The following is a 144,179-nucleotide window of genomic DNA, read 5'->3' as shown; positions in this document are numbered from 1 at the left end:
TTCGGTTGCCGCCAATCGTCGCCGAAGCGCCGCTTCCCTCGCATGCTGGTGAGCTCTCCATTTCCACCCAACTCCGGCCGGCCGCTCTAGTCGCCGTGGTCGTCGTCACCTCTCCTAACCCCCTCTCCGCTCTCTCCTAGGTGTCGCCACCGGCCGTCCGCGCCTCCGCTCGCCGGTCGTCGTCGCTGCCTTCTTCCTTCGCGCCGGCCGCCGTGCTCGCCGGTGAGGAATCCCCTCTCCTCCTTCCTTTTCCTCTCTCCCTTGAGCGCCGCTGCCCTTCGCGCGTGCGTCGTGGTCTCCGCCTCGCGCCGCCGCTTCGGCCGTGCATCGCCGCTTTCGCGCAGGTCGTCGCCGCCTCCCGCGCCGCCGCTTGCCGTCGCCGGCGACCGCTCAGCGCCGCCGCTCCCCATGGCCGGCCGGTCGGTTTTGAAGCCGAGCCGTGCCTAGCCGCCGCCGCGCCGTCCGATCGGCCTCCCGGCCGGTCCGATCGGACTCCCGTGGACCGGCGGTGGACCACTCGTGTGGTCCCGGTCCACGGTGGTCCGGCCGCCTTGTGCCGCTGGCATGCGGGACCCGCTTGCCGGCGCCGCCCCCCCTTCGCCGACGTTAGCCCTGGGCTTTATTGCGCAATAAATAATTAACGACTTTTTCTTTATTAGTAAAAACACAGATTATCTTCTAAAATTCATATCTAATTCATCCGAGCTCCGTTTAAGTCCATTCAAGTCTCAGTAAATTCAGAGAAATGCAAAGAATCCATTAAAAATGGTTTTGTTTCCTGTTTCAGTAGTCTTATAGCATGTTTTGCTTGTGTGTTTGTTTGTAGCATAGATTTCGGCCGTTTCGTCGATCCGCAGTTTCTCGAAGACGTTGCTGTGGTCTCATCAGTGCGAGAGCAAGGCAAGTCATGCATTACAATTGATCATATTGTACCCAATTTACAAATATCCTGTATTTCTATTAAATGTTGCACTCTTTTACAATGTCATGTGGGATGCGTCCTATTACTCAGCTATTTATTGTTTACCATATGCCATTGATAACCTGGGTATCAAAATGACTAGATGTTGGTTTAGGATATGCTTAGCCATGCTAGCTCAACTAGTACACAAATGGGGATTACATTATTACATAGACTTTGTATATTAGCATAGTTTTGGATTGGTGCCACCGCAATGGTGTTAGTTAATTAAAATACACTAAATGGTGGGTTGTAGGTGCATGGTTTCGCTGGTCGCACCCATGGCAGTAAAGGACTGGTTCACGGGAAACCCTGGGAGATTTACCGTGCTTACCACAAGCGGGAGTGGGTAACTGCTTGATCTGAAGTATAGCTCGACCCTTTCCTAGGCACCGGTGGCGAGGGTGGGCGTGATGGAGTTGGGTCGGCCGGGGTGTCCGGTTGTCCAGCTGCCGGATTCACTGCGGCGCAAGAGGGGACCGCCCACTGCCTTTTGAGGGGTGGGGGTGAAACCTTAGCGTGGTGTGGATGGTTAGGGGAGGGTTATGCGGAGGGTCTTGTCACGATTTCCCCCTTTGCATTATCGTGGTGATACTTCGGGGCATGGCGACATGTGTGGAATCGTGTCTTGTGGGTACAGTTGTACACCTCTGGCCAGAGTAAAACTATTCGAATAGCCGTGCCCGCAGTTTTGGGCGATCAACCAGATTCACCGTGATTAGTCTCACCCCTAGTTTAGCTTAATGAACTGGTGTAGTTCAGGTGGTTGGTTGGGCTTGTTGCAACGTGGTGTAGCGTTGGACAGTGATTGGTTAATATTGATTAATTACTACAACTGTTTTACTGCTTTCAACTACTGGTTTTAAATGCCTGCTTTATGCAAATGAACATTTAGCCTCCTTTGGTTATATCCTGCATCATACCTCCTCTTCCGGTATGACTTGCTGAGTATAGTGGGTAGTACTCAGTCTTGCTCTCTTTTCCCCCACACCAGAGCTGAAGATCTTCCTAGTTGAAGCTGTCTTGGTGATGTTGGTTTCGTCGCTGCCGTCAGGGAATGCCTGTGGAGTGGAGTCTCCCCGCTGCAGAAGTGAAGATTCCAAGTTTAGCTTGCTTTTATCTTTTCCGCTGCATTTGTAATCTTTTATATTTTTGTAAGACGTGGATCTGTATGTCAACAATTGTCGTTTGTGTACCCTGGCTGGTCCTGGACAGTGGTTTAATACACATTCAGCTTAGAAATTCTGGTTCGTGAATTTCTGGGCGTGAAAAGTTGGTATCAGAGCCGACCTTGACCGTAGGACAAGCTAACTAGAAACCTAAGAGCCCTCTAAACCCCTTTTCATCTGCACATGCTTTTTTTTCACTTGGATTTGTTTCGGGAAAATTTGGGGTTCGTTGTTTGGTTTGTGGGAAAAATCTTGGTCGTTCATTCAGATCGGATCTTTAAAATTAGCTCGGTCTGGGGTTTTAGAAAAATTTTATTTGGAGTGTATTCGACAGTCAGTCGGGAATCTATTGGGTGATATGCATTAGGTCATGTCTAGGTTCGATGGGGCCATTTTATGCGTATCATTATGACAATGCATCTATTTTACGCATTAGTTTATTGATTAGCCTATTGCATTAGTTTTTAGTTTGGGTTCATGAAAAATGTTCTATGCATAAAAATCACCATGCTCAGTTATTTATTTGAGTCATTTGCTGTTTTGTTTATATTTGGATTTGAGCATGCATTGGTTCATATCCCTTGTCCATCTTTAGATGTCAGACCTGTTCCTCGATCGCAAGCGTCGCTCCGAGCTTCAGAGTCGCCGCCCTTAGCTTTATCGTCTTCTTAGTTTTGTTTGCTTGCTAGTTTCCGTGCTTAGGTTTGTTGCTTGTGGGTTAGTCGGCGGTCGATATCATGTGTCTGTGGTATGGCTGCCTTAATTAGGAGTTGCGTGCCTCTTTTTCAGTGTTTTAATCAAGATTAAGATAATTGTACCTAAATTTATAAGAAAGATTAGTTTCTAAACCTCCCGTTTTTCTTCCTTTTCTCATATTTCTACCTATCCCCCTCCAGATGGTGAAGACAAGGAATGGTTCCCGTGAATCCAACAAGGTCAGTGGCAATGAAGAGTAGATCAATGGACCACGTGCCAGTGGTGCATCTAATAGCAGTTCATCTCCACCGCCCGAGAACCCAACGATCGCTCAGGTGTTGGACAATCAGACTTAGATGATGACAATAATGATGCAACAGATGCAGCAACAGAACCATCAGGTGTTGCAGCAGGTGCAGCAGCAAGCACAACAACAGCAGCAGCGGAACTTGCAGTCTGGTCCTCAACCACCCCAGTCCAAACTGTTAGGGTTTCTCCGTATCAAGCCACCCACTTTCTCAAGTACCACCAACCCAATCGAGTCCAACGACTGGCTTCATGCTATTGAGAAGAAGCTGAATCTTTTGCAATGCAACGACCAGGAGAAGATTGCTTTTGCTACACACCAGTTGCAAGGTCCCGCTTCTGTTTGGTGGGACAACTACATGGTGACCCGTCCAGCTGGGACAGAGGTTACTTGGACAGAGTTTTGTCAGAGTTTCAATAAGGCACAGGTTCCCGAGGGAATTGTGGCACAAAAGAAGAGAGAGTTCCGTTCTTTGCAGCAAGGAACTAGAATAGTTATAGAGTACTTGCATGAGTTCAACCGTCTCGCGCGCTATGCCCCTGAGGACGTGCGCACCGATGCCGAGAGGCAGGAGCAGTTTTTGTGTGGTCTTGATGATGAATTGACCAACTAGTTGATCTCTAGAGATTATGAGGACTTTGAGAAGCTGGTCGACAAAGCTATCCGTCAGGAAGAGCAGTGCGACAAAATGAACCAAAAAAGGAAGGCATCTCAGTTCAGAACTTCCCAGGGGAACAGTCAGAAGCCTCGCTTCATGACGGGACATCAGGGTGGACCTTCCACCATGATTATCCGGCAGCACCGTCCCTACTACCCGGGTAGCTTCGACAAGAACTACCATAGTGGTAGACACAACAACAGTAAGCAGCACAGCCTCAACCCTACTCCGAGTCCACTAATGATTCCAGCTCAATCAGTTCAGCCAGCTCAGCCAGAATAGCCCAAGAGGTTTGGAGAAAAGCCCGAACTCTACTTCAATTGTAACAAACTCGGACACACGGTTGGAAAGTGCCCGAAGCCAAGACATGCTGGACACAAGTTTGTGCAGGCCCATGTCAATCATGCGTCTGCAGAGGAGGCGAAGTCAGCACCAGAGGTTATAGTGGGCACATTTCCTGTCAACTCGACACCGGCAATAATATTGTTTGATTCTGGTGCAACTCATTCCTTCATTTCCAAGCATTTTGCTGGTGAATATGGGTTATCTTTAGTGAAGCTTAAGATACCTATGCGAGTTCATACTCCTGGAGCTGGCATGACCACAACTCACTATTGCCCATCAGTGACAGTTGAAATCCAAGGGTTGATTTTTCCAGCCAACCTCATTCTTCTCGAATCCAAGGATCTCGATGTTATTCTTGGAATGGATTTGCTGACAAGGCACAAAGGAGTGATTGATTGCGCTAGCCGCACCATCAAGTTGACCAATGCAAAAGAAGAAGTGGTAACCTTCCAGTCTCTAGTACTGCAGAAGCAAGGGATCAGTCTGAACCAGGCTACTGGTGAAGAACAAGAAGTAGCAGTGGAGAAAACCACTAAGAAGTTGGAGGATATTCCTATCGTCAGAGAGTATCCAGAGGATTTTTCCAGGTGACCTGACAACAATGCCACCAAAAAGGGATATCGAGTTCAGGATTGACTTCGTACCGGGAACTGCACCGATCCACAAGAGGCCTTACAGAATGGGAGCCAACAAGTTGGCGGAAGTCAAGAAGCAAGTTGATGAACAGCTACAGAAGGGATACATCCGCCCGAGCACGTCGCCTTGGGGTGCTCCGGTTATCTTTGTGGAGAAGAAAGACAAAACCAAGAGGATGTGCGTTGACTACCGCGCACTCAATGAGGTTACTATTAAGAACAAGTATCCTTTGCCAAGGATTGATGATCTGTTTGATCAGTTGAAAGGAGCTACTGTGTTCTCTAAGATAGACCTGCGATCAGGCTATCACTAGTTGAGGATCCGTGAAGAGGATATTCCGAAGACAGCATTCATCACTCGGTACGGGTTGTTCGAATGCACAGTTCTGTCTTTCGGACTCACCAACGCACCTGCCTTCTTCATGAATTTGATAAACAAGGTGTTTATGGAATTTCTGGACAAGTTTGTCGTGGTTTTCATCGATGATATACAGATCTACTCCAAGTCCAAGGAAGAACATGAGCATCATCTTCGGTTAGCACTTGAAAAGTTAAAGGAGCACCAGCTCTATGCCAAGTTCAGCAAGTGTTACTTCTGGCTTAAGGAAGTTCAGTTTCTCGGTCACGTCGCTAATGCTCAAGGAGTAGCTGTGGATCCAGCAAATGTGGAGTCAGTTACCAAGTGAACCCCACCAAGGACAGTCACTCAGATCTGAAGTTTTCTGGGACTCGCGGGCTATTACCACCGGTTCATTGAGAACTTCTCTAAAATTGCCAAGCCAATGACACAGCTCTTGAAGAAGGAAGAAAAGTTTATCTGGTCTGCTGAATGCAACAGGAGTTTCGAAGAACTCAAACGACGGTTGGTGTCTGCACCAGTTTTAATTTTGCCTGATCAGACGAAAGACTTCCAGGTCTATTGTGATGCATCTCGTCAGGGGCTAGGATGTGTGCTGATGCAAGATGGCAAAGTGGTTTATTATGCTTCATGACAGTTGCGTCCTTACGAAGGCAACTACCCAACCCATGATCTGGAATTGGCCACAATTGTTCATGCTTTAAAGATCTGGCGACACTATCTCATCGGTAACCGTTGTGAGGTATATACAGATCACAAAAGTCTAAAGTACATCTTCACCCAACCTGATATAAATCTCCGACAGCGAAGATGGTTGGAGCTAATTAAAGATTACTATATGGGAATACACTACCATCTCGGCAAGGCTAATGTGGTTGCGGACGCCTTAAGTAAGAAGAGTTACTGCAACGTCGCATGGGTAGAGGAACTATGCTGTCACGTCCTGATAAATTCATCCCAAAATAAAAATCATTTTCTGAAAGGGATAATAGAATTAATTAAAACTCGAAAAGAAATTGGCAAACACTAAATTACGTACAAGAAAAATTCGAATGTGGTCCGGAGAATTTTTGTTAAATTCTCCTTGGTCTAAAAGGAGCCCTCAAATTTTACTTGAATTTTCAGAGCATGGGAATTATTTATTAAGCAACAACAACCTTGATCAAAGTTTATTTAAAAAGAAAAAGCTAAAAATAATCCCCCTCCTCCCTTTGGGCCAAGTCTGGCCCAAAGCCTTCCTCTCTCTCTCTCGGCCCGCGGCCAAAGTCCTTCCCTCCTCCCTCTCTTTTTCCTTCCCTCTCTCTCTCTCTTGGGCCGCCCTCCCTCCTTCCCCCTCGGCCCATCTGCCTCCCCCTCTCTCTCCTCTCCCCGCGGCCCACTCGGCCTCTCTCCACGCGCGCGCCGCTGACGGGCGGGCCCGCCCGCAACCCTCGCTGACGGGTGGGGCCCACCCGTCATCCCCTTCCTCCCGCCGCTCCCACCGCGTCCCCCGCGCCCTAGCGCCGCCGCCGCCGCGAATCCCGCCGCCTCCCGCCGTCCCCGCGTGCAATAAAATGGGGGGAATCACTCCCCGTGATCCCCTCTCTCTCTCGCGTTCAAACGGGCGGATTTGCCCCCGCAAATCTCGCCGGCGCCATTGATGGCGGCCGGACCTCCCGCGCCGGTTTCCTCCCTTCCCCGGCCACCCACTCTCGACCCGGCTCTATTTAAACCCTCCCCGCTCCTCTTCTGTCCGTTTCCGCCTCTCGCCGCCCTTCCTCCTCGCCGGAATCGAGCTCGCGCCGCCGCTCTCTCTCTCCGCCGTCGCCGCCGAGCTCCGGTCCGCCGTCGTCGTTGCCCCGGACAACCTCCCACCTCGGCGCCGCCTCCTTCGGCTTCGCCGCATCCTCGCCGACCTCGTCCACCCCTCCGTTTCGCTCGTCGACCGCCGGAGCGTCGCCGTCCCCGTCGACCCGAACCGCGCCGCCGCCTTCCTCCGCTCCGGCCGCCTTTTCGTCGTCGCCGTCGACCTAGGGTGAGCCGTGGACCGCCGCCTCGTTTCCCCCTTTCCCTCCCTTCTCTCGGCCGCCGCTCCGCCGTGCCTATGGCCGCCGCCGGCGACCATAGGGGCGCGGGCGCGCCGCCTCCCGCCGGCCGCGCCGCCGTGGCCGCCTTCGGGCGCACCGAGCGGCTGCCGCGTGGGGCCCGGCCGTCAGCCGCTCGCGCCCTCGGGTGCGGCTGACGCGTTGGGCCCACGGCTCCGGCCGGTGTGAGCCTGGGTGCACCCGGTCCACCGTGGACCGTGAGGCTGCCACGTGGGCCCCACTCCCGTGGACCCGGTCCGCGCGCCCCCTCCCCTCGGCTGACGCAATAAACCCTTTTAAAATTAAAATTTAATTGAAGAAATTCGCAAATATTCATTTAAAGAGTATATAAACTTCAAATGGACATAACTTGGCCATTTGAACTCGGAATTGGACCGTTTAAGTCTCTAATTTTTCCTTAAGAAGTCAAGAACCCATTTTTGTGCTTTGTTCCTGCTTGTTATATGGAGTTTATTAGAGTAAAAGCCTTTTATTTTCCGTTGGTCGTGTAGACGCTGCAGCTTCGGAAGATCCGCTCTTCGTGGAAGTTGAAGCCGACGTTTGGGAAAGTGAGCAAGGCAAGTCACATCATCCTTGAGCATATTGAATCCCAGTTTATAAAATTATTTTGATTTAAATTAATGCATTACCGCTTTATTTAAATTCCCGCGTTATCACTGTTTTATTTAGCCATGCCTATTTACCTTTGTTAAGACATTATTATTGCTATTGTTATTATTACCTTGTTCACCCTAGGATAAACAAAACCCCAACTAGTGGGTACTCTATTCATGGTTCCACTAGTATGAATTTAGGTAGATGCTTCGCTGATTAATAGGACAACATTAGGTGGTTTTTATAACTTTAGACTTTGGGAATATTCATATCTCTTGGATACTATGGAATGGTTGGCTTATGGTGGAATTGGACATACCCCTCTCTTCCTCTTTCAAAGCCCCTAAAACCTGTTTTTCGGTGGGGTTTGGGTGCATGCCAGTTGTGGGAAGTAGCACCCCGGCCAATATAAGGATTAAGCTCGGGCCTCTGTTGCAAAGCACTACCGTACTTCCACATGTCTAGTGGGTAAGGCTTAGTTTGTGGCTCAGTCTGGTTATAAACAAAAGTACACGGATAGAGATGGACGAAGTCGGGGGTCGATGGACATCTCTAGGACAAATGAAGGCTACACGAGCTGCGGCTCGGTAGTCGAGATGTCATGGCACAGGGCTGGTGTCCTGCTGCTAGGGGCTCAATCCTGCCTGCTTGTCCCGGGGGTTCCGGCCGTAGGTGGGGTTGGGTCTGTACTCTTGTTTATGGCTAGGATGGGTTGGGAACTATGTCACGTCTTCCGTCCGTATACCGTGGTGGTATGTGGCACGTGGTTACACGTGAGGAAGATGTGTCTTGTGGGTAAAGATGTACACCTCTGATCAGAGTATAATCTATTCGAATAGCCGCGTCCTCGGTTATGGGCAAGCCGAGCAATGTACCCAAGTTAGTGTTTTAATTCTTAAAATTTGCTTAACAACTAAAATGTGGAATGGTTGGCCTGGGATGGCTTGGGACGAGCTGGGACCTAGGGTCGGGTTGCCAGTTCGGTCTGAATCATCGTAGGCCTTGGGTTAAGGCAGGTTCGTGAGGGTTCACGGCCTTGATTAATAACACTGTGTAACTCTAGGATCGTCTTTATAAAATGGTTTTGGGCAACTAAGTGACTTTTAAATGCTGTTTTCTGCAAAACTAAACCCCTATATTATTACCCCTTGTACCCCCTTGCATTAATCATGCATCTGCCGGTGTGGCTTGCTGAGTACTGTGGTTGTACTCATTCTTGCTCAATCTTTCCCCCCTTCAGTAAGAGAAGCTTTGGAGAAGAAGTCTTAGGTGGAGTCCTGGCTTATACCCCAGTTGAGCGCTTGTGAAGATGGAGCCGTAGGCCCGCTAGTCCGCTGCTGTTTATTTTTGATTGTCAGGCCTTAAGTGCCTTTGTAATAATGTAAATATTATCGATATAATAAAGATGTGCCTTTTGTACCATGTTTGTGTGGTGTACCCCGGCTTTTCCTGGGACGGGGATTAATACACTAGCGTTCGGGAAAATGTATTTTTCTCGGTCGCGACATATGCTGTGAGGTTCAACGTGATTTGGAACATCTAAACCTCGGTATAGTTGAGCACGGATTCGTGACTGCCCTAGAGGCACAACCCACACTGGTGGAGCAGGTTCGCATAGCTCAAGCGAGCGATCCTGAAATAGTAGAGCTCAAAAAGAATATGAGGGTTGGAAAAGCCCGAGGTTTCACTGAGGACGAACATGGAACAATCTGGAGGGGAGAAAGATTGTGTGTACCTAAAAACAAGGAGCTAAAAGACCTGATACTGACGGAAGGTCATCAAACTCAATATTCAATTCATCCCGACAGTACTAAGATGTACCAAGACCACAAGGAAAAATTCTGGTGGGTAAGCATGAGAATGGAAATGGCTGAATTTGTTGCACTCTGTGACGTCTGTCAGCGAGTAAAGGCAGAACACCAAAGGCCAGCAGGCTTGCTTCAGCCACTCTAGATTCCAGAATGGAAGTGGGAAGAAATTGGAATGGATTTCATTACCGGTTTGCCCAGGACGTCATCGGGGCATGATTCTATTTGGGTAGTCGTTGATCGGCTCACCAAAGTGGCTCACTTCATTCCGGTGCATACGACCTACTCAGGGAAGAAGTTAGCAGAACTTTATTTGGCAAGAATCATGTGTTTACATGGGGTACCCGTCTGAACTTCAGCACAGCATACCATCCGTAGACTGATGGTCAGACCGAGCGAGTCAACCAAATAGTGGAGGATATGTTGAGAGCCTGTGCACTTGACTTTGGTGGAGCATGGGACAAAAGCTTGCCGTATGCGGAGTTCTCCTACAACAATAGTTACCAGGCTAGTATGCAAATGGCACCATTTGAAGCCCTGTATGGACGGAGGTGTCGCACTCCGCTCTTTTGGGATCAGACAGGGGAACGCCAGTTGTTTGGTACAGAAGTTTTAAATGAGGCAGAAGAGAAAGTCAGAGCTGTCAGGGAAAGATTGAGAATCGCGCAATCTCGACAGAAAAGCTATGCAGACAATCGTCGAAGGGAGCTCGCTTTCGAAGCAAGGGACTATGTGTATCTTCGTGTCACTCCGCTCAGAGGAGTACACCGCTTCCAAACCAAAGGAAAGTTGGCACCACGTTTTGTGGGACCATATCGGGTTTTGGAACGCAGGGGTGAAGTTGCTTACCAGCTTGAGCTTCCCTCCAGCATGTTTGGCATCCATAATGTGTTCCACGTCTCTCAGTTGAAGAAATGTTTGAGAGTTCCGAAGGAACAGGCAAGTCCAGATCAAATCGAAATTCAGGAAGATCTGACATATGTGGAGAAGTCGACTCGTATCCTTGAAACTAGCGAGAGAAGGACCAGAAACAAGGTAATCAGATTCTGCAAAGTTCAGTGGAGCCACCACTCAGACGAAGAAGCCACTTGGGAAAGTGAAGATGAGTTGAAGGCCGCCCATCCACACCTCTTCGCCAGCTCTTCCGAATCTCGGGGTCGAGATTCCATTTAAGGGGGGTAGGTTTGTCACGCCCTGAAGTTTCCCCCTTTTCCTTGCTTTAAAAATTTGTTAAATAAATCGTCCGAAGAAATTGTTCTAATTAACCTAGAGTTAATTCCCTAATTAATAAATGCAATTAATAATCGAGTTCGGCGTGGTGGAATTTTTCTTGAGTTCCCCATGCTCTAATGCATTAACAAGATTTTTAGTGGAATTTTCAGAGCCTTGGAAATAATTTTAACCAATTAAAAATGAGCAAGTGCAATATTTTAAATCCCAGGAAAATCTTTTTCAATTTTTTCCCTCCTTTTTCTTTGTTGGGCCGTCGGCCCATCTCTCTCCTGCGCCCCACCCTATTGCTGGGCTGGCCCAAGCCGCCTTCTCTCCTCTCTCTGGGACACCGACAGGAGGGCTCCACCTGTCAGTCGTCTCCTACCTCCGGCCGTTGGGGCCGGAGCTCCAACCGCCCGCGCCGCCGCCTTCTCCGCTCCACGTCACGCCCCCACTCCGCGCCTGCACTCCGCGCCCATGTTGCCGCCCACCTCCTCCACCTCTCCCGCGCGCGCGCGCCCGTTTAGAGGCCGGGATTCGATTTGAATCCCGTCTTCTCGCTCTCTCTCTTCCTCCCCACTCCCCCACATTGCTAGCGCAATCGGGGCCATTCCGGGCCACGTCCTCCCCTTCTTCGCCCATAAAAGCACTCCCCCGACTCCCCTCTCCCTTTTTCCGCGCTCGTCGTTCTCTCCCGTGCCCCCTATCATCGCCGCGCCGCTCTCACGAGCTCCACCGCTTGCCGCCGCTTTTCAGCCACGCACAGCCATCGCTAGGGCCGCCGCCGCTAGCTTCGTCGTCACGTGGGTCACCTCGGCCACCGCTCGCTTGCCGTGCGCCGCCGCCATACCGCTATCGCCACGCCACACCCGAGCTCCACTGCCGTTGCCCATCTCTGGCCGCGCGCCGCCGCCGCTAGAGCCGCCGCCACGCCGTGAAGCCGCCGCCGTCGCACTCGCTAGTGCCGCCCGCACCTCGGCCACCATTCGGTTGCCGCCAATAGTTGCCGAAGCGCCGCTCCCCTCGCACGCCAATGAGCTCTCCATTTCCACCCAACTCCGGCCGGCCGCTCTAGTCACCGTGGTCGTCGTCTCTCCTAGGTGTCACTGCCGGCGGTCCGCTCCTCCGCTCGCCGGTCGTCGCCGCCGCCTTCTTCCTTCGCGCCGGCCGCCGTGCTCATCGGTGAGGAATCCCCTCTTCTCCTTCCTTTCCTCTCTCCCTTGAGCGCCGCCGCCCTTCGCGCGTGCGTCATCGTCTCCGCCGCGCGCCGCCGCTTCGGCCGTGCACCACCGCTTTCGCGCCGGTCGCCGCCGCCTCCCGCGCCGCTGCTTGCCGTCGCTGGTGACCGCTCGCCGCCGCCGCTCCCCATGGCCGGCCGGCCGGTTTTGATGCCAAGCCGTGCCTAGGCGCCGCCGCGCCGTCCGATCTGCCTCCCGGCCAATCTGGACCATTGGTCCCGTGGACCAGCGGTGGACCACTCGTGTGGTCCCGGTCCATGGTGGACTGGCCGCCTTGTGCCGCTGGCATGCGTGCCCCGCTTGCCGGCGCCGCCCCCCCCCCCTCGCCGACGGCAGCCCTGGGCTTTATTGCGCAATAAATAATTAACGACTTTTTCTTTATTTGTAAAAACACAGATTATCTTCTAAAATTCATATCTAATTCATCCGAGCTCCGTTTAAGTCCATTCAAGTCTCAGTAAATTCAGAGAAATGCAAAGAATCCATTAAAAATGGTTTTGTTTCCTGTTTCAGTAGTCTTATAGCATGTTTTGCTTGTGTGTTTGTTTGTAGCATAGATTTCGGCCGTTTCGTCGATCCGCGGTTTCTCGAAGACGTTGCTGTGGTCTCATCAGTGCAAGAGCAAGGCAAGTCATGCATTACAATCGATCATATTGTGCCCAATTTACAAATATCCTGCATTTCTATTAAATGTTGCACTCTTTTACAATGTCATGTGGGATGCGTCCTATTACTCAGCCATTTATTGTTTACCATATGCCATTGATAACCTGGGTATCAAAATGACTAGATGTTGGTTTAGGATATGCTTAGCCATGCTAGCTCAACTAGTACACAAATGGGGATTACATTATTACATAGACTTTGTATATTAGCATAGTTTTGGATTGGTGCCACCGCAATGGTGTTAGTTAATTAAAATACACTAAATGGTGGGTTGTGGGTGCATGGTTTCACTGGTCGCACCCATGGCAGTAAAGGACTGGTTCACGGGAAACCCTGGAAGACTTACCGTGCTTACCACAAGCGGGAGTGGATAACTGCTTGATCTGAAGTATAGCTCGACCCTTTCCTACGCACCGGTGGCGAGGGTGGGCGTGATGGAGTTGGGTAGGCTGGGATGTCTGGTTGTCCAGCTGCCGGATTCACCGCAGTGCAAGAGGGGACCGCCCACTGCCTTTTGAGGGGTGGGGGTGAAACCTTAGCGTGGTGTGGATGGTTAGGGGAGGGTTATGTGGAGGGTCTTGTCACGATTTCCCCCTTTGCAGTATCATGGTGATACTTCAGGGCATGGCGACATATGTGGAATCGTGTCTTGTGGGTACAGTTGTACACCTCTGGCCAGAGTAAAACTATTCGAATAGCCGTACCCACGGTTATGGGTGATCAACCAGATTCACCGTGATTAGTCTCACCCCTAGTTTAGCTTAATGAACTGGTGTAGTTCAGGTGGTTGGTTGGGCCTGTTGCAACGTGGTGTAGCGTTGGACTGTGATTGGTTAATATTGATTAATTACTACAACTGTTTTACTGCTTTCAACTTTTGGTTTTAAATGCTTGCTTTATACAAATGAACCTTTAGCGTCCTTTGGTTATATCCTGCATCATACCTCCTCTTCCGGTATGACTTGCTGAGTACAGTGGGTAGTACTCAGTCTTGCTCTCTTTTCCCCCACACCAGAGCTGAAGATCTTCCTAGTTGGAGGTGTCTTGGTGAAGTTGGTTTCATCGCTGCCATCAGGGAATGCCTGTGGAGTGGAGTCTCCCCGCTGCAGAAGTGAAGATTCCAAGTTTAGCTCGCTTTTATCTTTTCCGCTGCATTTGTAATCTTTTTTATTTTTGTAAGACATGGATCTATATGTCAACAATTGTCGTTTGTGTACCCTGGCTGGTCCTGGACTGGGGTTTAATACACATTCAGCTTAGAAATTCTGGTTCGTGAATTTCTGGGCGTGACAACTGTCGTTGTCCGAGCCCTCGCCCGGTCGTCACCACCGCCGCTGGAGCCTGCACCCACCGCCCTCACCTTCCACTGCCATCGGAAGGGAGGATAGTGGAGATGAGGTGGGGAGAGGAGTGGGGGAGAGGACTTAGTGGAAGAGAGAGAGGATGGGAGTGTAAAAAAAGAGTGGGGGAAGGGGTGTTATTTTCGCATACTAGTTATTTAAAAGGCCCGCATGTGAAAATAGGCTTATCTTTTCATGCATAACTTTTAAGAGGGCCACTTGTTAAATTGATTTTTGCGTGTGGCCCTTTCAAGAAGCCGTATGCGAAAATTTAGATCGGTTTTTGCATATGTGACCAGTTTCGGTACACCTGTAGTCTATAGATGTTCTTGTACACAGAAGAATCGTTTGTGTAGTAGTGTGTGCTTCATAGAGAGAGATACACAAGAAGGTTTGGATGTATCGTTCACCATATGCACTGCCAACCTCACTGTTCCATGGACTTAGCAGCACTGCAACAGCCATGCATACACCACTACTTCAACAGGTGGTCTTCCATCACTAATGACCACTGGTGGAGAAACCATCTCTGGTCGGTCGGCCGAAATCCACAATAGTCCCGGTTCCACTAAAAACCGGGACTAAAGATAATCTTTAGTCCTGGTTGGTGGCTACAACGGGCATATATGATCTTTAGTCCTGGTTCTAAAGATGTCAGGCCTTGTTAGGCCTCCAGGGATCTTTAGTCCCGGTTGGTAACACCAACCAGGACTAAAGATCCCGGTGATCTTTAGCCCCGGTTTATAACACCAACCGGGACTAAAGATCCCCCCTTTAGATATGTCTTCTTCCTCCTGCAGCCCGAGCAAGCTTCAAAATTTCTCGCAAAAAGAGGGGAGGTCATGCCAAAATTTCTTGTGAAATTTTTTTTTGGTGATTATATACAAATCGGAGGTGTCTAAAAGGTTAGTAACTTCATCCTCCAATGTTTTTTTGTTATATTACTTTTGGAGCTATGTTTCACACATTTTTTTTGTCTCGAAAACTTTGTTGTAAGTTGATGAGAGAGAAAATTTGTGTGGGGAAGAAGAATATATAGAAATTTTGTTTGTTTACTTAAAAAAGTTTAATAATGAAAATTGATCTTAAAAAATAGAAAACAAATTAAATTGAAAATTAAAAGAAGCACAACATTAATATTAGTTTCAAACATCAGAAATAATAAATATGAATTGTTTGTTGGATTATTTTATAATTATTGTATGAATAATGATATGTCATTATTGTATGACTGTTGAAAGAGTTTTTAATTATTTTATCATTATTGTATGACTGTCATTATTGTACGAAAATTTATTTATGTATGATTTTTTTCATTTCATGTAGATGGATCGGCAATGGATGTACGCTGACCGGCGGTCTAAAGAGTTTATCGACGTCGTGCATTATTTTTTGAGAGTGGCCAAAGCTAACAAGCATAAGGGTTTTATTTGTTGTCCATGCAATAAGTCTAAGAACCAGAAGGAGTATTCTACATCCAGGACTATTCATTTCCACTTGTTTGAGTCGGGGTTCATGCCAAGCTATAATTGTTGGACATCCCACGGTGAGAAAGGGGTTGAAATGGAAGAATATGAAGTGGAAGACGAGAACATTCCGGACTGGGCTTAGTACGCTGAATTTGAAGGAAATCAAACAGGCGAGGTGGACAAGGATGCTGATGATAACGACGCTGCGGATGATCTTGGTCAGATGTTGCAGGACGCCAAGGAGGACTGCGAAAGTGAAAAGGAGGCCCATAAATTGGAGCGTATGTTAGAGGACCACAGAACGTCGTTGTACCCAGGTTGCGAGCAGGGGCACAAAAAGTTGGATACAACTCTGGAGTTCTTGCAATGGAAGGCAAAAAATGGTGTTAGTGACAAGGCATTTGGCGATTTATTGAAACTCGTCAAGAACATTCTTCCGGAGGGAAACAAATTGCCCGAGACAACGTACGAGGCTAAGAAGATAGTCTACCCTCTAGGACTGTGTCACGACCGGAAATAACCCAACGGGCATTCCTTACGTGCGTGCATTAATCCTTGTCCCAGGAGGCAAGGTACACCAAAAGTTGATACAATTCAGAGTTTAACAAGCGGAAGCGTAAATAGATAACTTATTACATGGGCAACGAAGGCCCAGCACACACAGAGACAAACGAGAAACAGCGGAAGACTAGGGCGACGACCACAGGCGCTTGACGACAGGCACGAGCTAGACACCGAAGCCTTCATCCTCCTGGAACTCCTCTTCTGGGGTTGGGAAAAATTGAGCAAGACTGAGTACAACCACCGTACTCAACAAGACACACCCATAAGTGCAGAATAAATGCAAGGGAGTACAAAGGAGTTATACCATAAAGGGGTTAGGGTTGCAGTAAACAGCATTTAAAGATATTTAGTTGCTCAGGGCTATTTTGTAAACACGATTCTAGAACTAAACAATATTATTTATCAAGGCCGTGAACCCACACGAACCTGCCTTAACACAAGGCCTACGATGATTCGGACCGAACTGGCAACCCGACCCTGGGTCCCAGCTCGTCCCAAGCCAACCCAGGCCAACCATTCCACATTTTAGTTGTTAAGCAGGTTTTAAGAATTAAAACACTAACTTGGGTACATTGCTCGGCTTGCCCATAACCGAGGGCACGGCTATTCGAATAGATTTTACTCTGATCAGAGGTGTACATCTTTACCCACAAGACACATCTTCCTCACGTGTAACCACGTGCCACATACCACCACGGTATACAGACGGAAGACGTGACATAGTTTCCAACCCATCGTAGCCATAGACAAGAGTACCGACCCAATCCCACCTACGGCCGGAACCCCCGGGACAGGCAGGCAGGACTGAGCCTCTAGCAGCAGGACACCGGCCCTGTGCCATGACATCTCGACTACCGGGCCGCAGCTCGTGTAGCCTTCATTTGCCCTGGAGAATGTCCATCGACCCCCGACTTCATCCACCTCCATCCGTGTACTTTTGTTTATAACTAGACTGAGCCACAAACTAAGCCTTACCCACTAGACATGTGGAAGTACGGTAGTGCTTTGCAACAGAGGCCCAGAGACCGGTCCTTATATGGCCGAGGTGCTACTATCAAAACCATGCACCCCGAGCCCAACCTAAAACCATTTTTGGGGATTTTGAATAGAGGGGGCGGTGTGAATCCAATTCCACAATACTCCAACAATTCCACAGTGTCCAGGTGATATGAACATTCCCAAAGTCTAGAGTTGTAAAACCGCCTAATGTTACCTAATTAAAAGCGAAGCATCTACCTATAATCATACTAGTGGTACCATGAGTAGAGTGTCCACTAGTTGGGGTTTTGTTTAATCTAGGGTGAACAAAGAAATAATAACAATAACAATAATAAGGTCATAACAAAGGTAAATAGGTATGGCTAAATAAAACAGTGATAACGCGGGAATTTAAATAAAGCGATAATGCAATAATTTAAATCAACATAATTTTACAAACTGGGATTCAATATGTTCAAAGATGATGTGACTTGCCTTGCTCGCTTTCCCAAACGCCGGCTTCAACTTCCACGAAGAGCGGATCTTCCGAAGCTGCAGCGTCTACACGACCAACGGAAAAGAAAAGGCTTTTACTCTACTAAACTCCATATAACAAGCAGAAACAAAGCACAAAAATGGGTTCTTGACTTCTTAAGGAAAAATTAGAGACTTGAACGGTCCAATTCCGAGTTCAAATGGCCAAGATATGGCCATTTGAAGTTTATATGCTCTTTAAATGGATATTTGCGAATTTCTTCATTTAAATTTTAATTTAAAATCGGATTTATTGCGTCAGCCGAGGGGAGGGGCGCGCGGACCGGGTCCACGGGAGTGGGGCCCACGCGGCAGCCTCACGGTCCACGGTGGACCGGGTGCACGCAGCTTGCGCCGGCCGGCGCCGTGGGTCCCACGCGTCAGCCGCACTCGAGGGCGCGGGCGGCTGACGGCCGGGCCCCACATGGCAGCCGCGGGGCGCGCCCGAAGGCGGCCTCGCCGGCACGGCCGACGGAAGGCGGCGCGCCCGCGCCCCGATTGTCGCCGGCGGCGACCTCCGGTGCGACGGAGCGGCGCCCGAGAGAGGGGAGGGAAGGGGGAAGCGAGATGGCGGTCCTCGGCTCACCCCGGGTCGATGGCGACGACGGGAACGGCGACCGAAGCGGAGAGAGGCGGCGGCGCGGCTCGGGTCGACGAGGACGGCGGCGTTCCGGCGGTCGGCGGGTGAAACGAAGGGGTGGACGAGGTCGACGAGGACGCGGCGAAGCCGAAGGAGGCGATGCCGAAGCGGGAGGAGGTACGGGGCGACGACGGCGGCGAACCGAAGCTCGGCGGCGACGGCGGAGAGAGAGGACGACGGCGCGAGCTCGATTCCGACGGGGAGAGAAAGCGGCAAGGGTCGGAAACGGAGGAGGGAGGCACGGGGAGTGCTTAAATAGTGTTGGGAGTGAGAGAGGGCGGCCGGAGGGGAAGGAAACCGGCGCGGCGATCTCGGCTCCATCAATGACGCCGGCGAAGTTTGCGGGAGGATTTCCAAACGAATCCGAGAGAGAGAGAGAGGGAAAAGTGGGGGGAAAGAGGGAGGGAATCACGGGGAGTGATCTCCCCCTCTTTATTGCGCGCGGGGGCGGCGGGATGCGGCGGAATCTGCCGCGGCGGCGGCGCTAGGGCACGGGCGAGGCGGCGGGCGCGGCGCGAGGTAGGGGATGACGGGTGGGCCCCACCCGTCAGCGAGGGTGGCGGGCGGGCCCGTCCGTTAGCAACGCGCGCGCGGGGGAAGGCCGATGGGCCGCGGGGGAGAGGAGAGAGAGGGAGGGAGCTGGGCCGAGCCGGCCCAAGAGAGGAAGGGGGGAAAAAGGACTTTTAGGGATTTTTCTTTTTATAAAACCACTTTAACTTTGTTTATTTCTTCTTAATTATTATTTGTGCTCTGAAAATTCCACTAAAATTTATTTACGCATTTTAGGCTTTTAGGAAATATACAAAAATCCTCCAAGCCTTATTTGACTTTTAGCTTTGCACATTTTAATTGTTGGAGGCTTTCACATGCATTTTACTTATTCTTTGCATAATTTCGAGGATGTATTTTAGAGTCGATTTGGGACGCGACAAACCTACCCCCCTTAAACGGAATCTCGACCCCGAGATTCGGAAGAACTGGCGAAGAGATCTGGATGGGCTGCCTTCAGCTCGTCTTCGCGCTCCCAGGTAGCTTCTTCTTCGGCGTGGTTGCTCCACTGGACCTTGCAAAAACGGATTACCCGGTTCCTGGTCCTGCGCTCCATGGTGTCCAGGATCTTCACTGGCCTCTCCACGTAGGTCAAGTCTTCGCGAACTTCAATTTGCTCTGAGTCGGCCTGCTCGGATGGCACTCGAAGGCATTTCTTGAGTTGCGACACATGGAACACATCATGCACGTTGCCCAAGGAGGCGGGCAGCTCCAATTGGTAAGCGACTTCTCCGCGTCGAGCAACGATACGGAAAGGACCCACATACCGAGGTGCGAGCTTCCCTTTTGTCCGAAACCTGTGTACACCTCGCAATGGCGTGACCCGAAGATATACAAAATCATCCACTGCGAATTCTAGGTCACGGCGACGGTTATCTGCATAACTTTTCTGCCGGGACTGTGCCACCTTTAGATTATCCCGAATGGTTCTGACTTTAGCTTCAGCTTCTTTCAGGATATCAGTCCCGAACACTTGGCTTTCCACAACTTGATCCCACATTAGCGGTGTCCGGCATTTGCGCCCATACAACGCTTCATAAGGTGCCATTTGTATGCTGGCTTGATAGCTGTTGTTGTAGGAGAACTCGGCATAGGGGAGACTCTTATCCCAGGTCTTCCCGAAATCCAGGACACATGCGCGAAGCATATCTTCTAGGATCTGATTTAGACGCTCGGTCTGCCCATCTGTCTGCGGGTGATACGCGGTGCTGAAGTTTAATCGGGTACCCAGCTCTTCTTGGAGCTTCTTCCAAAAGTGAGAGGTGAATTGGCTTCCCCTATCAGATACGATTTTCTTAGGAACGCCATGGAGACTTACGATCCTAGCGAAGTAGAGTTCGGCTAGTTTGTTCCCTCCATAGGTGGTCTTCACAGGAATGAATCGAGCTACCTTGGTTAATCGATCCACAACTACCCATATAGAATCATATCCACCTTGGGTTTTTGGAAGTCCGGTGATGAAATCCATCCCAATTTCATCCCATTTCCATTCAGGTACTTGGAGAGGTAGGAGAAGTCCGGCCGGTCGTTGGTGCTCTGCCTTGACACGCTGGCACACATCACAAAGGGCCACGAACTCTGCAATTTCCCGCTTCATACTAACCCACCAGTATTTCTCCTTCAAGTCTAAGTACATCTTCGTGCTGCCAGGGTGGATGGAATAAGGACTTTCGTGAGCTTCCTGAAGTATCAACTGTTTAAGTTCTCTGTTATCTGGAACGCATACTCGATTTCCGTTCCATAGGGTTCCGTGTTCATCCTCTGTGAAACCAGCGGCTTTACCCTGTTTCATATTCTTGAGGAGTCCATGCATGTCTGGATCATTCTTCTGAGCCTCGCGGATTTGATCGAGCAAGGTGGGCTTGGCTTCCAGCGCAGCCAAGAATCTGCGACTAACTATGCTTAGGTTCAGGGCTTCCATGTGTTGATTAAGTTCGGGTGGAATGCCACGGACGTTAAGAGTGTTGCAATGGCCTTTTCGACATAGAGCGTCGGCGACCACGTTGGCCTTACCAGGATGATAGTGAATTCCCACATCATAATCCTTGATGAGTTCTAACCATCTCCTTTGCCGAAGATTCAGGTCCGACTGAGTGAAGATGTATTTCAAACTCTTATGATCAGTATATATTTCACAGCGATTCCCAATGAGATAGTGCCGCCAGATTTTTAGGGCATGAACCACCGCGGCTAACTCCAAATCATGAGTAGGGTAGTTGCCTTCATGAGGCCGAAGCTGGCGTGAGGCATAGGCCACCACATAACCATCCTGCATGAGCACGCACCCCAATCCTTGGCGCGAAGCGTCACAATACACCATGAAGTCCTTGTGAGTATCCGGCAAGATTAACACCGGCGAGGAAACCAGCTTTTCTTTGAGAGTTTGGAACGCCTTCTCGCATTGCGGGCTCCACACAAATTTCTCTTCTTTCTTCAACAACTGTGTCATGGGTCGAGCGATTTTGGAGAAGTTCTCGATGAATCTCCGGTAGTATCCTGCCAAACCTAAGAAACTGCGAACTTGAGTGACTGTCTTGGGTTGCTTCCAATCGGTGACGGCGGTCACTGTTTCGGGGTCCACAGCAACTCCTTTAGCAGATATCATGTGCCCTAAGAATTTGACTTCGGACAACCAGAACTCACACTTGCTAAGTTTGGCATACAATTGATGTTCCCGCAACTTTCCCAATACTAGACGGAGATGGTGCTGATGGTCTTCCTCTGATTGTGAGTATATCAGAATGTCATCAATGAAAACCACCACAAACTTATCCAAGTATTCCATGAACACTTTGTTCATTAAGTTCATGAAGAAGGCAGGAGCATTGGTTAAACCGAACGACATCACCGTGAATTCATACAGTCCGTATCGCGTGGTGAATGCGGTCTTCGGAATATCTTCTTCGCGAATACGTAATTGGTGATATCCGGAACGAAGATCAATCTTGGAGAATACAGTGGCACCTTTAAGCTGATCGAACAGATCATCGATCCGGGGAAGAGGGTACTTGTTTTTGATGGTGACTTCATTGAGAGCTCTGTAGTCAACGCACATCCTCTTCGTCTTGTCTTTCTTCTCCACAAAAATCACAGGAGCACCCCAGGGGGAAGTACTCGGACGTATATACCCCTTTTCTTTCAGCTCTTCCAACTGTTTCTTAACTTCGGCCAGTTCATTTGCTGCCATACGGTAGGGTCGCTTGTACAGAGGAGCGGTTCCTGGAGCAAGATCTATCCGGAACTCAATCTCTCGCTTAGACGGCATACCAGGTAGTTCTTCCGGAAACACGTCTCCGAACTCTCTGACGATTGGAATTTCTGACAGTTCTATCTGATGAAGTTCTGAACTTCTGACTGAGGTTGGGGGTGCAAAGAAAACAACCGGTTGTTCCGGCCCTCGGTACAGAGTGACAGTGCGTCTCGCGCAATCCACTACTCCTTGGAATTGAGCCAACCAATTCATCCCAAGGATCACATCCAAGTTCTTGGTGTCTAGCAGAATCAGATCCGAGGGAAAAGGAATCCCCTGAATTTCTATAGGGACGGCAGGGCTATAATAGTTTGCTGTCATAACCCCTCCAGGGGTGGTGATGAGCAGAGGGTTTCTAAGCCTTTCTACCCCCAACTGATTTCTCCCCACGAATGGCACAGATATAAACGAGTGGGAAGCTCCAGAGTCGAACAAAATGGTAGCAGGGATGGAATGAATGAGGAACGTACCAACGATGACGTCTGGAGTTGTCAGCACGTCCTCGGCCGTCACATGGTTCACACGACCCCGAATGACGTCCTTACCACCGTTGTTGGGGCGGGGAGGTGCTTGGCCTTGCTGACGCCTTGGCTTCGGGCATTTATCCGCAAAGTGCCCGGGCTCGAAGCAGTTGAAGCACAGACGCTGCGGACCTTGAGCGTCCCTGCGGCCTTGACCAGGCTGCACAGTCGGTGGAGGAGGACGGGGCGCACGAGTCCCTTGTTGATACTGCTGCTGCTGCGGCTGTGGGACGCGCACCACGAATTGAGGTCGAGGCGCGGAGCGAGGTTGCTGCTGCTGTTGTTGCTGCTGCGAGGAGGATCCCCTGGATAGGGATTGGTGTAGCGGACCCTTTGGTTAGCACCCTGTTGGTTGCGGAAATTCGCCAAGCGGCGCTTGTGCGACTCCAGTTCCTTGTGCTTGGCTTCCAAGCGGATGCTCTTGTCCACCAGACGTTGGAAATCCGGATAATCCCCGGAGACTAGACGGACGGACAGCTCAGGGTCCATTCCTGCCAGGAACTTCTCTTGCTTCTCCTCATCTTCCCGCACATCCTCCAGAGCGTAACGGGCCAGGTTGTTGAACTCGTGCAAATACTCCATCACGGAGCGGTTGCCTGGCTTCAACTCTCGGAATTCCCTTTTCTTAAGGGCCACGACTCCGGCGGGCACATGGGTTCTTCGGAAAGCGGCGGTGAAGCGAGCCCATGTAATAGGCTGTCCCTCTGGCTGCGTAGCCTGGAAATGGTCCCACCATAGAGATGCGGGTCCCTGCAGCTGGTGGGCGGCGAAGATGACTTTCTCCTCATCGCTGCACTGCACAGTGTCTAGCTTTTTCCCCACGGCATGCAACCAATCCAACGCATCCACGGGGTTGTTGGAGCTAGAGAAGGTAGGTGGGCGGATGCGGATAAACTCGGCGAGTTTAGAGTGTTGTGGGGGTGGTGGTGGAGCATTAAGTTGTGGCGGATTTTGGAAGTGGTGGAGGAAAGCAGTCATCATGTTGGCCTGCTGGGCGAGGATTTGGGTGAGAATGGCGTTGGTGTCTGGTGGTGGTGGTGGAGGCGGAGGAGGAGGTGGAGGTGGGTTGCCCTGATGGTTGTGGTTGCTGCCTTCAGGTTGGTTGCCATCACCGGTGTTAGCACTTCTCCTGGTCATCACCATCTGAAAACCCCACACAGAACCAGCAAACAGAGAGAGCTGACAATTAAAGCTAACCACCCACGACTACCATAATTCTTAAATTTATTACTGCTATTAAATGGGTTCATTAAAGTTCAAGTTGCCTAGGCGAATAAAATAAAGACAGGCTCCGACACAGTTACACCACACACCGGCATAACCGTGCCCCACACAACCCAACAAGAAGACAAACGAGAAAGAACACACGCGCAAGCCTACTAACTGCTCGTCTACTGCTGCGACGGGCCAGGACGGAAGGTGAGCAACAGCGCATCCTCCGTGCTACCAACGCCGGAGGCTTCCCCCTCCTGGGGAACCACGGGCGCGGGCTCGGCACGAGGGGTCTCGACGAAGCAAGTCCACGCCAGGGACTGATGAACAAGCTCGGGCCTGGAGGTGCTCTTGCGGGCGGTGATCTTCAGGCTGCGGCAGACGCGGCGACGCTTGGGGCGGCAGATCTCTCCCTGGGCGATCTTGAGCTGATGCAGCTGCGCCTCCACTACGTCCAGGTCCTTCTTGAGCTGCAGGTTCTCTTGACGCAGCTCCAGGATCTTCAGGTTGTTCTCGACCATCCCACGGCGCACCATCTGATGGAAGTCGATACGAGCCGCGTCGTACGCCTCCACCATGCGCGCCAAGTGCACGATGGTAGCGTCATCCTCCAAGCTAGCATCCCGGAAGGTGGCGTGGTCGCGGGCTCCTCCGCGACGAGGGTGGTAGCGGTAGGGCGAGTGCTGCAACTCGTCCGGGTAGCGCTGGTGAAGAGTGCCGATGGCGAGGAGAGCGGCGCTCTGGCAAGCGGCGGGGAAGGAGTCTCCACCCGCGGTGACTGTCAGCGAAGTCCGCTCGGGAGAGCCAGCGAGGATCACTGCAGTGACCTCCCAAGCAGCGTGGGGCTCTGCATCGTCACCCTCCTGCTCCGGAAGCGGCCTGGCCTGGTAGTCCACTCCGTGTGGATACCCCAGGGCCACGCACATGCCCCGCAGCTCCAAGACGAAACCAGTCATGTCCAAACCACGACGGGTGACGCTGCCGGCCATCTACAAACAAAAACAAAAAGAAAAGCAACATTTTAAAGGTCAGATTTTGGCGATAAATGAAGCAGCAAGACAGAGAGAGACTAGAGGATTTTCACAAATACAAAGGATTTTTATTTCGAAAATATTGCTAAGGCTTGGGATCTACGGCTCGTCCTAGGGTCAAGGGGGCTCTGATACCAACTTGTCACGACCGGAAATAACCCAACGGGCATTCCTTACGTGCGTGCATTAATCCTTGTCCCAGGAGGCAAGGTACACCAAAAGTTGATACAATTCAGAGTTTAACAAGCGGAAGCGTAAATAGATAACTTATTACATGGGCAACGAAGGCCCAGCACACACAGAGACAAACGAGAAACAGCGGAAGACTAGGGCGACGACCACAGGCGCTTGACGGCAGGCACGAGCTAGACACCGAAGCCTTCATCCTCCTGGAACTCCTCTTCTGGGGTTGGGAAAAATTGAGCAAGACTGAGTACAACCACCGTACTCAACAAGACACACCCACAAGTGCAGAATAAAAGCAAGGGAGTACAAAGGAGTTATACCATAAAGGGGTTAGGGTTGCAGTAAACAGCATTTAAAGATATTTAGTTGCTCAGGGCTATTTTGTAAACACGATTCTAGAACTAAACAATATTATTTATCAAGGCCATGAACCCACACGAACCTGCCTTAACCCAAGGCCTACGATGATTCGGACCGAACTGGCAACCCGACCCTGGGTCCCAGCTCGTCCCAAGCCAACCCAGGCCAACCATTCCACATTTTAGTTGTTAAGCAGGTTTTAAGAATTAAAACACTAACTTGGGTACATTGCTCGGCTTGCCCATAACCGAGGGTGCGGCTATTCGAATAGATTTTACTCTGATCAGAGGTGTACATCTTTACCCACAAGACACATCTTCCTCACGTGTAACCACGTGCCACATACCACCACGGTATACAGACGGAAGACGTGACATAGTTTCCAACCCATCCTAGCCATAGACAAGAGTACCGACCCAATCCCACCTACGGCCGGAACCCCCGGGACAGGCAGGCAGGACTGAGCCCCTAGCAGCAGGACACCGGCCCTGTGCCATGACATCTCGACTACCGGGCCGCAGCTCGTGTAGCCTTCATTTGCCCTGGAGAATGTCCATCGACCCCCGACTTCATCCACCTCCATCCGTGTACTTTTGTTTATAACTAGACTGAGCCACAAACTAAGCCTTACCCACTAGACATGTGGAAGTACGGTAGTACTTTGCAACAGAGGCCCAAAGACCGGTCCTTATATGGCCGAGGTGCTACTATCAAAACCATGCACCCCGAGCCCAGCCTAAAACCATTTTTGGGGATTTTGAATAGAGGGGGCGGTGTGAATCCTATTCCACAATACTCCAACAATTCCACAGTGTCCAGGTGATATGAACATTCCCAAAGTCTAGAGTTGTAAAACCGCCTAATGTTACCTAATTAAAAGCGAAGCATCTACCTATAATCATACTAGTGGTACCATGAGTAGAGTGTCCACTAGTTGGGGTTTTGTTTAATCTAGGGTGAACAAAGAAATAATAACAATAACAATAATAAGGTCATAACAAAGGTAAATAGGTATGGCTAAATAAAACAGTGATAACGCGGGAATTTAAATAAAGCGATAATGCAATAATTTAAATCAACATAATTTTACAAACTGGGATTCAATATGTTCAAAGATGATGTGACTTGCCTTGCTCGCTTTCCCAAACGCCGGCTTCGACTTCCACGAAGAGCGGATCTTCCGAAGCTGCAGCGTCTACAAGACCAACGGAAAAGAAAAGGCTTTTACTCTACTAAACTCCATATAACAAGCAGAAACAAAGCACAAAAATGGGTTCTTGACTTCTTAAGGAAAAATTAGAGACTTGAACGGTCCAATTACGAGTTCAAATGGCCAAGATATGGCCATTTGAAGTTTATATGCTCTTTAAATGGATATTTGCGAATTTCTTCATTTAAATTTTAATTTAAAATCGGATTTATTGCGTCAGCCGAGGGGAGAGGCGCGCGGACCGGGTCCACGGGAGTGGGGCCCACGCGGCAGCCTCACGGTCCACGGTGGACCGGGTGCACGCGGCTTGCGCCGGCCGGCGCCGTGGGTCCCACGCGTCAGCCGCACTCGAGGGCGCGGGCGGCTGACGGCCGGGCCCCACATGGCAGCCGCGGGGCGCGCCCGAAGGCGGCCTCGCCGGCACGGCCGACGGGAGGCGGCGCGCCCGCACCCCGATGGTCGCCGGCGGCGACCTCCGGCGCGACGGAGCGGCGCCCGAGAGAGGGGAGGGAAGGGGGAAGCGAGATGGCGGTCCTCGGCTCACCCCGGGTCGACGGCGACGACGGGAACGGCGACCGAAGCGGAGAGAGGCGGCGGCGCGGCTCGGGTCGACGAGGACGGCGGCGTTCCGGCGGTCGGCGGGCGAAACGAAGGGGTGGACGAGGTCGACGAGGACGCGGCGAAGCCGAAGGAGGCGATGCCGAAGCGGGTGGAGGTCCGGGGCGACGACGGCGGCGAACCGAAGCTCGGCGGCGACGGCGGAGAGAGAGAACGACGGCGTGAGCTCGATTCCGACGGGGAGAGAAAGCGGCAAGGGTCGGAAACGGAGGAGGGAGGCACGGGGAGTGCTTAAATAGTGTTGGGAGTGAGAGAGGGCGGCCGGAGGGGAAGGAAACCGGCGCGGCGATCTCGGCTCCATCAATGACGCCGGCGAAGTTTGCGGGAGGATTTCCAAACGAATCCGAGAGAGAGAGAGAGGGAAAAGTGGGGGGAAAGAGGGAGGGAATCACGGGGAGTGATCTCCCCCTCTTTATTGCGCGCGGGGGCGGCGGGATGCGGTGGAATCCGCGGCGGCGGCGGCGCTAGGGCACGGGCGAGGCGGCGGGCGCGGCGCGAGGTAGGGGATGACGGGTGGGCCCCACCCGTCAGGGAGGGTGGCGGGCGGGCCCGCCCGTCAGCGACGCGCGCGCGGGGGAAGGCCGATGGGCCGCGGGGGAGAGGAGAGAGAGGGAGGGAGCTGGGCCGAGCCGGCCCAAGAGAGGAAGGGGGGGAAAAGGACTTTTAGGGATTTTTCTTTTTATAAAACCACTTTAACTTTGTTTATTTCTTCTTAATTATTATTTGTGATCTGAAAATTCCACTAAAATTTATTTACGCATTTTAGGCTTTTAGGAAATATACAAAAATCCTCCAAGCCTTATTTGACTTTTAGCTTTGCACATTTTAATTGTTGGAGGCTTTCACATGGATTTTACTTATTCTTTGCATAATTTCGAGGATGTATTTTAGAGTCGATTTGGGACGCGACAGACTGGAAGTTCAGAAGATTCACGCATGTCCGAATGATTGTATCCTATATCGCGGTGAGCAGTACGAGAACTTAGAAGCATGCCCTGTTTGTAAAGCACTACGATACAAGATTAGAGACGAGATGATCCAAGTGAAGTTGACGTGCAGCCAACGAAGAAGAGAATACTTGCTAAGGTGATGTGGTATTTCCCTATAATACCACGGCTAAGGCGTTTGTTCAGGAACAAGGGGAATGCTAGAATGATGCGTTGGCACGCTGAAGAACGTCAACAGGACGAGATGTTGAGACACCCCGCCGATAGTTCGCGGTGGCGAAACATCGACAGAACATTTAAAGACTTTGGAAAGGACGCACGAAACATACGTTTTGGTTTGAGTACGGATGGCATGAATCCTTTTGGAGAGATGAGCAGCGGCCATAGCACTTGGCCCGTTATGATGTGTATCTACAACCTCCCTCCGTGGCTATGCATGAAGAGTAAGTACATAATGATGCTGATTATTATTCAAGGCCCCAAGCAATCTGGTAACGACATTGATGTTTATCTAAGACCACTAGTCGAAGATCTGAAATTGTTGTGGAAGAAAGAAGGTGTCCCCGTGTGGGACGAGGACAACAGGAGGAGTTTAACCTACGAGCGCTGCTGTTTGTAACCATCAACGATTGGCCTGCACTTAGCAACCTATCCGGGCAGTCTAACAAGGGGTACAAGGCTTGCACTTACTGTATGGATGAAACTGAAAGTACATATCTTAAGCATTGTAGGAAGGTTGTGTACATGGGTCATCGTCGATTCCTTGCTGCAAACCACCCTGTACGGAAGAAAGGCAAGCACTTTGAACATAAGACGGACCACCGTACAAAGCCTAACATCGCAGCGGGAAAACATTGTTTGCTATGGTGAAAGATCTTAAAGTAGTGTTTGGAAAGAGACATGGCAGCCAGCCGATAGAGAGCGAAGATGGTCATGCGGTGATGTGGAAAAAGAACTCTATTTTTTGAGAGTTACCCTATTGGGGATTCTTGGACGTCCGCCACACAATCGACATGATGCACCTCACTAAGAACCTTTACGTAAACCTGCTTGGCTTCCTAGGTGTATATGGAAAGTCGAAAGATACACTTGAAGCACGTAATGATCTGAAGGATATGGAACAACGCGGTGACCTTCACCCAGAACCAAAGGAGAAAGGAAGCCATTACTTGAGTCCAGCCAGCTACACTCTTAGCAAGGCAGAGAAGGAAAGTATGTTTGAATGCTTGGAGAGTATCAAGGTACCGTCTGGATACTCCACGAACATAAAGCGAATAGTAAGCACGAAGGAGAAGAAGTTCATGACTGTCACGTGTTGATGACACAACTGCTACCAGTTATAATTCGGGGTATCCTTCCAGACAATGTCCAGGCAACAATAACAAAGCTATGTGCTTTCATGAACGCAATTTCACAGAAAGTCATCAATCTGGATAGATTAGAAGCCCTTCAAAATGATGTGGTGCAATGTCTTGTCAGCTTTGAGTTGATATTTCCACCTTCAATTTTCAATATAATAACAAATCTGCTTTGTCACCGTGTCAAAGAGATCGGTATTCTCGGGCCTGTGTACCTACACAACATGTTTCCTTTCGAGAGGTACATGGGCGTTCTGAAGAAGTATGTTCGTAACCGTGCTCGTCTAGAGGCAAGCATCGCCAAGGGGTATGGAACATAGGAGGTCATTGAATTCTGCGTAGAATTTATCGAAGACCTTCACCCAATTGGGGTGCCTGAATCACGCCATGAAGGGACACTACGGGGAAAGGGGACTCTCGGAAGGAAAGCAATAATGACGGTAGACAACAATTTGTTCCGTAAAGCCCATTTCACGGTTCTGCAGCAATCTTCATTAGTGGCTCCTTACATCAAGGAGCACATGGCTCTAGTTCGCGCCAGAAACATTGGTACGTCCGATGCATGGATTACACAGCATCACATTGATATATTCGTGTGGCTGCGACAACATCTCATGGGTAACGAGACGATTAACCAACAACTGGCCTTCCTGGCGAGGGGACCATCTGGCTCGATAGCGACATTCGAAGGATATGAGATCAATGGGTACACATTCTACACGAGAGCGCAAGACATAAAGAGCATGAACCAGAACAGTGCTATTCGTATCGATGCCATGGGACATGATGGTACAACTGACATGTATTACAGTGCTATCGAGGACATATGGGAACTTGACTATGGACCTCTCAAGGTCCCTCTGTTCCGGTGCCAATGGGTTAGGCTGACTGCTGAAGGCGTAACGATTGATGATAGTGGGATGACAACGGTTGACCTTAACAAGGTTGGATACACGGACGAACCTTTTGTCCTTGTCAACAATGTAACGCAAGTTTTTTACGTGAAGGACATGTCTACCAAAGGAAAGAAGGGCAAAGGGCCTGACGAGCCGAAGCGCCACGTGGTTCTCCCAGGCAAAAGAAAAATCATCGGAGTCGAGGACAAGACTGACGAGGATTCTGATTAGTTTGATGGGCAACCCCCTTTCATGGTGACGGTTGACCCTAGCATCCTCCTATCAAACGAAGACACCCCTTACTCACGTAGCGATAACAAGGAAGGAATAGTAGTGAAGAGATAGTATGTGCAGTCAACCGTCACCGCCGATGTATTGCCGTAATTGTTGTGTACACGATGTAAACTGTTTGGATGTATTGAATATCCATACAAATCAATTGTTGTATGGCATATGTTAATTATGTATGATTATTAGAATTTTTAACAATTTTAAATCATGCAAATGCTAATTATATATGATTATTAGAATTTTTAACAAATTTAAATCATGCATATGCTAGTTATATATGATTATTAGAATTTTTAACAATTTTAAATCATGCATGTGTTATTTACATATGATAATTAGAATTTTTAACAACTTTAAATCATGCATATGCTAGTTATATATGATTATTAGAATGTTTAACAAATTTAAATCATGCATATGCTAGTTATATATGATTATTAGAATTTTTAACAATTTTAAATCATGCATGTGGTATTTACATATGATAATTATAATTTTTAACAATTTTAAATCATTCATATGCTAATTATATATGATTATTAGAATTTTTAACATTTTTAAATCATGCATATGGTATTTACATATTATAATTAGAATGTTTAACAATTTTAAATCATGCATATGCTAATTATAGAGACCCGCCGCATGTCTGGGGTGAGACCCGCCGCCGCCTTCTCGATCTCTCTCCAAAATACCACCGCCTCGTCGTCGTCGTTGTTGCGACGCTACCGACGCCGCCGCACCACGCCACGCCGACGCCGACCCCGACTCCGCCTCCCGCTGACGCCGACCCCGACGTCGCCGCCGCCGCCACTGTCGACGACGTAATACGCCGACTCCGTCGACGCCGACCCCACGTCACTCCGCCGCCTCGTCGCCATCGCCGCCGCCGCGCCACACTGCCGCCGCTCCTTTTCGCGGCCACCCCGTCAATGCCGAACGGGAACGAACGTGAACGAACGCGAAGGAACGCGAACGAACGGGAACGAACGCGAACAAACGTGAACGGAACGCGAACGAACGTGAAGGAACGCGAACGAACGTGAACGAACATGAACGAAACGTGTCAACGAACATGAAGGCACATGAACGAAACGTGTGAACGAACGCGAACGAGACGTGTACGAATGAGAAAATTAAACGATTATTAGACTTAGCATTTATGATTATATACTTGAAAACGTGAACGAAAAATATATGTTCCTTTGCGTTTAAACTAATAAATTTTTTTGCATGTTGTAGCAAAGACGTCGTCGATGTCGTCCCTCAAGCCGAAGTGGTAGCTAGCCCTAGGAGGAATCTGCGCAGGCAAGTGATTTGAATATTTGATTATTTAGTGTTACCATATATGATTATTAGAATTTTAATATAAGAGTATTAGAGTTTTAATATATGATTATTAGACTTAGAATTTATATGACTATTAGACTCAGCATATATGATTATTAGAGATTTAATATATGATTATTTAGACTTAGCATATTTGATTAGTAGAGTTTTAATATACGAAACTTAGACTTAGCATATATGATTATTAGAGTTTTAATATACGATTAGTTAGACTTAGCATATATGATTATTAGAGTTTTAACATACGAAACTTGGACTTAGCATATATGATTATTAGAGTTTTAATATATGATTAATTAGACTTAGCATATATGATTATTAGAGTTTTAATATACGATTAATTAGACTTAGCATATATGATTATTAGAGTTTTAATATACGAAACTTAGACTTAGCATATATGATTATTAGGGTTTTAATATACAAGACTTAGACTTAGCATATATGATTATCAGAGTTTTAATATACGATTAATTAGACTTAGGATATATGATTATTAGAGTTTTAATATACGATTAATTAGACTTAGGATATATGATTATTAGAGTTTTAATATACGAAACTTAGATTTAGCATATATGATTATTAGAGTTCTAATCAAATATTATATACGTAAATAACAAACGGATGCAAATATTTCTTGTGTGAACTGATGGCTGATCACGATGACGAACAGATACTATACGATACAATCGCAGAGGGAAGCAGCCAGTACTGGAATGAAGAAGAGGGGAACGAGGATCCAAACCAGTAGAACGAGGTGGTGAACGATGATGGGAATGTGGAGAGGGATGCAGAGAGGACTGAGGAGGGTACTGAGGAGGGGAACGAGGAGGCGGATGCTAGTGGAAGTCAACCCTTCGCTGGACAGAAGAGGGCACGTGGACAATGAGGTGCCGTGAAGAAGATAGAGGGTCGGCACATCATAACTGAGGTGGACGAAGACGGCCGACCTAGTGCCCCGGCAGAAGCAGCCAAGAATTACGTACGTGTTGACGAAATAATCGAACACACCGACCTGGGTGATCTGCTTAGCTCCAGTGCAGGTCCAAAGATTGATGAGATGCGGACGTGCCAGTCAGTTTGATCCTGCAACTGACAAGATATGTGAACAGCAGATAAAACAGCCGATCGGCTGACAAGCCGATGGAGTAGTTCCAACCGATGCCGATACCAGCCGATAGCCGACGCTAGTCGATAGCGATAGGGTTCTGAGCTATCGGCTATATGTCCAATGTGGATAATGATATAAAGGCAATCGGCTAATGATGATGTAATAAAATAACAATATAATCCAGTATAAACCAATCGGCACATAATGATATGATAAATAAGCATCGATCCGAAGGTTAAAGCATACATCGGCTCGAGGTCCGATGTCATGAAATCCTTAGGATTAGATAAACAGTAAAATCTATGTTGCGATTGGCTAAATCCAACTTATATGTATATGCAATCCTTATGAGCCGATGCAACGTCCAGATAACTCACCGGCTGAAACCCCGATGAAACCCTTATTGGCAATCAAGAAGCAGGCTAGAGATTATGGTTCTAAGCATGACTTAGTAGATCAAACTTAACTGATGCAGCACTAAGTATGAAAAGAAACATAATATCTACAAAATCAAGCCGTTGATTGAGTTTTCAGGGTGGTAGATGTCTAAGCTAATCTAATCTAGCAACGCGATTTAGCCGATATCGATAGAAACCCTAAAACGAGAAGCAGACGATAGAGCTAAATTGATATGCTAAGACTGGATTAACAGAGACATATGATAAATAGGTAGGCAAATATATCATCCAAACCATAGCAATCCAAGAGGTCGAATGTACTGATGCAGCCTTGAACGACGCCGACGTAGACGATACAATTGCCTGGACCGACGGAACATTGGGCTTACCCCTTAGCCGGAGATCGAAGTCCGACGCAGCCCCACGTCAGGTGCCAAGTCCCACCGAATGATAAATAAAGTAGAAAAGGTAAAAGGTGGCGATGCACCGAATTGTATTGATTGTGAAGATAGATTACAATGACCCCGGGTGTACATATTTATACCCATGGGTAGATACTAGTCCTTGTAGGACAAGAAAGAAACTTTCCTAGAGATAAAAGGAAAACATAAAGTCCTTATAGGACACTAAACACACACACTTGCCATGCCGCATTCTCTTTGAACTCGGTCTCTTCTGGATAAGCTTCCTTTAGTAGATCAATTTCCTTAACCGAATATAGCAAGAATCCAACAACTGATGACTTAATAATTCTCATCGGCTAATCTCAGGACTTCAAAGCCGATGTTGACTCTAAGCCGATGATTACTCCGGGCTTACCAAATTTCACTGTTAACAGTACGACACAGCGGTTGGGTTGTGAGGGATAACGTGCCTGTCAGTAAGGTGTACTGGCGCAGAACAAGGGCACGCGGAGATTACGACAGCTTTGTCCCAGATTCAGAGAAAGAGATGCTGTGGACCACAATGCTTGAGACGTTCACCCTTCCTGCGGGTACAGAGAACATAGTGAAAAGGTGGACTCTAAAGAAAATGGCAGAATAGTTCTAGAGCTTCAAGGGAGATATCTACCAGAAATACATCCTGAAGGGGCAGACACCGAACTTCAACACATTCCCGAAGCTAAGGGATCACTGGGACGAGTTCGTTGCTTACAAGACAGGGCAACAAGGGTAAGCGCTGATGGACAGAAACAAAGAAAATGCTGCCAAGAAGAAGTATCATCACCACCTGGGTCCTGGGGTTAGGCGGCTATAGCGTCGCAATGCTGAAGTGGGAGGAGATGGAAGCAAGCTTGATTGAGAGGGGTATCGAACCGACCACCGCTAAATGGCCGGATCGATCAAAGTTCTGGTACTATGCTCACGGTGGAATGCTTAAACCCTTTGATGGCTCCCTGGTGTTTAGCGATCAGATACGCGAGGCTGCCAGTCGACTAACGGACGTAGTGGAAGCCTCTTCTCAGGGCACGTTCCGACCAGACAGAGAGAAGGACGAGCTGTCACTCGCCCTGCAGACTCCCGAGCATCCAGGAAGAACATGAGGGAAAGGCGTGGTTCCTTGGAATATTGGATTCAAGGAGGACATCCACACGTACAGGAGTCGGATAAGGAGCAAGAGAGATACCGAGGCGAAGATTGCAGATCTTGAGTACAGGGTATCAAGCTACGAGCTCAGCATGCAAGAGGAGGTGGCAAGGAAGGTGGATGAAAGCATGGCCGCACATTGGTGCTAGGATCCCCAGCCATACATTCCTCCTGTAATGGTCAGCCCCTCAGGCAGTCGTAGCAGCTGCGCCTCAACGGGGCAGGTAGGATCACAGAGCATGGACGCCATGCAAACTCAGGACGAAACCACCTGCCCCGTTGATGAAATCACGCAGCGGACACCATGTGAGGTGCATATTCCTTTCAAGAACTTATCAACCAAGGTATGCCCGTAGTTTTATGTTTTTTGGACTTGTACATTCCGCAAGTTTTTGCTTAGGTTGATTACTAATAGATAACCTCTCATCACGTGAAGGTTGCGTCGGAAATGTGTTAACGACCAAATTTGGTAATCTAAGGATCGGAGATGAAGAAGAAGTCGAGAAGAAATCGAGATGGAAATCGTCCCGGAAACAGAGTGAGGATCGACTGAAGTCCGAATCGGCTACGGCTAAGATCAGCAGAGTTCGAGTCGGACGGGGTTAGCCGATTGAACTGAATCTGACAATATGACGCAGTATATGTTGTCGGTTTAGGTTGATGTGCTTCATGATGATTGCCGCGCATGGATAGAGTCCTAAGAAGGCAATTGTATCTATTAATTAGGATATTTTATGTGGTTTCCTTAGAGATATGTTTGGGCAAGAGTTTGCCGCAAAGACTTATGGTATCTTAGAGCTTGTTAGAGATAAGAGTCCTGTCCGATATGGACATATCTTGTAATTCTCGGGTATAAATAGACCCGAAACCCATGTAATCAAACAACACACGTTCAATACAATTTCGGTGCATCGCCACCCTTTTTACTTTTGTTTTGTTTCGACGAGTTCTTGCTTTCCGGTTGAGCTGCATCGGTTTCGATCTTCAACAAGAGGTAAAACTTGTTATGGCGGTTTGCGTTCTCGGGATTAGTGCTTCCATCTTTATGATACTCTAATCTTGTTTATGTAATTCGTCGAGCTATCATATATCTTACGTAATCTCTGGCAATATCGCTATCTAACCTATAATCGGCTAACATCTGCTGGAAGAGGGCAGCCAATTAGGTTAGATATCGATGTTGACTTAGATTATATAGGATATCCACCACTCTATGAAACTTTCAATAGCTTGATTGTCTAGATATTGTCCTTCTTTTCATACTTATAGCTGCATCAGTTGAGTTTGATCTTATGAGTCGTGATTAGAATCTCAATCTCTAGCCTGCTTCTTGGTTGTCGATAAGGGTAGTATCGGGGTTTCAGCCGATCTTACCTGATTTAACTATATTTACTTTATATGCTTCGTTGATATGTTAAATCTGCCCTTTATATTAAGATCTCGTTGCATTTAAAGTATATTAGGCCTTCGTTTAATATATCCTATTTGTTTTGATATCTTAGTATAGAGTAGTATCGGAGTTTTAGCCGATACATGCTAGATCTATCTGATCGGCTATGCTATCAACATATATAGTCCCATTATTAATTTATATTTCAATCTAAGTGATTTATACTGTCTCGGCATGGCGACCGATCTATCCCAATCACTTGATTTAAGTATATATATCGATATAAGGGGTATACATTGTTAATACCTACAGCCGATCGAGTAGATTTAGTTCCTTCCTATTTATTCATGACTGCCGATCAATACATATATGACATCGGCTCAAAGATAAATGATATGTCATCGACACTTAGCTGATCGGCTATCATTTATAGGTTTAACCGCGGTTTCTTTGTCTTTGTTTCTTGTTGATTGCAGGATCAAATCAACTGGCACGCTAGCATACCCGAAGGCGAGTTTTGGACCTGCAATGGAGTTAAGCAGATATCTCAGGCCTTGTGTTTTACGTCAACACACTTTTGGCACGCCCGGTGGGACCGATTAGAAGTCAGAGTCACAACAGCAGTTTTTCCCCATGGCCAAGAAACCACTAGCATTGCCGTCCTCGGCTGGTGAACCTGGCTCAGTTAAAGCTAAGATCCATCAGCTGGGTCTATCTGAGGTTGATGAAAGCAACATTGTGCCCATCACTCTGGATAAATTGACACCTGAGCAGCAAAAGGATCTTAAGGCAATGACGCAGCAAGCAAGGAATCCATTCTTGAGCTCATTCACGGAGACCCGCAAGGGAACGCTAGTTCAGAAGTACAAAATAAAGGTAGTTACTGATGTTCCTGGGACAGGTTCTTCTAAAGATGGAGAAGTAAAACAAGCTCCATATGGCGCGGCTCAACCGAGTCATCAAGGTACTGCAGATGGTTTTCAAGGAGATCAAGGTGATGGTTCTCAGGAAGTTCAGGGTGTTGGTTCTCAGGGATTCCAAGGTGGAAGTCTTAATCAAGATGGCAACACAGCGCAACTACAGTTTATCAACTTCCAGGATCAGGTTGACTATGCCGTGCACAATGCTTTGATCAATCAGTCTGGGATATTGGTAAATACTTTGTCAAATATGATATAGTCGATGGTTGATGGTTCAGTAGCTGAATATCAGGCTATAGGTCCGGTTCATTTGCCAGGAGGTGTTTTTCCAAATTATCGGCATTTAATCACTGATAATCAGCCAGCTGTTCAATCAATTCTTCCTAATGCACCATCAGTTCAGCCGACGGCACCAGTATCGGCTCCCGCACCTGCTGCACCATCATCGGCACCAGGTCAATTAGTTAATCCTCGGTTGTTGATGAGAGAACAACCATAGCATAGTGGGCAGGATGTGAATCGGCTAACGCAAGATCAGGTTGCAGCTATGTTTTTACCACCTCAACCTACGATTGATCCAGTCAAGCAGCAGCCGATTCAGCAAACATAGCCAAGGCAGCAGGTTGTGCAGCCGGTTCAACAAACACCCCCAATCCAATAGGTTCTGCAGCCAATTTGGCAAACGCCACCGGGACGGCAGGTTTTGCAGCCAATTCAGCAAACGCCATTAAGGCAACAGGTTATTCAGTCGATTCAGCAGCAAGGTTTGGACACATTAGTTGATTTTTAGCTCAGTGCGGTGAAGCATCGGCTGTGGATGCCTTGAGGGTTAGGTTGTTCCGGTTGTCCTTGTCTGGATCGACTTTCACTTGGTTTTCTTCTTTGCAATATGGATCAATCAACAGTTGGGCCGATTTGGAGAAGCAATTTCATAGCTATTTCTACAGTGGGATTCATGAGATGAAATTGTCCGATTTAACAGCAATCAAGCAAAGACATGATGAACCCGTGCATGAGTATATTCAGAGATTCAGAGAGATGAGGAATAAGTACTACAGCTTGAGTTTGACTGATGCCCAGTTAGCCGATTTAGCTTTTCAGGGTATGATTGCTCCGATCAGGGAGAAGTTCTCGTCTAAAGACTTCGATAGCTTATCGCATCTTACACAGAAGGTATCCTTGCATGAACAGAGGTTTGCAGAAGCTAGGAAGAACTCTAAAAGGGTTAATCATGTCTGTCCTTACATATATGAGTCGGATGATGATGATGATGATGACTCTAAAATAGCAGCAGCCGAATGGGTGAGAAGTAAAAAGGTTATATCATGCCAATGGGTAAAGAATTCTGGAAAAGAGGAGAAGTATGACTTTGATATTACCAAGGCTGACAAGATTTTTGATTTGCTACTCCAAGAGAAGCAGATTCAACTTCCTGCTGGTCATACAATTCCATCGGCCGAGGAATTAGGCAAAAGAAGGTATTGCAAGTGGCATAACTCTGGGTCTCATTCTACCAATGATTGTAAGGTCTTCAGGCAGCAGATTCAAGCAGCCATTAAGGAAGGCAAAATCAAATTTGATGATTCTAAGAAGCCGATGAAGGTTGATGGCATTCCTTTTCCTGTCAATATGGTACATACAGCTGGCCGAACAGCCGACGGAGGACGTGCGAGAGGTTTTCAGGTGAATTCGGCTAAAATTATCAACAAGTATCAGAAGAAATATGACAAGCAACAGGAGAGGCGTTATGAGGAAGATGATGGTGGTTTTGATCCTCATTGGGGCTGCGAGTTCTTTAGGTTCTGCTGGAATAAGGGTATGAGGCTGCCATCTATCGAGGACTGTCCTGGGTGCAGTAATGTTGCAGGAAGTTCAGGTCGATCGTATGATAGAGGCAATCGGCTGAAGCAAACAAGAGTTCATGTTCATCAAAGGTTGGGCCCGGTAAACCAAGATTGTAGCCAAGAGGACAATGAAGATAGGAAGACTCAATGGTGTCCTTCTGGTATCTTTACAAAGAATCAAAAGAGAAGGGTTCAGAGGATGAGGAATAGAGAACGATTTCAGGAGGTTGAGCAAGAAATCAATCATCAGCTGAAGAAGACAAAGCCGAGGCAGGAATAGCGCGTTAAGAATCAAGCTCCTGCAGCCGATGAGGCCACAGCCGATGAAGCAAAGAGGTTGGCAAAAGGAAAAAGTGTTGTGATGGCATCAGTTAACATGGTTTTTACATTGCCAGCTGAATTTGGGGTCAAGCAAGCCGATGTTGACGAAGTGGAGGAAGAATCGGCTAAGTTGATTCTATCACCGGAACAAGCAGTCTTCCAGAAGCCTGAAGGGACAGAGAATCGGCATCTTAAACCATTGTATATAAATGGCTATGTCAATGGGAAGCCGATGTCTATGATAATGGTCGATGGTGGGGCTGCAGTGAATTTGATGCCTTATGCTACATTCAGGAAGCTGGGCAGAAGCATTGAAGATCTCATCAAGACAAACATGGTGCTCAAGGATTTTGGTGGCAATCCATCAGAAACCAAAGGAGTTCTGAATGTGGAGCTGACAGTCGGCAACAAAACTATCCCTATAACGTTTTTTGTCATCGATGGGAAGGGTTCCTATAGCTTGTTGCTTGAAAGGGATTGGATTCATGCTAATTGTTGTATTCCTTCAACCATGCATCAATGCTTGATTCAATGGCAAGGTGACAAGGTTGAGATCATGCCAGCCGACAAGTCATTTAATGTTGCCAGGTGCCGATTTAGCTCTTTGGGAGATGGCTGATCTCGATTGCTTATCTGGAAAAGTTTGGAATGGGGATTTTCTAAAAGTGTCCAATTCTGATATACAGCCAATTGAGGATGGAGAGCCCAAGCTATTATTTTGAGGGCGTCGTGGAGGGTTCAAACGTCTACACCAAGGACACAGTAGATGATCTCGATGACAAACAAGGTCAGGGTTTCTTGTCTGCCGATGATTGGGAAGAAATTGATATTGGTCCAGGCGATCGGCCAAGGCCGACATTTATAAGTAAGAACTTATCTCCAAAATTGTCGCGACCGAGAAAATTGCATTTTCCCGAACGCTAGTGTATTAATCCCCGTCCCAGGAAAAGCCGGGGTACACCATACAAACATGATATAAAAGACACATCTTTATTATATCGATAATATTTACATTATTACAAAGGCACTTAAGGCCTGACAATCAAAAATAAACAGCAGCGGACTAGCGGGCCTACGGCTCCATCTTCACAGGCGCTCAACTGGGGTATAAGCCAGGACTCCACCTAAGACATCTTCTCCAAAGCCTCTCTTACTGAAGAGGGGAAAGATTGAGCAAGAGTGAGTACAACCACAGTACTCAGCAAGTCACACCGGCAGATGCATAATTAATGCAAGGGGGTACAAGGGGATAATAATAGGGGTTAAGTTTTGCAGTAAACAGCATTTAAAAGTCACTTAGTTGCCCAAAGCTATTTTGTAAACACGATCCTAGAGCTATACAATATTATTAGTCAAGGCCGTGAACCCTCACGAACCTGCCTTAACCCAAGGCCTACGATGATTCAGACCGAACTGGCAACCCGACCCTGGGTCCCAGCTCGTCCTAAGCCAACCCAGGCCAACCATTCCACATTTTAGTTGTTGAGCAAATTTTAAGAATTAAAACACTAACTTGGGTACATTGCTCGGCTTGCCCATAACCGAGGGCGCGGCTATTCGAATAGGTTTTACTCTGATCAGAGGTGTACATCTTTACCCACAAGACACATCTTCCTCACGTGTAACCACGTGCCACATACCACCACGGTATACGGACGGAAGATGTGACATAGTTCCCAACCCATCCTAGCCATAAACAAGAGTACCAACCCAACCCCACCTACGGCCGGAACCCCCGGGACAAGCAGGCAGGATTGAGCCCCCTAGCAGCAGGACACCAGCCCTGTGCCATGACATCTCGACTACCGGGCCGCAGCTCGTGTAGCCTTCATTTGCCCTGGAGAATGTCCATCGACCCCCGACTTCATCCATCTCCAATCCATGTACTTTTGTTTATAACCAGACTGAGCCACAAACTAAGCCTTACCCACTAGACATGTGGAAGTACGGTAGTGCTTTGCAACAGAGGCCCGAGCTTAATCCTTATAGTGGCCGGGGTGCTACTTCCCACAACTGGCATGCACCCAAACCCCACCGGAAAACAGGTTTTAGGGGTTTTGAAAGAGGAAGAGAGGTGTATGTCCAATTCCACCATAAGCCAACCATTCCATAGTGTCCAAATGATATGAGAATTCCCAAAGTCTAAAGTTATAAAAACCACCTAATGTTGTCCTATTTAATCAGCGAAGCATCTACCTAAATTCATACTAGTGGAACCATGAATAGAGTACCCACTAGTTGGGGTTTTGTTTTCCTAGGGTGAACAAGGTAATAATAACAAGAGCAATAATAAGGTCTTAACAAAGGTAAATAGGCATGGCTAAATAAAACAGTGATAACGCGGGAATTTAAATAAAGCGATAATGCATTAATTTAAATCAAAATAATTTTATAAACTGGGATTCAATATGCTCAAGGATGATGTGACTTGCCTTGCTCAAAGAGAACGGCCTGACGGAGGGACGAACGCCACGACGACCGGGAACGATGAGAGGACGACGACGACGACGACGATCGGGGCCGGCGAGGAGGCGATGAGGGCTGCCGGCAGCGGCTGCACGGAGGCGAGGATGGCGCGGACCACGCCGCTGCGATGCCGACGACGGAGGCGGCGCCGCGAGACGACGAGCCGGGCGACCGATGGGACGTCGACGACGAGAACGATCGGAGACGACGCCGATGGACCGCGGAGGGGTTTGGATGGAGGGGAAACGATGCCGAGGACGACCTTGCCGCTGCGATGCCGGAGGTGGTGGAGGTGTGGCCGACCGGTGCACGGGCGAGGAGGGACGGGCGGCCGAACAACTCCGGCGAGGCGGATGGAGAGGTTCGCGGCGATGTGCGGCGGCTTCCGGGCGAAACCGAGGGGTGGACGAGGTGGAGGGCTACGTCACCGTGCCGAGGGAGGGGACAGCAGCGCCGGCTGACGCACGGGCATGGCGAAAGGGGCAGCCGGAGGAGATGCCGCCGAGGAGGAAGGAGAAGCCGGCGCGGGCGACGGTGTTCCGGCGAAATTCGGGCGAGGAGGAGGTGATGCCGGGGATGAGGGCGGCGTCGCGGAGCCAAGGGAGGTGGTGGCGACGTCGACCGGCGCTCAGGCAGGGAGATAGAGGCGGCTGGAGGCGGCCGACGCGGAGGAAAGGGAAGGGCGACGGCGGGAACGCAGCTCCGGGTGTCTCCGCGGGAAACGGAGGGCAAGCCGGGGAAGGGGAGGCAGCTGCGATGCTGGAGGAGGCGACGGCGCGACCGGACGACGCTCCGGCGAGGAGGGAGAGGCGGCTGGAGGCGGCCGGCGGCACGGGAGAGAGAGGAGGACGGCGGGGAGAGGGCTAGGGACCACGGGAGATCGCGGGAGGGGGCTAAAACGATAGAACGGAGCGAGGGGGTTGCATTTTATGGGATGGGGGAGGGAGCCGGCCACGGGACAAGCGGGAACGGCGGCGGGAACCACGGCCGGCGGCAAAGGAAGGCGGCCGGACTTGGCGCGTCCGTTCCCGGCGATTGGGGGCGCCATTCAAGGGGGAATTAAGGGGGAAAGAGAGAGGAGGGAAAGGGGTTTAATTCCCCCTAATCAATTTGGGAATCCCATGCTTGAATCGCGCGGATTTGAGGGAGGAATGGCGCTAGGGTTCACGGGAGAGGGAGAGAGGACGGCCGGGCGGGAGGAGGACGATGACCCGCCTGACGCGCGGGCCCCACGCGGCCGGACGCGCGGTCAGCGCACGCGCGGCGCGCGTGTGCACGGCCGGCTCGGCTCGGCCTGGCTTGGGTGCGGCTTGGGCCGGGCGGCCGGCCCAGGAGGAGAGGAGGGGGAGGCGGCCTGGGAGAAAGAGGGAGGAGGAGGGAGTGGGCCGGGAGGGGAAGAGGGGCCCAAGAGGAGGAGGGAGAGAAGGAGAGGGAGGAGAGGGAGACTTCGGCCGCGGGCCGAGGGGAGAGAGGGAGGACTTTGGGCCAGACTTGGCCCAAAGGGGGGGGAGAGAGATTATTTTTAGGTTTTTCTTTTTAATAAACTCTAATAATTGTTTTTGTTGCTTAATAATTATTTCCGGTGCTCTGAAAATTCAAGTAAAATTTGAGGGCTCCTTTTAGACCAAGGAGAATTTAACAAAAATTCCCCGGGCCACATTCGAATTTTTCTTGTACGCATTTTAGTGTTTGCCAATTTCTTTTCGAATTTTAATTAATTCTATTATTCCTTTTAGAAAATAATTTTTATTTTGGGATGAATTTATCAGGACGTGACAAATCCACCCCCCTTACAAGAATCTCGTCCCCGAGATTCGAGGAGGCTAGCAAGAAGATAGGTTGGGCGGTCTTCTCTTCTTATCTGACTTCTTCCGCTCTGTCTTCTATAACAAACTTGCCTAGCACAACTCCCCCACTCTGGACTGCTTGGCTCGATCTCCTGTTGCAGATGGAATCTTCTCTTCACCTGACTTGTCCCTGGTTGAACCTTTAGCTGACTTCGACTGGGTTGTGGCACTTGATGATGGGGCTTCAGATCTAGAACTTCTCATAGTTCGTATCTTTGGCGTCAGCCTCATACAACTTACCCACTTCATGTCATGCGTCAACACTAGCTTGTCATTACTAGGATACCATGCTTGTCATCTACTTCTAAGTTGCCACAAACTGCCTCATATTAGTTTTCCTGGTCTCCGGGTGCTAGCTACTTCTGCTATGCGATGCGAGGGTCGATAATTTTCGCCTTTCAATTATGTTTCTCAACAGAGTCAACTTATCCCACTTGACATGCTTTGACGCCTTTCCAGATGACTTTACTGCTGGACTTGTTATTGTTTGATCGTTACCCTGCCAAATCTGAAGCTTCGCTGTTAGATGCGATTTTAATCTGACCTCTATAGACTATCTTCGAACATATCACTTGGTTCATAACTGGGAATAGTTCCCATGAACAGACAACTCGGATTCACTTTCTTTACATTCAGTTTACTTCCTGCTATTCTCTTCATGTTGTCATTATTTAGCATTCAAAGTATTCCTTCACACATTCAACCCTGATGTATTCTTTTCAGATTTCTCGTATCAATCACCTTTCGACCTACTTCTTTGCCCGACAATAAACACCTTTGCTGGTATCTTCTATCAGTCACCTTTGGAACTTTGTCAACCAAGTACTCTTCACCCCGAGAGTTGTGGATGCTTCTGGTGACGATGTGGTCCTTTGGTCTGCTGCCTTTCAGTGAAACCTTGAAGTGTTTTCGCCAAAAGCTATACTGACTGTCATTGCCTTTGATCCAAAAAAGACACGTCTGAAACTCTTAGTCCAAACAAATGTCTCTTTGGTTAATCGCTTGATTTTCTTTTCCATCATCAGGTTGGTTATTAACTCGAGGTTAGAACATGGTTCCTCTGAAATGAGACCCTAGGTCTCCTTTGACAGTAAACAATTATACACATAATCCCATATCAGCATCTTCCGAAATAATCCTCATAGAACTTGTTTTTATTACACATGTCTCCCTTATTACATGAATGCAAGGCCTTGCCTTAAACAAAAAGGGAAGGTGCTTAACATCAGTACATTGCATCCTCAACATGAATCTTCCATAAACATAACAAACTCATTGTTTATAATCATGAATGTATTTATTTATTACATGATTGCTGCAAACTCCCGATTACACAATGATAAGTAGCGAACTGAAAACCACAAACGTGGCTACTCATTTTGATTCTGGAGAGATATAGCTGGCATTGTCCTAGTGACTGCATCCTTGATTGGTTCTGTGATGATGTGTTAGGACTGCATATTGCTATCATTCACAGGAGAAGCTTCCTTCTGATTGCTATTTGAAGCAGATAACGGTCTTCTGCTTGGTATCGCACTCCTGAGATTGATTGCCCTTCGCTCGGCCTGGAGTAGGTTGGTGAGAGACACAACTTCTTCCATCGACGACAATTCTTTGCTGAGGCCGTCGGTGCAGAGAATGGTTGGTGTTGAAGGTATTATTGCTATGATTTACTGCAGAGTCAGGTGCAGCAGGAGGAGCATTGGTGCTGGGGATGATATCGTCGATGTTGATGTTGGAGCTGACTAGCTGATGAGACAATCGTAGGGTTGTTCGTTGGATTTCTGCGGTCTTGGTCAACAACACACTGAGTTGGCAATCCTTGGGCACATGGTTGGTACCTTCGCACAGAAAACATGTGACCTTGCGGGTGGGACATTTACCTGGTGGATGGTCTTCCTCACAATGAGGGCAGAGTGTGAAACACATGCTAGCAACGTGTCCAATTTCTCCACAACGGGGGCATGCTTTTGATTCCATCTCTTCCTCGCCGAGATGTCGGAGAGACTCATCTTCATAATCCGAGGAGACTTGATCTGACCCTTCACTATCAGATACTCTGCCGCCATGGCTTAGGAGGTGCTGGGTCAACTGTCGTGCACCTCGGAAGGTATTTCCTCTTTGACGTCTAGGAATAGTTATCCCTGCTAGAGGCCATTCGGTGCTGGTAATAGTCATCTTACGTACTTCTTCTTCAGTTCGCATCGGTGCTTTTCTCTTCTGAGTCTTACTCTTCTTGCCTTTGGCTTGCTTAGTACGTGACCCCACGTGGTACGAAAGGCTAGGAGGAAAGCAATTCCCGGGATTCAATGGATTCTCTCCATTGGGCTCTCTACTTTGCACACTAGGCTGCAAGCTTGACTTGGTGCGAGGAGGCTGGTTTAGCGATGTCTGCCCTGCTAAACCAAAGGAAGGAGCTTCTTTGGCATATACCCATGGACAATTAAGGGCATAGTGTCCTTGTTCTCTACAATCATGACAAAAGGGGACATGCTCTTCTGGCATTGGAAGCTCATTGACCTGGGTGGCAAATGCTCGATCAAACACATACTGATTTTGGTCTCGACTTCCAACCAATGGTCGCTGTGGACTAAGCAGCATGCTTGGAATGGACCAAGGGTGTGCCCTGGTTAACTCTCTTGAGGCCAGTGGTGGATTGAGTTGAAAACTTGAGTTACTTGAGGCATACCCGCTGACATTCTTTCCTTTTTCTCTGTTAAACATCTGTTACAGCGATTGAGGTGAGAGAGGAAACAAGCCAGGAAAGAATAGACCAGAACTAGGGATAGGACCTTAAAGAAACTAACTCTTCTTGTTGATGTGTTGTTTGTTTCACTTATTCTGCAAGTTGATTAAGCAAACAACCTAGCATGGTTACATCACACCCCACTGATGAAAACCACGCGCTACACACACAAGCAAGGAAACACACGACTAACGACTCTACCCTAGAGGGTGGCTTAGGTTCTGCGACGGGTTCTCCAAGATCTTCACTCCGGCTTCACAGCTGGCTTCACTGCTTTCCTCACTTCACTAGCGGATCCTGCAGCCTTCTGGAGCTTCGGCAAACAACTGACGATGTCTTCTTCTTCACTGACCTGACCATCTAGTACTAGTTGAAATTTGAAGAAGAAAGAAAGAGTAAACATTTTGCAAATAGCATAGGGGAAAGGAGGAAAAAGGAACTTTCGCAAATAGTTTCATTTATAAAATATGTCCTTAGGTTTTATCCACTTGGCTTATCCTACAGTCAAGATGGCTCTGATACCAGCTTGTCGCGACCGAGAAAATTGCATTTTCCCGAACGCTAGTGTATTAATCCCCGTCCCAGGAAAAGCCGGGGTACACCATACAAACATGATATAAAAGACACATCTTTATTATATCGATAATATTTACATTATTACAAAGGCACTTAAGGCCTGACAATCAAAAATAAACAGCAGCGGACTAGCGGGCCTACGGCTCCATCTTCACAGGCGCTCAACTGGGGTATAAGCCAGGACTCCACCTAAGACATCTTCTCCAAAGCCTCTCTTACTGAAGAGGGGAAAGATTGAGCAAGAGTGAGTACAACCACAGTACTCAGCAAGTCACACCGGCAGATGCATGATTAATGCAAGGGGGTACAAGGGGATAATAATAGGGGTTAAGTTTTGCAGTAAACAGCATTTAAAAGTCACTTAGTTGCCCAAAGCTATTTTGTAAACACGATCCTAGAGCTATACAATATTATTAGTCAAGGCCGTGAACCCTCACGAACCTGCCTTAACCCAAGGCCTACGATGATTCAGACCGAACTGGCAACCCGACCCTGGGTCCCAGCTCGTCCTAAGCCAACCCAGGCCAACCATTCCACATTTTAGTTGTTGAGCAAATTTTAAGAATTAAAACACTAACTTGGGTACATTGCTCGGCTTGCCCATAACCGAGGGCGCGGCTATTCGAATAGGTTTTACTCTGATCAGAGGTGTACATCTTTACCCACAAGACACATCTTCCTCACGTGTAACCACGTGCCACATACCACCACGGTATACGGACGGAAGACGTGACATAGTTCCCAACCCATCCTAGCCATAAACAAGAGTACCGACCCAACCCCACCTACGGCCGGAACCCCCGGGACAGGCAGGCAGGATTGAGCCCCCTAGCAGCAGGACACCAGCCCTGTGCCATGACATCTCGACTACCGGGCCGCAGCTCGTGTAGCCTTCATTTGCCCTGGAGAATGTCCATCGACCCCCGACTTCATCCATCTCCAATCCGTGTACTTTTGTTTATAACCAGACTGAGCCACAAACTAAGCCTTACCCACTAGACATGTGGAAGTACGGTAGTGCTTTGCAACAGAGGCCCGAGCTTAATCCTTATAGTGGCCGGGGTGCTACTTCCCACAACTGGCATGCACCCAAACCCCACCGGAAAACAGGTTTTAGGGGTTTTGAAAGAGGAAGAGAGGTGTATGTCCAATTCCACCATAAGCCAACCATTCCATAGTGTCCAAATGATATGAGAATTCCCAAAGTCTAAAGTTATAAAAACCACCTAATGTTGTCCTATTTAATCAGCGAAGCATCTACCTAAATTCATACTAGTGGAACCATGAATAGAGTACCCACTAGTTGGGGTTTTGTTTTCCTAGGGTGAACAAGGTAATAATAACAATAGCAATAATAAGGTCTTAACAAAGGTAAATAGGCATGGCTAAATAAAACAGTGATAACGCGGGAATTTAAATAAAGCGATAATGCATTAATTTAAATCAAAATAATTTTATAAACTGGGATTCAATATGCTCAAGGATGATGTGACTTGCCTTGCTCAGAGAGAACGGCCTGACGGAGGGACGAACGCCACGACGACCGGGAACGACGAGAGGACGACGACGACGACCGGGGCCGGCGAGGAGGCGATGAGGGCTGCCAGCAGCGGCTGCACGGAGGCGAGGATGGCGCGGACCACGCCGCTGCGATGCCGACGACGGAGGCGGCGCCGCGAGACGACGAGCCGGGCGACCGATGGGACGTCGACGACGAGAACGATCGGAGACGACGCCGATGGACCGCGGAGGGGTTTGGATGGAGGGGAAACGATGCCGAGGACGACCTTGCCGCTGCGATGCCGGAGGTGGTGGAGGTGTGGCCGACCGGTGCACGGGCGAGGAGGGACGGGCGGCCGAACAACTCCGGCGAGGCGGATGGAGAGGTTCGCGGCGATGTGCGGCGGCTTCCAGGCGAAACCGAGGGGTGGACGAGGTGGAGGGCTACGTCACCGTGCCGAGGGAGGGGACGGCAGCGCCGGCTGACGCACGGGCATGGCGAAAGGGGTAGCCGGAGGAGATGCCGCCGAGGAGGAAGGAGAAGCCGGCGCGGGCGACGGTGTTCCGGCGAAATTCGGGCGAGGAGGAGGTGATGCCGGGGATGAGGGCGGCGTCGCAGAGCTGAGGGAGGTGGTGGCGACGTCGACCGGCGCTCAGGCAGGGAGATAGAGGCGGCTGGAGGCGGCCGACGCGGAGGAAACGGAAGGGCGACGGCGGGAACGCAGCTCCGGGGGTCTCCGCGGGAAACGGAGGGCAAGCCGGGGAAGGGGAGGCAGCTGCGATGCTGGAGGAGGCGACAGCGCGACCGGACGACGCTCCGGCGAGGAGGGAGAGGCGGCTGGAGGCGGCCGGCGGCACGGGAGAGAGAGGAGGACGGCGGGGAGAGGGCTAGGGACCACGGGAGATCGCGGGAGGGGGCTAAAACGATAGAACGGAGCGAGGGGGTTGCATTTTATGGGATGGGGGAGGGAGCCGGCCACGGGACAAGCGGGAACGGCGGCGGGAACCACGGCCGGCGGCAAAGGAAGGCGGCCGGACTTGGCGCGTCCGTTCCCGGCGATTGGGGGCGCCATTCAAGGGGGAATTAAGGGGGAAAGAGAGAGGAGGGAAAGGGGTTTAATTCCCCCTAATCAATTTGGGAATCCCATGCTTGAATCGCGCGGATTTGAGGGAGGAATGGCGCTAGGGTTCACGGGAGAGGGAGAGAGGACGGCCGGGCGGGAGGAGGACGATGACCCGCCTGACGCGCGGGCCCCACGCGGCCGGACGCGCGGTCAGCGCACGCGCGGCGCGCGTGTGCACGGCCGGCTCGGCTCGGCCTGGCTTGGGCGCGGCTTGGGCCGGGCGGCCGGCCCAGGAGGAGAGGAGGGGGAGGCGGCCTAGGAGAAAGAGGGAGGAGGAGGGAGTGGGCCGGGAGGGGAAGAGGGGCCCAAGAGGAGGAGGGAGAGAAGGAGAGGGAGGAGAGGGAGACTTCGGCCGCGGGCCGAGGGGAGAGAGGGAGGACTTTGGGCCAGACTTGGCCCAAAGGGGGGGGAGAGAGATTATTTTTAGGTTTTTCTTTTTAATAAACTCTAATAATTGTTTTTGTTGCTTAATAATTATTTCCGGTGCTCTGAAAATTCAAGTAAAATTTGAGGGCTCCTTTTAGACCAAGGAGAATTTAACAAAAATTCCCCGGGCCACATTCGAATTTTTCTTGTACGCATTTTAGTGTTTGCCAATTTCTTTTCGAATTTTAATTAATTCTATTATTCCTTTTAGAAAATAATTTTTATTTTGGGTTGAATTTATCAGGACGTGACAAAAATTTAGAACCAAGTTGATAGAACTCTTAAAAGAATTTAGAGATTGCTTTGCTTGGGATTATTATGAGATGCCGGGACCCAGCCGATCGATTGTTGAACATCGGCTACCTATCAAACCAGGGGTTAGACCGCACCAGCAGCCTCCGAGAAGATGCAAAGCTGATATGCTCGAACCTGTCAAGGTTGAGATTAAACATTTATATGATGTTGGTTTTATTCGTCCTTGCCAATATGCTGAGTGGATTTCTAGTATAGTTCCTGTTATCAAGAAGAACGGCAAGGTGAGGGTGTGCATTGACTTTAGAGTTTAAACAAAGCTACCCCAAAGGATGAGTATCCAATGCTAGTAGCCGATCAGCTGGTTGATGCCGCCTCAGGACACAAGATTTTAAGTTTTATGGATGGTAATGCAGGATACAATAAGATCTTTATGGCCGAAGAAGATATCCATAAGATGGCTTTTAGGTGTCCTGGCGCAATCGGTTTGTTTGAGTGGGTTGTAATGACTTTCGGTTTGAAAAGTGCTGGGGCTACATATCAAAGGGCCATGAATTATATATATCATGATCTGATCGGCTGGTTGGTTGAAGTCTACATTGATGATGTGGTTGTTAAGTCTAAAGAGATAGAGGACTACATAGCCGATCTGAGGAAGGTTTTTGAGAGAACTAGAAATATGGCTTGAAATGAACCCGACAAAGTGTGCTTTCGGCGTATCGGCTGGCTAGTTTTTGGGATTTCTTGTTCATGTGAGGGGAATTGAGATTACCCAAAGGAGCGTTAATGCAATCAAGAAGATTCAGCCCCGGAGAACAAAACAGAGTTGCAGGAGATGATCGGCAGGATAAATTTTGTTAGAAGGTTTATTTCTAATTTGTCCGGAAGGTTAGAGCCTTTTACACCATTATTAAGATTGAAAGCCGATCAGGAGTTTACTTGGGGGGCAGAGCAACAGAAAGCTTTGGATAATATTAAGGAATATCTGAGTTCTCCTCTAGTTTTGATTCCTCCATAGAAAGGGATACCTTTTCGATTATATCTGTCGGCCGGTGAGAAGTCAATCGGCTCGGTCTTGATTCAGGAGCTTGAAGGAAAAGAAAGAGTTGTGTTCTATCTAAGTCATCGGCTCTTGGATGCAAAGACTAGATATTCCCCTGTGGAGAAGTTATGCTTGTGCTTATATTTTTCATGTACAAGGTTAAGGCATTATCTATTGTCCAATGAATGCACTGTCATATGCAAGGCTGATGTTATCGGCTCCAATTTTGAAAGGAACGGTTGGAAAATGGATATTTTCCTTAACTGAGTTTGATCTTCGGTATGAGTCACCGAAGGCGGTCAAAGGGCAAGCTATAGCCGATTTCATTGTTGATCATCATGATGATTCAATCGGCTCAGTTGAGATTGTGCCATGGACTTTATTCTTTGATAGATCAGTATGTACTCATGGTTGTGGTATCGGCTTAGTTATAATTTTCCCTCAAGGGGCATGTTTTGAGTTTGCTTATACTATTAAACCTTATGCGACTAATAATCAAGCTGAGTATAAGGCAGTTCTCAAAGGGTTGCAGTTACTCAAGGAAGTTGAAGCCGATGCTATCGAGATTATGGGGGATTCTTTGCTAGTAATCAGTCAATTGGCAGGATAATATGAGTGCAAGAATGATACATTAATAGTTTATAATGAGAAGTGCCAGGCATTAATGAAGGAATTTCGGCTGGTTACTTTGAAGCATGTATCTCGAGAGCAGAATATTGAAGCTAATGATTTAGCCCAAGGGGCATCGGGGTATAAGCCGATGATCAAAGATGTTAGGGTTGAAATTGCTGCCATAACAGCCGATGATTGGAGATATGATGTACATCAGTATTTACAGAATACGTCTCAATCGGCTTCTCGGAAGTTGAGATATAAAGCGTTGAAGTATACTCTATTAGATGGTGAGCTTTATTATCGGACGATTGATGGGGTGTTGCTTAAATTTTTGAGTACCGATCAGGCTAAGGTTGCAATCGGCGAAGTTCATGAAGGGATATGCGGTAATCATCAATCGGCTCATAAGATGAAGTGGTTGCTTCGACGTGCAGGGTACTTTTGGCCGATAATACTGGAGGATTGTTTCAAATATTATAAAGGATGTCAAGATTGTCAGAAATTTGGAGCGATTCAGAGGGTACCAGCGTCGGCTATGAATCCTATCATTAAGCCATGGCCGTTTAGAGGTTGGGGAACTGATATGATCGGCATGATTAATCCACCATCAAGTAAAGGACATAAGTTTATATTGGTGGCAACCGATTATTTTACCAAATGGGTAGAGGTGATTCCTTTGAAGAAGGTTGATTCTGGGGATGCTCTACAATTTGTTCAAGAGCATATAATCTATCGATTTGGTATTCCTCAAACCATTACAACCGATCAAGGTTTAATTTTCGTGTCTGATAAGTTTGTTCAGTTTGCCGATAGTATGGGTATCAAATTGTTGAATTCTTCACCATATTATGCACAGGTTAATGGGCAGGCTGAGGTATCTAACAAGAGTTTGATCAAATTGATTAAGAGGAAGATTTCTGATTATCCTCAACAATGGCATACTCGTTTAGCCGAAGCATTATAGTCTTATCAGATGGCTTGTCATGGATCGATCCAAGTCCCTCCTTATAAGCTTATTTATGGACATGAGGCTGTTTTGCCATGGGAAATTAAAATCGGCTAAAGGAGAACGGAGTTGCAAGATGATTTGACGGCCGATGAGTATTATAACCTTATGGCCGATGAAAGAGAAGATTTGGTTCAATCACGGATGGGAGCCCTTGCAAAGGTTACCAAGGATAAGGAACGAGTTGCTCGACACTATAACAAGAAAGTGGTGCCCAAGACTTTCTCACAAGGTGAACTTGTATGGAAGTTGATTTTGCCGATTGGGACTCGGGATAACAAATTCTGCAGATGGTCACCGAACTGGGAAGGACCTGTAACACCTTGAAAATTCGACCGACAAAATCAAAACTCTAAAAATACGGATTTTCAAAAACTTTTTAAATAAATTGCATTGCGCCGATTTTATCCGATGATTTAATTGGATTTTGATTTCGGAATTCATCGATCACAAATAGAGGAAAATTAATTAGGAATTAACCCTGAAATTAGATTTGGTTAAAGAAATAAATAAATTATAATTTAAAATAAAGATTATGTAAATAAATTATAATTATAATTTAAGGATAGAAATAAATAAAATATCATCGCGGCCATATTTGTATCAATTAGATTTAAATGCAATGGAACAAGAATTAATCCTAATTAAAAATTCAAATAAATTATACAAATAAAATATGAGTAATATTAATCTAGGGTGAATTCATTAGTTGAGATAACACAAATATTGAGTAAACTTCATTTATGCAAGATTTAGAAATTATAGAATCAAAATTATATGGGAAATAAACTAAAATCGGGATAAATAGGAAATTACACTGTTCATTATGGCGTAGGTGTTCGATGCGGTCCCTAGCCTCCCCCCCTCCTCTCCCACCTCTGCCCCTAGCCGCCCCAAGCCCACGCCGACGCGCCATCGCCGCCTGCCGCCGCGCGCCGTCGCCCCGCGCCGCGCGCCACCGCCGTCGTGTCGCGTCGCCGCCCGTCGCGTCCCGCCCCGAGCCGCGCGCCGCCGCTGTCGCCCTGTCGCCGGCAACGTCCCGTCGCCGCGCGCGTCCCGCCGCGCGCCGTCCCGTCGCCTCGCGCCCTGCGCCGCTGCCACGCCTTGTCGCCGTCGCGTCACCCGTCACCCCGCATCGCGCCCCATGCCGTGCCGCCTTGAGCCCCGAGCCGCGCCGCGCCGTCGCCATCGCCACCCGCGCGCCGCGCGCCGTCACATCGCCGCGCGTCACGAACGCCCCGCGCCCCGCGCGCCGCGCTGCCCCATCACCATTAGGGCCGGCCGCCCTCCCCCGCGCCCTATAAAACCCCCGCCCCTCCCCTTCTTTCTCACCCCACACCAATGTTCCTCCATTCCCCTCCCTCTCCGCTGCGCCGCCGCCTTCGTGCCACCGCGCCGTCGCCCCGGAGCCGCCGCGCCGTGCGTCGCCGCCTTGCGTCGCCGTCGCCGCCGCCGCCGTCGGTAAGCCACCCCCCCTCCGCGCGCGCTGTCGCCGCCGCCGTCTCGGGTAGGGAAAGAGAGAGCCGAGAGAGAGAGGAAGGGAAAAGCCAGGAGAGAAGAAAGAAGGAAAGAAAGGAAGGGGAGAGAAAGAAGAAAAGAAAGGATGAAAAGAAAGGAAAAATAAAGAGAGGAGAGAAAAAGAAAGAAAAAGAAAGAGAGGGAGAGAAAGAGAAGGAAAAGGAAAAGAAAAGAGAGAAACGGAAAAAAGAAAAGAAAAGAGAGAAAAGAGGAGAGAAAAAGAAAAGAAAAAAAAATAAATAGAAATTAGGGGGAGATTAGGGATGTTTAGAAAATTTAAAATAATTAGAATTTAATTATAGATTAATTATAGTCGTAGAACTGCAAAATTTAATATAAATTATGGATTATTCTTGGTAATTTCTATAAGAAATCAACTCGCGGTAGTAATTTAGATGTAATTAATAACTAAACAAATAGATGAATTCTTATAGATTATTATAGATTATTTTTGGGTAATCTCTACAAGTAATCGATTCACGGTAGAAATTAGCATTTAATTACTAGGGATTTTAGCCGTGTATTATATTTAATCATTTAGTCATAGACTAAATTAAATCGTATGATAATTTTAGGATTTTGTCCGATATTTAGCTCGCGATGGAAATTTCTAACCTATTAAAATGGATGTAATACTCGGGCTAATTAAACTAAAAACTTGTGCTAATAAAATCATTATGCCACAAAATAGTTTGGGGATGGATGGAGTTGAACAAACGGAGTAGCTCTATTTCACGAACAAAAATAGATAATGCAAGAAACCGACTTCCGCGCTCGATATCTTTTTGGATTTACTTGGATCTTTATTTGAATTCGAACCGAATTCAAATCGTTTCTTCGCACGTAATTTTAGAGCCCGAGGGAGTTGCGGATCCAAGCGAAGGTCAAGACCCGCAAGACTTTGAGCAAGGCAAGTCATCACTATTCTTTGAACATGTTGATCCCAATTGCGAAATTATTTTATTTACAAATAAGATTGCATGCAATGATGAACATCCTATTTGTGAATATGCCATGCCTTGATTATTGTTTACCCTTATTCCGTTGTAACCATGATTACGTATGTGTCCCTAGTCAACTATGACAAATGCTTAGAAATGCTACTCTAGAATCATGCATACTCATATTTATCAAATGCTATATGCTTGGGCAATTACCTTTGGGAAGGTAATTGAAATATGGCATTTGGAGACATGAGCGCCACATTGCCATGATGTTGATGACATGATTTGTGAAAGGAGAAATAAAATTAAACAACTGTTTTCGACTGGGGCGGACGGAGGATTTGGGTGGTATCTGGAAAAGGCTAGCACCATCCTCGGTCAATTAAGGACCGAGCCATGAAGTTAAGCATGAAACGACCCCTGTACAACCGCACTTCTCGTATGGGTATAGACCTAGCGGAATAGATAGCTGAGCGGAGGCAGTATCCATGCATAGTGGTTTCTCGATGTGTGAGGCAGGGGCTCTACGGTGGGGCAGCCATTGGTAGAACCGCGAGGCGGGTGTCTACAGTGGTGTCGCCATCGGTAGGACTGCCATGTGAGAATTTAAACATAATTATAACTTAATGCATGTGAGAGTCTTTCCTTCCCGGGTGCGCCAGAACTCCTCTCACTGCTAGAAACCGTGTACGCCTAGAGTGCATGAGGATGTAAAGTTCATGGAGCGGGTACTGCCAATGCGAGGTTATCGAAAGGCTTTGCCGTGACGCGTCTCATGTGTTGGGACGAGGCTCATGTGTTGGGCAGTCGCGGAGTGCGGGTAAAGTGTACATCCACTGCAGTGTGAGTAAACCAAATCTATTCGAATAGCCGTGCTCACAGTTATTGAGCACCGGGACGTGTATTACACTTGGCTAGACTCTAAATTCTTAACTTGTGTTGGATGGGATATTGCATGAGGATTTCTGTACTGATGGAGCCACTTCCTGAGAGGCGGGAATGTGGACGTCCTCAGAAAACCATGACGACTCAATGGCGGGAAGCTATCCTTGGGATCACAATGGATGGTGGACAGAACCGTCATTGTTTAATATGAACACTGGTACTAAAATTAGATCAGTCTGTGCTAAGTCTTAGGCTTGTGAAAAGAATTACAAAACTTGCTTTGCGCAAAAGAACCATAGCCATCCTTTGAATACCCCTGTCATATGCATTGTTGCTGTGGTGGCTTGCTGAGTACGGTTGGTACTCACCCTTGCAATATACAAACTTAATCAGAGGTCGGAGATGAAGCTTCGGAGGATCCCTACGCTTACTACCAGGAGGGTGATGAAGACGATGGCGCTCAGTAGGTCTTAGTTACGGTCGTTGCCTGTGGCAATGGCGTGCCGCTGCCTTACCTACTTCTGTTTTTGGAATGTATTCCGGACCGCTCGGTCCGACGATTTAAGACTATGCCTGCAGGCTTATGATGTAATAATTCGTACTAGACACTCGTGTATGTGCACTTGGTATTTAAGCTATGAATTCGTGTGTACCAGACTACTTGATCCAGGGAAATGGTACTGTTTACACGATTGATTCCTGTTATAAAAACGGGGGTCCACAGAGCTGGTATCAGAGCCATACGACTGTAGGAAAAGACCAAAAGGCGCCCCACCCCCTTTTCTAAGTTGGCCAAGGGAGGAATTCCCATTTAGTAAATATTTGCAAAAATAAAAATGCTATGTTCACAAAACTCTATACGATTTTCATCTTACTCTTAACTATTTTCTTCACAAAACAAGTTTTACTCTCAGCTGACCTTGGGTTTTTCTTAAAATTAGATGGCAGATCAGGATTCACCCGCTACCTGGGAGATGGGCGTATCCCGCTCAGAGGGATACGTCATTGAGCTACACCGGCTGATGAGGCATCTGCGGTACCCCAGATTTCCGATCTACCGAGTGAGACAGTGTGGATCTGTTTCGGAGGCTCGGGTCGAGGTTCACACGAGAGTTCCTTCAGAGTTAGACTACAGCTTCCCGACACTCCACCGTCGCGACTTACCGGAGACCGCGATGCAGGATGCAGCACGGGAGGCCTTCCTCCGACTTAGCTCTATCCACCGAGCTGAGTTGGCGAGTACTGAGTTTGCTCACCACCCGTTTCGAGAGGAGAGCAACTCCGTCTGCACAGTTCAGGACACACCTTGCTGCTACAACCCGATAGTGACCCGATTGTCACGATGGGCTGAGGTCATAGACGACTTTTACGAGGAGGCTCTGTTAGAGATCGACGACCAGCAGAGGCGTGTGGGAGAGTTAGAGACCGAGGTGACTGACCTCACAGCGCAGCAGCTTCAGCTGGAGGAGGAGCACCAGGCTTGGGGCAGTGAGATAGACTCACTGAAGGCACAGCTGCAGGTCCACGGCGATCAGTTCCAGCAGTTATCTGAACAGTACAACGATCGCTGCGGGATGATGGATACACTTGAGGAGCAGCTGAGAGAGAGTCAGGAGCACGTCAGCCAGCTGGAGGAGCAGCTTCGAGCAGCCACGGTCAGCACCACAGGGGCTTCTACTCCCGCGGCACTAGGGCATGACCGCTACTTCTTCCTCACCCCGCCGTACCCACCAGCGTTCCACGCTCTTCTGGGAGAGGCTGGTATGCTAGCTACCGAGTCAGCACCTTACCTAGTGGACCCGACAGTAACACAGCCACCTGCCCCAGAGATTGTGCACACTCCACTGATCCCTACCCCGTCACCGCAGCTGGGTTCCAGTATGGAGACTCCGATCCAGGTCGACTCCGAGACAGAGGGGACCGACACCGAGCCAGAGATTGAGCCAGACATCACTGATCCTTTAGAGGATGAAACCCCTGTTCCCCGCATCACCTTCCTCGGAGGCCCTCGCACCCTCAGCACTGCTCGCAAGAGCACATGACCTCCGGGCAAGAAGCCCAAGCCAGATCTAGAGGCCACTACTTCCGAGCCGTGGGGACTCAGGTTTGCCCGTGCCAGCGACCACCCTCTACCTGCCCCAGGATCCTGCGGATGGTTGGATGACTAGACTAGAGGATTATTGCAGCTTCGATTTCGCTTCAGATGGTTTTTGGATAGTATGCGAGACACCCCCCCTTACCTAGATTGACAAGTAGCTTGATGGTTAGTTCGATGTATCTTTTGAATGAACCTTATTTGGACTACGTATGTGTGCAGTCGATTGCATCATGATTTATGTACTATTTGTGGAACTCTGTGATGTTATTTATGATATTATTGCTGTTGTGTTATAAATGAGTTTATTCCACCATGCTTGCAAAACAAAGTTCACATCAAAACAACTCCCTTAATGGGATAAAACCATAAGAGCTAGTTAGAAAATTAGGATACTTACTTAATCGGCCTACACAGATGGCAAGCCGACGTCGGGCGTCAACCAGCAATGAAGAAACTCAGACACCTGACCTAACCACCCTGGCCGGAGTTATGGCCACTCAAACCCAACTTCTGCAAGCCATTGCAAATAACCAAGGCAACCGCGGCGGATCGAGCTTTGGAGAGTTTATGAGGACCAAGCCACCCACGTTCGCTACGGCAGATGAGCCTATGGAGGCAGAAGATTGGCTACGTATCATAGAGAAGAAACTAACCCTTGTCCGGGTACGCGAAGCCGACAAAGTGATCTTCGCAGTAAACCAACTAGAGGGACCCGCTGGTGATTGGTGAGATACTTACAAGGAAGCTCGGGAAGAGAATGTTGGAGAACCCACTTGGGAAGGGTTCACTGCAGCATTTCGCGAGAACTTCGTGCCTGCTGCGGTAATGCATATGAAGAAGAACGAGTTTAGAAGGCTGCGACAAGGGAACACAACGGTACAAGAATATCTGAACCGATTCACTCAGTTGGCCCGCTATGCAATTGGAGACCTCGCAGATGAAGAAGAAAAGATCGACAAGTTCATAGAAGGGCTGAATGATGAGTTGCGTGGACCTATGATTGGGCAAGATCATGAGAGTTTCCAGAGCCTAATCAACAAGGTCGTTAGGCTGGAGAACGATCAAAGAACTGTAGAGCACAACCGCAAGAGGAGGCTTGCTATGAATCGCCCACTTCAGGGAGTGCCTCAGCGACTCAAGGGAGCCACTTCGTCTGGGTGGAAGCCCCCTATTGTGGCAACCAACCGCCCCGCCGCACCTAGCCACTTCAACAGGCCGGTTGCGATTCAGAACCGCACCCCTACACCAACTCTGGCTGCCCCTGGAGCCAAGAAGAATGTGGACTGTTTCAACTGCGGGGAGTATGGGCACTACGCCAACAGCTGCCCTCATCCACGCAAAACTCCTGTCCGTACTGGCGCTAATGCAATGATTGTTCGTGGAACTACTACCCCTGCTGCCGGACGAGGTCTATTCAAGACTCAGCAAACTAACAGGACCGCTACCGGATTTGGACGCGGACAAGTGAACCATGTTCGAGCTAAAGAGGCCCAGGAAGATCAGGGCGTACTAATAGGTATGTTCTCTATCAATTCTGCCCCGGTTAAAGTCCTCTTCGATTCTGGTGCATCGCACTCATTCATATCTTTGAAGGCTAGTCAAAAGCACAACTTAACCCTAGTGGGACTTAGAAAACCTATGATAGTAGACTCACCTGGGGGCGAGATAACTATGAGTCATGCTTGCATAGACGTACCTATTCGTCCTAGGGATGTGGTGTTTCCCTCCAACCTTATGGTTTTGATACCCTAGACCCTGGATGTCATATTGGGTATGGATTGGTTAACAAAGAACAGAGGGGTAATCGACTGTAGACGTAGGGAAGTTACCCTGACCACACCCTAGGGATCGGACATGAGAGCAACTATGGATCAAGATCCTAGACTAACCGAACGTGCCGGAGGCATATTTACCATGCTACCCCTAAAAGGAATGCCTGTAGTGCAACGATTTCCCGATGTGTTTCCAGAAGATTTACCTGGGATGCTGTCACATCCTGATTTTCGTCTTAGGATTTATAAATTATTTAATAAATCATTATTAGAATTTACATTAAATGTTCATTAATTTACAAGTGAAGTTAAATGTGGGAAATAAAATTTCCTAAATATAAAGCATGGATGGATTTAATTTTTATTAAATTCTCCATGGTTAATTATACTCTCTGGAATTTTCTCGGATTTTTCGGAGCTCAATTCTTAATTTTAATCATACAAAAAACATTTCAGTAATTATCCATATATTAAATTAATCATTAAATGGTCTGATTATAATTTTGTTAAGTACTTTGAGTGTCCAAGTATTTTCAGAATTTTTCTTGAAATTATTTGATCATTGGAAGTATTTTTAACAATTCAAAGATCATGTCATTGATTAATTTATTATTTTGGAAGTCCTTTGTTGCTCCGTTCCGGCCCAGCCCAAAAGTCTACTTTGCCTCCCCCGCTACTGTTCATCTTCCAGCTCCAGCCAACGGCTGTAGCCGAGCCGAGCCGCCTTGCCGCGCCGTTTCCTCCCCAATCTCTCCCCTTTTCTTCCGATTGTTTGAGGGGTTTTGATCCTCTCATCCTCCTCTATCTTTACCCCCAAAAATCGGAGCAAATCGTTGAGTATTTTATCCGAATCGAACTCGTTTTTTAGTTTATCTCCAAAACCGAGTTTTTGATTTCCCGGGCCGATTTCTTGCGGGAGGAGTCCGATCTCTTCAATCCAAGGCTATAAATAGGACCTAGTCCTCCTCTTTCGGTTGCCCCTATTCCCAAGCCTTCCCGTGCTCCGTCGCTCCGTCGCCACCGCCGCCAAGCAAACCGTCGCCGCCGGCCATCTCCGGTGCCGCCGCGCCGCCGTCTCCATCGTCGTCGCCGGTCGCCGTCACCACCGTTGGGTGCGCCGTGGTGAGGGGAAGCTCGGCCACCCTTCCTTTTCCGTCGCCGGTCACCGGAGCTCCGCCGCCCCGTGCAAGCCGAGCCGCCGTCGCCGCCCCTTCGTCGCCGGCCATCGTCGTTTGTCGTTTGGCTCGAGGGTGAGTACCGTTGGGTTCGTCTCGTCGTCCTCTACGTGTACGTGTCCTCCAAATTCGCAGCCGACCATCCAATCTCCGGCGAGGTCGCCAACCCGGGCCGGCCATTGATGATGTCATCATGACGTCATCATCGTTTTTCTTTTTACCTTTTTCTAATAGATTAAACTTCGGAAATTCATAACTAAATCATCATAACTCGGATTCGAGTGGTTCAAGTTGCTAAATTCATCTAAAATCAAGATCTACATGTTAAAAATATCCACATGTACTGTTTATGCTTGTTTTTGTACTGTTTTATTGATTTTGTTCTTTCGCTTTAGTTCCGACGTTCCGGAGGAGAGCGTTTTCGTTGAGGAAGGTTTGTGAGTGCGTCGGAAGTGTTCAAGAAGACTAATTGAAGACCAATTATTGCAAGGCAAGTCACACAGATCCTAAACACAATCCTTTGAGCATGTTGATCCTATATTTAAATTCTCTATTTATTTCAACTGTGCATTTATTTTCGAATGTCACTGGGTGGTGTGAACCTATTCCTTTGTTATGGCCAATTTGCATTGAATGCCCTATTCCTTGATACCTTGGGTAATAAATTGATTAGCTCAAACCTTATGTATTGGTTTGGTTCAGCTAAATGTTATATATATAATTGCTTAGCCAAGCTTAGAAACATTAGCTCACTAATGGGATGAATCATATATACTACATTATTATTTATGGTTATATTTAATGGTAGCTCACGATGGTTAATCGTGTTATGATAATTAATTGGTAATTAAAATATGATTAATGGTGGGTTGTGAGCACATGGTTTTGAAGGTCGTGCTCATGACAATTAAGGACCGGTTCGCGAGCTACTGTTGTGAAACATTTACCGTGCCAACCACAAGCCAGCGTGGGCAACGGCTTTATCTTTTGTATAGCATGATTCATTGCGGGGTGCCAGACTGAGAAGCGGCGAGAAGTCCGTGAGGGTCGCTAGGGAATCCATGCCTTGTTTATAAGGGGGTGATTATGATCCAGGAACGGTGCACTATTTTGAGTTGTGTTGTGCAAAGGGTATTGTCACGATTTCCCCCTTTGCAATGCCATGGTGGTATTTCGGGACATGGCAACATGTGTGGAATCGTGTCTTGTGGGTACAGTGGTACACCTCTGGCCAGAGTAAAACTATTCGAATAGCCGTGCCCGCGGTCATGGGTGGGTTGAACAATGTTTTTTGTGATTAGTCTCACACCTCTCACAAATAATTATTGATGCAATAACTGGAAATAATTTGTTTAGCTCCTGGTTTGGAGTTAGGTCTGTATAGCCAGGTATGGTTGTTCAGGATGGTTGGGCCTGTGCAGCATGGGTGTGTTGTTCAGTGTTGATTAAAATTTCTAGCATGGGTGTGTTGTTCAGTGTTGATTAAAATTTCTGATTAATTACTCTACTATTTTACTTCTCTTAAATGTTTGCTAAATGCTGCTTTCGCAAATGAGACTATATTATGCCATCCTTTCGTATCCTTGTGCACTTGCATATTTGCTGTGTGGCTTGTTGAGTATGTCATATGCTCATTCTTGCAATAATCAATCAACCTCATTTGAAGAAAAAGGATCCAGAAGGAGAAGACGTTTGGCTTATACCCTAGTTGAGCTGCCTGTGGGAGTGGAGCTGAAGCCATCGCTAGACCGTTAATTCCGCTGCTGTTTTTCTTTTCTTTTGTAAGTATGTAACGTTATTATTATGATGGATTTGTATATTAAATTGTCAGTTTGTGTACCTCGGTTGATTCCTGGACGAGGATTTTATGCACAAATTAGTTCGGAAATTACTATGAATTTCCGGGCGTGACAGATGCCACCAGATCGTGACATAGAGTTCATTATTGATCTGATACCCAGAACTGCTCGCATATCCAAGAGACCTTATCAGATGCCAGTCAATGAGTTGGAGGAACTTAAAAAGCAAATAAGAGAGTTGCAAGAAAAGGGATTTGTACGTCCCAGTTCGTCACCTTGGGGAGCCCCAGTGTTATTCGTTAAGAAGAAAGATGGTAGCACGAGAATGTGTGTGGACTATCGCTCACTGAACGAAGTAACTATCAAAAACAAGTATCCACTACCACGGATTGATGATCTTTTTGATCAACTCAAAGGAGCTAAGATGTTCTCTAAGATTGACCTTCGATCAGGATACCACCAATTGAAAATTAGGACCGGGGATATACCCAAAACAGCGTTCTCAACACGCTATGGATTGTATGAGTTCACCGTAATGTCGTTTGGTTTAATCAACGCCCCGGCATACTTTATGAATCTCATGAACAAAGTGTTCATGGATTACTTGGACAAATTTGTGGTAGTATTCATCGATGATATTTTAATCTACTCCAAGGATGAGGAAGAGCATGCTGTGCACTTGCGATTGGTACTCGAGAAACTTCGGAAGCATAAGTTATATGCAAAATTCAGCAAGTGCGAGTTCTGGTTAAAAGAAGTCGCTTTTCTAGGCCACGTAATCTCAGCCGGTGAAGTAGCAGTGGATCCTGCTAAAGTGGAGGCTGTTACGGAATGGAAAGCACCCAAATCTGTGACTGAAATTCGGAGTTTTCTAGGTTTGGCCGGATACTACCGAAGGTTCATTGAGGGATTCTCTAAGATAGCCCGACCAATGACACAACTACTCAAGAAGGAAAAGAAGTTTGTGTGGTCAGAACAGTGTCAGGAAAGTTTTGAGCAGCTCAAAGAAAAGCTGACCTCGGCGCCTATTTTAGTTCTTCCCGACATCAGGAAAGACTTTGTTATATATTGTGATGCATCGAGGCAAGGACTAGGAGTACTGATGCAGGACGGAAAGGTTGTGGCCTATGCGTCACGACAATTGTGACCACATCAGGAAAACTACCCTACCCATGACCTAGAACTCACAGCTGTGGTTCATGTGATTTGGAGACATTATCTGATTGGAATGTATTCCGGACCGCTCGGTCCGATGATTTAAGACTATGCCTGCGGGCTTATGATGTAATAATTCGTACTAGACACTCGTGTATGTGCACTTGGTATTTCAGCTATGAATTCGTGTGTACCAGACTACTTGATCCAGGGAAATGGTACTGTTTACACGATTGATTCCTGTTATAAAAACGGGGGTCCACAGGACCGTTCCAAATCTATAAGGTTGTGTCTAAGGGAGCTTACATCTCGATGGAGAAGTTTATGGACGAGCACTTAATGGCAAATACTTGAAGAAATATTACCCAAGTGTTTGAGTTAATGCATGATCGGCTAGTGTTGCCGATACATGATAGCCGATGTTCGCCTTGAGATGGCCGATATTGTTATATCGCCCTTAGTTATTTTTCATATTGTAATCGGTTGTGGTTTGCCAATGTACAATGGCCGATATTGTTATATCGCCCTTAGTTGTTTTTCATATTGTAATCGGTTATGGTTTGCCGATGTACAATGGCCGATATTATTATATTGCCCTCAGTTCAAGTTTTAATTTTATGAATGCTTTTGACATTGTAAAATTAGGGGGGCACATATACGAAAATTGCAGATTTTTGAGCAAAATATGGAGTTCTGTTGAATCCGCATACAAGTTATTGAGATGAGTTAGATAAAGGACCAAAGTTTCTTAGCCGATTACAATTTCCTACAATCTATTACACAAAAATCACTAAGACAAGTAGCGCTGGATAGCCGATATAGCTCTTTGCCTAATTTGTTCTACTTCTTCTATGGCTTGGGCGTCTTGAGCATTGGCTCCAAGGATGACTTTTAGAGACTTGGTCAGGTTAGCGACATTCTTGATAGCCGATTTTAGTCTTGCCTTCTGCTCTTCAGCAGACTTTGGGAGATCGGCTAGCTTTTTATGTTCCATGTCCAGCTCGGCGTTGCATTCTTCAAGTTGTGCCAAGAGCTCAATCTTACAAGCTTCGAGCCGATCAATATTAGATTTGATCGGGCCCTCAGATAGCTGATCAAGCTTGGCCTTCTCTTCATGAACAAACTGCCGATTGGCTTGAATTGTAACTTCGATATCTTTGCGCTCTCGACGTTCAGCTAGTCTTAGCTTGGCTTTCTCTAACTTGAATTGATGTTGCTCAAGATAGACGGCTGGAGTAAGGATATCGACTAGCTCATCTGGGATTAGATTTTGAACCTCATGTAGCCGAGTCCTAATTGAGCCACAATCAACCACTAAGCTGTCTAACAATGATGCCTCTAGCCGATGAGAGATATCTTCAAGGATCTTCTTCACATCATCGGATAAGGGGGCTAAAGCTTCACTTTCGTCACATCATCAAGATAGTCTCTAATGTCAAAAGAGAAAATATCGACTAAGACCTGCAATAATGATTTAAAGAGAGTTAGAGGCCAAATAGACATAGCTGATCTAAGTATTTATGTCAAAGAAAAGCTACTGGGATAGCAGGAGCAGTTGTTTGAACTTCTTCTTCAACATGGTGACTCCCTATAGCCGATGGAGTTTGGTCACTCGATGACTGTTGTACAGGAGAAGAAGGAGGAGGAGGAGGCTGTGAAAGAGACAAATGTTAGACAAAATTGGCTGAGATCAATTAATGAAAGAATTGAGAATATCCTACTGGTGGAGCCGGTTTGAAAGTTGTTGCCACCGATTTCTTCTTCACATCAATTTTCTTCTTCTGCAACTATAAAATCTGTGAGTAATCGGCTATAAGTGAAGTGATTACAAAAGGAATCAAGGAGAACTGCTTACTCTCGAAAAATGAACTGGAGCAGAAGGAGTTGGAGGGTTCTACTTGGGCGAAGCCGATGGTGTTCTCTCTGTATCGCTCACTTCGGCTGCGGCTTGATCAACATCGTCTTCGATGTCTTCTTCATCCAGAGCTTGTTCAATAGATGGATCTAGGGCAAACAGATCATCAGCTGGCTTAGTTTTCTTTGACTTGGTTTTCTTCTTTGGAGCTGGGGCCGAAGTATCTACAGCCGATGATCTAGCTTTTCTCTTCTTGCCGGCATCGGCTGGTTCTCTGATGAGCCCTTGAAGAAGAGTTGAAGTCTTGTGGGCATTATAACCAATGATAGGAGGAGATGGTCCACCTCCGTTTGGAATTAGCCCCGGGGCATATTCAATAGCTCTGCCACTATTGCTCTGGCGAGGAGGGGAGGACTCTGTTGTCTGCAAGTCAAAAAGAAAATTAGTCAAATTATGAATCGGCTAAGCATTAGACAAAGTTAAATCAAGGCATACCTGAGGGATAACATCTGGAAAGAGGTCTGTCATGTACATGGAAGCCGATTGATGGAATAGATGCAGTTTCCATTCACCCCACCATCTGTCAAAGTTTTTGCTTCTGAACATTGCCAGCTCTATATTCTCAATGCTGCCCAGAGGAGGTCCTTGAAGATTGAGCAGCCGATCCATCATCAAGGTTGATGAAATTTCTCCTCGGCATTGGATCTTATCGGCAAAGAATAAGCCGATTGGGAGTAGGCCCATTCCAAGTTGTCCTACTGAGCTCATTGGATGATAGATCTCATAAGAGACTTGGATATTTCTTCCCTGATGGATGCCGACAGGAAGGATGCATGGGCTGATTGCAGCCGAGAAAACTTCCTAGACTTTTGGTATCTTTCATGATTAATGTCCTCAAATCTAAAGTCCGATGGGAGCTCAAGGTTTGCTGAATCTTCATAAGGAAACCAAACTCGAGCATCTTTTTGAAAGCCCTCATAGAAGCTGCAGAACCAGTCCTAGAGCAGTTCAGCTGATAATTTTGCTCCAGCATCGGCTGCTGTGGATGCATATTCCCCATAAGACATACATCTGCGATGGGTGCGTTCCTCTCCATTGTCTTCTGTGATCGGCTCTAGTCTTGGGAATTCGACTTCTGTCACAGATGGCCGATTTACAACTTTCATAACCATCAGATTTAGCCAAGTCTGCAACAGCCACCATGGTCCACCTGCTCCAACTATTGATATGATAGCTATCTTGGTTGATGCATTATTCAATATTTGGTATAGATAACCGAGGAGGATTTTGCCTAGAGGAAATTGCTTCTTCAATTCTAGGGCTTCGGCTACAAATTGCCAATTGGTTGTAGGACCACAACTGGATCCACAGAAGAGGAACTTTTCTAGCCACATTAGCAAGAAAGCTACATGCTCCCGAGGAGTGACAGGTCCTTTGCCCATATATGCCGCTACATAGCCAGACCAACCCCCTATGCTTTTGGTCTTCAAATCAAATTGATTCTTGGTGTTCGTGCTCATAGGGTTAGCCGATGAGGTTACATCTAATCCAGTGATCATAGTAATGTCAATCAGTGTTGGGGTCATCGGCCCTTGGTTGAACAAAAAGGCATTGATGGTATTGGACAAAAAATAAGTGGCGGCGGCCATTAGAGGTTCGTCTTTAGCTGAATTGGCTATGGTAAGGGCAAGTGCTTGGCCGATTACGATCTCATCCCAGTGAACTTTCTTGCTAGCCGATACGCGCTTGTACCATGTAATCCAACTTTTCTCGGGTGGAGTTTTCTCGAGAGATGGCCAAGATTTGAAGGTATTTTTCCAGTGACCTAGATCTGGGTTGGCCAATCTGTAGGGAATCCTATTGGTTTCACCAATGATGAACTCGGTAGGGTCAGGGTTGCCGAATGGACCAAGGAAGTAGTAGTTTTCATGCGACAGGCTGGGAATTGCAACTAGGTTGGAGAGATGCTACAAATCCAAAAGAACCGGGAGGAGGAAAACAAGATGAGGAGCTAGAAAATCGATCTGTTGCGAAGAAAAGAGATCAAGCCGATGAGAACTTACCTCAGCATACTCGGCTGATGGCACGGCAGATGGGCTGGCGGAGGAAGACATCGCCGCAGGCGGAGATCTGGCCGGAGATGAAGTCACCTGGGATCACCTTGTGCGTTGGAGAAATCGCCGGAGAGAGAAAACGTAGAGTTGGCTTTGGCGGTGAAAACGGGAGAAGACGATGTGAGATTTCTCGGGGGTAACGGTTAGTATTTAAAGAGATGGAATAACGGTCGGGAAACGGCAAGAGCGGATTTCTCTCCAAATCGACATATGGCAAATCCGAAACATTATCCAACATTCCGGACTTGGGGGGCATGTGTTAACGACCAAATTTGGAAATCTAAGGATCGGATATGAAGAAGAAATCGAGAAGAAATCGAGTTGGAAATCGTCCCGGAAACAGAGTGAGGATCGGCTGAAGTCCGAATCGGCTACGGCTAAGATCGGCAGAGTTTGAGTCGGACGGGGTTAGCCGATTGAGCTGAATCTGACAATACGACGCAACATATGTTGTCGTTTTAGGTTGATGTGCTTCATGATGATTGCCGCACATGGATAGAGTCCTAACAAGGCAGTTGTATCTATTAATTAGGATATTTTATGTGGTTTCCTTAGAGATATGTTTGGGCAAGAGTCTGTCGCAAAGACTTATAGTATCTTAGAGTCTATTAGAGATAAGAGTCGTGTCCGCTATGTACATATCTTGTAATTCTCGGGTATAAATAGACCCGAACCCCATGTAATCAAACAACACACGTTCAATACAATTTCGGCGCATCGCCACCCTTTTTACTTTTGTTTTGTTTCGACGAGTTCTTGCTTTCGGGTTGAACTGCATCGGTTTCTGTCACGCCCGGAAATTCACTAATAATTTCCGAACTAATTTGTGCATAAAACCCTCGTCCAGGAATCAGCCGAGGTACACAAACTGAAATTTAATATACAAATCCATCATAATAATAACGTTACATACTTACAGAAGAAAAGAAAACAACAACAGAATTAACGGTCTAGCGATGGCTTCAGCTCCACTCCCACAGGCAGCTCAACTAGGGTATAAGCCAAACGTCTTCTACTTCTGGATCCTTTTTCTTCAACTGAGGTTTGATTTATATTGCAAGAATGAGCATATGACATACTCAACAAGCCACACAGCAAATATGCAAGTACACAAGGATACCAAAGGATGGCATAATATAGACTCATTTGCAAAAGCAGCAATTAGCAAACATTTAAGAGTAGTAAAACAGTAGAGTAATTTAATCATTAATTTTAATCAACACTGAACAACACGCCCATGCTGCTCAGTCCCAACCATTCTGAACAACCATACCTGGCTGTACAGATCTAACTCCAAACTGGGAGCTAGTTATAGCATTAATAATTATTGTGAGGTGTGAGACTAATCACGAAAAACATTGCTCAACTCGCCCATAACCACGGGTACGGCTATTCGAATAGTTTTACTCTGGCCAGAGGTGTACCACTGTACCCACAAGACACAGCCTCAACATCATGTCTACCATGCGTCGCGATACTGGAAAGTACCCGAATAGAGGCTGACAATACCCTCTGCACAACACAACTCACCACAGTGCACCGTTCCTGTATCATAATCACCCCCTCAAAAACCAGAGGCATGGACTCCCCAGCGACCCCCACGGACTTCTCGCCGCTTCTCAGTCTGGCACCCCGTAATGAACCATGCTATACAAAAGGTAAAGCCGTTGCCCACGCTGGCTTGTGGTTGGAACGGTTAATGTTTCACAACAGTAGCTCGCGAACCGGTCCTTAATTGTCATGAGCACGACCTTCAAAACCATGTACTCACAACCCACTATTGACAAGTTTTAATTATCAATTAATTATCATAACACGATTAACCATCGTGAACTACCATTAAATATAATCATGAATAATAATGTAGTATATATGATTCATCCCATTAATGAGCTAATGTTTCTAAGCATGGCTAAGCAACTGTAAATAACATTTAGCTGAACCAAACCAATACATAAGGTTCAAGCTAATCAATTTATTACCCAAGATATTAAGGAATGGGGCATTCAATGCAAATTGGCCATAACAAAGGAATAGGTTCACACCACCCGGTGACATTGGTGACATTCGAAAATAAATGAACAGTTGAAATAAATAGAGAATTTAAATATAGGATCAACATGCTCAAAGGATTGTGTTTAGGATCTGTGTGACTTGCCTTACAATAATCGGTCTTCAATTAATCTTCTTGAACACTTCCGACGCACTCACGAACGTTTGCAACGACGGAAACAGCAAGCTAACACGCAAAACGAAGAAAAAGACTAATAAAAACCAAATAAACAGTACATATAAAGTAAACAAAGATATAGATCATGATTTTAGATGAATTTAGAGACTTGAATGGCCTCATTCCGACTTCATATGAATTAATTATGAATTTTCTAAGATTAATATGATTTTAGGATTTATTTTTAGAAGGAAAAAGGGCTTTATGACATCACAATGACGTCATCGCCGGCCATGGCGCTGGACGACGCGGCCACTGGCGATAGAGAGCTCGGCCGGGCTATCCGAGGACACCAACGCGAACTCATCGGTGCAAAGAACAACAACGGACGACGACGAACGACGGCCGGCGACGAGGTTCAACGGTGGCTCGACTCAGGTCCCTGACGGCGACGGCGCTCTGGTGGCCTTCGGCGGCTGCGAAGGGGTGGATGGGGTTCCTCTCCTCCGTGCGCACCCGACGGCGGCGACGGACAGCAACGGAAACGGCGCTAACGGCGGCGCGACGCGACCGGAGGATCGCCGGCGACGACGGCGGCTAGAGCAAGGCGGCGGCAGCTCTACGGGCGACGGCTCGGCTTGGTACTTGGGGCAAACGGAAGAGGACGTCAAGGGGATGCTTTATATAGGCTTGGGCTAGAGAGATCGGACTCCAAACGAGAGGATTTGAACCGGAAAATCCGAGGGTTAGTTTGGAGAGATAAACTCGAAAACGAATTCGATTCGGTTTATCGGGCAAAATTAATCTCCGAGACTTTCGGGGAAAGGAAGAGGATAAGGAGGAGATAATTTCCCCTCAACTAATTTTAGGAAAACACAAGAGAAAAGGTCGGATTTGGAGGGGAAAAACCGAACCCACTCGGTCTCAGTTCGGCTGCTAGAGGTTGAAGATGAACAGTGCAAAGGGAGGCAAATTAGACTTTCTGCTGGGCTGAGAACAGAACAGGGAAAGAAAAGGTCAGCTCGACTTGGGCCGGCTTGGGCTGCACAGCACGCGCGCGAGGGAGAGTGATGTTGGGCTGAAATCAGCCCAACGGCTTAGGAGAGGATTTAAAAACTTTTTCCAATTAAAATAATCACGGAAATGATCTTTAAATTGTTAAAAATACTTCCAATGCTCAAATGATTTCAAGAAAAATCCTGAAAAATACTTGGACACTCAAAGAACTTAACAAGGTTATAATCAGACCATTTAATGATTAATTTAATATGTGGGTAATTACTGAAATGTTCTTTGTATGATTAAAATTAGGAATTGAGCTCCGAAAAATCCGAGAATATTCCAGAGAGTATAATTAACCATGGAGAATTTAATAAAAATTAAATCCATCCATGCTTTATATTTATAAAATTTTATTTTCCACATTTAACTTCACTTGTAAATTAATGAACATTTAATATAAATTCTAATAATAATTTATTAAACAATTTATAAATCCTAAGACGAAAATCAGGCTGTGACAGTTTCGATCTTCAACAAGAGGTAAAACTTGTTATAGCGGTTTGCGTTCTCGGGATTAGTGCTTCCATCTTTATGATACTCTAATCTTGTTTATGTAATTCGTCGAGCTATCATATATCTTACATAATCTCTGCCAATACCGCTATCTAACCTATAATCGGCTAACATCTGTTGGAAGAGGGCAGCCGATTAGGTTAGATATCGATGTTGACTTAGATTATATAGGATATCCACCACTCTATGAAACTTTCAATGGCTTGATTGTCTAGATATTGTCCTTCTTTTCATACTTATAGCTGCATCAGTTGAGTTTGATCTTATGAGTCGTGATTAGAATCTCAATCTCTAGCCTGTTTCTTGATTGTCGATTAGGGTAGTATCGGGGTTTCAGCCGATCTTACCTGATTTAACTATATTTACTTTATATGCTTCGTTGATATGTTAAATCTGCCTTTTATATTAAGATCTCGTTGCATTTAAAGTATATTAGGCCTTCGTTTAATATATCCTATTTGTTTTGATATCTTAGTACAGAGTAGTATCGGAGTATTAGCCGATACATGCTAGATCTATCAGATCGGCTATGCTATCAACATATATATTCCCATTATTAATTTATATTTCGATCTAATTGATTTATGCTGTCTCGGCATGGCGACCGATCTATCCCAATCATTTGATTTAAGTATATATCGATATAAGGGGTATACATTGTTAATATCTACAGTCGATCGAGTAGATTTAGTTCCTTCCTATTTATTCATGACTGCCGATTGATACATATATGGCATCGGCTCAAAGATAAATGATATGTCATTGGCACTTAGCCGATCGGCTATCATTTATAGGTTTAACCGTAGTTTCTTTGTTTTTCTTTCTTGTTGATTGCAGGATCAAATCAACTGGCACGCTAGCATACCCAAAGGCAAGTTTTGGACCTGCACTGGAGTTAAGCAGATCTCCCAGGCCTCGTGTTTTACGTCAACAGAATGGCCATCCCAACGGACCCTTCAGGGACTTACCACTGCAGGCCGATTGCAGCAGGATACTCGAAGGTCGAAGTTGAGCTGGTGGAAGCCGCGTACGACGACCTCGAGTTGGACTACCCTAGAGGAGACGGTGAGACGCATCTACGCGATACAAGCCACGCCATTATACTATGGCACAAGCGCTACATCATCCTCCCTGGGCGACAAGCGGCGTCCCGTGCACCATCCCCTCCGGCTCCACCGTCTCCTCCTCAGGCTCCTGCACCGTCTTCTCCTGATTAGGCTCCTGCACCGACTCCTTCTCAGGCTCCTGCGCCGTGTCCTCCGGCACCTTCCAAGTCAAGAACTCACCAAGCTCCACCGCCTACCCGCACAAGGGCCACAAAGAAGGCGAAAGTTGACGCTGCCGAGAACAAGGAGCCGCCGTACGATTGCACGCAAGAGGAGCTTGACGCTTATGTGGCAGCAGAAGTGAAGAGGCAATTGAAGCCTCGGAGTCCAGAAAAGAAGATTCCTATAGACCCGAGTGCCAAGAAGTTCTTCAGGAGCATGTCAGCACCAGTCAAGGAGGCCATAAAGCTAACGAACTATGAGCGAACACTTAAGAAAGCATATTATGGAAAGTCCAAAAAAGTCCCTCTGCTTGGAGAGCAACCAAACTAGGAGGTCGAGCCGTTGGTGATCGGGCAAGAAATTGGAATAAAAGAATCCATTTCTGACACCGGGCTGACTAGGGCTCAGTTGCTTAAAGGCGCACCAATCCCAAAGGCGGAAGTGAGACACCAGTACGAACTTGGTAAACCGCTTGTCAAGCCTGAGTAGCTGAAGTCCCTACCAACTCAGATGTACCAATTCCATGAACGGTACATGGAGATGAGCGCCAGGGGTAGGGAGATTATCGGAGCGAGGATCAAGAACTCCGACTTCTTACAAGGAGAAGATGTTCTCTGGATCAATTTCAAGGATATCTACGAACTATACCAGCTGGACGCCCTCGACGTCTCTATTCTGAGCGCATAGATTTTGTACGTATGGTTGAGTTATATTTTCTTACGTTCCTTTAATTAGCTCATTGTATATAAGTACACCATATATAACAATTCTTTTATCATTGTAGAATGGAGATTCAAAGGGCCCGACGGTAGGGGGTTTTCGATACTGGATTCATCGACCCTCGAAAAGTAAATGTCGAAATGGTCACCAAGTATCTGCAAGCCACAAAGGACAATCTCGTCCATCTCCTCAAGGAGCAGCATTTCAAGACGTTCATACTACTGCCGTACAACACAGCGTTAGTTTTTACTGTCTACCGAACAAATTTTGTTCCCGTACATATAGATGTACAGTGTTTCATATATCATCTCACACAAATTGCAGATTCCACTGGGTCCTCTTACTCTTCGACTTGAAGGAATGCAGAGTCAATGTCTATGACTAAATGAATAAAGATGAGTCCACTTTTGACTAGGTTTTTGAACTTATAGACAGGTAATGTCATATGTTCCAGTGTTATTATTACGAATTTTGCTATTGCTAGTACGAATCATAGCTTTAAACTCCATGTAGGGCTTGGTATCGGTTCCGTCATTTAGTCCGCGGCACTTGGAAAGAAAAACTTCGCCGGAGGTTCAAATTTGCAGTGAGTACGTAATCTAAATTTATGAATCTCTAATTCAAATATAAGTGTATATTAATTAAATCTCTCGTCGTTTGTCATGTATATAGTGTGCAAAGCAGGAAGAGGGAACTAACTTGTGCGGCTACTACGTATGCGAGTATTGCCACTGTCTTACAACCCAAATCATCACCATAAGAGAGCTCAATGTACGTATAAATAAACCATTCAAAATTTTATTGCGTATGTATCGATTTCTTGTTTAGTAATTAACTTCATATATATACAGTCACAGGTTATTCACATGAGGGACAACCTCACACACAAGGACTTTATCAAGGCTGTTCAAGAACAACTCATGGGATTCATCAACGAACAAGTCCTTGATCCCGAGGGTGAATTCTACTATGACGGAAATACAATTCATAAGTCGTTAACTTCTGAGATAACGACTACGTCGAAGTCTCAGCTAGGACATAATTAATTGTAATTAATACATATCTATTTTTATATATGTACACATTTACTTTAGTGTAAATATATATTTTGGTCATATATGCACATAAAATGTTAAGTGCTTTAATATATACATAAATATATGACTATTTTGTACATATACATATGCATTTGCATACATATATTTATAAATACACACACACACACACATATATATATATATATTCCCCTTCTTATCCGATCCCCCCCTCGCTCCCTCCCTCCCGATCTCTCCTCCCTTCCGATCCACCCTATCTCGCTCCCCTCCCTTCTCTCTCTCGCTCCCGATCCCGATCCCCGCCTCTCTCGCCCCCCTCCCTTCTCTCTCTCTACCGATCTCTCTCCTTTTTTATTTCATTTTTTCTTTTTTTCTCCCTGAAACATTTTTTCCTCTTTTCTGGAAAAATAAAAAATAAATTGCCAAATTCAAGATTTGAACCCATGACCTCGTAGTTCAAAGCACATTCTTCTAACCAATTCATCTAATGATGCTATTTATTTTAAGAATTTTATGAGAAAGTAATATGATTATCATTTCTAATATCTTTCACTATCGAAACTCATAACATGTTACTATGCTCTAGTAGTAATATTGTTGTAAAAGTGCAGTAACATGTGACGTTACTGTATAACACATAGGACGTTACTGCACTTCTGGAAGTAACGTCATAGTAAAATTGTAGTAGATCAGGAATCAAAGCAACAATATATGGATTAAAGCCTCACATGCTAACCATATACTTGTTACTGCACGAAAGTAGAAGTGTTACTACATAATAGGCGCATATTACCATTTCCAAGTAGCTATGATACTGCACGATAATTATAGTTTTACTATGTCATTTTTATGAGATGAAAATCGAATAGGTGGGCTATAGGTAAAGCATGTAGGTGACTTTGAGCAAGATCTGATTGATGTAGGAGTTATTTGAACAATTTTATACATTTGGTAAAACCATGTTACTGCATGTATATGCCCTTGTTACTGCAAGTTACACATTCTGTTACTGCATGTGGAGGGTTAAAGTTCAAAATGCCAATCTTTGAAAAGCAATATCTCACAAGATATGTATTATTTTTTAAAATCTTTCCCACCATGATGCTATAGTGTTACTGCATGTGGAGGGTTAAACTTTAAAATGCATCTGTGTACTCCCCTCTTCAAGAAACCGTTCTTCCTCCCTCTTCTCAAGAAAATCAGTCTCCTCCCTCCAATATAGTGTTACTACATGTATATGACGTTACTGCACTTTTGACAGTAATATTATGGTGAATTACAGTAAATCAGGAATTGAAACAAAAATATATAGGTTAAAAGTCTCAAATGCTAACCATATACTTGTTACAGCATAAAAGTAAAAGTGTTACTGCACGGAAGGTATACGTTACCACGTGTTTATGCAGTAACACTACCAAGAAATACAGTAAAACGCAGTGTAGTAACATCGTGATGCGATTGTATTAACGTACAACAGACAAGTAGTAACAAGTAATAGTATAGTATTACTACTTGTGGATAGATAAATTGCAAAAAAGTCAAGCTTTGAAGAACAATATCTCCCAAGTGATATAAGGTTTTTTAAAACCGTTTGCACCATGATGCTAGAAAAAAAAGAGCTTATCAAAAGTAGATCCGTCATGACTATATTTCAACTATATTTTAACGTTGTTACTGCGTAAGACACAGTGTTACTGTACAGAGGTCGTCGTGTTACTGCACCGTCCTGGGACGAGAGTTGAGAAGAGGTGGGTGGTGGGTGGGTGGTGGGGGGAGTTAGTAGGCGGGTTTGACCGGTGGGAGGGGCCTTTAACCGAGGTGGGAGGTGGGTTTTGGGCCTTGGTAAGGAGGGGGAGGTTGGTGTGACCCTTGGGAGGGAGGGGGTATAGAAGAGCTATTCTATACCCGGGTGTAGAATAGTTTTTCTATATATATATATATATATATATATATATATATATATATATATATATATATATATATATATATATATATATATATATGTGTGTGTGTGTGTGTGTGTGTGTGTGTGTGTGTGTATGTGTGTGTTTACACCCAAATTTGGCACCTATGGATGAAATAGGGTAAAATTGCCAAAGTTTGGAAAGTGACGGGTTTCCTTCATAGAGCCGGTCCTACCACAGGTGTGTGGGCGGTCTGACCAGCTAGTTGGGCCGGTCTGACCGCAGGTATGTGGGCTGTCAGACCGTCAGGATCCGAGTCCGAGTCTGTTTTCGTCGGGTCTCGGGTTTCCTTGCTCGGAAAGGCATGTTTCGTGTTTCCTTTGGTTTCTATCTCGAGTTGGACGTGGAGAAGGGCCTGTAGAGGGCAAGACCAACCCCTATTTAAGGGATAAGCCCGGTTCATCGTAAAACCCCCGAATACAATCTACTTGAATCGTTCTTTTACTATGTTTTCTATTTTACCCTAGTTTTAGTACATCTTTGTTGGTTTGCGCCGTGAATCATCCGCCGCCACTGCGAGAGTGCGACACCTCTTTGTAGGTTTGTCCTGAAAACCTTCTGTTTTGCCCACGAGACGGGTAGTTATCCTCGTATCGATCTAAATCAGGCTAGAGGCTGATTTTGATCTCTAAATCGGCTCCGCTAGCCGGTTTAGCTTTTCTATTTGCAAAACCCATCTTGATTTGGCCCTTTGGCTAGATCGAGATGGTTAGCGACTCCATATCACTGCAAGGCGTTTAGGTGTTGCGATCGTGCTTGTCGACTTGTCAAAAAAGTTGCCAACACGATTTTTGGCGACTCCGCTGGGGAATGATCTAATCGGCCGTATCACGGCCGAATTTCGTTTAATCTAGTAATTACTATTTGGTCAAAATCAAGAATTTCGGCTAAACAGCCGAAATCAATCTACACTATCATCGTTTCATCGAGTTGAGGCAACTTTCGGCCGTGTGGCCGAAATTGATTGCAATAGTACTGATCTGCAGCAGCCTGCCGCCATCGACGCCATCTAGTGCTTGTCGGCTACAACTGCGATCTGCATCGACGTGTCTCATCTGCCGCTTAGTGCTTACTCGTGTGCGTGTTCAGGGTCATCAAGTCGTAGCAATGTCGTATACAGGTGCATGCGCGTGTACCCTGACTAGGGATGGCAATCGGGCGCGACGGGCACTGGTAGTGCCTACCCATACCGATGCCCGTGAGATTATTTGTGCCCGTGGGTATACCCATTACTACATCACGGGTAAGGATGGTTGCCCATGCCCATTGACCGCGGGCGCCTTATGCCCGCGGGCGTGCCCGTTTACCCGCCACAACAAAAGCAGTGGAACAAAAAGTCTACAAGCTACTAAGTTCGAATCGAACTTAAAACATCAAATATTCTCCGCCTCGGTGTCGTGTCTCTCCTCTGGCGGCGATAGAGTAAGAGGAGAGAAATAATAAGGGAAATAAAAGGAAACCGTAGAAAACAAAGAACGTGGCTTATGTATTCTAGTGGATTTTGCTCCTAGCCTACATGTAAGTTAGATTTCGCGGGTAAACGGGCAAAGCAGGCATGGGTAGTGATTACCCATACCCATGCCCATTTACCCATCGGGCATAGCTTTTGAACCAATAAGATACTCATGGGTATAAAATGGAGAACAAACCCAACCCTAATAGGGTTTTTACCCGCGGGTAAACGGGCAAACGGGCACAATTGCCATCCCTAACCCTGACCGAGGAGAAGCAGTAGCAGGGCCGGCAGAGTTTTGCTGTGCACCGCCAGAAATTTTGAGTATCAAATCTATTCGGATTGCTGTGTAAAAGAAGAGAAAAAAGGATCAGGCTATCACAGCCGATCTACTACTGCTCACGTACCGAAAAGAAAAAAAAAGAGAAAAAATAGCAGCCGATCTAATCTAAGATCGGTTGATCTTTGGTATATTTTGCTACAATACCGAATTCACTGTTACGTTCAAAAAATCAATAAAGCTAGTTTTGACAAAATTGGCTAAGCAGTAGCATACAGTAACATAAGAAGAAAAATCAAGACCGTATATTAATTTATTCGGTCAAATATTTTGGCTATGAGCTATATGGCCGGAATTAATCAAGGAATTTCTTTATCAACCATGATGAGCGGGAACGAGATCATGCCGATCTCATTGGAGGAGCTTGATGAGGAGCAACGTCAAGACATGGAGGAGTGGATTAAGGGGATCACACAGGAGGTGCTGCAGAGGGTGTCCATTAGGACCCATCAAGGCGTGGTTCTCAAGCCTGGTCCTCTTCCCAAATACGTCTTTGACGATAAGGTAACCTCCGATCCGCCCAACCTGTCCTTTGCTATTCAAAACATTAATAATCATTGTGTAGATGCATATGCTACTTCTAGTTTTACTCCTATACAATATGCTTATAATGTTTAGGGGGGGTCAATGGGTGATTATACAGCTGATTACACAGGAATCGGCTATATGCAAAACCTAGCTAACGATATGACCGGTCGTGACACTAGTCTAACCGTATCCTATGCCGGTCAGACCATGCCCTATTCTGGCCAGATCGGACCTCCTTTGGCCGGTCTCACCGCACCACTGACCACCGGTCAGACCGGGCCATGGGCCGGTCAGACCGGTTCCCTGAGAGTTTCTCTAGGTTTTCATACCACGACTAGCAGTACTGATTTTAATTATTATTCATCACCTGTTAATACTGTTAGTCATGCTATTCCACATATCCCTAATGCCTACAATGATATTAATAGGGGATATCCTCCCGATACTAGGTATGGCCAATATAATAATATTGTGCCGCAACAATCACCTTTTAGGCCACCAAGTCCACCACCAGATCCACCAAAGCCTGAAACTATGGAGGATTGGTTTAGAAATACTATCAAGGAGAATTTCGCAAAGCTAAGGAATCGTGCTAGGGAGTACCAAAAGACGTATCCTGATATTTATGATATTATCCCATATCCTCGTGGTTATAAAATTCCTGAATTTACCAAGTTTAGTGGTGAGGATAGTAGGACCACATGGGAGCATGTAGATCAACTTTTTGCGCAATGTGGTGAGGCTAATTGGGATACATGTAAATTGCGTTTGTTTTCTCTGTCTTTGTCCGGTACTGCTTTTGCATAGTTTACTTCTTTACCGGCAAATTCTATTTTTTCCTGGGCTCAATTAGAACAAAAAATTCATGATTATTTCCACACTAGTGAGACTGAGCTTAGGTTGTCTGATTTAACATCGGTTAGGCAAAAATACAATGAATCAGTCGTTGATTATATTGAAAGGTTTAGAGATATTAAAAGCCGATGTTTTAGTTTGAAAATAACTGACAAAGATTTGGCCAACATTGCATATGATGGGTTGCTTGATTCTATTAAAGAGAAATTGAATGGCCAGATATTTCTTGATGTTGATCATGTGTTGCATGAAGCTCTGGCTCAGAAAAGCCGAGTGGATGACAATAGCTTACAAGCTAGTTTAGATGAAAATGCAATATCATGTATAGCCAAACCAAGCGATGGTTCGGATTGTGCTAATAATTTGTGCAATGATGCCATAATAAGTATAGCTGAACCAAAAGTTGGTTCGGATTGTCTTGCTAGCTTGGATAATGATGCAACAACCATTATATCCGAACCAAGTGTTGGTTCGGATTGTGTTATTAATTTAGACAATAATGGAATAGCCGAACCAAGCGATGGTTCGGATTGCGTTGCTAGTTTAGAGAATAGCATCATTGAAAATATAGCTGAGCTAAGTGATGGTTCGGATTATATTACAAGCGAAAATGAAATAGCATTGTCACCTAAGACCGAATCAAAAATCAGTCATGTGGATATTGGAAAAGATGATGATAATGTCTTGCAGGATAGTGGTGAAATAGAATCCAAAGTAGCTATGCATACATATCAAAGACCGTATCCTGAACACGTAGACTCGGTCCCATACTCGCAAAGATTTGAGGTGTCCAACTTCACGAAATTCACAGGTGAGAATGCTATGACTACAGTGGAGCATATCAGTCGCTTTATTGATCAATGTAGTAAGGCCGGTAGTGATGATTTGCTTAAGTTGAAGTTATTTCCCCTTTCTTTGTCAAACTTTGCATCTACATGGTATAGTTTGCTTGCTCCTAGTTCAATTTCTCCATGGTCACAAATGGAGTATGAGTTTCATGATTATTTCAGAGATGCAAGCTTGATGGAGCAAAGACCGAATGATACTTCATCGGTCACTTGTGAAACTATTTCGGTTACACCTATGCCTAAGACCGGAATTGTTAATAATTCTCTCCCTACTAGTCCTATTGATGTTGACAAAAGGAAAGAGAAAAGTGTTGTTATTGGGGATCTTCGGCCCAAGAATAGGATAAATAATGCAAAGGACGAAGATCGTAAGGTTACAAAAGATGAGTCATCTAGTTCCCAAAAGACCAAAAAGCCGAAGCTCACTTTTGAGATGCTTATGGCTAAGTACAAGAAAGGATTAGCCAGTCAACGATTTGATAACCAAACTAGTGATTCAAAAAGACCAAAATCATCTCGTAGGAAGAGATTTGGTCAAACACCAAAGCAATCGGAGCCATCAACTATACCAACTCCATACAAACCTCCGGTTGTGATGCCATGGTATCCACATCCAATGTCACCATTTGGTTATCCTTTTTTGTATTACATGCCATGGATGCCTCAACCACCTATGCCGTGTCATCAAGGATGGAAACAATCACCTAGGACAGTACCAAGTCATTCTAACTCAAGACAAGACCGTTTTCCACAAAAGAATCGGTCCGGTGGATCAAAGGTGAAAAAGGTGAAGAAGGTGTGGGTGAGAAAAGAAGCCAAAGCTTCAGAGGTTGTTGCTATCAAGGAGAAATCTCAAGATGTTCAAGTACCTACTGAAGATGCGGTGAAAACTATCCAAGCGGAGAAGACTGAAGCCAACGCCGTTGCTATCGAGATTGGTGGTCTAACCAAGCCAGTTGGCCGGTCTAACCGCCAGACTACGGCCAGTCTGACCGACTCTCCTAGCCGATCTGACCGACGGCTTGTGGCCGGTCTGACCGGGCCCAGAGGCCGGTCTGACTAGGGGGCATTGGAGAAGAGTGGGAAAATTGAGAGCAACATAGGAGCTTCTACTTCGACCAAAAATATGAAGAACCATTGCTTAGCTCCTGGAAAACAACCACAGCCGAAGTGGATACCTTCTGGCTTATCTCGCTCTCAAAAGAGGAGGCTACAGCGTCTTCGGGCCATAGGTCAAAAAAAAAAGGAGGCCGAAGATGTGGAGAACAAGACATGCAATAATTTAGAGCCTCGAATAGCACCTAGGCAAGTGTGGAGACCTAAAGAAGTAAAAGTTAAAAGACCGGTGATTTCCCATAGTAGTAGCGATAAATCCAATTTGATGAGAGAAGAATCATCGGTCATTAGAGATAAGTCTCCGCCACATGATGCTATGGGTGTTAGTGCGGTATCCATCTTGCCTTCGAAATCGCGCAATCTAGAAAGCCGATTTTGCTCGGAGGGCAAAACATTAATATGCTCATGAGGGAACCAAGAGAAGATGAATGGCGATGGATACAACACCACATCTTTGAGCCGCCGTTTGTTGGATGCTAAGGCAAGGTATGAGTTTATTGTGTTCATCATCATATTATATGCCTATGCCATGTTAGAACATTGCTTACTATCTAGCACATGTGTGTTTTGCTTATCAAATCCATATTATGCATACATGTTGCAAATGCCAGTTCTAGGTAGTAGAATTGGTAGGTTGGCATATAATTTGTTTGAAGTATGATTTGGCTCATGACTCTTGGATATTTATTCAAAGCCAAATCATATGTGTTTTTATGGATGACCATAAAAGATATAGATTTCATATTTATTGCACCATGAAAGTTTTGCTTACGAGTAATTCGGCTAATGTCAATGGTCAATGTGATGATTTATTCTAGAGTTGTTTTCTTTAGAAACATTGGCATTGCTAATATTTTGCATACATACTCAAGCTTACATTTCTAGTTTATTGGAATTCATGTCTGTGAGGCGTATGACTTTGGTGATTCATTATTGATCATACTTCAATTCGATAAGTGTTTTGATACCATGATGATTATTGTTTCAAAAGCCATTTGAATTAGTATTCATCTAGACATGTTAGTTGGATGTTATAGTTTTTCTTATGTCTAGATAGAAGGAATTTTGGTCCAATAATTTGATACACCAAGCATCTGGCTATTATGTGAAGAAAAATTATATACTAAAGGCCGATGCTTGATTTCAAAAGTTTGGACGAAATTGGCAAAGTCATAGACCAGGGGCGGTCTGACCGGTGGTACCGGCGGTCTGACCGGCTTTGCATGGCCGGTCTGACCGGGTAGACAGGGCAGTCTGACCGGCATTGCTTGGCCGGTTTGACCGATCTCGGGCAGAGAGCTGGGGGACACGTTACAATTGATTCAAAGGCCGAATTAATTGTAAATTCGGACATTTGTGCCCATGAGTTAGAAATAGCTTGGGGAATTCCTTTGATTAGATATTTGAAAGATCCTACACTTAAGGTTGATCGGAAGATTTGGCGGCAAGCGTTCAAATATTATGTTGCCGAAAAATAGATGGAGTATTACTTAGATAATGATCAATCCAAAGTTGTTAGGAGAGTAGTACATGAAGGGATTTGTGAAATTCATCAATCGGCCCGTAAGATAAATTGGTTGCTTAGGAGAGTGGGGTTTCATTGGCCGAAAATAATTGATGATTGTTTCAAATGCTATAGAGGGAGTGAAGCTTGTTAACGGATCGGCAATGTTCAATTAGCGCCTACCGCTGTGTTGAATCCTATCATTAAACTATGGTCGTTCCAAGGTTGGGCTTTGGATTTCATTGGTCAAATTTATCCTTCGTCATCAAAAGGGCATTGGTTCGTGCTAGTTGTAATGGATTACTTCACTAAGTAGGCCGAAGCCGTGCCGCTCGAGAATATTACTTGTACGGAGGTAATTGACTTTATTTTGAAGCATATTGTTCATAGGTTCAGTATTCCTCAAATGTTAAAGGAGCTTCTTTTATATCCAAGGAAGTGAGAAGTATTGCCGAATCTTATGATATTAAGTTGTTGAGTTCTTCTCTTTACTACGCTCAGGCTAATGGATAAGCCGAGTCGAGTAATAAAACATTGTTGAAATTGCTGTTTTGCCAGTTGAGGAAAATCTTGGCTCTCTTCAGTATTTCAAGTAAGACGACTTGTCGGTTGAAGATTACAAGAACTTGATGGGAAGCAATTTGAAGATGTCATCGACGAGCGTTCGAAGACTTTGAAGGAGATGAAGACACATCAAGATGGTGTTTTCAGAGATCGATTAATGGGAAATACTTGAAGAAATACTTCCCGAGTATTTGGCAAGATGCTTAGGAAGTCCTATGGCCGGTAATTGGATTATCGCCCTGAGATAACATGTTCTATGCTTTTAGGTTCACGTATGTTCACCAAAAAGGCAGGGGGGGCATGTGTTTACACCCAAATTTGGCACCTATGGACGAAATAGGGGAAAATTGCCAAAGTTTGGAAAGTGACGGGTTTCCTTCATAGGGCTGGTCCGACCATAGGTGTGTGGGCTGTCTGACCGGCTAGTTGGGCCGGTCTGACCGCAGGTATGTGGGCGGTCAGACCGTCAGGATCTGAGTCCGAGTCTGTTTTCGTCGGGTCTCGGGTTTCCTTGCTTGGGAAGGCATGTTTCGTGTTTCCTTTGGTTTCTATCTCGAGTTGGACGTGGAGAAGGGCCTGTAGAGGGCAAGACCAACCCCTATTTAAGGGACAATGCCGGTTCATTGTAAAACCCCCGAATACAATCTACTTGAATCGTTCTTTTACTATGTTTTCTATTTTACCCTAGTTTTAGTCCATCTTTGTCGGTTTGCGCCGTAAACCGTCCGCCGCCGCTGCGAGAGTGCGACACCTCTTTGTAGATTTGTCCTGAAAACCTTCCGTTTTGCCCGCGAGACGGGTAGTTATCCTCGTATCGATCTAAATCGGCCTAGAGGCTGATTTTGATCTCTAAATCGGCTACGCTAGCCGGTTTAGCTTTTCTATTTGCAAAACCCATCTTGATTTGGCCCTTTGGCTAGATCGAGGTGGTTGGCGATTCCATATCACCGCAAGGCGTTTAGGTGTTGCGATCGTGCTTGTCGACTTGTCAAAAAAAGTTGCAAAATGACATTTTTGAAATGTCATTTTCTAAAAACATCAATTTTTGGGTGGTGAGTGCAGATTAATCTTGATATAGAATGTAAAAAAAACTAGATATAGATCAAATTCTGAACATATAAGCTGCTTAGATTAGTTAAAAAAATAAATCTAATCACAGTTTACATAGCAAGTAATAGGCTCGCATGTGAATCAATGTGAATGATGTTAGGGAATCAATTAAAAAGGAATCACTTTATCTCTTTCTCTCTCTCTTTAGAGTACGGTGTGGAGACATAGTGAAAAGACATGGCTATAGTTCCTGTATGGGTGAAAAGATGTAGCAACAGGTTACTACCTCCACCATCTATTCCCTTTATAGATTTGAACTGAGTGGCTGCATTTATAACCAATTTAGGATCACAATGCTTCATTGATTCCTAACCACAATGGCATACGTGTCATGCAACCAAATAGGGAGCATATATATATATATATACATATGTATATATATATATATATATATATATATATATATATATATATATATATAACCATGCAGCAACAGGGCCATGCAAATAAAAAAAAGTAACTCGATTTTTAGACACTAAACGGGAATAAAGATGGCTCAGCCGGCCACATGGCTGACCCATCTTTAGTCCCGGTTATTTCACCCAGGACTAAATATAGCGATCTTTAGTCCCGGATTGGTAAAACCGGGACTACAGAAGGTTATGAACCGGGACTAAAGAAGGTTTCTCCACCAGTGGACTGCGAAGCTCTCATCCTCATGTAGACATACATAGCTATATTTAGCAGTTTAAATTGCCTATATTTGCAACTGGCAACATGTGTAGCCAACCGGCATGCAGTTACTATCCACACAGCAGACAACCCGGGCCACGCCAATACGGGCACATTAACCGGAGAGATGTTGCCGCCAGGAAGCCAAGCAACGAACCTAGGAACAGGCAGGCAGGCAGCGTCGGCGAGGCCGTTGGGCAACGCCTCGCCACCACATGATTTCGCCTGCCTGTTGTTCTTCGGGCCTCCCCTTCTCCTCCACCCTGACTACATCAAATTTCAACCCTGACTCCATCAAATTTCATGGACAAATGAAGCTGGATTACATGCACGCAGGAGGCGCGCGCATCGGCGTAACGTCTCCTTGGCGTTGAGGGCTTGAGCTCGTGGCAAGCGATGACATCGTCGACGCTGTCTTCAGCGCTGAGCTCCATGGAGGTGATGCTGGATGCGCTCATGCAGAGAGGAGTAGGAAAGCCGGAGGAAAAGCCCAAGGAGGAGGCGCCTCCAGCGCTGCCCACACGCCCCACGGTGAGGGGCAGGCCGCCATCTCTGCAGAGGCCTGGTTCCCCTCCCCCTTGGGTTCACCGGTCACCATCGTTACCGCCTATGCTGGTACCACACTTCACCAGATCCGCATTATTTCATGCCATGTTACATTGCATTGGACGATATATAATCAATTGTTAGGAAGTGGACGAGAAACTTGCGGTCAATTCGGTGCTGGAAAGAAGGGCCACGGTGGCGGAAGAGGCGGTAAAGCAGAAGGACGACGTGGTGAGGCAGAAAGATGAGGAGATAGCCGCGCTGAGGCAACAGGTTGAGCACTACGAATCCCGGCTCTCGGAATGCGAGGCGAGGATGAAATCCGTGGAGGAGGAGCTGCGGAAACAGATCACCACGATGCAGGTGAGTGAATGAAATGAAAGCCAGCATTTTTCGGGGTCACTTTGCTTTGCCTTTGATTTTCCAATGCAATGCGAATTCTGATTTCTGAGTGCAAAATCGAGGTTGACGGATTGTCTTCTTTTGCCTGGGTATTGCAGATCGCTCAGAACAACGCTGGAAGAACCGGTGAATCGACGACAAGGACGCACCACAGGCAGGAACTATCAGGCACTAGTGGTGCTCCTGCTCAGTCGTCAGGGTGGCGAGAGGAGGAAGCATCGGTGACGCGGCAACAGGCTCGTGGCCGCGAATCGAACGTTGCTGCAGTCGTCGACGAAAGGAAAACCGATGCCGTGAGCCGCTTGGCCACGGAGCTCCGGCAGGAGAGCGAGGCGTTCGAGCACCGCGCGCGTGCGGTGACCGAAGCGGGACCGCCGACTGCCAAGTCGGTCGACGAGCTCAAGAAGCTGAAGCGGCAGTTCGGGACGTGGAAGAAGGAATACGGGGCCCGTCTGCGTAAGACCAAGGCCGAGCTGAAGAAGCTCGTCCGCTCGGAGAGGGGTGGCCACGGGAACCGCCGCAGGTGCTGCTCGTGGAAGATCAAGCTGCCGAAGTGCAGGTTTCCCAAGTGCTGCGCGTTCAAGCTTCCAAGCCCTTCCTCTTGCTGTTCCTGCAGTTGCTTCCGCCGCTGCTGCTAGCCACGCAAGATTGCAGACGCTTGGTTTGCTTCTTCTACTTGTACATCGTTGTAAAATTGTTGGGGGTGATCGAATTGACAAAAGGAACAAAACGAAATATGACCATAGCTAGATACGAAACACTTGGAGGGTATTCATGCATGCGCATTGTGCAGGCCCAGAGAAGTTTGAGGCTCGGTCGCTTCCAGGAGACAAAGTCCAGAAGGAGGTGGCAGCCTGGATAACAGCCCAAACTCGTGGACAGGGCCCAAGTTTGCAACAGAAGGCAAAATATGTCCATGATGAATTGCGCGTTTAAAATAATTAGAATACTGTTGAACAACTAGTGGCCTATTCGCTGATCCGGAGTAGAATACGACGATCTCATACACACAATCATATAGTAGATGAATACGGATATAGGGAGGGGCATCACGGCTTTATTGCTTTAACCATATGCGGATACATCAACCCACCTCTTAAGCCCTCTCTCTCAGTATATATATTCATAATAGGAAGAGTACTATTAGGATACGTTTCCATATATTTGGTATGAGCCTATATTTATCTCTGGCAGGAGATAATAGTTTCATAACACTCCCCCTTGGACGAATACCGCGCTATACACATGTCTCGTTAAAAACTCCATCCAAAAACCCAGTGGGAGAAAAGGATAGGAGAAAAGAGTACACCGTACACGCTAGTTATATTGCACTTGTTGCCTCGTTAAAAACCTTGCGTGAGAAATATTCAAGTAAAAACTCACTAAGGGAAAAGGAGTACAACACACGATCTTCTTGATCACATAATTTTTAAGATCGACTATTCTTCATAAATAGCTAATGATCTATATGCTTTATTATATTAATCAGCTTGGATTAACACAACAATATAGCGGATAGCGGTAGTAACCTTCAAGGTAAATTATCAAAACAATGATTAATTTGATTAATTCTTAGTAAATCAAATATAGGACTTCCAAGTCTTAAGTATGATAATCAATGTTCAGCATATATGCTCCCCCTCAATAAGACATCCGTTGAAACTTCCATGTTCCAATGTCATAACCACATTTTTATTAATGTGTAAAACAATGATAATGAAATTACCACAATGTTTAATCTTTCATTTACTTATTTCATAAGTTCTACTATGAACATGAGAAATAAATCAACGTATAGGAGCAATATTTATAACCACTTATTCCAATGTGCAATACAAACAAAGTTTTATCCTTACGGAGGACTATGGGAAAATAAGTTGCAACGATACACATATGCGGTATGTATAAAATAATTAGCTTAATACAAGAGGTTAAATATTATGCAACTTTCTCTTAGTGGATTTATCAATCATTACCAATTTGATCCTTTCACTAATCTTCAACAATTAGCTTAAACCACTTAGAGTGACATAAACTGGTCTATATTTTGGCATTAGGGGAATTAATAAGATTGCCAAATACCATCAATAAGTATATCTTCATGATATAAAAATTCTTACACCTTCATAGTATGTAGAAAACTACCGATCCACTTGCATGCTAGTGGATGTGATTTTCCAATTCATTCGTTTGAACGGGTCTGTCCACTTCATGGGAATATGAGTTATTGGTGTTATATGGAGATTAACCAGTAATTCATACATTAGCGTAGTCCTACAGGGATCAACTTATTCTTCCGGAAGTCATTTTCTCTACTATGAGAAATATTATCACTTCTAAGAGAAAAACTCTTCGTGAGTCATCATAAACTCTTCTACGAGTCTTGCAATTCTCTTCATGAGAATATAGTGTGCTTCATGACACTAATTAGTATGAGATTTACATATATGTTGCGAAATTGTTTTCTTTCTAGTGAAAACTTCACATGGATTTTCAAAACCCATAAACAACATATCATTTATTCATTCATGCCTTTTGCCAGTGATATATATATCGGAATTTAATACATTCATAGTAGGAGAATATCAGTCTTTTCCATGACCAAATGAACCGTCGCTTTTCACCACTTCAGTTCCTATTAAGTCTGAACTTCCATGTTCACATAGACTTATTTAGCGACTATGGTTCAATCTTATTGCTTTCTTCAATAGACCCGATATGAGTTCTACTATGTAACTCTGCCATGGACTTTGGTTCCGGATCCGGATTCTCATTAGAGAAATATTAGCAATCATAGAGGCGATGTTGTTGACAACTATTCTTTTCGCCACAAACTCATTCCGTGAGGTCAATTCATTATAAACCATATCTTAGTCATTTCCCAAACATAAGATGCATGGTTGTTCCGCATCCTAGAATTAGATAGATGTGCGCACTTTAATTCTGGGTTTTCATCTTCATGATGAACCTCTTCATGAGTCAATTCACCTTCATGATGATTACTCTACAAGAGTTGTAAGGAGTTATTAATGGGTACATTGACAATAGTCGTTAGATCTTAGAATCCGCAAGCGTCCCCGTAGATTTTAGAACATTGACTAACATGTCACTCTGCATTTGTGGATATACTATTCAAAACCCGGAGTATACCACTGTTAGCACAAAGTTTACTACAAGTAAACATAACTTCTGATTACTCCTTTAATTCATAATTATCTGGCAAGCTCCCGCTTCTGGCTTACAGGAGAATAAACTAAACCTTCTAGTTTAGTTTGACTTGTGCGTTATTCTTACTTATAAAGATCTTTTTATTCTTGAAAATATAAGGCATCTTTAACACATGGGCTGTTCTCCCCCTGATGCCGATATTCGATCTTTATCTAATAGCATATCACAAAAATCCCCTATCATAAGCACTGGATTAATGGAATTCAGTCCATTTGTATCCCCAACTTCATGTGGAGGCCCATATATGTATGCTGTGATGGTGATATATGAGGGAAATGTTCATTCATTGAACACGCACTTATACAAAATAAAGGGGGTAAAGATATTAGATGCAGTGAGCTAACATAAAAATTAATGCAATGGCATGAAAAATTGCACATCCCTAATACTGTAGGTTATCCCAATTCATATAGGGTTATTATTCTGCGACAATGAAGCCCAAACAAATCTCCATTAGTCGACAAAATTACTCTATTTTCTAGCCTTTTTTTATTTGCCTAAGACTTGATCCAATTACTCATACTATATTCAATTCTTGAATTATGTTGGATCAATAAACTTCATGTTTATATTTATGCAACATAGATATGATCATAAGATGGATGTGTTAGTATTATATAACTTCATGATGTCTTCAAGAACATAACTATAACACTAAAACATTAATCTATGAACATAGTTTAACCATCATGGAACCTTTCAAATCACCCAAACATTATTCTACGAGAATATTTATTCTTCTTGAATATGCCAATAAATTAATTGGGTGACATGTCTAACTTTTATTCATTACGCCAAAGTAAATGTGGTGTCATTTGATCATTCAGAATCATTCGAATCCAAAAGGTCATTAATTATTTAGGATATTGTTTACTACAAGTAAACCAATAGCTTTCAAATAGCTATACGCAATTTCATACTTCCTTGATGAATATGCAACTTTCAATGGCCAATAAATAACACACTTCGTTATGTGACAATAATTCATAATTATCCCAAATAAGATTCGCTAATAGTTTGGGCTACTTTTTCTTTTAGCATTTGACCTATAACACACCAATTTGCCTGCCACATATCCACAATTTCTTATACTTCTTTATTGCAAATATTCTGAAATTAATTTGCAAAATACACATATTCCTCCCCCTTTTCACGCCAATCATAAGAAAACTTACAAAATAGTTGTCGTGAAACCCACATATTTGTTGTAACTCCATGGTATAACTTTTCTAAAAAGAAATAATGTGGTTGCAGGTGGATATATTTAAGCTTCAATGCTTAAACATAAATATTCTAATTGTTCATGTGCATAAGTAAACAACTTTACATGTATGCCTTTGTCAATGCACTTAGAACTATCAACCTACATGGTTGATTGAGGCTTAGTGGATAATAAGAATACATTCGCAAAAAATACTTCAAATAATAGGCAAGACAAATATTTACATTCAATGTTAGACATACAATTCATAATTTTATTCCACAAAAGGTTAAAGAATTACTGCATGTAAAAAAAAGGCAATATAGGTAAGGTGAGATGACCTACATAAAAATATATATACAATAATCTAATGCAAAAGCTTCTATGCCTAAAGCAAAAGATAAAGATGCTCTACATGAGCTTAACCATGTTCTTTATATCAAACTTAATCTAAACTATAATGTAACTCATGTATTGTAAAATATTATCTCAAAAGAACGAATACAAGATTACTGTCATTACTATTCGTCTCCCCCTGAGTTGAACATCAAATTCAAATACACCAAATTCCTTTCCTTCCACAAATTGAGTATGCATGTTCTTCATGAACATATTAATAGTATAAGTCATATATGTGCGTGCAAATGCATATGTTGACAGTAATACAACTTCTTGTGTATCAATTCTAACAACTAAACATGTTGCATCTAGGCCAAAATTGCTTCAAATGCAAATGACCAATTTACTCAAAATAATTTACATACATTCATAAAAACAATACTTCATTTGTAAAGTCATTTATACGTGGAAGATGGACATAATATTATCAATCAAATTAACTATAGACACTGCATAGGTACATAGTCTTTTGATAGATAATTTTGGTGCAATTGGCATATAGACTTCTCGTCAAGATATTCACAAATTCGATGACATTGTATCTACTTGGCCACAATTAATATAAATTAGTTGTAGCTTATCTTCTATGATAGTCATGCACTAATAAATATCTCTAAGACAATAATATACTCTCTTCATGATGAGTGTATACATTTATTCTATACTGAGAATATATAATTGTGCCTTCTACAAATGTGGTGACAATTAGACAAAGAGAAGATATATGAATAATTCTATTACTCATTTGCCTAATAAATATATTTGCTACATGCAACTACTTACATGATGTCCTTTTATGCAACTTTCTACCGGTTTACTTCCAGTAAATAAAGTGCACAAAACGAGTACAAAATAGTAAAGAATGGTTTTCTATACACATCTTTTATTACAATCCTAGCAATTAACATGATTTTCTGCTATTCAAAGGTACGTGTAATTTACATAACTACTAACCCACAGAACAATCAATTACCCCAAACAAACAATTGTCAGGAGATAAACCATAAAATATGATGCTTCCAAAAGGGGTGCTAAAACAAAGGTTTCACAAGTTCATGGAAGCTCTTTTGCCTAAAAACAATGTTTCTAGGATTGATTATGGTTATTCAAGAAACTAACTAAATAGTTAAAGCAAATACTTAGAAATACAGGACTAAGGTATAAATCCTTAATTCTTCTCTATTTGGCGTAAACCCAATTCATGAAGTTTCAAAGTATAAATGGTGAATGTATATTACCCGTAGTTTCTAATGTCCCATAGGACTTTTCCGCATAATTTCTGAGTTCCGCATAATGCCTTGGAAACCAAAGACTTTTGAAATAAAATGCCGTTTTCGGACCAAAATCACGGTTCGTACCCGACTCCTTTTAATAGGCCAATTTCTACTTGGCCCACCTCCTTATACTAGCTAGCTTGAAAACCTGGCCAGCCCATCTCATATGTTGCCCAATAGGCTATTACGACCTTTTCCCACAAGAAGTGGGTGAGGTATGATCCAATTGCCATTCTTCAATGGAGACGACGGATGGAACCAATGGCAAACGTGCTAGTGAGCCCTCGGTAGAGATGGACGACTATGGCAAGTTGCCATGGTTAGAGGTAGAGCGGTGGTCCAACATCTAGTAGCACCAACACCGGCATTAGTTGGCATCAAGCCGTGACCGGCGTCCGACAATCATAGCTGCATGTTACGTGTTGACGAAACTCGACTCGACATACAGGCCAGCATAGCGGATGGCTATTGGCGACGGGCGCTCACGGTGGCTTCGACCCTCGTCTCGGCCGCGTGCGGTAGTGCGGGAGGCATGCCGTGTGTACCGGCGGCGAGGGGATGCGAGCGTGAGTGCCTCGGCGTCGCTCCTGGCGTCGGCCGTCGATAGCAGGTGCGGTTGGACTTGAAGGACCGTCGAGTCGGCGTTTCGGATGGCGAATCAATAGGATAAAGCTAGTAGCCCATATTCGGCATGATCAGTAGCGGATAACGGTGCGTACAGGCATCGAATGCATAACGACCACAGTTAACTACTTGCTGGAGGCTTTGATTCACCCGCGTACAGGCGGTGAAGGACTGCAAGCGGCTTCAGCAAGTCTAATGATGGCCTCTAGCGCACTCACATGTAAGTGGATGCGGTGGTTCTGTTCAGGTGGCGAGATAAGCCATTGGATTCATGCACAACAGCATCAACGACTTCGTGTAGAACTTTTCAACAACTATTTTATTTCTTGCCGATGGCATAATCCATAGCCTTCATAGACAATGGCAAGCAAACATGTTGTCACATGTGCTATTTAAATTACGCGGTGCATGCGGGCACCGAGTCTCGCCGTAGGTGACGCATGCAAGCGTCAGTGGTCGTGGTACTGATCTTTGTGGCCGGAAACAAACAAGAGAAGAGCCAGCACAACAGCCGGACAAATACATCTATTCATACGAGAAATTAAAAACAACTAGAGATATGATCTAGCTTGTTAATCTCGCTACTACTAAGTATTAGAATAGATTAAATCGATAACTTATCTCGTTTGAACGTGTTAGTAGCAGGTTGACCACGTCAGCACGTGGCCCCCGGTAGCCGAGGTTGATCGTCGGCACATGCAGGAGCGGAGCGGGCGCCTGATCACGTATGGGCGCCTCGCGGGGAGCTCACCATGATGATCATCGGTCGGCAGCAGCATATGCAAACAAACAGCAGATCAATCTATGATTAGAAACGAGATCATATAGCTATATCGATGCATATGCATATTATTGGTGAATTAAATTTGGATAGATCCATGCGTGGGCATGCATGTTTGTGCTTGGCATATGGCTGCTGCAACAGCGATCTGCGCATGTGTCAGATGGCTTGGGGCTCCAGTGCGGACGACCGCGGCGGGGCTGCTCCTCCGGCTATCCGCGCGTGGAATACGACGTGCACGCGCATCACCCGGCGGGCTGCCTTAGTGCGGAGGCGATCGTCTCGGCCGATGGCAGACACATGCATAAACACAATAGATCAATCTGATTAGTATGGAAACAAATTGATCTAGTAAAAACGCTTACCCAGATCAGCGAAACGAGCGAACTCGTGCTGATAACGTGTTGAATAACTAGTGGCCTATTCGCTGATCCGGAGTAGAAGACAACGATCTCATACACACAATCATATAGTAGATGAACACGGATATAGGGAGGGGCATCACAGCTTTATTGCTTTAACCATATGCGGATACATCAACCCACCTCTCAAGCTCTCTCTCAGTATATATACTCATAATAGGAAGAGTCCTATTAGGATACGTTTCCATATATTTAGTATGAGCCCATATTTATCTATGACAGGAGATAATAGTTTCATAACAAATACTTCAAACCTACTGGGAATTGCTCCTCCTAGATAATTTTGAACTGGCGTGGCCACCTGCACGAGCCGACACGTCATCGGCGCTGGAATCTGGTGGGATTTCACGAGCGCAGGTGTGCCTGCGTCGATGCTGGTCATTTTAAAAAAAAAAGGCCCTTAAACACATTGGTAATTTGTTTTAATTCTAGGTGTACAGTTTCTACGTTTTACGTTATTACGTATAGGACCTATACTAAACAAAATATTTTGGTAAAAAAGCAAAAATTCAGAAAATAGGACCACTATAAAACATGGAAACTAAGGATTTTTTTCCCACAACCACGAAACCCAAGCTGCCACCGTTCCGTCACCCCTCTCATCTCGTTTGCTCTCCCCTAGAGCACGCCACCGCTGCCTCTGACCACTCTTCTCGCGCTCAGCCAAATCGCCGCACATTCCCCTTGCTATCGTGGGGCCAGTTTCGGGGTAGCCCACCGGATTCGGCAGCTATGACCTCCTTGCCAGTGGATCTAGTCACCCGGAGGCGAGGGCGGGGCTAGCACAGGAGGCTCATCTTCAGTATCAACGGATGTAAGCTCCATGGGGAAATGCTTTGCTCCCCACCCTCATCTTTACTGTAGCTCTCCTTCCTCCCACCCCCCCCTCTCTCCCTCTCTGATCCAGAGCTGGTGACAAATCCAGGGCCACAGGATCTATTGAACTTGGTGGCGGCGAGAATGGTAGCAATGTCTCAGACATTTCGTGTCATCGGTCCTGCCGGTTTGAGCTCGATGGTGAGACACTAAGTCAGCGAACGGCGAGTACCTTGATTCGGCTCTTCTGCTGGAGCTCCATGGCCAGGTGATCTATCCGGTGACGCACAACTCAATTTGGCGTGTCGGGCGGTCAATTGTTAGTTCGTAGATCCAACGATGGATGTCTCTATTGTAGGATTGAACAAGACCAAACAAACCTACCAGAGGGGGCGGGGTTAATGGTAGGAACACCAAAAACCAAAAACTTTTTTGCGGAAATAAATGTTACCCTCAAATCGATGGAGATCTCTATGTAGTCGGTCTGATCACTCTGTGCCCACTAGTCCGATTGCACCTTTGCCGCCGGCCTAACCGGTGTTGTCCGGCCAGCCTGACCGCCGTCTCCCTGCTTGCTGATGATCGCCGTCGCGGGTTTGACCGCCTGCCTGCTGCCGGTTAGACCGCTGCCTCCTCGCCGGTTAGACTGCCCATAGTACTTCGGTCAAATCATCGAGATCTAGAAAAACATGTATTGACGAAACTCTTGAAAGTAGATAAACTTTATTGCACTAATATGTGTTTATAAAGTGCATCTAAAGCACTCATCAACTCACGAACTTGGATTGAAATCTCGAACCAAACCTTATCCTCTCTCCCAAAAGTTGATATTTTCTAGTCTCAACCCCTCATCTATTTATACCCATAACATGGCTACCCCTAGACACGGATCCAACTCATACATGAAGTTCTAATCCGTAGGAAACCTTCCCGCACAAGAAACAAACTTTACAAACTCCCAATCTTGTCACGATCGGAAATAACCCAACAAGTTTTCCATCCGTGAGTGCATTATTCCTCATCCCAGGAGGCGAGGTACATAAAGGTTGATACAATATCAGCGTTTAACAAGCCTAAGTGTAAACAATATTTTTATTACATGGACAACCAAAGGCCCAACACATAGACATAGACGAAAAAACGCGGAAGACTAGGGTGAAGACCACAGGCACTTGACGACATGCACGAGCTAGACACCGAAGCCATCATCATCCATGAACTCCTCTTCTGGGTTGGGGAAAAATTGAGCAAGATTGAATACAACCACCGTACTCAACGAGTCACACCGACAAATGCACGATAGATGCAAGGGGTACAAAGGTATAATAATAATGGGTTAGGAGTTGTAGCAAAACAGCCTGTTAAACCACTTAGTTGCTCAAAAGCCATTTAATAAATTCAAACCTAGGTCTACACAATATTATAGTTATCCATGGCCGTGAACCCATACAAACCTGCCTTAACCCAAGGCCTACGATGAATCAGACCGAACTGGCAGCCTTAAAGCTGGGCCCCAACTCGTCCCAAGCCAACCCAGGCCAACCATTCCAAGTTTTAGCAGATTAACAAGTTTTAAGAGTGAAACCACTAACTTGAGTACATTGCTAGGCATGCCCATAACCGAGGGCATGGTTATTTGAATAGGTTATACTCTAATCAGAGGTGTACATCTTTACCCATAAAGATACGCCTTCCTCACGTGTCACCACGCGCCACATACCACCACGGTATACGGACGGAGGGCGTGACATAGTTCTTCACTCAACCTAGCCTTGAATAAAAATATCAACTCAACGCCTGCCTATGGCTGGGGTTCCCGGGACACGTAGATTATGGTTAAGCCCCACAGCATTAGGACACCTCTCGGGAGTGACCACCTAGATTCCCGTCCTGTGCCACGACATCTCGACTACTAGACACCTGCCCATATAGCCTTTATTTGCCTTAGAGATATCCATCACCCGACTTCATCCATCTCTATCAGTGTCATTTTGTTCATGGCCAGACTAGGCTACAAAATAATCCTTACCCATTTAGACATGTGGAAGTATGGTTGTGCTTTGCAATAGAGGCCGGAAGACCGGTCCTGATGGTGGACGAGGTGCTACTATCAAAATCATGCACCCTTAGTCCAGCCTAAAACCATTTTGTGGGTTTTGAATAGAGGGCGAGGTGTATGTCCAATTCCAACATATGCCAACCAATGCAATATGTCCAGGTTATATGATCATTCCCCATCGATCAAATCCAAACACACATGGACAAAAAAGATCCATCGAAATATCCATGAGAAGAAATCCAAGAACATGGACTAAAAGAAATCCATCATATACCAGGTCAATCCCAACACCGGACCACCGTTTCCCACGTCTTCCAGGATGCAGCAGAGCGAGAAGAGCCTGGAAACGAACAGCAACGAAGTGCGCCCGACAAAAAAAAAAACTCGATGGCCGGCCATGAAGATGACGGGTTAAGGCGATATCATTAGCAAACGATTCGGGACCCTATTGAAGGGGGATATGTTGGGGAATTGTAGAGGGAGTTGAGAGGAGTAATTCCCCTCAATCAATTGAGAAGAAGGATGGTTGTGGGAGGTGAAATGGAGGAGGCGCTAGGCTAGGTTTTTACTGGGGAAGAGGAGGCAGCAGCTTAGCTAGAGGTTGAATACGATGTGACAAGTGGGCCCGACGATGGAAGGAGCTGACAGAAAAAGTAACGGTGATGGCATGTTTCGAATTTTAAAAAAATTCAATGGCACATGGCAAGTTTCACGAATACCAGTGGTATTTTTCCAAACGAGAAAATTTGTAATCGCACAAATCCAATTAACCCAAAATAAAAAGGCTTTTACTCTAATAAACTCCACATAAGAGGAAGAAACAAAGCACATAAATGGGTTCTTGACTTCTTATGGAAAAATTAGAGATCTGAACGGTCCAATTATGAGTTCAAATGACCAAGTTATGGCCATTTGAAGTTTAAGTGTTGTTAAGGTGAATATTTACAATTTTCTTGAATTATTTTTAATTTGAAACAATTATTGACCTTAAAAGGACCAGCAGCTCAAGACATCAACTTAGATTTTCGCATAGTAGGAAATCGGTCTTTATGCAAGTATAACCAAACAAGATCTTTTGGTTCAAAAGTTAGTTTTTTCAACAATCACTACGGACAATTATATACTTTTCGTTCATTCGCTCAATGTTTTCTTTAGTGATCTCATGTATATTACGCACAAATCCAGCACACGTTTTACCATTAAAATTAACTTTTTTAGAAGATCGTAAATGCTACCTTATGAGGATAACATTGGCTCGAATATGACCATGGCTATCTTATGTGTTCATCAACCAACGGTGCATGCTTTCTATGTAAGATTTATGTGTTATATATTTGAATAAACGTTACTGCATTATAAGTTTAGTGTGTTCTTGTTGGAAATAATTTTCCATTTATGTGTTTGTTAGCATATAGAATTGTGTGCACAAACACATTGTGAGAATGTGTGTGTATGCATGGATAGATCAGGTGGTTAGCTTGCATGTGTTGAGTTAGTGTGTGCATGCAAGATTGATTAGTTGAGTTAGTTGGGTTGTTAGTCGTGTGAGCTGCATGTATATCCATGCAGTGCTTGCTCACCTTTTTTTTTTTTTAGAAAGGACTGCCACGGCTTTGCCCAACACTGTATTTTCATTAAAATGCAAAATATTTACAGGAAGTTAAATTACAGAGAGGACCCAAGATTTTACAAAGTTTGTAACCAATTAAAAACTATTTGTTTCAAAGGATCTTTCATTCTGCACATATGCAGTTCGGTTTTGTATATAAGTAATTGATAGAGGAATGAAAATATGTGTCATGGCTGCCGAGAAAGCAAGAGGTAGTCCATGTGTGCACCTCCCTATTCTTCCTTTCTACTTGTAATATTCTAGTGGGTGGGTGTGTGTGTGCATGAAACTTATAGGGAACTAGTAAGCAATTGCATGAGGGAGATTAGAGAGTGATTTCCATAAGAGAGAGGGAGAGATTCCCAACAATTTGGGAGAAGGGAAAAATACCGAGTGCAAGAAATGAATGTATCATCAAAGAAATTTATTAGGGACCAAATCAAGATCTTTCCCAAGAAGTAAGAGATAAAATTTTACACGTTTTGAATTTGGATTCGGACCTCTGAGAGCATCAACTTCAAATGGGCATAGCCATTGATCCAAAAGTACTATTGGGACCCGTTATTCCTTGTTGGAAAGCTTATGGAGTATACTTTTAGATGGTGCTGGTCCAACATTAAAATTCCTTCTAAGTTGTCAGGAATATGAAAAACAAGTAATATACATCTTCCAGTATAAGTCTGATTTGGACCTTCGGACCTGTAATTGTGTCGTGCGCTAAGACAAAGATGGTGTGTGCCCTAGGGTTCATGTGGGCCCCCAGTTTTACACACAGGAAACCCCATGTGATTTACAGTACCATTCCCTAGATCAGTAGATGGTACACACATGGCACAGTTGTATATCACAAGCTGACATCGTTATACAGGTTGAACTATACATTAATTATACAAGGGTAGCCCAAATGGGACCCAAATAGACCGAGCATTGTCAGGTACATTACAAAATACCAAAAGAAGTAGATGAGATAGCGGAAGCGAAGCAGCGGCGGTCCAACGTACTCCATAGGCATCGACTGCTGAACCTAGATCCCAACTCCACAGTCTTCGACATCTCTTCATCAGCATAGTTCCCGAATGGTCGACTCCAATTCCTTTCTAAAAGATTTAGTGAAGCAAGTGTGAGTACCAACCGTACTCAACAAGCCACTACTACAGAATGCATTCAGTGCACACAAGGGTTCAAAGATGGCTTTATTTATTTGCATAAAGTTAGATTTCACAAAGCATTTCACAAACCTATGAACTTATTCCATCATGGGGAGGAGTTAACACGGTGGGCCCCGCAGTGGGTCCCACTGTTCCTTTTCCTCTTTCTCTCTTTCTTATCCTCTCTTCTTCTCTTGGTTCTTCCTCCTGCTTCTTTCTCTGCTCTCTCTTCTTGAGCGCCCGTGAGGGAGAGAGGAAGGCGCCGACGGTGGTGGGCTGCTGCAGGGCGTGCGCCGGGGAGGAGGATACCGGGGAGCCGGCAGCTTAGGCCGGGCGGTGCGGCAGGAGGCAGCACCCCCGCCGAGCCCGTGCGGCCACACACGGGCTGGGGCGACGGCACAAGCAGGTGCACGGCCAGGAGGTGGCGCAGAGGGGTTGCACCGGCAGAGGAGGAAGGGAAGGAAGTGTTGGAATAAATGGGCTAGGCCAAATTTAATTCGATTAAAATCTCCCACAAGTAATGTCAGAGACAATAATACTGCCTTGAAAATTTATATGGAAGAATCTCAACTTAAATAGGGAGATATTGGAGATTCCCTGTTGACCAGTTGAGGTGATGGTTGGACTGCCACACGCGTGCGCGCCAAGTTGGCCTCGGCTGTGGGTGTGGCGAGGCGAGGCGGCCGACCGAGCCGAGCCTACCTGCTGCTCTTCTGTTTTGTAATAGATGAAAATAAAGTCACCATTAACAAATGAAATTCATTGTGCTGTAACCGCCACAACAAGTGAGATTCATTGTGTTGTAACATGCACAACAAATGAGAGATTTATTTGTTGTAACCTCCACAACAAATGAGAGATTCATTGTGTGGTAACCTTCACAACAAATGAGATTTATTTTATGGTAACCTTCACAACAAATGAGATTTATTTGTGTGGTAATGGAGATCTGTCTCTCTATATAATGCAAGGCAGAGGCTCTCAAAGAGTGTGTCTTCCTCCTGCTGTTGTTCCTTGGTGATACACTCCTTCTGTTCCTGCGTTGTCTCTCTGTTTCCCCGGTTTTGTTCATCCCGCACGCACGGGTGATCAGAATAAGCAGGTGCCTCCGAAACTCCATCCGCTTGACAACCTGCACGGGTAGGCGGGCGATCAAGTTTTTGGGTAGCGCTTCAAGCGCGACTGCTCTGCATCATCTTCACCAACATGTCGACAACCGGCGATAACAACAACACTGGAAAAGGACATGGAGCCTCCCGTCAACACCAACGGAGGTAATACTGCCTCAAACTCTAGCGGAGTATTATTGCATTCTCTTATCTATGTTGATGCTTATTCTATATAAGCATGCTCATGTTGTACACATCTAGCACTGTCACTAGATCTACTCAAATTACAAATGTCATGTTTATTGTCTTAACATTTTGGATTAAAATATGCCGAATAATGACCAAATTTTCAACAGGAAGCGATGCCGGTGGGGGTGAGGAGGTCGGGCGCCAGTTGGAGAGGCAGCTGGCGGCGACGTCATCTCAGCTCGGGCGAGGAAGCCGCCGCAGCGACGGTGGCGGCGCCGATGGGCGTAAGGAGGCCGCGGCCGGGGTCGGCACCTTGGCGGCGGTGCTCGTGCCGGTACGCCACCGGCACGGGCCGAGGCAGGTGCGGCGGTGTCTGGGAAGAATGACGCGAGGAGTCTATCGCGGGGGCATCAGTCGATGGCCGCTAAGAGGCGGCCCCGTGGTGGGCGTCACTCGTCCCGACGTGGCGACGACCCGGATCAAGCAGAGATGCCGACGGTGATGACTCTCCGAGGCGGTCGCTTGTGCGGAGCCGTCCTGGCTGTGCACGGCGATGGCTAAGATCGGCAACAAGGAAGGGGGGCATGGGCGAGCCAACCAGGAAGGGAGGCACAGAGGTGGTGATGGCGATGGGAGAGGCGAAAGGCAGAGGAAGTGATGAAGAGCGGCTCTCGTGGCTATGGTTTTTTCTTGGTTGTGGATGGCTTCGAGGATAAGGGATATAGCAAGGCTACGAAGATAAGGATCAGCACAGTGGCGATGCAGCAGGCGTGGATGCGGCTCACCTGGGCGTCGTGGACGCCCATCTATGAGCAATGGAGGACGAGGCCGTGTGGCGTGGACAGGGAGTAGCGGCGCACACACGGGCAATGGCCTGAGAGGCGGCGAAGTGACCATCGGTCACAAGGCTTCCCCGGGGCACGTGCCGGCGGCTGATGGAATGGACGGCGATGAGGTGGGCCCGGATGTCGACATCGCCACAGGAGAGAGCTTGCAAGGTAAGCCTCACTCTGTGCTTGCTCTCCCGTTTTCGGTGTGAACTCAGCTCTTTCTTTCGGCGTGAACCCTTCTCACTGTCGCGGGGCTTCATGGGGGGAGGGCTCCGGTGGACTGGGAGCATGCAGGTGTGTTGCCAAGGAGACCCAGGTGTGGAGCGGTTGTGGCGACGAGGGGGAACACGTGCACGGCGTGCATCGCTGCGGTGCGCGGGATGCGTCTCGGAGCATGATGCTGGAGCGCGACGTGGCGTGGGGCACTCACGGAGGAAGAGCAGTGCGGCATGGCTCGGGGCGTTGCGGTTTGGCACAGTGGCTTGGTGGTCTAGCGCACTAGCCTTGCCTGGCTCGGCATATTGCCGTGCACGTGGCGGGCATGTGTGGCTGGCTGGCTGAGGCAAGGGAGGAGGGTAACTAGACTTAGGCTTCAAGGGGGGAGAGGGAGTGGGCTGAAAGGGGAGAGAGAGGGCCCACAAGAAATAGGGGTACCTTGTATTTTGCAAAGGGGGTTTGGAATTGAGATGGAATTTGTAGATTCCAGACACTTGTAAATAGACTACAAATATGTAATGGGACTGTATAATTGGACATTTGATTTGGCTCTGGATTGAAATTTGGAACTGGGGTTTGGAACTGTACGAGAACCATTTAATAGGGGTATTTGAATGAGATTCGGTTCGGCTGCTCAGTCGTCCACGTACTTGACTTAGGATTTCTTTGCGATCGCTCGAGCGAACCAAAGACAATAATGCCGAGGGGTTTTAGAAGCGACGCTTGGCATACAAATCCGTTGGACACGGTAGGGTTCCAAAGGTGTGGCGATATAGACGATAAGTTTAGGAGCGGCGTATGGCATACAAATCCATTTGTCGCGGTGGGGTTCAAAGGTAGAAATAGGATCGAGAATGTATGGATCGACGCACGACAGTTAAACCCGCCGAACGATTTTAGGGTTTCAAGCGAATGACCGAACTCGGGGATTTCGAGTAAAGGGAGTATAGGAGTAAGGAATCCGAGGGAGTCCGAGTCGAATAGCCGAAGCGGGTTTTGATTCGATCGCAAGGTTCCAAGGGTTCGGGGAAAGAAACGGCATTGCGACAAAATGGGAAAAGATTCTGGGATTTCGATTCGCTTAGCATCGAAGCATTTAGCGGGAAATACGTCGATCGAAGGACATCTTTTAGGTGGAACATTTTAATTGAGGTATTCCAATGCCTTGCAGGAAGTATGGGGTACTGCTATAACCTGAGAGGGTTGAAAGGACAGATAAGGAATCTTACCAGGGAAGGCGATTCTGGAAAATCACTGGATTGAGAAAGTCTAGATACTAGCATAATTGATTCAGTTGGGGTCCGATTGAGAAGGGGGAATCGAATTACGAAATTCGAATCCTGAGGAATTTCGGTAAGCGTTGGGATTCACAAGGATGGATTAAATTGAGATCTTGGAACAAACACATGAATGCACACAAATAACACAAATCCCATTATGCGGGTTGGGCCAGGCCTTTCAAGGTGGAATACTAGACTTTTCCGTGAATTCGTTTGAAATAAACTCTTTTAAGATTTTAGTTCGTAAATAGAGTTTTGCTAGTAAATTCACTCTAGTCTTTTCTTGTAAAATAATTCCCAAACACTTATAATTTCAAAATAGGGTTTTCAGACGTTAACTAATATTAGCCCTCATTTGTAAAAATAGTTTTCTCGGGGAAGTATCTCTCAAAGTAAGTTTTCTAAATATTTAGCATTTGCTTTTATTTATAAAACAAATACACCAAATAGGTTCTATTTCATAGGAAAGGGTTTTCCGAAAGATAAATGGTATTTGCAAATATTTTCTTAATTAATATATTTCATAATCATGGTTCTTTTATCAAATAGTATTTAAATCTAAAATAGATTTTGTTTCTAGATTTCCATCCTCGTGGTCCAAGCGCAACTGAAAATTGGGAGATAAAATCCAATAAAATCCATCATGACGGATTTTGGAAAAGATTTTTGATTATCCTGAATTTTTAATTTTGCAAATCAAAGCCGAAATTTTTAGGGTGTTACAGTTAACGCTAGGTAGGGGTGAAAACGAACCATGCAAAGCCAGGCTCGCGAAATCTTGGTGCAAGGGAAGCTCGGCTTGGCTTGGCTCACTACAAACAACGAGCTAAAACTGCAGCTCAGCTCAGCTGGTTAATGGGCTCGAGCTAGCCCGAGCTGGCTCGCGAGCCTGGCATTAAGTAAATCTCAACCAGGTCTAAGAGAAATCCAGCAACATTTTACCGCATAGAATGTGTAATAAAGTGATTTCTTTTCTTAAGTGTGTCATCACAACAAATAAATAGATAATATTACAATCAAAATTTTAATTTTTCAACAAATAAATAGTTAGAAAAGGTGCAAAATTTTTGTATATGACCCTATTGTACTGAGCCAAACGAGCTCGAGAGCGGCTCGTGAGCCAGCTCGTGCTTGGCTCGTTTCGGGAACGAGTTAGGAAGGAGGCATCGGCTCGGCTCGTCTGGCGTTCGAGGCGGGCTGAGCTATGCGAGCCCGAACCAAGCCTGAGCCGAGCTCACGAGCCCAAGCTTTTTGTCCACCCCTAACCCTAGGATGTTCTTCGTCATATTTATTCAGTAGCCATCATTGGGTTTTACTTAGATTAGTCTCCCGCCATATATAGTAGTTTAGTCATTGTCAAGTTTGGTTTATGGAACCCTAACTTCGAGTGCTAATCAGTATTCTGCAATTTAGATCATGTTTTTCCTTGTTTTTGTGAGTTTCTTTGACTGCTTGCAAGGATGAATCATTCCTGTTGAGAGTGTGGTTGATAACAATTTGACGTGTGGGGTGTAGCAGTTGTGAGATGACGTAGGCAAAATTGAAACGTAAGCGTCTTCACATTGTCAAATCGAACCTATCGGAAGATCAGGCACCTTGGCGAATCAGAGCATAATGAGGCCACCGATGACTTGCTCTCTAGATCTGCTCCAACACCTTGGCTTCCTCTCCTAGCATGCTGGATGGTGTATGAAGGGCGACGGCCACCATGATGTATGACTGTGTCCGTGGAGAGGTCAGGTATGGGTTCATGTGGAGGAAGTGGAGTTGCCAGCAGCTTGGGACAACATTGCCTCTCGGTGCTAGTCGGCGGTTAGGGCCAGTATTGTGAAACTCACCCCCGTCCGCCGTCACAAGCTCATCAACACCATCCGGAGGACGTACTCGATGATGTCACCACTATACTGACCCTCCTCCTCCAGTGAGAGTGATGTGAACCTCACCCTCACCCATCACCCAGAGTGCCTTGGCACTCGACGAGAGGAGGGAGTCGATGCTACCACCGCTAGGAGCACCTCCTCCCTACCGATCCTTCCTCGCTGCTCACAGGCCACCAAACTAACTATTGATGCTGCTGGGATGTGTCATCGATCCATGTGCTGGACGGTGGTTTGATCCTTGATCTGAAAAAAAAAAGGGGAAAAAAATGAAGTGAACAGTATAATGTATATACACCGAGTAAGATGGGTTTGTAAAAAAAAAAGTTACTTCAATAATGGTGAGCAGGGAGAGTATTATTTTTATGTTTTTCATTTTAACTAACTCTGAAATTAGTTTTTGTTGCTTTAAAATTATTTATGGCACTCTGAAAATTCAAGTAAAAATTGAGATACGAATTTACAGCATGTGGAATTGAAGGAAAAAAAAACTCCAAGCTACATTCAAAATTTTTCTTGGACGTATTTTAGTAAGATTTCTTTTAGACTTTTAATAATCTCTATTATTTCTTTCGGGAAGTGATTTTTAACTTGGCATGAATTTATTAGGACATGACACTGATAAAGATGAGGGTTCCGGCCCATTACGGGTGACTCATTCCGTAGTAGTGTCTCTCTCATACGGTGGTGAAGCTGAAATGAAGGTATCGCTCTCATCTAGGGTGCGAGTTTGCCACTCCAGGGTGCCAATCCACACCATTCTAATATAAGACCATTTTTCCCCACTCTTACATCATATTAGGTGAAATAAATATAAACCAAATGAACGACTAGCATGACCCACTTGCATCACTACCATCATCCTTTTGTTGACCCTGGAAATTTCCTTAATGAGCATTGGCTGTAACAAACAATTGCTATACTGATGTGACCATGGCTACTACGGATACAACCATTGCTCACATCATGCATGAACAAGAAGACATCAACATCAAGGCCTCCAAGTGCTGGAATCTGATTCGGCCACCTGCTGCACTGTTGATTTCAAACGGCCGCCGAATCTGCACACGACCTTTGATTTCGGCCCGTGAGTACTTGATGGAAAGCCCACTGAGTCCTCTTTCCAATGGATCCAGCCTCATCGCCAAATTCTATCCATGTCATCCACAGATGAACAAACAAGGTGTTGCATCACCTGTCATGGGCCTTTGGGCTTGTAACTTCGTTTGGGACCCCGGTCCAAGTGGGGCCCATGTGGGATGCGCCCCAAGCTGGTGGAGCACGACCCTAGGCACCCCTAGGTCGTCCTCCCACCCCTATATATAGCTAGTTACCCCTTCAGGGTCTCTCGGGTTTTGTTAGATTAAAGTTTAGCCATTGCTACTTGCTTGCAGCGCGCGTGTCGGCTAGACCGTCCGTCTGCCTGTTCTTCGGAACCCCAACTTATCATTTGTATTAAATTCCTATTTGCAATATCAGATTGCTTTATTCTTGTTCTTGCTTGTTTCTTCGATTTGCTTGTAGGAATAGGGTTGATCTGCACCGGCAAGATCAACAACCCATGGAGAGGTGTATCGATCGCTAAGGCGCAACACAACGTCTCGTACGGTTGTAGTCGGATCGTCAACGTTTCTCCCAAATCGTAGTTATCACAACTCACCGAAAGATCGGGCCAACAACAGCCTTGAGTGTTGAGAGGAACTCAGGGTTCATCAGGTGGTATCAGAGCTTTCGTTGCTCGGTGAGTTTTTATCTTCCTATAACCAGAAAATAGCCATACAAAAAAATTCGTATCATTTACCTAGCCATATTGTGCCATTGCATTGTTCTTTTCAGTTTTTGCTTTGTTGAATTTTATGTTGCATCGTCACGTCGTGTTGCTGGTCTTAGCGTCTAGTTCGTTTAGAGTTTCGAGTTCTGGTCACGATTTGTACCACAGTCGTCGCTGCCACCGTGTCTCTGTTGTTGTCGGGACCTACGAAAACGGAATCGGCTCGCTGCCACGATTCTATTTTTGTAGTTTTCAGAAGTTTCTGTTGGTTAGTTTTGGAGTTCTTGAGTTGCATCTAGAGTTTGCCGATCCTTGTGTGTGTTTGTTTTGGCCGTGCCTGTGTCGTGCACGAGAGGAGGAAGGTGAATTACCATATCTGATTTTGGAAGTAGTCAAGTTTGTTTTGGAAAGATATAGTAGATTGGATTGGTTAAAAATCAGTTTCCTTTTTATCCCATACACCAAATTCGGCTGCCATCCACTCCACCTCCTGGCCGAGTCCCACTCGCCCCTTTGGCCGAGTCCGACTCCCTCCCTCTCTTTCACGGTTCCGAGTTGTGTCAAACACCTTGGCGAATTTTTGTTTGGTGTCAGTTTCGAGATCTGTTTGGAAAAACGAAACCGGCATAAATTCAGCATTCCATTTTTGTATAATTTTAATTTTGGGTTTAGACTTTTACATTTGAGTCCCTGTAAATTTTTTATTTACGTTTGAGTCCCTGTAACCTTACATTAAGGTCCTTGAGTCAGTTTTTGTTAAAAATATCAAGAAAAAAGTGAGAAAAAAAAGGCAGAAAGGTGCAAAAAAAAGAAAAGAAAAGAAAAAGGCGCACAAAAAATAGAAAAGAAAAGGAAAGAAAAAAAAAGAAAAGAAGAAAGAAGAAAGAAAGAAAAGAGAAAATACTGTTATGTTTGAGCTGAACTTCATATATCAGAGTTGTGCATGAGTTGTTCCTAGTGCTATCTTGTGGTATTGTTTGTGTCTAGGCTCGCGTCTCTAGTACGTTCTAGCCTAGGACCAGCACGGTACTTGACTTTGAACAATTATTCAACTTTGCATTCTCTGATTTGAGCATTTGCTATTCCTTTGCTACATATTTAAGCCTACCCAGAGCTCCACAGATTTGATTGCAGCCGTACAGCAAGTGTTTGCCAAGGCATCGATACATCCAACCTCCATTGGGGTGCTTGGTTGAGTCGGTGTATGTCACCATTCCGCTTGCATTGGTAAGAACTTGTAAGAGCTCGATGTAAAGCTTGAGTGTGTGTGATTTGTGAGCTTCCACTACCTAGTAGTTGATAGGAACGTATATATTCTTGTATATGTTTCTTGTTTGCTACTCACTATGGCAGGGTTACACAAAGAGTTTGGAGCTGTTCGTGTTCAATGTGGACATTTTCACTTGCGACAACACATGGCAAGTGACCAGCATGACGCAAATAAGGTACATGATCATAATCTTGCAAGAGTGGAGTCTGTTTTGCCATCTTTTGATAGGAAGTACGATTCCGCTGCATACATTAATTGGGAGCTAGCAGTAGAAAAACAATTTGATGAGTATGATTTCTCTAATGCTCAAATCATTAAGGCTGCTAGTAATAAGTCTACCGGTTCTGCATCTTTTTGTGGCATACTGTGGGAAATAAGCTTGAAACTTGGGATGAATGCAAAATACTAATGAGAAAAAGATTTGTGTTTTCATACTATAGACGTGCTCTCCTTGAGAAATTTGAACATCTAAAACAAGGTGACAAAACTGTTAGGGAGTACTTTCATGATTTTAAAATTTGTATCACTTATAGTGGTTTACAAGAATCTAATGAGAACACAATGACTAGATTTTTCAAAGGGCTTAATTCCAATATTCAGGCTAGGCTTGTTAATGTGACATATAATCATATAGGCCAATTGTTTATGCTTGCTTGCAATGTTGAGCGCAAAATTTTGGAGAACCCAACGGAGCAACAAGCTATGCGTGTGCCTCCTATCGCTGATGTTTTGCAGGAAGTTCAGAACAATCCCCAAAATGAGAAGAACGATATGTTTGAGATGTCACTTCCATCACTCGCGAATGAGGAGAAGGCTGATGCACCTACATTATCTGAAGAGGGCATAAAAGGTAAATTAAATGGTGCAGAAATTACTCAAGGTGAGTATGCTTCTGATGAATTACATTTTTCCACTTTCCATGCTGACCTAGAGCAAACTTTAGTGGAACCTACTTCTGAATTGCCTTTGTCACAGGTTGGTTTGCATTCTGTTCCTTGTGATAAAGAAGAGTTGTGCGATAGTACTTCACTTATATCCATTCCACAACTAGTGAATGAACATGCTACTTTTAATATTGATTCTCCATGTACTGAATTTAAGCATGTTATTCACATATCCAGCGAGAATGATGAACTTCAATTGCAATCTTCTTTAAATACATTGGGCTATATTCTGTTTGATGATTCTTGTGAGCTCAATTATTTGAAGGCCATAATATTAACTCATTCTGATTTGCCATGTCCTCGTAATGTTATTTTTCACATCTTTGGCAAATATAATGATAGCGACATTTATTTGGTGCACAAAGTTTACATTCGTTCAGATATGCAACCCTCTGTTGTTGTGCCAAGAAAATGCAAACTGGAGAGTAGTGTTAGGACCACTGATGTTACTTCAAGTTTGTTTTGCTTTTGTCCAAAGACACAGGTTGGTTTTGAAGAAGGGGAGCAAGATTTGCACCACATGGAGAAACCGAGGACGGTTTTCCGTGAAGAAGGGGAGGATGATGTGACCATGGCTACTACGGATACAACCATTGCTCACATCATGCATGAACAAGAAGACATCAACATCAAGGCCTCCAAGTGCTGGAATCTGATTCGGCCACCTGCTGCACTGTTGATTTCAAACGGCCGCCGAATCTGCACACGACCTTTGATTTCGGCCCGTGAGTACTTGATGGAAAGCCCACGGAGTCCTCTTTCCAATGGATCCAGCCTCATCGCCAAATTCTATCCATGTCATCCACAGATGAACAAACAAGGTGCTGCATCACCTGTCATGGGCCTTTGGGCTTGTAACTTCGTTTGGGACCCCGGCCCAAGTGGGGCCCATGTGGGATGCGCCCCAAGCTGGTGGAGCACGACCCTAGGCACCCCTAGGTCGTCCTCCCACCCCTATATATAGCTAGTTACCCCTTCAGGGTCTCTCGGGTTTTGTTAGATTAAAGTTTAGCCATTGCTACTTGCTTGCAGCGCGCGTGTCGGCTAGACCGTCCGTCTGCCTGTTCTTCGGAACCCCAACTTATCATTTGTATTAAATTCCTATTTGCAATATCAGATTGCTTTATTCTTGTTCTTGCTTGTTTCTTCGATTTGCTTGCAGGAATAGGGTTGATCTGCACCGGCAAGATCAACAACCCACGGAGAGGTGTATCGATCGCTAAGGCGCAACACAACGTCTCGTACGGTTGTAGTCGGATCGTCAACGTTTCTCCCAAATCGTAGTTATCACAACTCACCGAAAGATCGGGCCAACAACAGCCTTGAGTGTTGAGAGGAACTCAGGGTTCATCATATACACGTGATAACTACCCTTAGTGCTTACTGAACAGTGAGTAGTTTTTCATGGATGATGGTTTATGTTTTTTTTAAACGCTTCTTACATCGCCAAAAATATATTCAACAAAAAATAAATCAAACTACCCAGCATAGATTAAATTCAATAGACATGACGAAGATATAATACCCATGTTCCCATAATAATTCACTTACAGCAAGGTTCATAAAACATAAATTTAAAGCATCCACTATAGTTCAACTCTGGTGTAACCCACACAATATAAGATAATAGAAACATCTATAGATGAAAACAACATCTGCATGAAACAAACACCAGACTGAGCCTTCGTTATCCTTCTTCTAGAAGAGTTCTCCAGATTTACTCTGCTGAATCATCATGCTCTGCTGAAATTATCAATGGTGATCAAACATATCATGGACTGTCAGCCCTATCTTTTCCTGCTGCTGGCACAATAAAATAATACGGAGTCTTCCATCAGAAAAACAATTATGGAGTCAAAATGATTTGTTTGGGAACACTTTATAGATTCCATAAATGTTTGTGGACTTCCCATCAGCATGGTGTTGCTTGTCAAGCCCCTTTCTCTATTCATCAAATATAGGTTCTCTACCAGATTTACCATCTTCAGAACTAGTACAATCAGCTCTTTCTTTCCCTGCTGCTGAAACATAGGTCCACAATGAAGTCAATGCTCCAGGAAAAAAACAGCAGAATTTATTCATCTGGAGACAGATTTTTATCAATCTATCATTCACTTTTTAATCTGCCAGCACCCCCATATATTAACTTTCTTTTTCATAATAGGAAAAAGGATATTGTATTAACATAAAGTAAGAAACTTGTATTTTATGAATCTCTAACAGTATAAAATAAGGAACAACTATAATCTAAGGAGGCATAAAAACACGTATAGGTGAACATATGCTAATATAAAATAGTCACACAAAAAATTACAATAAAATTGTACCAAAGTAGCATGATTTATTTTCTATATTTAGGATTAGCATCGTGAAAGTTTAGGTGATAGTCCTTACATTGATCTTGACTTCCCAATATCATAGTATTTCTTGTTGAGCTACCTTCATTCTGTCCACCACAAGATCCCAGTGCTTGAAAGCTGGTCATCATGTGAGTCCAATCAGATAAGGATGGGTAACCATTCAACATTCCACTTCCTTCCACGGTGCTGCTTTTGCATGGCTGTTCGCTATGGTTAACAATGTTGTTGCTCCCAGTCCACAAGTGCGAGGCAACATCATCTCTTGTCATACCAGATGGAATTACTTTTAAGGACTCAGCATGCTGATTCTGTATAAGATCAATATTCCTGCTCCTCAAGGCAGAGCAGGAAGACGTCACATTTGATAGATTTTTTGGGATGTCTCCACTCACTGTATTGGGAAGTGTCGTGTTTGTTGTCACATTGGATGTGAGACCTTCAACATTGTACCTTCAACATTGTCATATTCCTTAGAATTAGTATTTGCTTCCATGGAGAAGCCTTCATGGAAAATCTTACCAAAAATTCTGATGAAGCTAGGCTTTTTGGCAGCATCCTTACTGGTATCAAGTATGTTAGTTTGAGGATGTTGTATTCTCTGAACATGGGTCATGATGCCATCTGCCTGTGAGAAACTTGATCCATTTATGGTGCCAATTTGCATGGTAGAGACAGACTGGCCTTCCACATGGAACTCACTATGTTTCAGAGAACTTCCCTTTTTACCATTTTCTTGTTGTTTATTTGTGGCTGACAGTGGAGGTTCACCGAAACCAATTAAAGTTTTAGTATGACATGTTTTTGACTCTATGGAATCCATGACAGGAGGTGAATTCAGATCAAATGAAACCACGGCACGAGGCGAATCCACCTTTGATGCGGTTGCGGAAAGATTTGTGTTGAAGTCAATATTTACTTTACTGCATAATTCAGTACCATTTGTTTTAATAACATTGCTTTCCACTGAATGAATGACTTTCTCAGAAGTTTCCTGAGAAATCTGAGGATTCTCCATTTCAGTTGTCATCTTATTGAGAATAGAGGGCCTTTGATCATGTGCATTGTCCATAGAACAAGGCATACTGTCAATTGCAGACCAAATATGAGGTTCACCATTATCAGGCATACAATTGCTAACTTCTCCTTCAACTGTAGCGTTTTCATTTGCTTTGTGAATCAAGTCAGTGCCAAAATGACGTTGGTATTTGCTGAACAAAATTTTGCACTCCCGAATAGACCTTGTCCCAATGTAATTCGATATACTTTTCAAATCAAAGATATTCTTATCCATAGCCTTCATAAATCACAATATTTCATCATCACTCCACTCTATTTCATATCCTTTACGAATTCTTTCATCCCAAGAGACATTCTTAGTTGAATTATGGTTTACTGGCTTATCCATTTTGGGAAGTCCCACCCCTTCAACTTGACTTCCAAAGCATGTCACATGTGAACTAACCACCAGTGAAGGTGGACTGTCAAACTTTCGTGCTAATACATCAGCAGCTACATACTCTTTTTCTTCCATAGACAGTTCAGAAGCTACACAATCCTTTTCCTCTACCTCTTCAATCGACGTACTGCCCACCTCACAACTTGGTGTGCTTTCAAGAAAAGCATTATCATGAGAAATTTTGTGAGATTCCTCTTCTTTCTGCTCAACCTTCTTTTGTAGCACTTCTGCTAAATTAGTTGAAATGCATCCTGTGTATGAAAAAAAAATGTTAGGAAACAACATATGACAATACCAAAAAATAAAATTGCACATATTGGCGAGCCCAAAACTACAATGTTTGGTCAACTTCTATATTCAGTCCAAGAATTTTGACATACCACATAATAAACATAAGCATTGAAAGTTTTTCCTAGAATGACTTGATCATTTTGTATTCATGCTTTCACCTTGGAACAGATTTCAGTAACTTATTTATCAAATGCCTTGAAAATAGACACATCGTATAAGTCATCAATCTTACGAAATATGTATATATTGTCCTTTGACTTCCAGGAGAGTGACAAACACTATAAATTCGTTATCCTACATGAATATACAATCTCTAAAAAGGTACAGGGAGGTATTAAATTTCTTAGTGTTAATTTTGTTGTATCTATCAGTACATTAATACTAGGAAGGTATCAAAATGCATAAAAACAATATGTGATACGTCCCAATATTCTCAAAGGCCATAAAAACAAGACGTATTTACATTATACAGGATTATTTTATTAAGACTAATCATTTGATGATAGCAATATATGGAGTATTTAATAGAAAATTTAATGCAATGTATTATGGTATATGTAAGTGCAGTTTTCAAAGTTCAACATGTTACTAGTGCAAACATGAAGTGCAAATTTACGAAAGGAGCTGAGATCATGCAGTGAGCGTAAAAGCACTAAACGAAAATACCAAAACAAACATAACTGGAGTCATCGGAACAACAATATATCATATAGGTGCCACAGGATGTATTACCATTAAGTCATCAAAATCACAGGCTAACAAATTTGTCAGAAATTTCAACATGCAGCCGATATTTGGCATTAACACCACATACTGCTATTTGGAATTATTAACATGTATGTATACAAATTTTACATGTACATCATGTAACATTTCTTCAGTGGATGAATTGCAAATTTGGATCACATTCTTAAAGACATCTGGTGTACTCCATTGTTTCCACACGATGTGTCATAGTGAGTTGCAAACATAAGAAAAATTTATACAACTTCCTCAAAATTACACATCCATAATTTTAAATAACCAACAAGGTACATATTTTTTTGGGAACTAAATAAACTAAAGAAAATTTTGAAAGATGTTTTGACACACAATCAGCTGGTTGGTGTGAACTACACTTGTCATGAAATACTCACTTGTCATTGTGTTATGGGAATAGGAATGTTGTGGAAGATTACTACCTAAGGCAATTTGGATAAATATTGTAATTAGCTTCTTGCAGGTGCTACTTTGTCATTGACACAATGCTGGTCCTTGAGTATTTCACCATGTCAACCTTAAACTGAATATATATTGTACTCATTTATCGTGCATGTCCCTATGACTGGCTTTCGCTAGGTTGTTTCCCTAGTGCCTCTGTTAATTTTGATGTCGTTTCAAACTCTGGGATTATCATTATAAAAAGATTGTGCAATATATGTTTATGGTTGTGAAATGCAAAAGGGTATGCAACTGCTTCTTTAGTGTTACACAATTTTAGCTCTAAGTAATGTAAAATCTATGTTGTTTTGTTATGTGCACTACCATGATACAATATCATTTGCAAGGCAAGTCATAAAACATCTGCTAGGAATAACTATCATGACAGAACTTCGCGGAGCAGGCAGTAACTGCACGGACATAATCTGCTATCCGATGTTGTTTTGCATAGGTATACTATGAAGTCTCTAAAAGACCTCATGGTATACTATGAAGTCTCTAAAAGACTTCATGGTATACCTACCATTGGTAAACTGTAGGAGGGATAATCTCTTCCAGATCTTAACAGATGAGAGAAATTAATGTTTTGTTTATAATTGAATGACCGAAGAGGCAAACCAAAGAAGCGGGGATGAAAAGTAGGACTTTACCAACAAAGCATGATATTTGATACTGTTTGTTTACCAGACAACAGTTTTCACATAATTATATATCTTCTCCACATACACACCATTTTTTTGGAGAATGGTACGGAATGAGATCTTGTCCAGAGTCTGTGTGCGGTATCCCCTCCGCAACACCCTTTGTACCGATCCCCTGCGACCGGGCTGTGGCAGTTGAACTTCCTTGCCTAATCGCGCCAGCAACGGACGCTACCAAGGCCATACCACCTATATGTAACTATGTACGTGTGTTGGCCTCAGTCCTCATCGACTTCTTATCTAGCACCTTGATTCCTTGTTTCCCCATGCTGACATGATGTATGGTATTGGGAAGGGGGGAAAGGTTGGTCAGTTGAATCTCTATAGAGGACGGGTGGAGTATGGTGTGGTGGCCGGATAGGGACACTCATCCCTCCCACGGTCGTGGTTCTCCCATTGCTCTGTGAGCCTCTTAGTTGATCCCGTAGTTTGTTTGTGCAAGTGTAAAATTGTGTTGTCCTAATGTTGATCATCTATGTGATGACACATCGCCCACTCAAAAAGTAGCTTGTGCTACTTTGGTTAGTTTAGAGTAACTGCTGAAAATCCCATGGTGCCTTTGGTTGAAGCGGGACGACCTTGTGATGATGTGAATAAGGAAAACTGTTTGAAAATTCCTTCAAATACTATGTCGTATCAGGTGGCACCAAGCTTGATATACAGGTATAAGAACCGGTTACTATTGGTATTAGGACTGATACTCATGTGGGTACTCCGCTTGGTACTTTGGTAGCAGGTCTAGTACCTACTTGGTACTAGCCTAGTATCCACATATATCATATATAATACCCACCTAGTATCATACTATCTTGGAACGAGATCGAGTACAATAGAAACCTCCGCCTCTTTTTTTTTTAGAAAACATGCATGTACTAATTGGTCTGGATGTATTCAGTAGTTACAAGAAATTAGTAATTGTGAATTGGAATTTATGTATTCTCTATCGTCTTATTTTAGAAAATCTATGATTTCCATGTTAGTTCTTATGTTTGTCTTGATTTTTAATATGGTTAGACAATGTAGTATTAATAAATAGAATTACATTTGCCTAAACAATATATTGGAGGGCATGTACTCCTAGTTCAAAAGGCAAAATGGGGCTATTTCCATAGACGGTCATCTTAACATGATTGCCGATCTAGAAATACATTTTCATAGGCGGTTCATGGAGCAAGGCCCTATGGCGTACTATACAGGAGGTTGTCCCGATGGTTTGTGTGTGCGGTACGAAGGGGGGGGGTCATTCTGAAAAATAGTGTTCTTTTAGTAGTGAGCAATGGCCTAGGCAGCTTACTATAGCCATGAGTACCACTGCCTAGACCCTGCGAAGTTGGACTTTGTATCCCTCGCCCGTTGTTTTCTTCTCAAACGTGAAGGAGGCCATTCACATAGAAGAAGAAAAGTGCTAATTATAGAGATAAGACCTCATGCACCTATGCTAGCAAAAACCAATCTACCGAAATCCTTCGCCTCTCAAGACACCACAAGGAACCATTGTTTGTAATTAACTGTACGACCAATTTGTACATCAGGAGAGGCATCATTGAAGAAGCAACCATTGTTTAATTACCAAATCTCACAAACTATGAGGATTACCAAAGAATTAAACACTTCACTTAAATCGTTGTCGACCATTTCTGAGGGCTCAGCTCTACCAGTGAGAAGCTGAGAAAAGCAGATTGCGGCACTGCAGTATGCCACATGATGCGAGTGTGACTCAGAATGGTGAACCGAATTTGTCCAGCAACTACCCACGAAATCAAAAGATGTTCAATGGTCTCATCGCATAAGGGGCATCAAGCCAGTGAGGCAACCCTCTGTCGGCAAGTCTAGCAATAGAGTAGCCATCTAGATACAAAAATTACTATGAAGCGCCAATCAAGGTCTCCAAATACATCTTCAATGTGCAAACCTAATGGTGCCGACAAAGAAAGCACTATACACCGATCTCCTAGAGTGGACACCTCTATTAGAAAGCTAAGTTGTTCCCCACAATAAATGTCTAACGTACGACTAAACATCCATACATACTAACAGCCAGCTTACAACATGATAGATTATATAAAAAATAGTAGTATTGTTCAAAAGAAACTATATCCCACACAAGTATAGTAGTGAGTAATGTGATGCAGTAGGGACAAATTTGTGCTATATTTATTTTTGTACAAATTTGTGATGAGAAATATTGTGTACGTATGCTTCCAATATCATTTAAGGAATAAGTGCATAAATAACATTAGAAACAGGTCCAAAACAATATCCTGAAAATGTTAACTACTAGAAGTCAATAGTACTCCCCCTTCTGCAATGAACTCATTATTGCGGAGGCAAAATTGTTAAATCTAGGGATTCGTTTTCCATAACAAAATACTGGCATGCACATGTCCCATAGTACATAAAGTTTCTAATTCAGTAAAATCTTGTATTATTTCAAGTAAGGAAATGTTTGCAGATATTATTATTGGTTCAATGTAGATATGCGTATGGATTGGAAATATTTGCTAGATATGCATATAGAACTAACATATTTATATCACACAAGCATATCTATCCGCAGCAGCGCTATATTTGTCAATTTAATGCATCACCTGGTTGCACATTACTTCCCAATGAAGATGCAGGCAGGGCGGCTGGGCAATCCACAGTTGCAGTCATGCTCTCGCTGCTAGCGCCAAGGTTGGTATTGTCCCCATCTGAAGGTAAGCTGTTGGACATCTGCTTCTTCTCTTTCTCATACTTTGCTAGTCCATAGCCCCATTCCACTCGATTCCTTTTCCCAGCAATGGAATTGCCTGCTTCCTGGTAATTTGCTGCATCCTTTTTCTCTGCATTATCAGCATCATCTGATGATCTCTTGCGATAATTCCACCATCTTGTTGATCTCCAATTTATTGGGCCTAGTGAGTTGTCCTGCTTACTCTTCTGCCCAAAGCTTACACCACTGTTAGACCCTGCCAAGGGGATCTGAGCTGGAACTGCAACTGGCACAGCAGGGGGGCTGACCTCTAGTTGTTGAGCTAACTGTAGTTGTCGCAAATACCTTTTCTTTGGAGGCAGGGCTGAGATTGGGATAGACTCATATGAAGAGTTAACACTCCAATAGGGTGCAGGTCCTGGCAACCCCTTGCCTGTGTCACCAGCACCAGAAATACCAAATGTGCCCTGCCCCCCTAACAAATTACACCCTTTTGGGGACTTGTCAGAAATTAGCAGACCTACAGAGAGTTTTTTTGGATTACTAAATGCTAGGCAAAGTGATGCAATCTAAAATTGAGGAATTAAAACAATCCTCTAGCCAGGTTGCAATTTCCTAGCTCAGTAAAATATCATTTCATAAATAATATGCCATAAAGTTTCAGATCTGTGAATGAGAATTAACAAAAACAGAATAACGAAATCAATCCTAAAAATTCCAAGGAGTAGACAGACAGCAGACTTCACAAATATCGAATAAATTCTATAGGTTTAGTAAATACTCGAAATAGAGAAGCAATTTTGTGACTGCACCTGATGAGCACGTGGGACTCAAAGGTGTATAGAGCTGGACATCCGGCCCAGATCTACAACTTTCCTTAGTGTTGCGTGTAGCTGTGGAACTTCTCGTCGACCTTTCATGCTTCCTAGAGTTGTCAAGCTGAACCCCTGATGGTGTTTGGTCCTGCTCCATTAAGATCTGCTTTGCTATAACACCACAAACCGGGATTCGATGGGACATAACAAATCCATAAAAATATTATGGACAAAACAACAGAGAGCAAATATTGTATTCGTGTTACCTTACTTGTCAAGGAAAAACTTCCGTAGAAATGCATGAGGGATCTGTGATTGAGATGACAAGTGATGGAGATACTGTAGAAAGCCAAGAAAATAAAGAGAGGAAATTTGGTATAGAGGTGGAAGATGCTAGCATTTTAACATGAATGCCGATATCTGGCAAGTATTCATGAATTTCCATATCATATCCTAAACATTTGGAAGCTTTTTAATATGAGTAAAACCTTTTCCTATTTAGAAATTAACCTTGCTGTGGCCCATCCCAAATGAGTATATATTTATTGTTCTTTAATGGACATATCTTCAACATGTGGATGCTTCTAAACTTTTTCTTGGGTTAGGATATCAAAAATTAATTACCTCTAGAAAGATAGCATTGACTATTGTACACTAGTACACTATGCCTGGGAAATTAAGTGCTAGCAATTCAATTGTTTTCGATGATATACTATGCCTAGGAATGCATTATGTAGTTTGACATAAAACAATCTTCTCCTATGTGCTTCACCAAAGAATAAAGTTTCAATACAGTTTCTTTAAATTTTCATTTCAACTAGTTCTTCACCAGTCTGTGTGCAGTGTGGCACGTAGCACTGTCATTTTCTTCAAAAGTAAATATTACCTCTTAAAACCTAAATTTGCATATGGTACATTATACCATAAAAGAGAAGTACTAATTCAGAAATTTAATGGTTATTTGCTTTTGGACAGTAATGAATATATGGTATAGCACACGGTGTACTTCCTATTTTGATACTTTTACCTTAAACTATTGTATTGTTTGATTAATACTAATAATATTTCTATTGCTGCAAACTTACTTAGTAAAAAATATTATATTATGTCGAAACATCTCCTTATCTAAGTTTCTATGAATAGATGTAGAAACTAAGTTTCATCTCTTGGGATGACACTATAAGGAGAATTGCACCATATAGGTCACTGACCTGTCTTCACTCCAAGTGTCCTTCAGAGAGTGTCATCTCTTCAGACTTAGCTGTGATGGAAATTAGATAGTGTCCTCAAAAGAGTGTTTTGAGAAAATAGGGATAGGTAGGACACAGCATATCTGTCTTGTTCTGTACATGTCGCAACAAACATGGGTGTTGCAGAGAATCAATGTCCACAGTCCACACACAATACTAGAAAAACAATATTTCATGACGTCACACTAAACTTTTCACTAGCGGCCATACACGAAAACAGCCAGGAACAACTTAAGGAGGGGTGGCCAGCGAATATGGATAGGTTTTCACTGGCAGCGCACCTAAGTGACTGCTAGTGAAGATGGAAAATCTTCGCTGGCGGACTGGTGACGTGGGCCGCCAGCGATGATGAAGTTATTTTCGCTAGCAGCCCACTTAAGCCACTGCCACTCCTATTTTTTTTTGGCAGTGGCTTAAGTAGTCCGCGAACGAAAACAGTTTCTCCTATATAAGGCTGAGCCCAAGCTGTCTTGCGATTTGAGCACGATTTTCTCTCTTTTATGGACACAAACATATGGGAGAAGGTTTTGAACCCAAATGGTTCGATAGATCTATTGCACCAAAGGTTAGTTATACTTTGTACTACTCTATTTCTCAAGTTTTTTTTTTCATTTTTATATGTTCAATGTTGAGAATTTAACAAGGCATATGTACCATGGCATGTTTGTTTTATTTGTTATGTAGAGCTCAAAACGGTAAAACTTTTTATGAAATATTGTACATGATCAATGTACCATAGATTTCACAATGTTTTGATAGGTTTATTGTAGAAGATCTATATGCTATCATTGTTTTTATGAACTTAGATCTATATCTAGTTAAGTGGACAGAATTAAGAGAAAGAGGGTAGTTTGATAATTTTGTATAGTTTTATGTAGTGGGAAGGTTTTTTTAGAAAAATGAAATCGTAATATAATTTTGACTAGCTTTAATTACCTTGTTTATACAAATTTTACTAATTTTGACATAACAGTTTGGTATTGTTTTCGGTACATATTAGCATAATTTTAATGTGACATTATTGAAAATATTTAAACTAAGTTAGTTATTTTTTCACAATGCATAGATGGCAGACAGAGCACGGATGTATAGAGACAGATATCGTATAGATTTATGAAAGTTGCGAAGATGAATGTTGTAGCTAAGAAGACGAGGAAAATTAGATGTCCATGCATGCACTGTAAATATCAGAAAATTTAGGACAATCCATCTATAATTGAGACACACTTGGTGATGCGTGGATTTGTTTATGGCTAGACAAATTGGTGATATTATGGATAAATCCCTACAAGCTGTTGAGTTCCCAACAAAGAGATACAGGTTGAAGTGTTCAGCGACGTGAATTTCGTGGTAGTAGAAGAATTGGTTGATGATGATGGTCATCACACAGTTGATGATGCTAATGATGGTCATGTCACAGTAGATGATGTCGATGGTAATAATGGCACTGCTTTTGATTTGGAGGAGATGTTGCACCATGCTGAAGCAGAAGTTGTGGCTGGCTCTACTCGTGGTTTGGATAATTTCAATGCATTACAAAAGGCAATGAAGGAACTTCTGACAATGAGACAAAGGGTTGTGGCAATGATTTTACATTGTTGCATACGGTGCTTCATATGAAATTGAAGGCCGGAAACAATTGGCCCGACAATAGTTTCAACGATTTGTTGATTCTGTTGAAATAATTGTTTCTGAAACCCAACTCCCTGCCAACCAACACCTATGAAGCAACCAACACCTATGAAGCGAAGAAGCTTATTTGCCCATTGTCATTGGGTGTGCGAAAGATACACGCATGTATTAACCATTGTATCTTGTTTCGTAAAGAGTACGAGACTTTCAATATATGCCCAACATGCAACACTAGTCCATACAAAATAGGTACCCAGTTCGAGGGTCAAGATGTTGCAGTTGACGAGGTAGAAGAGCCTGCTCCATACAAAGACAGTAAGAAGAAGATTCCATAGCTAGTTATGTGGTACCTTCCGGTTAAAGATCGATTGAAGCATTTGTTCTCGAACCCGAGGGATGCCGAACTGATGTGCTCGCATCATGAAAAGCACAAAAATGATGGGATGCTTAGACACCCAGCAAATACTCGATAGTGGAAAGAATTTGATACAAAATACTGGAAGTTTGCAGAGGACCCATCTAGCATTGCTTTGCCAAGGGTACTTTCTAGTATGAACAGAAATCAGGTGTATAAAAACGTGCCTAATGCTAGAATCAAGGCTGAAAAAAAATCTGAAAAGCTCATGGTTCGGATAAACTCGTATCTTGAATCAGCTCAAATTCAAAATCTTAACTAGTCGAATAAGCCAGCTCGTGGGCTACTCATTAAGCTCGTTTAGCTTGCTTTATAGGATAGAATTTTACCACATTTCATATTTTGCTCCTTAACTAGTGCTTAATCCATTAAATAATACTTTCATATTTATTTCCAGGCGACTTGTATTTAGTAAGTTTGTTATTATGTAAACATGTTATAAATCACTAATGAGAGAGCTCGTAAACAACTTCAATCAACAAGCCAACCAGAGTAGCTCATTAAGGTTAACAATATAAGGCAAGCTGATTCAATATATACTCCTCGTTCCTATGTCATGCATCGGGCGTGTTTGCTTGCCTTCACGAGGGCTGGCTCGTACCCTGATAGCTGTGTAATATACATTGGCTTTTTACTATAACAACATTCTGGAACCATGAGGGAGCAGCCAAACAAAGGACAGCTGACAAATAGTCTGAACTCAGCAAAATTAAATCAATGTCAATTCAAATGGGCCTCCATTGACAGGGTACAATTTGCAACATCCATTGATGCAGTCACAGCCATTTCCTCGTTTGATGCAATCAAACGGGATAAGCTAAGAAGCCTCTCCCCAACTGAGTTTACAATTAAAAATGTACCGCTGAGTTTTACAATACACTGAATTTTAACGAAACCTCTCTATGAACAGGACAAAGGTCTATTTAGTCTTTCTGAACTCTTCCAGAACTAATTCCTCTACAGTCAAAACTGAAATGACGTCCTTGCGCACGTACCTAGGTTGTACTGTCCTAGATGATTTCCTAATTGGATGCCGACATGGAAAACAAATCAAGGAAAAGAAATAAAAGGAAGTGATGGGACCAACTAGATTATCCACCTTTGTTCATATTCCTCTCCAACCGCATTTAATTTAAAGACAAGAGGACATGAAGTGTGGGGTCAAGATGTGGCAGCCATGTCACTCAAAAAGTATCCACAGAACCAGTCTGGGGACATTATTTAGATGGTTTGAATAGTTATAGTTGAGGGGCAAAAGTTGACCACGGTGAAGAAGAGTTAAGGTACCAAATATAAACATTTCCTACCAAAACCATCTAACTATAGAAAAAAAATGATTAATCAGGTGTGTTCCCCGGTATATTATGGAAAATTGGACCAGCAATTCAGCTTTCAGCATCTGAAATGAAGATAAAAGGGAGCAAAACAGACTTAGTCTACTAACAGAAGGTAAACTGACACTGACCAAAATGTATACGACTTTGAGATGTGAAAAGTCGCACAACTTTGAGACGATGTGGATAGTACCTTATGCTAGTCACGCCTTATACTAAGAATCTTAGCACTGTATTCCCAAGCAACAATTGCAGCTGCATTGGCAGGGAATGCTCGTGCAAGCGTCGGACCAAGGCCAGCATAACAGCCACCCATTCCAGCTCTTCTATAAACCTGTGACATTTCAAGCATGTGCTCTGCTTTGATCAGGCATAAATGCATAATGACCCACAAAACTAACGGAAGTAAATAAGATCATGAACCATAGTAAGGGCATGTACCATTTTTAAAATTTGAAAGGGGTTTCGACTCAAATGAGGGTCAGGGTCAGTCTGAATAATGGTCTTTGCAACATCCAATGGTAGAGTAGCTGTCCAGAACTGCAGAATAAAAGGATTGCTGACAAAACGGGAAAAAGGATATTGCAATGAATTCAGAATATGTGTAAATAATTACCGCCATCCCACTAATGCCACCACTCATGATTCCTACGCCAACATCTTTTGCCAGAACTAAGTGATTGCCACCTGAAAACCATGGTGAATCTAGATACCTGTGCATCCAATATCGGCTATACTCATAAGTGCAAAAGAAGACAGCATTGCCAACTGCCTCTCGAAACAATGTAGCCAAACCACCACGAAATAGACCACAAACCTGCAACGTGATAGCTCATAAATTGGTAAGCCAACAAAGCTATTGGACAATAGAAGCTGATAGAAGGCAAAATAAGCTCACCCCTTCACTTTGCAGCGTTTTCATAGCACAATCTAGAGGACTGGAGTACCTAGTACCATGCAATGCATGCTTCCCTTGAACTTGCATTCTGCACTGGAGAAATCTTGGCATTACCACATAATATAACACCTGAATCATTCCTCTTTGTTCCTAGCTTATATTGGACAAATTGAGTGCTAGACTGACCTTCATTAGCTCAGTTGGAGTGAGAATGCAACTGATTAAAGCTCCACTACAGGCAGCAGAAGGTATTATTACCTGTAGCTGTGGCCTACCATCCTCAGATTTTCCCTGATATAGTAGTAAGAAAGGTAAATTTAACTTTGAACAGGGCATGTCACAAGAGTTACATTGATCATGCTATTGCTGAAACAGTTAGGGCCTGCTTGAGAGGCCAGTTTTGCACCAAAAACAAGTCTAAGTTAAAGGCACAGAAAAACTATTGGGCCAAGAAACAATGCTTAGGCAGCCTGTTTCGATACTTAAATCCCTGATTGGGGCATTCAAAAAAAAAATCCCTGATTGGACTTGAGGAGAATAAAAATGCCTCAGGATGCAACAGGGAGACAGCGACAATACCGACGTATTTTTTCTGTGTGAGCTCAAAATCCCATTGGGACACCGAAAGAACTCAGCAGCTGTAAGAAGCAAGGGCCCAAGGTTCGATTTGCTCTGCCTCATTACCTCTGGGCTCAGGGGTGGAGCCTAATGGGCTAAGTGAGTGCACAGAGGACCGGCCAGAAAAAACTCAGTGCTTACCATTCTATTTTAACCACATGCCCTCAGCCCAAGTTGGTGCACCACCCAAGCACCCATGAGCCCAGCAGAAGCCAGAGCACCAGCTAGCTCAGTGCAGATGGCCAGGTGCACAAATGTGTGCCACGACATGTTATGCATCACGCTTGATGCATAACATCCACCTTGATGCCGCTCGCCTCTCAAATTTTCCTTTCCTAATTGCTCTGCCGGTTCATGCACATTAATCCCTACTCCTTTGTCGTTATACAATGCCATTACTTATATTGAATTGATAACATCAAATATATAGTAAATGTGTTATTATTTAGTATAATATTTCTTCAAAATTCTATGTGCCACTGAACGTATGATGAAGTGGTCTGCCGCCACCAGCAGGGCCTGCCTCAACCACACTGCCACCATTGGGCACTGCCTAACTGGCGTTGAATCGTTGATGTTGTCATGTCCTCTCTCTCATCCATAAATTAGCTGCAGTATTAACAAACCACCACATCTTCAACTTCTAATTCAGATATGGCCCAGGCCTGATTGCTATTTTGAGTTTCGTGTGAAATTTATTGTCAATTTCACATTCTTGTTCTGGTTTGTTCAATTTGATATTCTTTACTGAAATTTTGGTGATTGATAAATTTATTGTTACTTATTTTGATGAAGGTGCTCATTTCAATCTGGTATTTCCATGCATGATGCAGTTTTCACAGTTTTAGATTAATACAGAACAGTAGTTGGGCATATCATATAGCTATCTAGCACTGTTTTTTTCCTTCTCCCAAACAACCTGCCAAAGGGAGATTTTCTATGTCACTGCTATTGAAAATGTTACAGGGGTTTTCCTTATGAGCAAGGGAGGAAAATAGCAAGTCCAGTTTTGCAAACAGAGAACACTAAAATACCTTTAGTAATTGCTTGGCTTGTGAATATGTGCCAAAGAAAAGGGAGCTTTCAAGTGCGATACCGATAAATGAAGATGATGCACCTTTATACAGTCCTCTCATCTGTAACAGAATAGCCATGAAATTAATTTCTAGTAATTATGTTGCTAAATCAGTTACCAGACCCCCAAAACAAATCAGATCTACAAAATTATATCCTCGCAGAATCAGAGATGTAAATAAATAACTAATCACAATCCTCAGTTCAATAGCAGCAGATTCTAATATTGGGCTTGTTATGAATAGCACCTGTATTCATCTGAGGGCAGAAGGCCCAGATATATACAGGTACAGGTACACACAAATATGCAGAAAAACTCTTTACAAATAAAGGAATATAAAACCTAAATATACATGTAACAACCCCCCCCCCTTTTTTTCAAACTCAAGGTCGATCAACAACACTGAGTTTGGAGAGAGAGAGAACCTGTGTTGAGCTCTAGTGTATGCCTTTGTAAAGAAATCAGCCACCTGCAAGTCGGAAGGCACATACTGAAGAGCAACCACCTGATCCAGTACCTATGTGCGGGTGTAAGAAACATCCACACCAATATGCTTAGTAAGCTCATGCTTTATACGATCACGAGCAATACTAATAGCACTTGTATTGTCCGACAACAAAGAAGTTGGCGAAATCACATAAACACCAAGGTCCTCAAGTAACCAACGTAACCAAGTAACGTCTGCTATCAAAAGGGACATAGCTCATAACTCAGCCTCTACACTAGAATGAGTAACTGTTGTTTGTTTCTTAATCTTCCAAGCAATGAAGGAACCACCAAGAAAAACACAATAAGCAGAAAGAGATTTGCGATCAAAGGAATCACTAGCCCAAGTAGCATCAAAGTAACCCTGAAGATGTAAAGATGTGGACCAAGGAAAGAAAAGACAACGAGAGATAGTCCCATGAAGATAACGAAGAACACGAAGAAGATGACTATAGTGAAGCTCGGTGGGAGCAGAAACAAACTGAATCCTAATATGCACGGAGTATGAAATATCTGGACGAGTGACAACAAGATAAACAAGATTCCCTACAAGGTGAGGATAGCGAGTGGGGTCAGCCATAGTAAAAAAAGCCGGACCGGCCACTGAACCGCTCGAGCACCTGGTTCACCAGTTCATCGGTCCAACCGCCGGTTCATCCGGTCCGAGTGCTGAACCGGAAGAAGTTTATTTATCATGCATATCTCCTCTTGTCAGCATGATCAAGCTAGCTGGTTGGTAGTGGTGCTTTGTTTCCATCTCGGCAGCAAGGGTTCGATCCCTCCCTCCTCCCCTTTTTCTCACCATTTTACCATAAAATGTATTGGGCTGCTTAGTAAGCATTTGGGCCTTAATAGACTGGCCCATTTGTTCGGCAAAAAAGAAAAACCGCCGGTCTAGAGCAGCCCGGGTCGCCGGTTTTCACGTAGAACCATCCGGTTCGCACGGTTCGCAACGGACCAATTGCATGTTCGGTCTTTGCAGCAAACTGACCCGACAAGGATGGTGGTTCCGGTTTTTTCTGGTTCAACCGTTGACCCGGTCCGGTTTTTTGTACTGTGGGGTCAGCTAATGGCACAACATTACTGGCAGAAAGATGAAGATTAAGTTTCATGGGAGTCTCAACCGTGCATTGATCAATGAAAGAAGCCCTATCCAGAAGATCCTGAATATACTTTGCTTGAGAAAGATAAAATCCCTCAAGGGTAGAAGAAACCTCAATCCCTAGAAAATAGCGAAGAGAACTAAGATCAGACATCAGAAACTGTGCATTGAGACATGCCTTAACAACTGCAATCAACCCAACATCGTTGCTAGTGATAATCACATCATCAACATACAGAAGAATGGTCCGACCATGAGGCGAAGTATGTACAAATAGTGAAGGGTCATGAGCACTTGCCGATAAACCAGCAGCGGTGACTACAGAGGCAAACAGCAGAAACCAAGCACGAGAAGCTTGCTTGAGCCCATAAAGAGAGCATCGAAGACGATAAACCGTACCCTCAGGAACCGAATATCTTAGCGGTGGCCGCATGTAAATCTCCTCGTGCAATTCCCCATTGAGAAAAGCTTTCTTAACATCAAGCTGGGTGATAGTCCAATGGCAAGCAAAGGCTACGGCTAGAAGTGTTCAAACAGTGGTCATGCAAGCCACAGGAGCAAAAGTCTCGTTACAGTCCCGACCATGCTCTTGTTGAAATTCATGCGTGCAACAATCATCGCTCAATGAACTATTAATTGCCGCCAATAGCACTTCGTTTGCATGCAAGGCGGCTAATAAAAAGGCCAGGTAGATGTGCGGAGATGCATTTTGAGTACTGGTGGTACTAGACAAGCTCTAAGGGCTACAACCTTCAAGACGAGCTTTATAGAGTGCAAGAGTTCCATCGGAGCGAGTCTTGACCTTATAGATCCATTCATACGTGATGAGATGAGCAGAAGCAAGGGTAACCACATATCCAGTAAGATGGACCTCTATACTAACCACAAGAATAGAATAAGCACAAGCATCCTAATCCAACCAAGCCTTGTACATAGCATACTGACCCTGATAAGTTTCCATAACATCATCATACTCCTCTTGTGCCTTTGCTATCAGTAGTCTGAGCTGAAAGTGCAGGCATAGCTGGAGCCAAGGGGAAAGGTGAGCAAGCTAGCTCACCAGAAAGAACATCCCAAAGACGCTGACCACACATGTGTAGACGCATATGCTGAGCCTAATGATTGTAGTTGACGCCATAAAAAATAACTGGGAAACGAGGAACCGAAATTGTGCCTAACAGAGATGACATCGTCAAAGAGCAAGAGCAACGGACAACGGCATAAGCGCAAATTAAAGTGACAACAAGCAAATAGATAGGAACTTCTTCTTTTTTTCATTTCTTTTTTTCTTTTTTTTTAATTAGCCTCGGTCAAAGGACCCAAACTGTCGGTTGCAAAGACTGCACAGCAGCAGCTAGGCGTGCTTTTTGTCCCTTAGCACCCAGATCTGGATCGGTTCCGCCCAGAAACAAAGCGGGCACCGACGCAAGCCAAGGGTCAGGTGCGAATCGGCGTCCAGCAAGAGCGTGCGACGGCCGGCACCGGGCTGCAACAAACGGCAGCCGGCGACAGCGGCCGGCAATGAGCGACAAGCTGTGGCTGGAGACAGGCAACAAGCTGTGGCTGGCGATGGGCGACGGGCGACGGTGATGACAAGCGGTGGTCGGCGACCAGAGACGTGTGGCTGCCGCAACAGTGACAAGCAGCAGCGACGACCACAATGAGTTGGAAAAATTGACCACAAAATCCAGGTATGATATAGAAAATGTGATGCACGCAAGTGCTAACGTGCATGGAAAAAATTTTGGACCATCTAGGGGAAGAAGAAAAGTCTAACCCTAGGTTGGCTCTTGATACCATGTTATGAATAGCATTTGTATTCATCTGAGGGCAAAAGGCAAACAAATATATACAGGTACAAGTACACACAAATATGCAGAAAAACCCTTTACAAATAAAGAAATATAAAAAACTAAATATACATCTGAAAGGGCTTAGCATCAATACAGACAGAACAGCTATTATAAATGATACTTTATCTGATGACAAAAAATCATTTGACCATTGACCTCTTTTAGACAACTTATAGATTGTTCTCATTCAGAGCCTACAGTGTATAAAAGATGAAAGACAAAACACTATATATCCACAATATGGTTAATTCATTCACAGAGTAGCTATTTGTACTCCAACCTAACTGTATGGAATATTCTTCGTTAAACGAGCGTCCATAAATATAACTTAACTTGGTGAAAATGTCAGATGAATGCGATCTAAGCAATTCCCTTGCCTGCATTAGTAGAGTAAATGTCACCCATGTCACTTGCATTGTCTATGGAATGTACTAGGTGCATCATGGGCTAAGACATTCCTTACAGTGTAGATGCTGATGATTTAACCCGATACATTTTGGATAAGAAAAATTCCAATTTAACTGCCTAAGACTAAGCATGAAATTTTCAGCGAAAAATAAGAAAGGAGAAAGGGACTTACTCCTTCCTCAACCAGTATCCTTCTAGTACAGTGGAAAGCATTCCTGTATACCTTCCCATGAGCTGTGGTATTGTGAGCTTGCAATTTGACCTGTCAATGGACAAAGCATTGTCATGAACCAAAGGAACAGGAATTGATAAGACATGTTCTATCCAGTAAATGAAACTGAACGTGAGCTTGCATTGTTTTCCTTGTACATGAACAAATATAAAAAAAGTTTGTGCAATGCCATGCACTTGTTAAACAAGTATTTGTTCCATAGGTACAACACAACCAAACAAAAAACATACATGTAACTGGTCAAATAATTTTGTAGTACCAACTCGCATGTTGATACATCATAGAAAGCTAGCCCCTATGCATTATATGTACTTGCAATAACGAATGCTAGAAATATTGGAATGTTGGTCTTGATGTCTACATGTGCCTTCTCCGGCTGGGCCTTATTCAGAGACAAACCATGCTGGCACAATTATAGATGTTAGAGCTCATCCCTCTCTCCAATATCTCCAATGTTACCACAACCATTGCAAGGTAAAGTAGTGCACTAGCCTTTGAAGAAATGGATAAATACTTCCCCAAGTACTGAATTGCAAAAGATTTTTAAAAATTAGGATTATGCCATCTCAACAAGAAAATCTATGGATAAATTCATTTTGGACCAAGCACTAAATTGAACAGCAGTTGTTTGTATATATCTCCGTCTGCTCAAGGAAACCAACCAAGCATCTCATCGATGTGGATCGAACTAAGCAGAAAAAACACATTGGGAGAGACGATTCATGTCAGTTACAATCGGCAGGAAAATCACATTGCGAGAGACGATTCATGTCAATTACACTAAGCAGAAATAACACACTGGGAGAGACCGGTTCATGTCAGTTACCGGAAGGTAAGATAGGAAGGAAAGACAGAAGCAAGCGACCTTGACGGTGTCGAAAGGGTGGCCGACCGCCACCTGTGCGATGCCGGCAGCACATCCGGCGGCGTACTCCTTGGCGGCGTCGCCCGCGCCGGTCATCTCAGCGTACTCCCCAAAGGGGCGGACCTAACTGTTATTAGTACTAAGGTTAAGACGAAGAGGAAAGGCTTCCAGATCTAGAAGAGAAGATAAGGCCAAAGAGAGAAGGTGTGGATGGAGACGGATGAGAAAGAAGTAGGCCGTCCGTCGGCACGGGTGTTCAACTGAGGCGGAAGCAGCAGGACGACGCACCGCTGCTCGCGGGACGGAGATCGGCGCAGGCGGCGGCGGCTGGCGAACTCGCGAGGATGCGGGAGCCGAGACCGAGAGGACGGGGAGATTGACTTGGGCGCGAGGAGTAGCAGGCGAGAGTATGCGGCACGAGCAGCGGGATTGCGGGAGTGCTGGACTGCCGTCTGCCGGTGCCGCTGCTCGCGGTGATGGAGATCGGCGCGACACGCAGGCGGCGGGCGAAGAAGAGGGTTTTCCTTTTCTTTTCTTTTTCTTTTCTTTTTACCAAAATTTGCTGCAAGACACTCAAAATTTGCTGCAAGACATTATGAAAGTTACCTATGTTAAAAGACACTTGCTTTTGCAAAAAAAACATTATGAAAGTTATCTCTATTAAAAGATACTTGCTTTTGCAAAAAATATTGTGAATATTTATAAAGCATCTATAAATTAGGCACCCGATTTTTTTCCCTAAAAGTCAGGCGCTGTTTCACAGGATTTTGGACTATTTGCCATCCTCCTGAATGGCGTATTCCTAAATGCCATCTTCTCAAATAACTTTGATGATTTGCCATCTGGGTCCACTGATTTGTTTCTATTTTACCACTGTTCACCTCAAACTCAGCAAATTGAGTAGAAAATGACCTCACTGCCCCTCCCATTTCTCCTTTCCCTTCTTCCTTCTTGCTCTCAGGCATTAGTGATGTGGCGGAGCAGTCTTCGGCGTCTTCTGCGGCGGTGGCATCGTTCATGCTGCTGCTACCCTACAAGAGGTTCAATAGCCCATACATCACACAAAATCGAGCCTGACACCACCCATCCTGTGCCGATGATCGATCTCGCCAGTGGAGTGGCACCCGCGCGCATGGATAGACACCCAGAGAAACTTCTGGAACACAGCCGCCATTAGTGCCAACCGGATGCGCATCCCCGTCCACCACGAGTCGAGCCAAAGAAATAATAAATAATGTCGGTTATGAAGCGACTCGACGAACTTGATGGCTGGTGGTGCATTAACTGAATAGGTCATTAATTGAAGCCGGTGAGCATGATCTCCCCAAGGTAGCACATGAATAGGACGTCGACGGGACTGCTTTCCTACGCTGACGTCGGCGTCGTTGTCCTTCTGATGGCCGTGGCAGCTCTATTCATCGGTGAACCTTTCTGACACGCATGTCGTGTTGTACTCGGAGGTAATGAGCAGGATGTTGGCGAGGTTGAATGCCTTGGAATGAGGGAATTGGCAATGCACAGGATGCCACGAGAAGGCCAGTCAGCTGAACATGCCGGTGTTGTGTATGGAAGGAAGAAGAAAGAAGAAGGAAGAGGATAGATATGAGGGGCTATCAAGTTATTTTCTACTCAATTTGCTGAGTTGGTAGTGAAAAGTGGCAAATTAGAAACAAAACAGTGGACCGAATGGTAAATCGTCAAAGTCATTTGGGAAGATGGCATTTGGGAATACGCCATTCAAGAGGATGGCAAATAGTCCAAAATCCCCTGTTTCACCGCTACTTAGGAAAATGTTTCACCGATAAGTCAAAAATGTTTCAAACTATAAAATGGTGAAACACAAATTAATCACTTTTTAAACATATTATTCTCACATATGAAACATCAAAGCTTCGATAGCTGAAACATCAACAAATCGGGTGCCCAACTTTTTCCAAAAAAAATTGGGCGTTGTTTCACAGCTACTTATAAAAATGTTTCACCAAATAAATCAAAAATATTTTAGAATATCAATTGGTGAAATACATATTAATCACGATTGAAACATGCTATTTCTCACATATGAAACATCAGCTTCAATAGCTGAAACATCACAAATTTCAAGAGTCGTAAACAAAATAAAAATGAAACACCATCAAAGTATCAAATGCAAAATTTCGATCCAACCTCAATAAACATCCAGATACATTGGTTGAAACATCACATACTCATAAAAATGTTTCTATGATGTATCAACATGCGAGTTGGTACATCATAGGGCTCCTCGAGTGACGGACCATCACATCGGCGCCGCTTGGCCGCTGGCGCCGCCTGGCCACGAATAACACGACCCCACCTCCTGCCACCCTGTCAACGCGGCCTTTGATGCCGACACCCACGACACCGACCACTCCCTCAGCGCCGCCACCTGCCACCCCATCCGCATCGTCCCCTGCCCACGCTAGCAATCGCTGGCAGTGCTCTCCGTGTCCCCTCCCGCGCTAGAGAGAATACAGAGGGGGAGAGAAAGCAAGAGGGAAGGAGGGGAATGGATAAGAATGCAGAGGGGGATAGAGGATGAGTTGTTAGGAGTGTGCCCAATTATTGTTTTCTCCGTCAGTCAATCGACGCAAAGGATTTTCATAATATTTGCTGTAGGACACTAATCTATACTTCTACATTTCTATATCTATATCTATATCTATACTAATATAAAAAAGGAGGAGTTCACCCCTTCCCATCCAACTGGTGAAATCATCTTCCATCTGCGTCGCACTAATCTCACCAGTCCATCCGCCGATCGCCCATGTATTCAACCACCCCCGTCCCTCCCGCTCAGCAATTCCACCCTCCCACACTCCTCTCCACCGTGATTTCCGCCCGCACTCCCACGGTCCTGCCACCGCGTGCTATCACCACATACACGTTGAAGTCGTTCCCCAATCCCGCATCCGAATCACACGCATCCCTATTGCGACATCTTCCACCCCACACTAGCCGACGTTGGAAACCGCTCCCACAAACCCCCCAACCAGGATGCTGCTGCGACATCAATCTTCCTCGCTGCGAGGTCACAGTCGTGCCTTAAAAATCAGATCGCAATCTTCACCCTAATCTCTCCCTCTCCTTTCCCATTTCTCTTTCGGCCATACGGAGGTTTAGGCCAAATTAGAAACTGAGGAGCGGCACAGGGAGCAATTTAGGAGTGGAATAGTTGTGGCAGGGAAGATGAGACGCGGTGGCGTTGAAAGAAACGTGTGGAAAGTGGCGGCGGGGGTGAGCGCCAGGTGCACACAGCACCGCCTGCCAGTTGCCTGTGTTGCCGCACTACCCAATGGCTGCGCGTCGACCTTGTTTGTCACTGCCGCCGTGCCGCGAGTGCTCGATGGCTGTGCCATCTGGTCTTCCAAAGCCACGACCTCGCTTGCTCCTGATCTATAGGTGCCAATCATCGACCAAAGTCGTATTTGAATCTTGCTGAGTAATTTTGACTCCATCCTCTTCCTTTCGTTGTCCCCCTTCTATGTGGTTATGGTGACAAGCGGGAGGACGGAGAAAGCAGTCTAAACAAGCAAGGGTGGCAGCACTGTAATGGACAACAAAAATGCTGACAGATGTAAATACTGACAACAGGTGAGTGAGATTGTCCTATGTCTTGGATACATGTTTGGTAAAATGCATGAATAGCATCATTTTCTATTTTATAATTTTACAAATATTTTCTTTCATGTACTCTTCTGGTACAATAGACTGACATATGAGTTCTGATTGACTGGTTGACAACTCATAGAATCTAATGAATATTGGCACTAGTGCTTGGATTAGAATGCAGCATGCTTCATGGTATGTGTGTTGGTATTTCTTACGACCACAGATAAAATCCGCAAGCGCACGGATATACCAAGGTAGCACTTCTCCTATGGAGTATTCCAAGGGTATCGAATCCAAGGGAACGTGTGTGATCAGATCTTCCTCTGGTTCATCCAAGGACACCAAGCAAATGATAGGCTAGGGTAGAGAGGATTTTCTAGTGAGAAACAATGTCTAGTGGAAGCTTAACTTTAATTCTAATTCAATATTTCAGGCACTGGCAACCCGCTGCTCCCAAATGTCGCTCTACTACGTACCCGGACAGGGAGGATTTAAGTGATCTCGAGGGCTATCACCATCTCTACACCTACCTCAACGTACTGTGGAATACGCAACAATTACTGGATAATAATTACCTAAATACCACGTTTAAGCAATTAATATCTACTTTAGTGTTTATAACTCACCAAAGCAATCACTATATTTTAGTTGATTATAGTGAACAATAATCTCGTATGCTATTTAGCAACTAACCAAGAGATAATTCTCACAAGATAAATCTAAATTACTCAGGAAGAATATTATATTGAATTCAGAGTAATAAAAAGAATAAAAGAAATAGGAGAAGATTACCGACAACTCCGGAATTCTTTCGACTTCTTCTACTCTACTCTCTTCCTATTCTAATATACAATATAGTACAATAGAGCCTCTTATAATTCAGCTCAAGCTTGGAAGTGTGTGAGTGAAGGGAGGGAGTGATGTCCTTTTATAGGGCAGTTATGATGGTTGTGAGAAGGGGAAATGTCCGAACTGCCCCGCAACCATCATTGGGAGAGCATCTGGAGAGTCCACGCCAAACCCCAGGATCAACGGTGATCAGGGGGGTTCGGCCGAACCTGGGCTGGGCCGTCCTGGCCTGGCCTTCAGTCGGTGGACTCCCTGGACTCTCCTCTATCCATTTCTCGGAGTATTGGGCTAATTTATTGATGTTTTGATGAAGTTCACAACCCTTCCTTGTATGGATACATAATTCTCCTCATTTTAGTATGATTTTCCTTGCATCTTCTGGGTTTATCATCTGCATACAAATAGACACCAACACTTATGTGGAATATATGAGATTAAGCACCTATTTATATGTTGGATGTTTTATTATCTGGACTTTATGCAGATGTTGGCGGTATAGAATCAGCATTTAACAGCTGCCGACAAAACCCCCCGCATTTAGCCCTTTGCTCGTCCCTGAGTAAAGGTTAGTGTAGAATGAATTTCTTCAAGATATGAATCAAGCATATAAATCATTCACAGCCATACCTGTACCTGTGAACTTTATCAGTGGCTATCTTACCATCTCGAGTAATTGATAAATGGAACGATCTCGATTCCAATCTGTCGACGGGTGATGCCCGTAGACCAGATATAGAGGGTATTGGGGTACGTTGGTACAAGGGTCTATGTAATACGACATCAAGCAAACAGAAGACGAAGATTATACTGGTTCAGGCCCCTTGATAGGTAATAGCCCTAATCCAGTTGATGTGGGATTATATGATGGAAAACACAGGTTACAAAGGGAACGATGGAACTCGATGGATCCGGCGAGATCGTAGTCGAGTTGGTTCGACTGGATCTCCGGCGATTTGGCTCCTACAGGCTCCGACTTCGTAGGCTGTGGGGGTTGTGTTGGCTTTGAGATTCGATGCCTTAGGTCCTCCCAGGGGGTCCCTTTTATATCGCAGGTCAGGTGGTCTCCAAGTAGGACTCGGAGACATCAGACCCTACACGATACATTGACGACCCAGTCTTGTCCGAGTAGGACTCTTTCCATCTACAAACTCCGTGAAGGATTTTCTTAGTATATGCAGAGAGTGTCCGTATACGCGTAGGTATGCCATACCGATATGTAGCATATATCGAAGGGTAAAGGGTATACCTAACCCGTAACCCTGACAGTAGCCCCCGACTTCTGCTTAAATGAACTCGTGTAACCATTCGCGACTTCAGGTGTCGAGGCTGTTGTCGTTCCCGGTGTAAGAACCGTAGAGACAGGACATAGTCGAGAACACCCTGTGAAGCCTAACGGTCATGAGTGAATTTAAACTGAAGTCCGAGAAACTGCCGCGCGTAACGGACCCAGAAATTTCCGGCGGCTATCTCTCTTCTTTCCTTGGAATTCGCACCGTCGGGAGTGCGCCTATTTAAAGGAATTTTGGGGATCCATTTTGAAGTCCGCATGTTGTGAAGAAAACCTCCAGCCTCCAAGCGTTTCTCGTCTTCTCCGCTCCCGCAAAACCCTAGCTCGTCAATCTCAGTCCTCTCTTCGGCGATCTCCAGTCGGTGATGGATCTCGGCAAATCTTCCTCCACCAGCGCGTCGCTGAAGAAGCTTCAGGAGGATGGCGCCCTTCCCGGTCGTGGGACCATGGAAAGAGAAGCAGGAGGTACTGAACCCAGCCTGTCCTAGGTCACATGGTTGCGATCGAGGACTACATTATCTGTGGTTTTCTCCCTCCGCCTTCCGAATTTCTTCTCTTGGTTCTGAACTTCTACGGCCTCTCTTTGCTCCATCTGAACCCCAATTCTATTGCCTTTCTTAGTCTTTTTTTGCATCTTTGTGAGGCCTACATTGGGGTAGAACCCTTTCTTGATCTCTTTCGCTTCTACTACGAGTTGCGTTGGATGGAGTCCAACAGGGTGTCTGGATGCGTCGGATTCTGACTTCGGGATGGCCTGAAGTCGCGTTATATCCCCTTCCAGTGCTCTTCCTCTCGCAGCAAATGGCGGACGAGGTGGTTCTATCTTCAGATAGAAGATTCGGATCCTGTCTTCGTTGTTCCTGTGGAACAACCAGACAAGATTTCGTCTTGGACCGCAAAGCCCCCCTTGACCCCTTCTCTTCAGTCCTTCATCGATGTTGTCGACGATCTCCGAGTACGAGGTTTGTCGGGGTATGAAGTCGCTGCTGACTTCATTGGTAGACGGATCCAGCCGCTCCAGGCTCGAGCCCATCCAGCCTTTGACTATTCTGGACCGGAGGACGTGACCCGGGTTTCTCCTCGGGGTATCTTTCTTGCATTTATCCTGACATGCTTGTGTGCGCGTTCCTCCTGACTTATCAAAATTTGGTTCTCGATTCACAGGTCTGAGCAGCGAAGCCGTGGACGTCGTGTAGGCCAGGTGATGATCAGTGGCCCGATGACAGCGAGTAATGTCTCCGTTTCCCTTTGCAAGAAGGGGGCGGCCGAACGCGACGCTGCCATCAATGTAAGTGTACTCAGTAGGCATTCCGCATTTTTCTTCTAAGATCGCTTTGTGACTTTATAAAGCGTAGGCTTTTCCTCTGACTGATAACATCGGGCCGCTCGCGGACCATCAGGTGGCGGCGTCACTGAAAGAGAAGGTCGCCAAGGAGGCGTCCGATGCTGCTGCTGTCGCTTGCACAACAAGTGGTAGCGATGTTTCAACAAAGGGGAGGAAATTCTCCTCTGTAATCGGACATCGTCGAAAGGCATCTACCCCCTCGGTAAGCTCTCCTATCATTTGATCACATAGTCAGAATACTTTCACCTCACTTTGTATCAACTGTACTCCAGGCCTCGGACGCGTCTCCCCTGCCTCCACGACGACAGCGACTTGTGACACTCGGCGAGAAGTAAGTGGATGAATTTGAGTTTTCGTGATTTCGTCGAGCGTTGTCTGAACCATAGCCATCTCGTAGGGCGGCGCGGGCGAAGGCGGCGCAGGACGAGTCTGGAGGGACTTCCGGCGCGTCTCCCGCTGTAGCCTCGACGGATGTCGTGCTCGCGCCCGGGAGCCGCGAGGTGACACCAAGCGGCCCAGCCAGCGATCCCGCGGCTGGTCGTGGTCCACCGGCTGCCGTCCTCACCTGGGAGGAGCTCCAGGTTGAAATGGGGCGCCTCCTCGAAGCTGGTGCTCGCGGCATTGGTCGCGAGATTGCGGAGGCGAGGTCGGCGGCGGCGTCGGCGAATGAGCGCGCCGACCGGCTGGCACACGACTTGGCGGAGGCTCGTGAAGACCTCAAGAAGATGAGGGAGTTGGTGGCCGGCAACGAGCGACAACGGCAGGGGCTCGAGCACCGCATGTCGGAGCTCGGGAACAACTTGTTAGAAATTCGTGGCTCGTTGCGGGTCACCTATACTGGTCTGCACCAGCTCGCCGGGGAATGCGGTATCAAATCTACCATCCCGGCGAATCCCGATGAGTTCTCGCTGACGTCTTCTCTTGCGAAGCTGGCGGCAGCGATGGAGGAGATTCCTTCCAAGCATGCGGCCAGGATCGGAGAGGAGACGTTCAACGGGATCTACACCGGGGCGTGCCACGTCCTTGCGTGTGTTAGGCTGGCGTACCCTGAACTCGATCTGCGTGAGATCTTGGATCAGGGGGCGGCTAGCGACACGCGTAAGGGGGTGATGGAAGAAGTCGGTGATCTGGGGGAATCTGTCCTCCCCCTTTTTGAAGAATAGGATTTTGACTCGCTTGTACTCCTTAGACATGCTGTATAAAACTCCACTGGGTTCTAACCGCCTTTGTGCGTGCAGTCATCATGTCACGTCCTGATAAAATCATTCCGAAATAAAAATCATTCCCTAAAAGGAATAATAGAATTAATTAAAATTCGAAAAGAAATTGGCAAACACTAAAACACGTACAAGAAAAATTCGAATGTGGCCTGGAGAATTTTTGTTAAGTTCTCCTTGGTCTAAAATGAGCCCTCAAATTTTACTTGAATTTTTAGAGCAACGGAATTATTTATTAAACAACAACAACAATTAACAAAGTTTATTAAAAAGAAAAAGCTAAAAATAAATCCTCCTTCCTCCTTTGGGCCAAGCCCAGCAAAAGTCTCCCTCTCCTTCTCTTTCCCTCCTCTCCCAGGCCTCTCCTCCTCCTCCCGGCCCACTCTTCCCCTCCCCCTCTCGGCCCACTCCCTCCTCCTCCCTCTCCCTCCCGGGCTGCCTCTCCCTCCTCTCCTCCTCGGCCGCCTCGGCTTCGCCCGGCCCAAGCCGAGCCGCGCCTCCCACCCGTGCCGCGCACGTGCGCGTGTGTGCGCGCCGTTGCCGCGCGTTGACCGCGTGCCTCCCGCGTGGGTCCCGCCTGTCAGGCGCGTCCCTGACCTCCAGCCGCCGGCCTCCTTCCTCTCTCTCCCGTGAACCCTAGCGCCGTTCCTCCTCCAAATCCGCTCCATTCAAGCCGGCTCTTTCCAAATTGATTGGGGGGAATTAATCCCCATTCCTTCCTCATCAATTCCCTCTAATTTCCCCCTTGATTCATGCCCTCTAACGCCTGGAACGGCCGGTCCTTCCTCGGCCGCCTTCCATGGCCGCCGGCCGGCTTTTCCGCCGCCGTTCCCCGCTTCTCCCGTGGCCGGCTCCTTCCCTTTGCCTATAAAATGGAACCCCCTCGCTCCGTTCTCTCGTTTTAACCCCCTCCCGCGCCATCCCCGTGGCCGCACCACCTCTCACCGCCTCCTCCTCCACTTTCCTCGGCACCGGCCACCCTCCAGCCGCCTGTGCCGCCTCGCCCGTGCAGCGGCTGACGTCGCCACCACCTTCCTCGGCCTCGCAGGTGTCCCCTCTACGTCGGCCTGCCCTCCGTTTCGCACGGGGACCATCGGAGACGCGTCCTCGCTGGTGTACAGTGGCGTTGCCGCCACTGTACCACCTCCAGCCGCCTGTGCCGCTTTGCCGAAGCGTCGGCTTTCGTCGTCGCTGCCTCTTCCGGCACAGCAGCGCCATCCTCTTCCCCGTCCAGGCCACGGCGTCGCTTGAATTTCGCCGGAACACCGCCGCCACCGCGCCGGCCTCTCCTTCCTCCTCATCGACGTCTCCTCCGGCAGCCCCGTCCACCGTGCCAGTGCGCCGGCCGACGTCGCCGTCTCCACCTACGGCATCGCAGCGGCAAGGTCGCCCTCGGCCTCGCCTCCCCTCCATCCGAACCCCGCCGGTGTTCGTTATCGTCGTCTCCGTTCGTCCTCGTCGACGACTCCTCCGGTCGGTCGTTCCTCCTCGCCGGCTCGTCGTCTCGCTGCGCTGCCTCCGTCGTCGGATACGCAGCGGCGTGTTCCACGCCGTCCTTGTTTCTGTGTAGCTGCCGCCGGCTGCCCTCGTTGCCTCCTCGCCGGTCCCGGTCGTCATCCTCATCGTCGTGGCGTTCGTCCCTCCGTCAAGCCGTTCTCATCCGTCGTTCGCGTCTGTCAAGCGAGCCGTGGCAGCCCCGTCGTCGTCTTCGTCCTCGGCTCCGCGTTGTCAAGCCTTGTGCCGGCCGTGTCTCGCCTTCATCCAAGGATCGCCGCCGAAGTCGTTCCCTCGCCGTTCGTCTCCGCCGCGCCCGTTCGTCGTTGTCGTTCCCTCGCCTCGTCGCGTGGTGGTAAGGATCTCTCCTCTCGCTGCCCTGGCCTCATCCTTTCGGTGTCGCCCCGTACCCGTTGTGCGGTTGTCGACCCCGGTACCCGTGTACCGGTATCGGTAGTCGTTCGCTTGTGCGTGTGGTGACCGTGTTAGTGTGCCCGCTCGGTAGCCGCGTGGTTTCACGTGTGCAGCCCGTGTGGTGTCTAGAGGAGTCCGTTTGTCAGCCACTCGCCTCGGTTGACACACGGGGTCCGCTTCCGTCGACCCGTGGACCGTCTCTGTGTACTCGGCCTACCGCGGTACTTTAGGTTGACATGTGGGGTCCGCATGTCTACGGCGCAGCCTTCCTGTCTTTTCCAGGCTAGCGCTTACACATGTTTTATAGTTGCAAAACCTAATTATAATAATCCGCAAATCTCCATATAACAACATTAAACTTCGGATGACCATGTCTTGGTCATACGAGCTCCGAATCGACCTGTTCAAGTCTCTTAATATTTGTTATAACCTAAAGAACCTTGTGCCTTTATTTTTATGTATTGTTATTGCTTCTTTATAGGATTGTAGCTTTGCTTGTGTGCTTCGCGTAGCTTCTGTCGTTCTGGAGGTTCCCGAAGCGTGGTTTGCGGTCATCGCCGAAGGTTCAGAAGGCCGTTCTCTCTGAGCAAGGCAAGTCACATCAACCTTGAGCATATTGAATCCCAGTTTATAAAATTATTTTGATTTAAATTAATGCATTATCGCTTTATTTAAATTCCCGCGTCATCATTGTTTTATTTAGCCGTGCCTATTTATCTTTGTTACGACCTTATTATTGTTGTTATTGTTATTATTACCTTTTTCACCCTAGGATAAACAAAACCCCAACTAGTGGGTACTCTATTCATGGTTCCACTAGTATGAATTTAGGTAGATGCTTCGCTGATTAATTAGGCAACATTAGGTGGTTTTATAACTTTAGACTTTGGGAATTCTCATATCACTTGGATACTATGGAATGGTTGGCTTTTGTTGGAATTGGACACACACCTCCCCCTCTATTCAAAACCCCCAAAATGGTTTTAGGCTGGGCTCGAGGTGCGTGGTTGGGTTTTGTTAGTCCTACCTCGGGTACTATAAGGATTAAGCTCGGGCCTCTGTTGCAAAGCACTACTGTACTTCCACATGTCTAGTGGGTAAGGCTTAGTTTGTGGCTCAGTCTGGTTATAAACAAAAGTACACGGATGGAGATGGATGAAGTCGGGGGTCGATGGACATCTCTAGGACAAATGAAGGCTACACGAGCTGCGGCCCGGTAGTCGAGATGTCATGGCACAGGGCTGGTGTCCTGCTGCTAGGGGCTCAATCCTGCCTGCCTGTCCCGGAGGTTCTGGCCGTAGGCGGGGTTGGGTCGGTACTCTTGTTTATGGCTAGGATGGGTTGGGAACTATGTCACGTCTTTCGTCCGTATGCCATGGTGGTATGTGGCACGTGGTTACACGTGAGGAAGATGTGTCTTGTGGGTAAAGATGTACACCTCTGATCAGAGTATAATCTATTCGAATAGCCGCGCCCTCGGTTGTGGGCAAGCCTAGCAATGTACCCAAGTTAGTGTTTTAAATTCTTAAAACCTGCTTAATAACTAAAATGTGAAATGGTTGGCCTGGGTTGGCTTGGGACGAGCTGGGACCCAAGGTCGGGTTGCCAGTTCGGTCTGAATCATCGTAGGCCTTGGGTTAAGGCAGGTTCGTGTGGGTCCACGGCCTTGATTAATAATATTGTATAGCTCTAGGATCGTGTTTACAAAATAGCTTTGGGCAACTAAGTGACTGTTAAATGCTGTTTACTGCAAAACTTAACCCCTATATTATTACCTTTTGTACCCCCTTGCATTAATCATGCATCTGCCGGTGTGGCTTGCTGAGTACTGTGATTGTACTCATTCTTACTCTATCTTTCTCCCTCCTTCAGTAAGAGAAGCTTTGGAGAAGAAGTCTTAGGTGGAGTCCTGGCTTATACCCCAGTTGTGCGCCTGTGAAGATGGAGCCGTAGGCCCGCTAGCCCGCTGCTGTTTATTTTTGATTGTCAGGCCTTA

General features: G+C 45.4%; 3 protein-coding genes, 1 long non-coding RNA gene and 2 pseudogenes across 7 annotated transcripts; 4 read left to right on the top strand and 2 right to left on the bottom strand.

Annotated features, from left to right (window-relative positions):
* Positions 1–3,026: 3,026 nt before the first annotated feature.
* LOC136354170 (uncharacterized) lies at positions 3,027–5,457 on the top strand. Its single transcript, XM_066305847.1, has 5 exons — positions 3,027–3,065; positions 3,207–3,518; positions 3,747–3,993; positions 4,345–4,694; positions 5,266–5,457. Exons 1-5 carry the CDS (start codon positions 3,027–3,029, stop codon positions 5,455–5,457), a joined length of 1,140 nt encoding a protein of 379 aa, XP_066161944.1.
* A 27,230-nt stretch (positions 5,458–32,687) lies between these two features.
* On the top strand, positions 32,688–75,302 carry LOC136354169 (uncharacterized; annotated as a pseudogene).
* Positions 61,402–63,119, top strand: LOC136353859 (uncharacterized). Its single transcript, XR_010737327.1, has 2 exons — positions 61,402–61,675; positions 61,996–63,119. It is a non-coding gene; the product is annotated as an uncharacterized lncRNA (long non-coding RNA).
* On the bottom strand, positions 65,345–70,895 carry LOC136353960 (uncharacterized; annotated as a pseudogene).
* Positions 75,303–86,340: 11,038 nt separating the features above from the next.
* LOC4350375 (myosin-3) lies at positions 86,341–87,971 on the top strand. Its single transcript, XM_015761190.3, has 3 exons — positions 86,341–86,880; positions 86,956–87,174; positions 87,312–87,971. The coding sequence occupies exons 1-3, from the start codon at positions 86,662–86,664 to the stop codon at positions 87,849–87,851; spliced, it is 978 nt and encodes a 325-aa protein (XP_015616676.1). The 5' UTR covers positions 86,341–86,661; the 3' UTR covers positions 87,852–87,971.
* A 35,794-nt stretch (positions 87,972–123,765) lies between these two features.
* LOC9267032 (mitochondrial arginine transporter BAC1) lies at positions 123,766–132,431 on the bottom strand. 4 transcript variants are annotated; one of them, XM_015762222.3, is made up of 10 exons: positions 132,235–132,431; positions 131,947–132,073; positions 131,022–131,111; positions 126,960–127,061; positions 125,494–125,598; positions 125,308–125,400; positions 125,026–125,226; positions 124,851–124,949; positions 124,603–124,766; positions 123,766–124,474 (listed from the first exon to the last, which is right to left on the bottom strand). In XM_015762222.3, the coding sequence occupies exons 2-9, from the start codon at positions 132,040–132,042 to the stop codon at positions 124,620–124,622; spliced, it is 933 nt and encodes a 310-aa protein (XP_015617708.1). In that variant the 5' UTR covers positions 132,043–132,073; positions 132,235–132,431; the 3' UTR covers positions 123,766–124,474; positions 124,603–124,619. The 4 variants fall into 4 exon arrangements, with proteins under 4 accessions (XP_015617708.1, XP_066161617.1, XP_015617707.1 ...); XM_066305520.1 differs by having other exon boundaries at positions 124,603–124,743; XM_015762221.3 differs by having other exon boundaries at positions 131,947–132,431.
* Positions 132,432–144,179: the final 11,748 nt, after the last annotated feature.

The sequence above is a fragment of the Oryza sativa genome, chromosome 11 (genome assembly GCF_034140825.1).
Source record: "Oryza sativa Japonica Group chromosome 11, ASM3414082v1".
NCBI classification, from domain to species: domain Eukaryota; kingdom Viridiplantae; phylum Streptophyta; class Magnoliopsida; order Poales; family Poaceae; genus Oryza; species Oryza sativa.
This window is presented reverse-complemented; position numbering and strand designations above follow the sequence as displayed.

Bases quoted from the DNA above. Each gene is read 5' to 3' on its own strand.
- LOC136354170 (XM_066305847.1), top strand. From the start codon at position 3,027: ATGGTGAAGACAAGGAATGGTTCCCGTGAATCCAACAAG. The intron at 3,994-4,344 runs GTAAGCAGCACA...GGTTATCTTTAG, and splicing joins TAGTGGTAGACACAACAACA to TGAAGCTTAAGATACCTATG. The intron at 4,695-5,265 runs GTCAGAGAGTAT...GATGATATACAG, and splicing joins AGTTGGAGGATATTCCTATC to ATCTACTCCAAGTCCAAGGA.
- LOC4350375 (XM_015761190.3), top strand. From the start codon at position 86,662: ATGACATCGTCGACGCTGTCTTCAGCGCTGAGCTCCATGGAGGTGATG. The intron at 86,881-86,955 runs GTACCACACTTC...ATCAATTGTTAG, and splicing joins CATCGTTACCGCCTATGCTG to GAAGTGGACGAGAAACTTGC. The intron at 87,175-87,311 runs GTGAGTGAATGA...TGGGTATTGCAG, and splicing joins AACAGATCACCACGATGCAG to ATCGCTCAGAACAACGCTGG.
- LOC9267032 (XM_015762221.3), bottom strand. From the start codon at position 132,042: ATGACCGGCGCGGGCGACGCCGCCAAGGAGTACGCCGCCGGATGTGCT. The intron at 125,599-126,959 runs GTATTTTAGTGT...CTACTATATCAG, and splicing joins AAGCCAAGCAATTACTAAAG to GGAAAATCTGAGGATGGTAG. The intron at 125,401-125,493 runs GTCAGTCTAGCA...AGATTTCTCCAG, and splicing joins CTCCAACTGAGCTAATGAAG to TGCAGAATGCAAGTTCAAGG.